This window comes from Ochotona princeps, chromosome 10 (genome assembly GCF_030435755.1).
Source record: "Ochotona princeps isolate mOchPri1 chromosome 10, mOchPri1.hap1, whole genome shotgun sequence".
In the NCBI taxonomy this organism is placed as follows: domain Eukaryota; kingdom Metazoa; phylum Chordata; class Mammalia; order Lagomorpha; family Ochotonidae; genus Ochotona; species Ochotona princeps.
This window is the reverse complement of record NC_080841.1, coordinates 59,459,462-59,603,640: the sequence shown is the minus strand read 5'-3', so window position 1 is coordinate 59,603,640 and position 144,179 is coordinate 59,459,462. Positions and strand designations below refer to the sequence as shown.

General features: G+C 41.9%; 1 protein-coding gene across 1 annotated transcript; it reads right to left on the bottom strand.

Annotated features, from left to right (window-relative positions):
- Positions 1-47,860: 47,860 nt before the first annotated feature.
- On the bottom strand, positions 47,861-134,885 carry ITIH5 (inter-alpha-trypsin inhibitor heavy chain 5). Its single transcript, XM_058668901.1, has 14 exons — positions 134,724-134,885; positions 122,946-122,990; positions 109,902-110,065; positions 108,254-108,355; positions 103,111-103,361; positions 84,148-84,317; positions 83,346-83,462; positions 63,955-64,123; positions 60,465-60,774; positions 58,561-59,120; positions 55,985-56,038; positions 52,899-53,015; positions 50,392-50,769; positions 47,861-49,130 (listed from the first exon to the last, which is right to left on the bottom strand). Exons 1-14 carry the CDS (start codon positions 134,811-134,813, stop codon positions 48,835-48,837), a joined length of 2,823 nt encoding a protein of 940 aa, XP_058524884.1. The 5' UTR covers positions 134,814-134,885; the 3' UTR covers positions 47,861-48,834.
- Positions 134,886-144,179: the final 9,294 nt, after the last annotated feature.

Sequence of the window (144,179 nt, the reverse complement as noted above, 5' to 3'; positions counted from 1 at the left end):
AAACTAACCTCACCTTAGTCCCTGGTTATTGTCTTCAATCGTTTTTTTAAGCTTCATTTGATGTGAAATGCAGAGTGACAGAGAGAGAGAGAGAATCTACCATCCATTTGTTCATTCTCCAGACACCTGTAACAGCCAGGGCTGGGCCATGCAAAAGCCAGGAGCCAGGAGTCCATCTGTCTCCAACTATCTGATCTCTCATGAGTGGCAGGGGCCTAAGCACTTGAACCATGATCTGCTGCCTCCCAGAGACATTAACAGAAAGCTAGATCAGAAGCAGACACATGGCTCATTCCCAGGAATTCTGATCAAGTAAGTCCCAGCCAGTGGCTTAGCCCACTGTGCTGCTGTGACTGCCCCACAAACAGAATTTTTGAAAGCTGCACACTTGGTGCCAAGAATTCACTGTGATTGTCGCTGCTTTGGGCCACATTGTGCTTATTTGTAGCATAATATAGAAAACAGGAGCTGCACCAGTTTGCAGCTCATCTCTGAGCTGGCATGTGGCCCACCTCACTTTTCATATCTATTTTAAAAAGAGAGGCTGAATCGGGTCAAGCTTTACAGTACAAAAATTCTATGATTTCTAGCTTCCTCCCCCATGGGATAAATGACAGAAATCCAAATACAACTGGCAACACACATGGACAATGGAACAAAATTATTTTCTCAAAACATAATTTGCAATTGGGGGGAAACTGTTGAGTGAATAGATTTATAAAGAAAAATGTATAGGAGTCACCAATAAAATGCACCATGTGAAAGTTTTTCCCTGGCTTCATCATGTTTCACAACATTCCACTTAGGAAGTCTCACCCTTCCTTACATGTTTTGTAGATGTGAAATGAAGGAGGAACCAGATAATTCCCTCAAGGCCTAATTTTAGCCCAAATGCTTTCAGGATTTTGGTTCACTGTTTCAAAAACATGAGCTCTTAAACTTGAAGAAGTTTTTGTTTCAGCACCTGTGAAATCAACATTCTATGCAGTTATTGTGCTTCCAAAATCAAACGATTTGATTCTGTGCACCCAAAGATAGAAATTCAGCTCAGACATCCTGGAATAAAAGAGTTAAATCAAATTCATTTGTTTGAAATAAAATCTTATCTCTCCGTATTTGTGCTTGATTCCTGGAAACTTTTTAAAAAATATTGATTTTATTTTATTTTTGAAAGTCAGAGATACAGAGATACAAAGAGAAAGATCGTATGTTTCTTATGTCTGCTGGTTCACTCCCCAAGTGGCCACAACAGCTGGAGCTGAGCCAATCTGAAGTCAAGTGTTAGGAGCCTCTTCCAGGTTTCCCATATGGGTGCAGGGTCCCAAGGCTTTGGGCCACAAGCTGGGAGCTGGATGGGAAGTGGAGCACCAGGGACACGAACTGGTGTCCGCACAGGATCCTGGTATATGCAAGGCAAGAATTTAGCCACTAGACTATCGTGCCAAGCCTGATTCCTGGGAGCTTTTTGAAAACATTTTTTTGTTAATATAAGTAAACAGAGAGGCAGAGACTGACACACACAAAGAGATTTCTAATCTGTTGGTTGAATCCGCAAACACCAAGGACTATGGCTGGGCCAAGTCAGACACAAGGGCTAGAAATTCAAACTGGAGCTTCCAGGTGTATGTCAGGAACCCAATAACTTGAGCCACTATCTGATGCCTTTCAGCAGTGTATGAACAGGAAGCTGAAGCTGAGATCAGAGCCAGGACTCAAATCCAGGCCCTCCAATTTGGGCTGTGGGCATCCCAAGCAGTGTCTTAACTAGTACACCAAATCCCCACTCCAGTTCCTGGTAATCTGTAAAATGATGGCTCAGTGCTAAATCCTTGCCTTGCAAGTGCCAAGAACCCATATGGGCTCCAGTTCATGTCCCACCTGCTCCACTTTCCATCCTGCCTCCAGCCTGTGGCCTGGGAAAGCAGTAGAGGACAGCCCAAAGTCATGGGATCCTGTACCTCAGTAAAAGACCTGGAAGAAGTTCCTGGCTCAGCTCGGATTGGTTCAGCTCTGGCCATTGTGGCCACTCAGGGAGTGAACCAGCACACAAAAGATCTTTCTCCTGTCTCTCCTTCTCTCTGTAAATCTGCCATTCCAATGGAAAAAAAACTTGAAAAAATGACGCATAACCTCTTTTTAGGTATTTCTAAATCAACACTTTTTAACATGAGTTTATGATTTACAACTAGGGAGTTCACTCGTCCTTTTGAATATAAAATGGGTTTTGAATCCTTTAAATAAAGTTAAAGATGTATGTCTGCACCTGTAATATTCTTTCCTGAATAGAAATTGCACTTTTGTTTTCAGGAATTTTCAGATATCCTCTTCTTATAGGAAATCATTGCTTCCAAAAAGACAAGAAATACTGTTTTAGGTGTTCATTTATAAGATTTAACTTGTTGACATTGTGAGGTTTTCTTTTTCTTCTGCCTTAACTAAATTACTTGAACAAAGTTCTTCATTTGAACTACTTTAAGCCTAAGTATAATGAGTGCCCACATTTCTGAAATGTACAGAAAATTTCCAGCACCAGGAGACCCTGTGTTATGACTCGAATGGTTTAAGGTTTTCTACGTTTATTAGTCTTAAGAAAAATCTTTTGACTTCGTGGCGTTCTCTTGAAGCTCAGTTACCCTGGAGTTAGTGGGAGAGTAGAAGGCAGAAAGATGCAGACGATGACAATAACACAACAGCAAATCCAGGTCAAGTGGACATCTGCCCAAACATCCACAACCATCACTATCACAGCAGCTTTCCTGAAACTGAACACTGTTACTCTAATCTCATGATTACTGACATTTTAAGGAAGACTTGCACTCTGATTTGGAAAAACAATCTGTTTGTTAGCACAATCTTGAAGACAGATTAACTAAATGGCTAAAGTCCTCGCCTTGCGCACACCAGGATCCCATGTGAGCACTGGTTCATATCCCAGCTGCTCCACTTCCCTTTCAACTCCCTGCTTGTGGCCTGGGAAAGCAGTCGAGGATGGCCAGAAACTTTGGGACCCTTCACCCATGTGGGAGATCTGAAAAAAGTTGTCACCTGGCTTCAGTTTAACTCAGTTGCAGCCATTGCTGACTCACTTGGGGAGTGAGCAATGGACAGAAGATGATTCTGTTTCTCCTCTCTATATATCTGCTTTTCCAATAAAAATTTTTATCTTTTTAAAAATAACTTAAATTGTGATGTACACATCTTTTAGCTTCTGTTATCAAAAGTACATGATTCATGGGCAGTAACATTGCAAGGAACTGACATGAGTCAAGGGATGAAACTGGATGTTACATGGAAGAATGTCAATTCTTTCTTGTGTAGAAAAAAATGAAGGGAAGGGAAATAATGAAGAGAAAGAATAGTTCTCAAAACAGGCCATGGAAATCTTGACTTCACACACCGATTTTGTAAAGACTTCCAGAGTTAACACCACTCAATGGAGCCACACTGCAGCTCTGATGTGTCTTGCATTTTAGAGCCAGATGGCTGATGTTTTAGTACTATGATATGCTATTTGTACAAGTACAAATACAAAGCCTGAAGCAAACAGTCTATGTTGACAATAGCTTGGATATTTCCTCTCCTCTGTAACCATACTTCGTCTTTATTTAAGAAGGGATAGTTGAATCCTTTAAGATAAAAAAATGTATTCCCCCCAAAAAATGTTAAAACCTTTCGTGAAATGAATTTCCTGAGATTGTGGATATCAAGAGGCAGTCAACCTTCCGGTTTTTGAGTCATGTACCTGTTGGAAACACAGTTATATGTTTCTTTCTCTTTCTCACAAGAGAACAAAAGTGCTGTTCTACAGTTCAACTGCCAACTCACAATATTTGAATGCAACTAGTGTACTTAAAGCCTTGTTTTTCTTCTACTCCCTACCCCAGTTCTGTTCATTCATTTTGAGATGAGGTAAATAAAATAGTGCCTCTAGAAAAAATACTGGCACCTATTGAGTAAATACAAAAAGTTTCAATAAAATAATTCAACTCATTAGAGTAAGGCAGCCACCAATCTATTTCAGGACATTCTCGGTGTCTTTTCCAGCTAGCCACTAATTAATTATGTTTAATGTAGCTGCATTAGTCATTTTGGACAATATCCTTTAAATGGACTCTATACGTATACCAGGATCTAAGAACCGACACGAAAAAGCCAATGTCATTTTGCATAAACCATATTGATAAAAACATTCATTGGATGTTATTCATGTATGTAGAGCCTTTAAAAACTTAATGAAAATGTATATTAGGAAAAAATACTCATGGATTCATTTTTTGGGGGCACCAAATAGCCTTTGTTTTTACTTCTTTTCTTTTTAAATCTTTTTAAAAAAAGATTTATTTTATTTTTAGACTTCCACTTTTTCACGAATACTTACAAGCAATCTTCTGATTGATCAACACCATGGAAAATTTTGGGGAAAAGAAAAGCGTACTGGAGAACCTGACCTTATCCTATGAATCTCATTGGGCAGATGAGACCTATAAAACACTAAGGAAATAACAAGTGGAATGTGTACTGCAGTTCTTCCACAGGAAGTTAGACGAGGACTGATTTGGGACACTGTGAGGCAGTCACATAGCAGAGGCTCTCTGATACAGTAACACACACCCGGGAGAGGTGGGAGTCTACCCAGGAGAAGAGGAAACCATGGGGCAAAGGGACCAGCCTGGGGATGTGGCAACAGGGACTGCATCCCCTTTGTGCAGTGCAATGGCTCTGAGAGACAGGGGGTGAAAAGAATGCTCCAGGCAAGAGGAAGGTATCCCCGGAACAGCAGGTGTCAGCAGAGTCAAGCAGGATCCGTGCTGAGGAGCTGCAGGAGGACTGGGACCATGGGCAGAGCGGGCACTGGAGAGGAGTAGCAGATGAGGGAGGAGAAAGACCAAAGAGCTGACTCCTGGTCCAAGCAGCTTAGTGGATGCCCTATTAAGTAGTTAATTATTTCTCTTTGATACTGGCTTTTTAAAACATCTTTTATACAACAGTTTTAGTGTCTCTGATAATTACCCTGTCTCAGATAACTCTTTTAAATCTAATGAGGCGTGGCAAGCTAGGCTTAACAAGGCAACACATCATTAACTTCTTGTCTCTTTGTTTGTCATCTGATCACACTCAATTACTGTATCACCAGCCAGATCCACAACCTGTCACTTGCCACTGGCAGAACAGTGTGAGGTGACCTGCTGTCAAGTTGCGAGCAGTAGTGCTTAGTAAACTCTTGTCCCACACCCAGCTCAGGTGCAGGAGACCTGAAGTATCTCTGGATTTTCCACTGACCTTGTAACAAGACCCATAGGCAAGGACCTCTGCTCCCTGGATCCCTGCTCCCAAAAGGTAGCAATCTTTTGTCTGTAAAGGCTCTGGCAGCGAAACAGCAAGAGGGGATGCCATGCACAGTGGGTCTAGTTCAAAAGACTCTGGGTCAGTCTAGCTAAACTCTTCACTATTCCCACCGCTTTGGGCAAACCACTGAATCTCTCTGAACCTATCCCAAACAACAGCATCACATTTCTGAGAGTTGTCTTAAGAGCAAAATGATGTCATTACTACCTATGACATCAAGTTACATGACCCTTGAAAAAGCGAACAGGAAAGTTCCTTCTCGACTTGTGGAATAAGTCGGGGCATAAAAAATGTAGACCCAAGACATTATCCAGAGGATGGACAGTTAAGGCTGTGGTTAAGATGCCACCTGGCATGATGGCATCCTGCATCACTGCTTTAAGAGTTCTAGTTGCCCCAGTGCCAATCTGGCTTCGTGCTAATGGGCATCATGGATGTCCAAAGGTGATGGTTTAAGTACTTGGGCCTCTGCCACCCATGGGGGAATTCCTAATGGAACGTGGGCTCCCGGCTTCAGCCACCCCAGCCTCAGTCAGTGTGGGAATTTGGGGAGTGAACCAGCAGACAGAAAACCTCTCCCTCCTCCTTTCTCTTTGTCACTTTCTCTCTCCTTCTTCCTTTCAAGTAAAATGAAGATAAGCAAATTAAAAAAAAATGTTTAAATACACTGCCAAAATCTGCTTTGTTCAATCTCCTTTCTCCCTCATACTCAATATAACTCAGTGTCCTCTTGGTATATTTGGGAATCTTTGGAGACTACTTTTTTTTTTTTTAATCTACTCAAGTTCCAGGCAGTGGGTTCCATGGCCTATGTGACAAAAGTGGCCTTTAACTTTGCACGTTCATCTTCCAGTGGAGGAGATGGCTCATCCACAGGCAAGCAGTTGAGGGTCCTGTTCTAAAATAGTATGTGTGGTGTGGTGGTGAGGACAGGGTTGATGCTGAAAGGCTGGATTTGAGTTCTCACCCCCTGCTCGTCACCACGATCGTGTCAGCCAAGGCACAGGTTTGCTTGAGCATCGTGAAGCAGAAGGGGTGGCATTGCCACACGGTACTCTGAGAACACATACATAAAATACATCATGATTGTAAATTGCAAGTGACTGTTGGAGATAGTCTCGTGCCTGTTGTCATTCCCTTAGGCCATGGGCATCGAAGGAATTCCTTATGATAGGGATATTTTTCAGTGAAGTTGATTATGTCTGAAAGACAGCTGAGACTTCACGCAAAGGACCATCTCCCTGCCATCCCTTCATTCCCACACTCTTGCTTTGCCACCAGCTTGTAGTGAAGCCTGTTTCTGTAAGTGAGCTTCAGGAGCAAGGCCACAGGGAAAGCTTTCCATCATATCAGGATTACTGGGAGACTTTTGAAATTCATCTCAGACACACATCTTTACCGGGCCGATTTTAATCTTTTCTTTTGAGAAGCTACAAAGTCGAGTCATGGGTGGCACATTTTCCCATTTACAATAAACACTAACAGGCTACATGTCCACATGCTTCATCGTCTGGGACTGGTACGGCTGAACTCCCTTTCCTAGTGCAGAGGACAATGGGGAGAGAGAATTGTATGGGGATAATTTATAAAGTGTCAGAAGCAGTCTCCACATGGCTAGACCCCCTACACCCCTACTGGGCCCCAGGAAAAACTCATCACAGCTGCTTAGAGTACCCAACTGTCACTAGCCGGATGCTTCATTTTAGTCTATTCTCTGTTATGTGGAAGTTTCTTTTCCTCATTACCTGTGAATTACAAAGCTCTTCTGTATTCTGTGCTCACAGGTTGACGTGGAAACTGCCGAGCTATGCCTTCGTCATCATCATTATTTCATGACTTTGTCACTAAAAAGTGACGCTTATCCAATAAGAGCTGAGTTAGAGCTCCACTGAGGGATGGTGCCTCAGGAAATACCTGAGAGCCCAGTTTGCCAGCCGCAGAAAGTTCCCTGGGATAGAAGCTGCCTTTGTCCTGTTTTTTTTTTTTTTTTTTTCCTTCTCTTTTCTTTCTGTTTTTCATGGAATGGTTCCTTAGGCTCAGGAGTTTCCCCTCCCTCAAGCCTCCTTCCCCCGACTGTTTCACCCTAGATGATTACAAGAATATAATCCTTCAACACCAGACACAAGGCCATCATTCTGTCATGAGTTTATCCTGACATGGTAGGTATACACAGTAGCAGAAAGGTCCACACCCTATTGTATAACCAGTGTATTTGACAACTTCAGTGTGAGTTCATATTTTATTCAGGAGTAAAAATGTTCATTTGTTCCCACACTGTTTAGTGCAGCGTTTTGCATAAACGAATAAGTAGCAAGTACTTAGGGAATGAATGGATGAGTGAATACTTCGCACTTCCTCATCTGAGTGCCATCACACCCACAGCTGTAGCCATGGAACCTCTTCCAAACCCCAAACACTTCCCTTCCAGCATGTTCTAGAGGAAGCTAGGGAATGAGAGGTGTCTATCTCCAAGGTGACATGGCCTCAGTGGCTAACTGGGAAGTCTCAACACATCCAGTTATTGTTCTTGTTATCACAAGTCTACATGTTCATTTCTTTCAACATCATTAACTGCTGTGACAGCACCATTGTTGTTTCAAGTACAACATTTGTTGGAATTAACTTTCCAATCATTAAGAAGATATAAACTGAAATTTCCCCACGTGCTAGCCATTGCAATTAGAGTTTGAATGAAAGACAGTCCATCCCTATTTTAATCTGCTTAGGGTTGGGAGAACAAACCTGCACAGACCAGGGGAATTACAATGAATAGGAAGATGTTAGCTGGTGGTTCTGGGGTGTGGAACTCCGTGACGGGGCGCCGGCCTCCACGGAGGGCCTTCGGGCTGCCTCATCCTGCTGTGCAAGTCAGCAGACCAGAGAGCAGATGTGAAAGGCAAGGCCTCCTGGGTCACAACCTGCTCTCTTGAGAATGGTCTAGATCTGACGGCAAGGACAAAGCCCTCTGGTCTGATCACCTCTTGAATGTGCCTCCTTCTTTACACAGTTACAATGACGGCTACATTTCAACATGAGCTTCAGAGAGGACAAGCTTCAACCACATCATTTCCCATCTCAGCTGATATTGTTGCGGTTTTCAACTTTTGCAGTACATGTTTCAGAGGAGGGAAAAAATCGTTTTCTTTTACTCAGCAACAGGGTATAAGTAATGCCATTGAGTCAAGTCAAATACTTCAAGCCAAATCCATATATATATATTTGTGTGTGTATGTATATGTATGTATGTGTATACATATACACATTAATGTTGTCTTAGAGACATCCTTTAGCCCTTTTCCTTTTTTTCAGGGAAAAATTTTGATGTAGTTAGGGTGTCATATGACAGCTATCCACTAGATGGCGGCGTTCATCCGTGTATGTGCCGCCATGCAGCTCTTCCACCAGGCTGAACTCAGTATTGAGATTTCAAAGCTAGAGGGCAAGATTTCCTTAGAAATAACATCAAATTGCTCTGAGTAGAAAATGTTTACAGAAGTCCCCATCTGAATTGGAAGGTTGAACTTGCGACAAGGGGACCTGCTGACTCTCTTTTGGAAGTAAGCGGCAGAAACCCTCAGGACGGAATATAAATCTCCATGGCAAAGCCTCTGCAGTTTGCATTAAGTTTCGCTGCTGCCTGAGAAACAGGTCTCAGATTTGTTGTGCTTTACTTTCCTTTGAATTGGGGAGTCAGCTAAGGCCCGGATATAGACCAGTCCCACCGTGGGTGAGATACAGAAGGGGCCGCACTCCCCCTACTGTAGAAGACCCCATTCATCATCTGGAAGCCATAGAAGTCACGCTCAGACACACTGTATGTCCCGTTTCCAGGCCTGTCATGGGGTTTGACCTCTGAGGACTGGGGCTGGGCAACATGTGCGTTTCCGTGTGTAGACGCGTACTACTGTGTATGGTAACGGACCTGCTTTTGTAATCTCTCCTGGACCACCAGGCCCTTCCCACTCCTTTCTCCCAACTCTGCTATTGCCACTTTAAAAAAAAATAATCTTCATATTATGCATTTCAATGTTCCCTGTAAAGTGCTGATGCATTGTGTGTTGGTGGGCCTGTTTGGGGGATGGTTATTTCAGACTCAGTGTCTCATGCTTGCTTGTCGGTGGGCTCTGATTTTCCAGTTGTTGGTGACGACTGTGTGACTGCCTTTTCAAATGGCAGGGAGGGCCTGGGGAGGTCACCGAGGCTGGGAAAGGGGGAGCTCCCCTGTGCTCTGTCACCAGGTTGATGAGATGCAGGTGGCACCTCTGTTCAGACCACCCTGATGTGCGTCCACTCTCATCATCGTCAACGTTAGGATGCCGACGCCTCTCTGCTGCCTGGCAAGGGGCAGGAACACACTGCAGTTAGCAATTCATGCAAATGAGCCATTCCCCGTGCTTGGGTGGCCTCCCCCAGGGTGACGTTTGTGCAATTCCACAGGCCTGCTCCACGCTTTTACAATGCTTGTTGAATGTGCTAGGCAGATTTAGTTGCCTAACCAAGGGTGCTTCCAGCACTATTTTAGGTTTATTTCCAGAACTGGCTTTCTTGGTTTGTTTTGTAATGAAAAAAGATGGGTGCAAGGATTGGACTGAGTGTCTTCCGTCTCTGAAATGTCTGGTGGCATTTTCCAGCCAAAGAGTGTGTTCATTGTATTTGATGGTAAGTAGGTGATGAGCGAGTGAGTGAGCAGGCATCTACGGAGATAAACAGCATTCTACAGTTTATTTTTTACAACTATAAAACTAATTCAGTAAAAACAAAAATAATTTATCAGTTCAATCCGCAGAAGAACCCTGGTTTAAAATGAGCTGTCTGCACATGTTTGAGTAAAGTGAACTTATTAGTCCTTCCTCTTGTTGGAGCTGCGTCTGCCAGGTGCTGCAGGAGTGTGGCAAGGTTGGTCTTGGCCATCAGTGCCATCTCTGTAGGAAGAGGAGGAAGGCCCAGCACTGTTCGTTCTAGCTACAAAGCAGAGTAGAAACCCTGAGACAGAACAACAAAGACAGCATGCGTTCTGCCTGGAAGAGGCACAAACTGTCTTAAAAGACCTCCATGGACCATTGTGCGTGTGTGTCACCATTTCAGGAGACCCCTTGACTTGAAGCGCTCCCTGATAACTTTTTGACCCAAGAGCACTCTGTTTGGTAACTGGTACTGGAGGGACAGAGGCTACCTGGAAGGAAGGCATAACTGATATAGGATGCGAGCTCAATTGCCCAGAAACTTAAAAATTCAAGTTGTCACATTACAAAATGCTCTTGTTAAATTTTCTGGAGGTCTTAAACTCCTCCCATGATGTGTGCATCCTCGTGTCCTAAGCAAGCCACTTTAAAGCACCCGTTAATTAAGACTCGGCCCACCCAGCCCTTCTGCTCTTTGAAAAGCATCCCCGGAACAACACATTTGTTGTTCTATGGATTGCTTTAGATACAATGGGCTCAGTTGATTACAATGCCACATGCTTCAAATATTTTTAGTGAAACTGATCAGGCCACAGGGAGAGCCTTGTGACCAGAAAGGCTATGGACATGTCCCCTGGGGAGAAAGTAGAGATAGCTTCAAAGGTTTTGGTCTTGTGATTAATAACAAGAAAAAGGACCGTAAAGGTACCAGGTACAGGTTTGGAGTTTTCATTTTTGCATCCATGTCTATGACTTTTTCACCTCAATAAAGCTGAAAACGTTGAATTCTGATTTTTCTTTTTTCCTTTGCTTCTAAAGAAACCTCTTAACGAATCAAAGGCATAAAGATGTCCTGGAGGGACTTCATCAGATTTAATTGGTTTCAAATAGGTGGAAAACAAGACAGAAACATTCTACTAGTTCCTGTTTTTGTTTTTGTTTGCAATAGTAATTTAATTTCATATTGCTTGATACTCCTGAATATCCAGAATTTTACACACTTTGGGAAAGGGATAAAAAAATAAATTTTCACAGTTTATAAGACATCTTTAACAGAGAAAGAAGTTGTTCTGTTTTCTGTTACATATGACATATGAGATTGTGGTACTTACCAGAAGCAAAACACTATTTTAACAATATGTATTGTGTTTTCCTCTGCTGTTTCACTTCTCCCATGCCATTGGTGCAGGAATGGGAACATTGCCCATATTTTTGGTCTATTCACAGCAGCCCTGTTATTATTCTGAAAATGTTAGTTAAATTTTCTCTACCTCAGTTTCCTCATATTGTGAAAATAGACTGTCATTACCATTTATTCCTAAAGCTATTGTGATAAATACAGTATGAATATTGCTATTTCATTTCTCTATTGAAGTCGTCCGAATAAACACCACCACATGAAGAGATTTATAACAAGATTTCTTCCCCATCTCACTCGTATATATGAAAGCCACAGAAGCAAATGCCTTGCAGATGCATGATATGGAATAGTACTGGCACCAGAGTCCTAAAACTACAGTGCTGAAAGAAGCCTAGTTTCTATGCATTCCAACACAGTCAAAGGAGCCCTTTCCATCCATTTCATGAGCATCAACTTTTCAGATTTTATAGAACAGCCCACAGCCTGCTGCTGACACATGTCATTGCCTATGGAACTAAAATTACTTGGATTTTTGTGTAAATAAATATGTATAATATACTTCACTTTCATTCATTGCTATGTAGATGCAATTGGCTCTGGGTAGCAATGAGCAGTGCTGAGTGAATCTACAATCGACAATCAGTCTTTCTTCGCTGTCACAGCTCTTTGCCAGCAGGACAATCTGATGTCACGGGGATAAGCTTTTCTTTTTCTTCAATCTTTACGTGATTGATGGTAATTAATATTAAATGAATATGTCTTTGGGAAATGGCTCAATTCATTTCCGCTGGATATGCTGCATTGCACATTGCTTTTGATCCATGAAAATAGATTGGTTAGTTTCATTTAAGCTATTGGAAAGCTGGAGACTGTCAGAATCGACAGAAGCAGCACAATAGCATCTGATTGAACAAATATTGATTGGTTCCTACCACTATATACCAGAAACTAAGCTGAGTTTGGAATGAATAGAAATTAGCCAATCAATAATTGCTCCATCAAATACTATTTTGTTGGCTTCTATTTTCATTGCTCTGCCCTCTGCTCTTTGTTCAAAAAATATATGAATAACTGATTTTTATGCCAAATCCTTTTCTGTTTATGCCTAATTAACATAGTCTTTTAATATTATTCCTTATTGAAATGCATTCATTCAATAAATCTCACCTTAGCATCGTCTTTGTGCCAAGTCACCATGGTGGATTCAGGCATAAAACAAAGAGCAGAAGCTCACGTGGTCCCTGTCTACACAGCATATACTTCAGTAGGAGAGAAGTACGCTGCAGGATCACCAAGATAAAGTTTTAAAATGGCACTTGTGAAGGTGCTCGGAGGGAGAGGAATGGATGGCCCCAAAGTAGCAAAAACGTTAGAAGGCTGCAATATTATTTTCTCCTACCGTACCCCTTTGCACCTGACAAAAGTGTGTGTGTGTGTGTTTTACTATGGGAAGATAATCAATAAAATCCATAGTATTTACCTGTGCACCAGTAGTAGAAGGAGGCATGGTCTATTCTATAAACTGCATCCTAAAGACAAGCCCAGCCATTGTAGATCACCAGTCAGAAATAAAGAGGGACTGTAAAACACAGGACTTGACTTTGATATGAAGGCCCATATAGCCTATGCTCTTACTCGTGTATCAGGAATCCTCTGATTACAACCCCCACCAAGGCACCCATATACATGTTCTTGCGACTACAACCACAGATAACTTTCGGAAGTCAAGTTAAGCTGTTGCTCCTTCATCCAGTGCAATCTCCACAGGGTCCACCGTGGATGCCTCCTGTCCCCCATTTCTGCTTCAGTCTTTGCTCAAATTCTCCTTTCTCAAATCAACTCATCCTCTATGCATCTGCCTCAAGGTCTAATTCTCGTTTATTGCTTCCTTCTCCGTGTGCTAATTTAGCCCTTCTTCCATTTTCAGGTTCAAGGCCCAGTTGTCAAGCCTGTCCCCTCTCCACTGTCACATGACTCATGCCACCCAACTGTGTCTCTTTGGATGATTGTTCAGAAATGGTGGTGGCCTCGCTGTTCACCTGAGACGGGAAAGTCTGGATTATTTGAATAAGTGGCACTACATTACAGAACTGGCTGCTCATAGTTAGACCTGATATTTTTCTTAAAGACTTAGTAATGAGAAGCCAGGAAAGCGAGAAGTCATATTTTCCCTTTTTATTTTTTTTGGATCGGTGAATCTATGAGTGTTTGTGTGGTAGCTCCTGTCTGCTCTGCTCTGCTCTGTTTATTTTATCCAATGAATTTTATCTTAGACATACACTATAACACTACTACTCATATTCCTCAGAGTGAAATTATTGTCATGGATATTGGAATGATGAAAATATCTATTATGTTTTTGTGGAGGGTTAAAGTCACAAAGATATCTAGGTTGGGTGGATTTGGTCTTTGTGTCGCAGAAGGAGAAAATGGTGTGGAGTTTCTGTTTACTTAGGACTTCAGCTTAATTTCTCACACTGTGGGCCTCCATAGAAGGTTCTTTGTCAGATCACTGATTCTCCCGTGTTCAGCTAACAATAGAAGTTTCAGGAGCTAAAATGACCAATGTGCTATATTGGTCAGGGTTCACTTGCAAAGAGCAAGCTCTGCTCAGGTTAGTCAAAGCAGAGGAGGATTTATTACAGGGACTTAAATGGACTCCCAGAATTATTGGTAGGACTGAAGAAATTCAAGAAAGCGGAGGCTGATTTTTCAGGAACTACTCCCAAAGCCACACCACAAAAATGGGCCACCAAGGCGCTACGATTCTGTCTTCACCCGAAAGTGATCAGCCACAGTCCCGCTTGCTGTGTCTAGGCAACACAATGGAGGCATCACTCCCTATTTCCTGAAACAGCTCAGAATTCCAGTCCCAAGTAAGTCCTTCTGATTGGTGAAATGCGAAATATATTAGCTACCTTCTGTTACTTGGAATTCTCAAAAGAACCAGAGCAAGCAGGATGTTCATGAATAATAACACCAACAGAGATAGATTCTGAGAAATGCATGATTAGAATATGTCATGTTGGCACACAAACTATTGTGGCTACAATGTTACTAAGCAATCTTATGGGACCGCTAGCATATATGTACCTCATTGCTATGTGACGCATGATTGTCCATAGAGAAATGACTCATTACAGGGACTTGGTACATGCATTTGTGGAATATTTCAAGTCCAAAACCTGCAGGGGGTAGGCTGGAGACCCAGGAGAGCTGATACTGTAGGTCCAGACCAAAAACCATATTCTGGCAGAATTTCTTGTTGTTTAAGTGAGATTAATTGTTTATGTTATTCAGAACTTCAACTGATTAGATAAAACCGACGCATATTTTGGAGAACAACCTGCTTTACTCAAAGTCCACAGATTTGAATATTAATCCCATTTTAAAAATACCTTTGAAGATCCAGCGCAGTAACCTAGTGGCTGAATTCCTCGTCTGGCATACACCGGGATCCCCTATGGGAGCCAGTTTGTATCCCAGAAGCCGTGATTCCCATCCAGCTCCCTGTTTGTAGCCTGGAAAAGCAGTCAAGGATGACCCAAAGCCTTAGGACTCTGCGCCCACATTGGAGACCCAGAAGAGCTCCTGGCTTCAGATTGGCTCATTTCTGGTTGTTGCGGTCACTTGGGGAATGAATCAGCAGACGGAAGATCTTTCTCTCTGTCTCTCCTCCTGTCTGTGTTTCTAACTTTGCAATAAAAATAAATAAATCTTAAAAAAAAATTGAAACATTCAGGATGATGCTTGACCACATATCTGATCACTGTGGTCGAGCCAAGTCGACACACAAACTAACCACCACATACCCAATCTAACAAATGTTTTTCCTACCTGCTTCTGTACTATGGCATGTAACACCAGAGAGGCTGAAACCAAGGTGTGTGAGCCAGTGCGCAGGTATAGCAAGTGACTTTGGAAGCATCACAGTGGGGCCCGGCATGATGGCCTAGCAGCTAAACTCCTTGCTTTGCACACACCAGGATCCTATATGGGTGCTTGTTCTATTCCCAGCAGCCCTGCTTCCCATCCAGCTCTCTGCTTGTGGAGTGGGAAAGCAATTGATGACAGCCCAAGGCCTTGGGACCTGTATCCGCATGGGAGACCCTGAAGAACTCCTGGCTCCTGACTTCAGATCAGCGCAGCTCTGTCCATTATGGTTACTTGGGGAGTGAATCATCGGACGGAAGATCTTCCTCTCTGTCTCTCCTCCTCTCTACATATCTGACTTTGAAATAAAAGTAATAAATAAATAAATAAATCTTTTTTTTAAAAAAAAGGAGTAGCACAGTGGCTGGTGCTAGAAGCTTCAAGCATGTATTATTCACTTGATTTCAGCGTGGTGGTTCATTCCTGCATTCTGCAGTCCTAGATTTTGTTCCAGCACACGTGGCATCAACTCAAGGCAGCACGATTATCATTGTATTTACTTCAGGTAGCTGCAAAATGCACTAGAATTTAAAATTTTAAATTTATGTATTTAGTGGTTGAAAAAGAGGGAATAGAGAGAGAAAGAAAAAGAAGAAGGGAGGGAGGGAGGAAGGAAGAAAGGGAGGGAAGGAGGGAGGGAGAGAGAGACAGAGAGAAAGAAGAAAAAAGAAAGAAAGAGAAAGGAACAGAACCCCCATTCACAGTTCCAGCCCCCGCATCACTACAGTGGCCCAGAAGGGGCAAGGCAAAAGCCAGAAGCCAGAAACCGAATCTGGGTCTCCTGGATGGGTGACAGGAATTCAATTACTTGAGCCATCCTCTGCTGCCCCAACAGGTCTGCAGGGGCAGCAAGCTGCAGTGCAGAACCAGAGCTGGGCATGCAACCCAGTGCGCATTTTTGGAAAACACATCCTGCATCTGACTCCCTTGTATAAAGCTGTGCAGAAGTAGCATCACTTTGGGATGGAAATTAGACACTCTGAAAGTCATGGTAGAAGACTGCACCACCGCTCTACCAAGCCAGCTTTCTGTCTGTTCAAGGACGTGCTCTGTTCTCACAATAGAGGCTGCCTCCTCTTTGAGCTTCTGCATTTTTTTCCATATTTGAAGGCTCATCCACACTTTCCACTACCCCCAAGACTGAACAAGCTGTTGTTTGTAATATGCTATCCTTTCTCTTAACTTTTACCTTCTGTGTCACTGACAGGGTCCTATACACACTTTGTTTGCATATGTGTTTTCCTCTCCACTAGATAATAAGACTTTAGCAGCTCACAAAATGCCTCACACAGAGTGGGCATTCAACACATAATCCCTGATCAGATTATACATTCATTACATCACCATATAACTAGTCTGGGTTATGTATCAGCAAGGAAGGAAACTGCAGCCCTTTGACCTATTATAAAAATATGACTTCTCATTTGACTGATCAATTGCCTTTTGAAACAGGAATGTGAGATTTGTCTTTCTGAACTTTTGATCTTTCTGCAATGATGGCTTCATACCACTGGGAATGGGAAAAATTGAATTCTCACATTATCATGTAGAGTAAAGCATAAAATCCACTGAGGCCTTCAGATCTGGGGTGGTGAGAAAAAGAAGCCTGGAAGGGTCAGATTCAGTGGAACCTGGCGGGATGTTCCTCACCTTCTCCCTTTGTGTGGGAGAAGAAGAGATTGTGGAAGGAACGGCTGTCTCCAAAATGAAGTCACTATCAGGCCGAGTTAATACTGGTTAGAATTAACAAAGTCAATGAGGAAGAGCCTTGGCATTTACTTATTTGGAAGCACTTTAAAAGCCCTTCCACCAAAGCATTCCAGCTCTGTCTAATGCAATGCTTATGGTCTGTCACCAGCAACATACATTGGCTTATAGAGGCTCTGCTTCCCATCCCCCACCCTCCACCCCTGTGGATTGATGGCTGTGTGCCTTTCTTAATCTGAATAACCCAATGTGGAGAGAATTTGTGTATGTTCTCCTCCTATGTCTTTGCTTCAGAACATTGCTTCCAACTGGTTTCAGTAATGCCTTCAGCAGAGAAGACAGTAGACCCTCCCGCCTACCCCCAAGGACTTGAAAAATGTGCCCTGCTTAGTGGTAGGAAGCAGAGCCTGAGATTTGCTCAACAGCTGTGGACACCCTGGAGATAAGAAGGGAAAAGGTTGAGGATCTGCAATGTGTCAAAGCTGTGACTGAATTACCGAGGAATGAAATAATTGCACCATACATCGCTTAAAGTGGAAAATCCAACGCTCAGGTCTTTTTAATTCAAAATCTGTTGTACTGTTTTCAGGTCAACTTTCCTGCTCAAGATGTGTTTTATTTACTTGAAACTACAATTTCTTTGTATTATCTAAGGCATACATCAATGTGTGTTAGTAGAATGCATGCTGGTAGTATTTTAGACATAGAAAGATGTAAGCTTTTTAAAAACATATTTATTTATTTATTCATTTATTTATTTGAAAGGAGAGTTACAGAGGAGTGGTAGAGAAGGGAGGGAGAAAGAGATGGGTAGAGAAAGGAGAATGGGCAGAAAGAGGAGAGATAGAGAGAGCTCTTTCTTCTGCTGGTTTGCTCTTCAAATGGCTGCAACTAGAATTGGGCTAGTCCAAAGCCAGGAGCAAGGGCCCAAGCACTTGAACCATTTTGCGCTGCTTTCGCAGGCATATTAACAGGGAGCTGGATTGGAAATAGAGCAGCCAGGCCTCAACAAGGTACCAACATGGAATGCTAGCCCTGCAGGTGGAGGCTTTAGTTGTGACAACACTAGTCATGAGATTTAGTTTTATACCAGCAGTTAGTAGTCACCAGGTATTCATTTACAAACAGCAGAGTTTTGTTTCTGCTTTTGTTTTGCATCCTTGGTTTACAAACAATGTCTACGAGATTGATTAAAAGATGAGAAAACATCCTGAGGCTGGATGCACTATCTCACTGCTTCCATACACAGGCACTTCAGAGAGTTTATAGAAAGATGAAATTGAAATATATGATGCAAAAAAGGGGGCCAAGCACAGTAGCCTAGTGGCTGAAGTCCTCACCTTGCAAATGCTGGGATCCCACATGGGCACTGGTTTGGATGCCAGTGGCCCACTTCCCATCCAGCTCCCTGCCTGTGGCCTGGAAAAACAGTCGAGGATGGGCCAAGGCCTTGGGCCCTGCACCTGTGTGAGAGACCTGGAAAAACTCCTGGCTGTTGGCTTCGGATCAGCTCAGCTCTTGCCACTGTGGCCACTTGGCAAGTGAGTCAGTGGATGGAAGATCTTCCTCTCTGTCTCTTCTTCTCTCTGTATATCTGACTTTCAACTAAATAAATAAATAAATAAATCTTTAAAAAATTTTAATTATTATTAAAAAAGAAAGATTATAGTGCAAAAAAATTAGTTCAGGTGTGGCTTTTTCATAATACGCATTTTCACAAACTTTTTTGAGGACCCCCTTATAGGCAATGATTTCCCTTTTGCCTTTCAAATAAATAAAAAATAAAATTTTTAAAAACAATTATCATTTTATTCCATGTTCCACAAACTTTCAAATACCCTCATAATTTTTGAAAGAACATGGAGTTTCAAAGAGAAATCTTAATTGATATTTCTCATGTCTGAAGGCAAACTCCATAAAGGCAGAGACAATTTGTCTCATCAGACAAAACCCCATGACATGTCCCACAGCAGCACCCAATAGCAGGTGTGTGGGCGAGAAGGACTAACAATGTCATGATCAAAGAGCAGAATGAAAGTTCAACATGAATTCTCTCTCTCTCTCTCTTTTGTCCAACAGAAAAAAAAACATATTAATGCAGATCAAGACTGAACTGAAATAAACCACACCTCTTTCTCTTCCTTGTTTCATGAATATACAAGGGAGGCCCATGAGCTCTTTAGAGCCATTCATTGTCCAAAGGCCATGCATGGTCATTCCTTGGTAAAAGAAGGTTGGTTCTGAGCATGCTGGTCCTTTCCAGTGATGTCTTGGGTGCACACATTCTCCCAGCAGCGGAGGCATGGGCTCGCAGGCAGTTACCATGCCACTGTACAGTGTTTCCATAACACAGCCTTCCCATATTCTGGGAAGTCAGCTTGGACGCTTTACCCAGCATGATGTTACTCAAGCTGGAAAATGATCAAGGACCCTCTGGGATTCTGTTTTCTGTGTGTAAAGGTTTAACTCTGGCTGAAACCAGGCATGTACATAAGCAAAATGCCAAGATCTAAAAGGGAACGTACCGAATATCCTCTAGCCTTCTTCCTTGCTATTGAACTTTGATGAATGTGGAGTGATCTGAGAGACTTGGTGGCCAGGATTTTTGTGTTCAGTAGATTCTATTAGCTGTTGAGTGCTGAATGAAACAGAGGAGGCAGTGCATTGATGACAAATGAACCAGAAGGGATCATTTTTGTGGTTCAAACTTTGAGAAAGCCATACTTTTCCTACACAATAACATGCAGGAATTCGGAAACTTCATTTGCACTTGAGTTTAAGAAAATCCTTTGTTTTGTGGCAAGAGTCAGTCACCATCTGAAGTTCGTATGTGTCATGGAAAACAGTTCTCTGCCTTCTTCAGTGCAGTGTGGGGAGTATTGCCTGGAAACTATGTGTGGGCTCCTGTCATTTCCATCCATGACTGTACAAGGGCCCGGAGAGTGATGGCCTCCCGTTCTTCATTCAGAATCCGAGGAAACTCACAGCTGCGGAGTTCTTTTGCTGACTGAGGCTTCTATTTGCAGCATGGATAGGGTTTCCAGGAGATGGGGGTCTCAGTGCTGCTGGTTCTATGGCTGTCTTCCCTGATGCTCTAAGGCTGGAGGGACAAGCTACCCCTCCTCTCTGTGAGTGGTCGCCTCTTCCCCAGCCAGCCCCAGCTTACGGTTCCTCCCCTAGTTTTGGTCGACTCTATCACCTGTGCTAGGTACTAAAATAAAGCAAACATTTGAACTTTTTTCAAGCTTCCTTGGCTGATAAAGAAGTGAAATGGTTGGGTTGGTGTTAGGCTGCAGCAGACTAAGCCGTTGCCTATGATATCGGCATTCCATGTGAACGTTGGTTTAAGTCCCAGATGCACTGTTTCCGTTCTGCTCCCTACTCATGTTCCTGGGAAAACACCTGAAGATGGCCCAAGGGCTTGGGTTCCTTCCACCCACATAGTAGACCTGGATGGAGTTTCAGGCTCCTGCCTTTGACCTGGCCCAACCCCTGTTGTTGGGGGTGTGAGCAAACTGTTGAAAATGTTCCCATCTCTTTAGTTCTCTGTAGCTCTGCCTTTCATATGAATAAATAAACTTTAAAGAAAACATGAAATGACTCTATATGTTCATGTTTATTCTCTAGTTCATTATCTGTAACTACCACTGAATACTGCAAACTGGATAATTTATAAATAAGCACTTATTCTGTCGATGGTTCTGGAGCCTGGATGGTTAAAGGTCAAGGGGCCTCATCCGATGAAGATATTATTGCTGGTGGAAACTCAGTAGAGTCCCAAGGCAGCACAGGGTCATCTGGCATACATACATGAGACAGAGCTAGACTGACTTTTATAATATACCCACTTTTGTGAGAACCCATTAATATCAGCCCATTAATACATGAGCAGATTAATCCATTCATGATGGCATCATGAATTAGCTGCTTCTTAAAGATCCAATCTTGACCTACCTCTTAGTATTTCACAATAGAGATTAAATTTCAACATGAGTTTTAGTGAGAAACAAATTACAAGGCCTTTCTATCAAACAGTGACTTCCTTGAGGTCAGGTTATCAGTCTTGCCCATTGCCTAACAGGTGTGTGCTTACCTAATAGACACACGAAAAACATGCACCTCCGCAGGATAAATTAAATACCTTAGTGCTTGAAGTAGTAGACGTATACCAAAAATTATCCATCAGTGGGCAATGGTGACATTCTGGAATTCATTAACCTACCAGGAATTTTTCAGTTAGCATATAGAAGGATTTGGCCCAACAATTCCATACTCCCTTCACATCATACACAGGACAATAATTGCATCAACATCTATCATGAATGCCAGAAGATTGAATTAGCAGTTTGATTCTAACCACCTGTTTACTGTGATAAAAGCCTATGCCAGGTCTCTGATAGACATTTGGCCTAATAAGTTAACTACCAGTTCCCATTTCAGAATGCTTGGGTTCAGTTCTTGGCTTTGACTTTTACTCTTGACTCCAACTTCCTAAAAATTGACACCCTTGGAAACAGGGCTTGAAAAAGCTGGTTGAGTTCCCAGCTGTCTGCTTAGGTCCTAGCCCAGCCATAGCTTTTGTGAGCATTTGATGAGAGAACCAGCAGATAAGAGTTCTCTCTCTCTCTCTTTTCTTTCCCTTCCCACCAATAAAACACATGTAACCAAGAAAGGAAGGAGGGAAGGAGGGAAGGAAGGAAGAGAAGCCCAGCCTTTGCCTTTGAAGCGCTAGTAAGCGCCTTTCATTGCTTTGCTAATGATAACACAGCAAAGACTTCTATTAAAAATTAGAGCCAGGGACTTGAGTTACTGACTTTCACTTTATCATCTTGTTTAGATGAGTATCAGAAAGCCATTTGCTAATCCCTCTCATGATGAGAGAATGATGGCTGTTTTGCACATAAATAAAACAGCTATCCTTAAAACACTTTATGATTCAAGAAGAAAAGAATGCTCAAAGTGATCTGGGAACCACTTCTCTGCTATTATCAGCAAAAGATATGTGTGTATGGAACAGGGACTTACACTCCACAGACACCCAGTAACATGTTTGAGTGAATGAACAGAGCTCCCAACTACCAGTTATGGCATGTCCATTTTTTTTTTTTTTTTTGGTCATTTGGTCATTCTGAGTACCTAACCAACTTTGGAAGATTACACTCATTTTACAAGGCCTGCCTTCCAAAGCTTCTGGAATCTTTGGAGGAGTTTACTGTGGCTACATTTTAACCAGCTGAATAAGAAGGTCCTGTGTTCCCTGCACCGTTTTTCTTTTCCCCTAGGACATGCTCCTAAGAGACGAAAGATTCCTTGGAGGGTATTTAAATCTCGGTCTTTTTTGTTTGTTTGTCCTTTTTAAAGTTGGAAGTCCTGATTTTCAGAGAAACAGGCATAAAAGGTCAAGCAGATGGAGAAGCAAAATGTGCTGTTATTTACTGCTCAGAATGCCCCCTACGCCTAAAGCTTGAGCATTACCTGGAATTTGTTAGAAATAGAGATTCTCAGGTTGGCTTAAGAGAAAAACCAATAGTAATCTCTAGAACCATGAAAGGTTACCTCCATCAGAGGCAGTTATTTGGTTTAGTACCATGGGAAACATCAAATTCCAGAAGGATGGAGAAATAAGGGTGTAGTTTCATTGCAGAAGCTGTTAGGTTCCTTCAGTTGCAAATCTTGGGCAGATCAATCATTTGATTTGGTCCTGCCAAGTGAGGTTACAAGCAGAAGGAAGGCAGTGGTGGACAGGAGGAAGAGGAAAGGGAAACAGAACTAATTATGTTACTAAAATTATTTAATTTTTATTTGTTTATTTTAGAGGCAGTAAGACAGAGAGAAGATACACATATGCAGAGAGACAGAGAGAAAGAGAGAGGGGAGACTCTTGCCTGCTGGTTTCCTCCCCAAAAGCGTGCAATAGCTGAGACCAAACCAAGCAGATTCTAGGAGGTGGAAACTCAATCTTGATCACCCACATGACGTCAGGGAGCCAAATTTGCAGCCAATACCATTCAGGTGTGCCTTAGCAGGAAGCCAGAGTCAGGAGCTAGAGTCAGAGGATGTTATGGCATAGTGGTATCTCAACTGCTATGCCAAATGCTCCCTCCTGTTCTCATTAAACCAAAGTAATTTTCACCCATTATAAAAGTCCAAATACTACATTAATGTATGAAGTTGAAACGGACTGCCTTCCTTTAAGGTAGTACTAATGACATAAACCCAACTAAGGCATGTGAATTTATTTGGAAAGATTGTTACAAATATAAGGGGCTGCAGTGAGATCATACCATGGTAGCAGAGTGGGCTCCTCAACCATCATAACCGATATCTTTACAATAAGATTGAAAGACAGACACAGGAGTGAAGCTTTGGACTGAGGCTGCCACAAGCCAAGGAATTCTGGGCCAACCACAGAGGGAAAGAGGCCAGGAAAGATGCATTCCCTGGAGGCTTCGTAGGAGGTATGGCCATGCCAATCCGTGGGCTTCCAACTCCTGGCAATGAGAACTGCAAGGAAATCACTTTGGGCCACAGTGCCTGCAGGAGGCCTGTTAGAGCAGCCCAAGGAAACTAATAAGGAATGAACATGGTTTCTTTATTCTTTGGGTCTATTGGCCTATTCCTTTGTCTTAATGATCAGTAAATGCAGATCAGAAGAAAGAGATTTTGGGCATTCCCATTATCTCCCAGAAGACTTTCTTGATAACACTTTCTATCTTGTTACCCAAAGTAGCAATTCAGCAACTGCTACTGCAAATCTTTTTAAAGATATTTATTTGTTTGAAAGTCAAGTTACAGAGAAAGAGAGAGGGAGAGTCAGAAATCTTGCAGCTGCTGGTTCACACCTCAGAATGGCCACAACAACCCATACTGGACCAGCCGAAAGCCAGGAGCCAAGAACTTCATCTGCATCTTCTACATGGGTGGCAGGGGCCCAAACACTTGTGTCATCTTCTGCTGCTTTTCCCAGGCTGTTTGTAGGGAGCTAGATTGGAGGTGGAGCAGCCTAGACTGAAAGCAGTGTCCATATGCAATGCTGGCATCAAAGGCAGCAGCTTTACCTACTATGACACAATGCCAGCTCCAGTTGTACAAATTTTCTCACACTTCTGAAAGACTACATCGTCAAGGCTCCTGGCAGCTTCACATCTTACGTGATGGCCCCAAACACTGAGATCCTTTGCACTATGAGGCTCAAATAAGGGATTTCACATCTCAGCTGTCACATCTGTGATGGATTGTTGGAAGTTTATAAAACTTAATGGCATACAGCTGATGATTAACAAGCTCTTTCCATCAAGAGAACTGAAGACTATGTCAGAGCCAATTGAAAGCCTCATTCCTTGGCTTAGGCCAGTATTAATTGTTTTTTAAGGACTGTGGGCATAGTTGGAGAGAGAAAGTGCCAATGCCAGGGTCTATTTCACTTGAGTGAAGAAAATCAGATTAATATAATGAATGACAACCCAGGAACTGTGAGGCTTCCTGGGGGAGCTGGTGATAGTCCTTGGAGTATTAGCATGAGACCTCCTCTGTGACATAAACAGGGATGCATTTCATAGCAGCTGAGTGTCAGGAAATATGCTTTTAATTATCACTCAAGATGTAACCTGTCAGAGGTATTAATATCACTGGTGTTTAATGAGAATTGATTTTCAGATTGCATTACCCAGGAAGCCTAGGCTAATGGAAAGCTCTGGTTCTTTCCTGAGACCTTTAGTCACCCGTGTCTCTCTGTGCTGATGCTCCCCCACATCAGAAGTCACCGGATACCTAATCTGCCACATGTGGCCCAGGCAGAGGCCAGCTTTGCCTGAAAGTGATTTCTGATGAATGAGATTCCATAGAACTGAGCCTGGCATGTGAGTTTCATTGCAAAATGAGGGAATCCCAGGAAAAATGAATTAGGGGTGGATTTTTCAATAGAGGCCCGTGGATTGTCTTTTTCAGTGCAAGGACACAGTACAGAAATAATCCGTTGATGAGAGAAGCATCCATGTGAGGAATGCCCAGCTCTGGCTCCAACTTCCTCTCTGAAATGGCCAGACGAGTCCTGGAGGGGAAGCCAGTGGATGTGTGGTGCAGGGAAGGGAAAGATGTCAGGCTGCTCAAGTGTTTGCCAAATCTAAATCACTGCTATACAACCGTACTTTTTCTTTTCTTTTTTCTTTCTTTTCTTGTACCATGGCCTGTACTACCTTGACGATGTTGCACTTTTATATTTTCCTTGACGTTAACTTGGTTACCTATATAAGTTTATTTTGCAAAGAAGGCTTAAGCCACTACTGAAAGCAGCTTAGTCTTACTAGTTTGACAATAAAATATTTTCCAGTTGCAGATGGCCCTTATCACTGCTGAAAGTTTGGAGCCATGAAGCCCAGTAGGTGGTTGAGAGGTGTTCAAGATATTATAACATGATCTAGGCCTTCTAATTTTTTTTCCTTGTCATAATCAGAAAAGCTAGGAAAGAATTAAAGAGAAAATAATACACTATGAGATCTCACATTAATGACTTCTGTGTATACATACAACCTAAAACAATGCTGGTGTGTATCTCTTACGTGGGAAACAATAATTGAATCAATCCATGCACAAGTGTGTGGGTGCCACACCAAAAGAGTATGCAAGTAGAGATTGGATGAAAATGATACACACACAAAGATGCAAAAGCCAGTAGGCCCTGCCAATCCAAGTGTTGCTTCTCTCCATTGTGTAAGAAATGCCAGAATAGACATAGGATGCAGTGCTCTGCATGCCTCCTGGGAGATCCACATCCCATACTGGAGTGTTGGAACTGAAGTCCTGGCTTGGTTTCCAATTCCAGGTTTCTGCTAACATGCACTCTGGCAGGCAGCAGGAGATGGCTCTTGCAGTTGGATCCCTATCCTTGTGGGGGAGCTGGATTGAGTTTCAGGCTTCTGGCTGCCACCTGCTCCAGCCACAAATCTGTGGGCATTTTAAGAAGCATGTGAGAAACCTCTTTCAGTACATTTGGCTTTCTGTCTTGCAAATATAAAATAAGTAAATGTTTTTTAAAAGAAAAACTGCTCTTAAAAGAAAAGAATAAATTATAAGAATTAAGTTTGCTGCTATCTGTATTTCAGTTCCCCCTCAAGGTTGTCTCATCCATTTGGTGTGAATGAATTACCTCCAAGGTGTTGGATACTGTGCGATACACTGGGGACAAAGAACTACTGTCCTCCAGGGCCTTGTCTAGTCCACAAGACAGAAGAGAACAGAGAGGGCAGATTGTGTGGAGAGCTGCAGGATCTAATGGGAAGTCGCTGGAGGTAGATTTTGAGGCAGGAGCAGAGAGAATAAAGAAGTTCCTAAGTATAATGATAATACAATAGTCTAATTGGTGGAAAATGGAAATTAGCCACAATGGCAAGTGGGTATAGCTGAGGAAATAGCACAAAAAGCCATAGCAGCTTTGGCCTCCTGACATCATGAACAGATGGGTGGGATTCCTTTATGGCAGTATATTCTGTGAGCTTTGATAAGAAGTATTTGATGTAAGGTGATATCTGCCATTGGGATTTGGAAGCCCAAACGTAGTGATGTGTCAATAAGCTAAACTTTGAACTTTCCAGGTTCACTGAATATTCTAGCATGACTCTGTGAGATCATGGTGTGTTACTCAATGGCTGCAACTGGGCTCACTCTGTTCTCCCAGGTGATACTCTCCAAGTTAAGACCTGAACTAAGCAGTGTTTGAGACAATGGCCACCAGCCATGTGCTGCTTATGTCATGGTAAGAACACGGCTGGCATTTCTGATAGTTTTATAGATTGAGGTTGAAGAGGGTGACAAGATTCAACCATGAGAAGGATTGGATCCAGCTAGTACATGTCCATTTCAGCATAGATTGTACAGATTTAGTTGGCTTCTGACATTTGGACCATTGTTATATCCTCAGGCAACTGTAAACTGGTCCATTTTGCTTATCATGAAGCATTTTTGGCAAAACATAATTTAGAGCTGAAAATGAAGCTTCAGTACAGTTCCTCTGAGGCTGAGAGAATTTCATGGAATTCAGGAGTTATCTCTTTTCTCTCATTGCAATGAGAATTTAAGAATTGTCTGTGCTTGATTTTGATTTCAATGCACTGTCCCCAGAGCACCACTCTTATGTTTGCAGTATGTAAATTTGAGGCATGTACTTAATGTCCATGTTCCTTCATGTTTCCTGACAATAGGTGGAAACAGAAAGGGGTTGTATCCTCCCAGCTGACAGAGCTGCTGCCCATCAAAGCCTGAGCTCCTAGGATTGATTCCACTCCATTATGGTGAGCTGACTTTTCCTCCATGCCATACTGCGTCAGGAGGCTTCACTGGACTGCATCCCAGCCCTTCAGCTGGAGCTCGTCCTAAGGATGCATAGTATGTTTTTGTTTGTCAGTGTGACTGCATAGGAAGGGAATTTCTGAGAACAAAATGGAGTCATACAGCCAGGCATGCAAGCCAGGGCAGGAAACTAGCCTTGGGATTCTCTAAGTACAGGATGGGTGGAGACAACAGAACTGTGCGTTATCCTTTGCCGGGAAAAAAAAAAAAGGAGAAAGAGAAGAAGAAGAAGTTATCTCAAAGATGTAGACTTCTTCCAGGAACTCTTGATACAATCAACAACACAACACATCCTTCAAATTAAGGGGGAATCACTGAATTTGTCTACATGAATTATGGGAGGTGTAGATCACGGGTGTTTGGAGTTTGTTTACTTTTCAAGGTATTCCCCCAGGAGTAAGGGTTTATCATCACATTCCTTGAGTAATCTGTAAACTCTGCTAAGGTGGAATGCTGTCCTGATGCTTTCTGCCCTTGAGTCAACCACCAATTAATGGAGGCACAAAAGATAGTTTCCGTTATAAGAAAACTGGTGACTATCATTTGTGTGGTTCAATTAAAGGACAGGAAATGGAAAATACTCTGCCGTGATTTAAATCCCAAATGCATCAATGATAGAAAACACAGTGACTCCCTAGCCTCTTAGAAGGCTAGGTTATTTTTCTTTAGGCATCTTATCTACCATCATCTTCCCTATCCCCAAGTATTTTGAATCAGAAATCAAGCCTCCCACAATGTCCTTACTTTTCCCAGCTACTCTGCCCATCTCAAAGGCCCACATCTTGATGATATTATAAGATATCCTCAGAAGCAGGATCCTAAGGAAGGGAGGGAGTACTTAAAGACAGTACTTAATGCTAAGTTGCTCTGCACACAGGTGGTACCAATTCTCCCTCCTCCTGTCAGTGTATAATGAGTATGTATTTAATTTGTGGCTCAGGAGGAGTTAGAGGAAGCTCAGTTATGCTGAGGAAGAAATAGTCGCCCAAATAATGAGTGTAGTTCTCTGAAAGTAAATGAACCTGCAGACCAGAAGTCAGACTCCTGAGCTAAGTCCTGCCCCAATAAGCTGCACGATCAGTTTGAACCACTTCACTTCCCTAGGCTGCCATTTCCTTTTCAGAGAGTGAAGGGGTGAATGAGGGAATCATCCATATTCAACAAAGATCCTTGAAATTCAGTTTCCTGTTGTCAGCACTGTGAATCAACAGACTAATTCTGCACCATCAAGCACCAGCATCCTATATTGAGTATTAGTTCATGTCCTGACTGTTTTACTTCTGATCCAACTCCCTGCTTATGGTTTGGAAAAGCAGTTGAAAATAATTCAAGTCCTTGAGACCATGCGCCTATGTGGGAGACCTGGAGGAAGCTCCTGGCTCCTGGCTTTGGATCAGCTGAGTTCTGGCCACTGAGGACCTTTAAGGAGTGAAAGTGTTGATGGAAGATCATTCTTTCTGTCTCTCCTTCTCTCTGTAAAACTGCCTTTCTAATAAAAATAAATAAATCTTAACCAGAAAAAAAAATAGCTTCTTGCTTCCCAGGTGGCCCCCACAGGGATTGGGAGCTGCCCAAATTGTGTTCTTTGCTCAGATAAGAATCACACTGATGCTCATTCCTTAGGTCTTAGCCATGACACATGTGAAGCTCTGAGTGGTTGCAGAATATGTTTCCTCGCTTCTGAACCTACAGGGTTAAATGTTGGTAGGAAGAGCCGATCAGGAAACATCTGTTGCCATACCAGCAATCGTCTTCCAGAGTTGAAGAAATCTTGTGGACATTGCAACATGGGGCCTACTTGAGGGATTTCTAGCTTTGGTGGACATGCTAGGTGGCCAAGCCACCTCATTCCTTGCTGAAGTCTTTCTGTGGTTGATTGTTTCAAATGCTACTGGCTTCATGGTTCCATGAACAACATTAATTTAAAGATATGCAGACAGTTATGACCTTACAACCAAAGTTAATCAGAAAGTCCCCAGCACTACACAAGAGAAGTGAGCAAGAGTTTCATGGAGCTGTAAGAACAGAGCTAAAAGTTCAGTGACTTCATCCACACCATAGATAGGGATATGGTCAGGTGGAACCTGAGTCAGACACACATAACAGTTCAGTTCACCTGTTTATACTTCGTCTCCAATCTGTCCTCTTCTCCCTTGTCAGGTTGTGTCTATTTCTTCTTTGCTGCTCAGTGGACAATAGATTTGCCCAGTTCTATCACTAGATCTTGGTTTCTTCTGCTGGCTGCAGTATCGTTGGGACAATATGTGAGGATAAAATATCTTCCACAGGGCCCTGTGCAATGAGGGTGCATTCATCCCCATCTTTGTGAGAGGCACATTCTTAGCTCTCTCTGACACACAGTCCAGAGTCACACCTTTCACATCCAGCAGAGCAGAAAGACAGAAACATGAGAAGGTTTCCTTCATGTATCTACAATTCACACCTTTTCCCATTTCCCAAGCATCTGATAACATGAGGCAGACTCCTACAGTCAAAAGTCAAGTTAAAAACACACGAAACAAAAGACCATCTGGGAATGAGCTGATGGCTCCCAGTATACCAGGTCTTTGTTGTTCTATTCAGAATAAGTTAAGAATTGGTATCCTAACTACCCACAAGCTTCAGTGATGACTTAAGTAAGGGGCATTTTATCCATGTTTGCGTGGCAGAGAAACTCCACTTACTGGTCATGTGTTAGAGAGATAGCTGCGTTTCAGAATACTGCATATATCCAAGTATGGTTCCAGGTCCTCTGGTTGTATGGGTTCATTGATGCGTCTTGATAACTGGGAGCCAGGCTTAAGATATCCACTGTAAAACTGAAGAATGAGATGTTTCTCTGGCATTAAATGACCTTACCAGGTCACAGGTGCAGTTATTGCCCAGGTCAGACTATGATGCCTTCCTTTATTGCTTCATGAGTGCTCTTGTCAATATGATGCCTTATTCTTTCTTTTGAGGATCAGACAGACATTCACTAATAGGGAACAGGAGCCACCTCTCTTTGTGATAAGCAGAAAAGCCAGTAATATTAGAGTAGCAAGACCCAAGTTCTTTCTATTTTATCTAAGTGTTCTGACTCCACTTCTGAGGTTACATTTTTTTTTTTTTTTTTTTTTTTTTTTTTTTTTTGCTTTCTCAAACTTTTTGAAGTGTTTTGTTCCTTACAAGCAATCTTCTGGAAATAACATTTGAAAAACTAATTTTGTTTGTATCAGAAAGGACCCGAGGAAGATAAAAATTAAAATTCAGAAGTGCATTTTTGTGGTCTTCTATGTTTTCCAAGGTTTTGAATTTTTTTGCACCTAAATAAAACTTTTTTTAACTTATTTTTATTCAAAAGTCAGATTTACAACAGCATTTCAGAACTACCCAAACCACTTGGACAGAACCTTTGGAATATGTACACATTGAGACTCTGGGTTGATATGAGGTGGCGGTTCCTTATCCCTGGGTACGGGGACGTGTGGAAAGTCATGAGTGGTTTCCCTTTTTTTCTCTCACATTCCCACGGAAACAACAAGAATAGCAAATTTGGAAGCAATGAGTTCACCCAATTTTCCCTAAACCACAAGTCTTCCCACCCTGATCAACCATGTAATCATTATTAAAAAATAAGAATTAACATATATATATTATTTTTTAAAAAGGCAGATTTGCAGAAAGAGAGACAGAGAAGGTTTTCCATCTGCTGGTTCTCTCCCCAATTATCCATATTGGTTGGAGCTCAGCATATCCAAAATTTTTTCCAGGTCTTCCATGTGGAGATGGATAAATATCCCTGTGAGGTCCTTGGCTGCCTATTCCTGGCTTAGGTGTTTGAGTCTTGAATGACCACCATACAGACTGGCCTGTTCCAGAGCCAGCCTATTGAGGTCAGTCTAAGCTGTTTTCAGACTGCTGTGGGCTCTTCCATGGGCTACTGCTGTGAGGTGGGTTGGGGGAAGATCTACATGCATCATGTGACGGTCCCCTGGGTGCTTGGCTGTGACAGTGGTTGGTTCTGTTGGAGTATTTTCATAGTTCTGGTTGCTTTCCTGCCAGCTAGTTAACGCTTTAAAAGTTTATTCTAGGTATGTGGGGGTAGAAGTTACTAGGAGAGAAAAAGCAGGGAGACCTTCAGGTGTTTGTCGGTGGGGTGGAGGACAAGTGATGACAGGAGGGGGTTATCTGCTACTAAGAGTCTTTTAAATCGCTTTTTTTTAAAAAAGATTAAGAAAGTTATTTGCAGGGCAGGGTTATAGAGAGACAAATCTTCCATCCACTGCTTCACTTCCCAAATGGCAGCAATGGCTGGGGAGGGGCTGGACCAAAGTGGAGTGTCTAGAACTCCAAGTAGGTCTTCTGTGTGGGTGGCCCAAGTGTTGGGGTCATCCTCCATTGCCTTTCTTGGGCACAGGAGCAGCAAGTTGGCAGGACACGGCTTAGAGAGTTAGAGGGCTGAACTCGACTGAAAGACTGAAGAAGCAATTTGAGCATGATGGCTTTCCACAGAAAGCTGTTAGCAACCATGATAAGTGACACCTAGTAACCAAATTAAAAAAATGGTCCTCACATATTGGTAGCTGTAGGGTCTCTAAGAATTTTGTTCTCCTTTGCCATTTAGTTTGTCCTTTCATGCATTTGTTGCTGGAATTCGTTTGCCTGTACTTAGACATTAATACAGCTAAATGTTTGAATCAGCATTTATTATGTCAGATTATGCTCTGCAATTATCGTTCTGATTTCTGTTTTTAAAGGTTTATTACTTTGTTTATTTGAAAGTCAGAGGGTAGATGTACTCCCCGAAGGACTGCAGGAGTCCCGGCTAGGCCAGGGCTAGGAGCCACAGCTGCCAACTGGAAATCAGGGACTCAGCTCCTATCAGGGCCTTAGCAGGGAGCTGGATTGGAATAGCTGTGCCACAACCCCACCCAAACAAATAAATCTTAACACTGTTAGTGTTAGGTGTTAAGTGTGTGTCTTACTTTGCTTTTGGGGGGCATACTTACTATTAAGAAAATGAATATTTCCAGGATAGTTTGAGGTTAATAATTACTGTAAAACCCATTTCAAGTGACACATTTTTAATCTGTAATGCTATAGTATTGAGTGAAGGCCTTATAAAATCATAATTATGGTAGTCACGTTACAGATGATCAGATAGGCACTGCGGCAGCCATTCTGAGTATTATCACTTTATTGGGATTTCTTGCAAATGATTTTGAATACATTTTCAGAGCTAGTAATAATCAAACTTAGAGATACATACATATTATTAAGTTGTAACCAATGTGAAGTTTATAGCAAATGAGCTTGATTTTTTTGTCTTTTAAATTAAAGAGGGTGAGTAAAGAGAGTGTTTGGATGAAAATGAAACTAAAAGATAAGTTTTAGGGCTTGCTCACTGGCGTAGCATGCTAATCCTCCAGCCTGTGATGCTGGCATCCCATATGGGCACTGGTTCTTGTCCCAGCTACTCCATTTCCCATCCAGCATCCTTCTTGAGGCCTGGGAAATTAATGGAGGATGGTCCAAAGCCTTGGGACCCCGCCCCCACATGGAAGACCTGGAAGAAGTTTTGGATTTATTGAAAATTTTTAATATTAATTTACTCAAGAGAGAGAGACAGAGATCTCCCACCCACTGATTCATTTCCCAAACACCCCCAATGCCTGGGACTGAGCCCAGAGGAATCCGGGAGCCCAGAACTCAGCCAGGTCACTCACATGGATGGCAGGAATCCAATTCCTTGAGTAGTGATCATTGCCTCCTACATTCTGCATAGGCAGCAAGCTAGAGTTGAGAACTGGAACAAGGCACTGAATCTAGGCATTCCAATAACAGATTCATAAGTCTCGGCTGCTAGATCAAATGCCTGTTCCTCAGGACTTTTGAAAATAATGAATATGTATTATTTTATAATCAGATACAAATTGTGCTGCATTCATAATTAAAATAGAGAGTATTACCCCTACCACTAATGGGAGAGTGTGGACTTCAGAATTTGCTTGCTATCACTCCACACACCCTACATGCCTGCTTCATGGTGTGTGTGCACTCTCTGAGGCTCTTCTAATGAGGTGTGCTAATGCAATCTCCTCAGAAACAGAAGAGGAAAAAGCACTATCGCATATATTATCTCTTCTTAGCTCTCCGGAAGTGGAGTCAAATGCTTCATTTGCACCAGTTAGTGTAATATGTTCACATTGTAATTTTTTTATTAAATTTATTCATTAATTACATTGTGTTGTAATTACATAGAATCTGGGATTCTCCCCCCACCCTCCCCCCATGGTGGGTTCCTCCACCCCGCTGCATAACCATAGTTCAAGTTCAGTTGAAATTCCCTCCCTGCAAGTATTTGCCAAGCATAGAGTCCAACATCCCATAGTCCAGACAAGTCCAACTACTTATTGGGTAGACCCTCTCTGGTCTGAGGGCAGAGTCAGCAGAGTATCTTCCCGGTCAAATAAAAGTACTAATATACCATCTGCAACAATTAACATCGTTATGGAATTAATTGACATGGTATTGAGCAGTCAACATTCACATTGTAATTTTGGAGGTAGCTTTGCAGGCAAGAACATCTTGTGAGACCTTATTACCTTTTACAAATAATGTACAATTACTGACATGATATGGTATGAACACTGGTCCGTTTTCATCATTTTGACATAGCACAAATATTAGCCATTACAAGCTGTTTGTCAAGATTGAGGTTCTTGTGGTAGGAGAGAGCTCTTGTAGTGTTCTGGGCTTTTAGGTATCTTTCCCATCCACACACAGACAAGTGGAAGCTTTGACTCCAACTCAGTGTGTTGCTATAACTGGGCCCTTCAGACTGCATCAGAAAATGGACATTTGAAAATTATGCCAGGCAGCTTATGTGCCAGTTTTTTTGGTGACTTATAAATATTGGAGGCAATACAATCTTGCAAGGGCTTTTCAAGAAGAAAGCTATTAAAGGGTTGGGGGAAGGTTCTGGGTTCTTCCAGTGCCCCCTTCCCAGCCCTCACCTCTCAGTGGGCCCTGCCTGCTCAATCCCTGCCCTCCTTAGCCAGTGAGTCAGGCCACAAAGAACAGAATTCAGGATTTTTAAAAAAAAAATTATAACAAAATATACATCAATAAAAATTTTCATTTTGAACATTCTTGCGTGCCATTTTCTGACTATAGCTAGTTAGTCTCTTGGCTATTATTTGAATGAACATTCTTGCACCAAAGTTCATAAATAAGTCTATTTACTAAAAAAAACTACATGCATTTTTTTCTCAATATGCAATTTTTCAGGTTTCTATATCAATATGGTGTTCACCTTTCTCCTGATTTTTTATTGTGGCAAAAACCACATGATATAATTTCCCACAATAACCATGTTTTAGGGTCACTTATCTTTACTTATCTATTTGGAAGGCAAAATGAAAAAGAGAAATAGAGATTTTCCATCTGCTGGTTCTCCCTCCAAATAGCCTCTATGAGCCATGTATGGGCCAGTCCGGATCCAGGAACCAGGAAATCCATACAGGTCTCACATATGGCTGGTGGTGGCCCAGAAACTTTGGCCAACTTCAACTGCTTTTCCAGACACATAGGCACGGCACTGGATCAGAAACTATCTAGGATCCTGGTGTCACAAGTACCACCTTAACCCGCTGTACCACCGACACAGTTCAGGGCTTCACCCAGCAAAATGCCCTCAGGGTTCATCTCTATGTCAGAATGACTCTCCAATCTAATAACATCCACTGGATGAAACAGCCACATTTTTGTCTATTCACTCGTCTGTCCATAGACATTCAGTTGGTGTCTCTTCCATAGTTTTTGGACTAACACTACCATGAACCTGAGTTTACCAACACCTAAGATTCTGCTTGAAGCACCCCTAAGTGTGCAATTCAGTGACATGATACAATTCACATTGCTTCTGATGGACACCAAAGACCTTACAACAAATCATTGAAGTCTGAATTCCACCAACCAGGGTTATCGTGATGTTCTCGGGCCCAGGCAGGCACATGTGGGCATATTTTTGAGGTTGCCTAGGAATTCCCGACGGTGAGATTTCTCCCCAGATTGTCTGGAAGGGTTGAGGAACTAGTAATGTTCCAAGAAAAGATCCCTCTCTGGGCTGTGATCATGAGCCCAATCTGTTCCATGAGCAGCATGTTGGATTTGGGTCCTCGTGGCTGGTCTGCTCTCTCCTTCACTCCTTCCTCTCACCCCAGCAACAGGGCACTCAATGCTGAGCGCTTTCCCATGAAGCCCTTGCCTTTGCAGCCATGCAGCCAGAAGCCGGCTGGCCCCGCCTTGGGGATCCCAAGTGCAGTTGGCCTCTCTCCCACCACTGCTCAGCAATGCTTCCTCTGAGCCTCATCTCCCCATACCCACACTCCACGGGGTGCTGAAGTTTCCAGGCTGGATCAGGGGTGTGGGGAGTGTGGCTCTGGGTTTATCAGAGTTCATCAGACTGTCTAACAGCAGGCGCCAGGCTGCCAGCATCACCCGACTTGAATTTCAACCCATTTTCTCTGCCTCACACCTCCCTGCCTGACCCCCACCCAGCCCCTTCGTATAATAAGCTCCATTCTTTCCCAGCCAGCTCTGTGGCGACAGCAGCCCAGGGACCTACCATGTGGGGACTGAAATTGGCTGAGCTTAACCTGCTGGATTTGTTTTCTCCTTTCGTACCAGTACCCTCAAACTGTAATCCTAGCAGGTCTCAGTCAAAAAGGGGCACCAAGGTGCTTGCTTTGGGGAGCAACGAAGCCCAGAAAGGCACTGACAAATCAGGCATTGCTTCTGCAGAGACTAGGTGGTCATGGAGCAGCGAGAGCGGGTGTCACTGGGTGTGAACACCCACCGTGACCTTGGAAACAGGGAAGAATCGATTCATGTCTCCCTAACCTCAGAGGGAGGTTTTGGGAACAGCTTTGGATTTCCAAAGGTGGAAAAAGGCAATTGAAGAGTTAAAAGGGAAGGGGGACAAAGCCCAAAAAGCCATCCCAGGCATTGTGCAAAGTTTAGGTTCTTTTTCCTAAAAACCATGGGCTGTTGGGAATAAACTAGGGAGTGAGGGTGATTTCAGGGCCTGTGCTGGGTGGCACAGGCTTAATGCACAGCTCTAGGACAAAGGTTTGGCCGTAGGGTCTGGCTGACAGCAGGAATACAGCAAGGGATCTCCTGCTCTGAATAGCTTTAGCTCTTGTGTGAGTAGGACCTTCCAGGGCTTGGACTGCTTTGTGTTTCATTTTATTTCCTCCTGTTTTGTTAAAAGGAGAGTCTCTAGATTTGAGCCTTCATCAACTGCTCCAAGTGTCTGGGACTCAGGGAAATGACCTGTCAAAGTTCCTTTCAGGCCCATCAACTCCTACTCAGTGATGATCTGTGAGTAGCTTCTTAGTCCACCCGTCATCCTTTTCCCTTGATTCCTGGACTCAGATGCTGGGAGCAGCAGCAACTGCAGGCATTGCATGGGAGCCAGCAAACCAGAGACAGGACCTAAGGGCTGTGAGGTGAAGAATAGGGACAGAATGCAGCCACCTTGCATGGGACATCCCAGCACAGCTTCAGCATTTGCCTCTCTTTTCTAAGCTTGGGCAGTTTCCAATTCACCCAAGTGATCTTTGGCGAAGGAGGATGAGCATGGTAGGTTGGACAGGGACCCCAGGAACTTGTTTCACAAGCTTTTTACTTTAGGGTCATGATATTCTTTGCAGTCCCCTTCCAGCTGCTTCCTCTCCCTCCATCAGGAGCTGACTCTCATTTGTACCAGCTCCGGTCTGTTTTCTGCTGCTTCTTTTTCATTCCTTGCCAAATGCCTGTGTTTTCCCTGGAACTTGCCTATCTCCTCCGTTAAAACTAGGCCACATCATCCCCCCAGCATAGCAGTGGGGTGTCAAACAGAGAGAAAAGGGAGTTGCAATGCTTCTGCCTCTTTGGGCTCATTCTCTCTGCTAGGTGCAGCCCAGCCTCATTAATCATGTCAGTAGCTACATTGTCCGAGGTTCTGCCAGGGAGACAAATGACATTTAAAAGCCACTCGGTCTGTGTGTGAATTCTGTCTCTCCCTGCTTCTGTGTGTCTAACCCAGGTTCAGGATTATGACCAGATCAAACTAAGGAACAGCCCGCCCCATTCTGCAGCTGTCTCTGCCCTGCTTCCATGTCCTTCCACCTAATCACGGTTTGCCTGAGAGGCTCCTGGTTATGACTGGGTTTCTGAGTTGTTGTTTCAAAGAAAAGGCGAGAAAGGGCTTCTGTGTCCAGACCTGCTGAAGTCTGGGGAATCAGCAAGAGCAAATTCAGACCATCAGGGAGTCCAGCAGAGTCCTGACTGCTAGAAAAGACTCTTCCATTGCAGATTCCCTCATCTCTGCCTCAGCCATGAACACTTGGGGAGACAGTGGCCCTACGTGTTAATGATGTCCATTCATCAGAATTGCCTGCCTTCTTTCCAACTTTACTGTTGGTCAAAGCAGCACACCAGACAAAATTTTTAGGTGAAAAAAGACAATACTGAAGCCATACCTGCTGCTTTTCTTTCTTGCCCTCTGGGGCCTGTAATACATAGCTGAAGAATGTAGCTGGACCTGGGGTCCAGCTATCCATGGCCATCACAGTACTCTTGTTTTATCCAAATTATCCTGGAATCATGGGAAACGGAAGTGCACTGCAACCAGATCAACCTAATCCTACAGATGAGTTTTGTGATAAGTAAAATGATTTGATTGCCTTGAAAGTTTACATCCTTTACACAATTTATTTACCATTTTTAATTAGTGTTTTTATTGATAAATAAGTTATTATACAAATTGCTCCAATTTTCCCTCCTCCAACCTATTTCTATACCCTCAATGCCAGCTCATCCATAGTCCCAGGCAGAAAAATAAGCTTTTCCTTTTTAAATCTCTATTCACTGGTCTGACCCAGAAAGGTCCTCTGGTTTTCCTCCTCCAAACCGCTCAGTCTTAGTCCCTTCACTTACCTGCAAGTGTAGTGGCCTTGTCTGCCACTTAAAAAGAAAAAGAAGAAGAAAAATAAAAGAATAAGCAATTATGCTGGCATCCTGGTATAGCTAAAACATTTTTGGCATTAACCAGGCCCAGAATGCCTGCCAGCTGTTGGCTGCTTTTCTCCCAGCAGTGTAACACTAGGCATAATCCAACCTAGCCAGTGAATGCATTCATCCATTTGGGAGACCTGAGCTGGGCTAGTTAGCATCGACCACTGCCCACCAGCACACATGAAAGCACTGACAGGGCTAGTTCACAATACCCACCAGTGAGTGTTAGGGCAGGGGGTGGGCTATGTTAGGCTGGACCGTGATTCTATCATGTGAGAGAGCAGATTCTGTTGGGGCATTTGTGGGCTTACCCCTGTTGGACTGCAATACCCGCTGATTTGTTCGAGAGCTAGGCATGATGACAGGCCAAGCTAGGCATGACCCCAGAACTCATCAACACCCATGGGAACTGGGTTTGGGAACAGGGTGGGCTAGTCCAGGTTGCAGCACCTGCAGGCACACCCAGGAATTGAATATGGGATAGGCAGCATCATAACATCTACCAGCACACACAAATGTTGAGATTGGAATGTAAACTATACTGGGTAGGGGTCAAGCACCTGCTGGCATGCCGGAAATTCAGGTCTGGGACTGGGCCTGGTGCAGAAACTTGGAGAACTCCCCTAATGGTCTGTATCTCCCACTGGTAAGCACTTGAGTCAGCGGGATGTGGATCAGGCAAGGGAAGACTGCTCCGTTTGTTGGCAAGTTTGTGGGCTGGCTAGGGGGCAGGCCAGGCAGGACTGGGCCAAACTGTGGTACATTGGCATGTGCAGGAGCCAAGATGGAGTGCAAGCATTGCCAGGCTAGACTATCACATCTACTGGTTTACATTAAAGTCAGGGATTGCAGGGGTGTGGAGGGCAGCCTGAGCAGGACTAGGCTACAACACCCACTAATGAGAGTTGGAACTGGGGGTGGACAGGGCTAGGTCATGCTGTAGCAGCTGATGATAAGGGCCAAGATGCGGGGTAGGTTATGCCAGGCTGGGTTGGAACAATTACCAGCTCATACAGGATCTGTGGTTGGGAGCAGGCCTTGCAGGGGAGCTAAGGGGATGCCCCTGCTGAGCTATGATTCCTACTGGTGAGTATGTGGGCTAGGAATGGGGTGAAACTGGGCTAAACATGTGTATGGCATGTATGTGGGCTTGGATCTGGGCGTGTGCCAGACTGGGCTAGGCTCTGTCACCCACTAGAGCTCATGATAGCCAGAGTAAATGCGAGGTGGGCTGGGCTTGGTTGTGGCACTTGTTAATCCACATGACAGCTGGGCCTAGGGGTGGGCCAGGTAGAGCTGGGCTATAACACCCACTGGAGAGGGCTGGAATGGGTATGGGCTAGTCTGGCAGGCCACAGTATCCTCTGGTGAATGTTGGGACTGGATGTAGCCAAGTCAGGCTGAGCCAAACACCCACTGGTGTGCATGAGATCTGTAACTTGGAACTGGTCTGACAGGGAAATTGAGGAATTGCCCAGGCCTGGCTGGTAAGAGAACTGAGGTTAGGAGAAGTCCAGGCCAGGCTAGTCTACATTATCCATCTGCATACATGTGGATCAGGTCTGGCCAGGCTAGGCCAGTCTGCAACACATGCTAGCAGGAGCAAGAGTCAGGACAGGATGCAGGCCAGGCCAGTTTGGGACTCAACATCCACCAGTTCACATTAGGTCTGGGACTGGGGATAGAACTGGGCTGGATAGAGCTGAAACAACCATCGGCCTACATGTGAGCTTAGTTTGTGAAAGGGCTAGGCAGGGCCAAGCCACTGCATCCTCTGGTGCAGGATAAGTGCCTCCTGGCTGAGCTTTGTTGCAGCTTCCGCTGGCAAGTGCTCAAACAGGGTACACGTCATGTCAGGTTGGACCACAGTACCCTCTGGAAAGTGCAAGTTCCGGAACTGGTACCAGGCCTAGCAGGGAAACTTTGGGTATTTCTCTGAGTGCATAAAAGTCAAGGCTGGGGCCCAGTGTGGTGGCCTAGTGGCTAAAGTCCTTGCTTTGAACACGCCGGGATCTCATACAGTCACCAGTTCTAATCCTGGTGGCCTGCTTCCCATCCAGCTCCCTGCTTGTGGCCTGGAAAAGCAGTCCAGTATGGCCCAAAGCCTAGGGACCCTGCACCCACATGGGAGACCCAGAAGAGATCCTGGCTCCTGGCTTTGGATTGGCTCATTTCTGGTTGTTGCGGTCACTTGGGGAATGAATCATCAGACAGAAGATCTTCCTCTGTCTCTCCTCCTCTCTGTATATCTGGCTTTCCAATAAAAATAAATAAATCTTAAAAAAAAGGCCAAGGCTGTGGGCCGTCCAGGCTGGACAAGGCAGCAGCCATCAATATACATGTGGACTGGATTGTGGTGTAGGTGGGCTGAAATAAGCTATAACACCCATAGATGTATATGAGAGCCCAATTGGGATGCAGTACGAACCAGATTATTCTGCTACACATGCTAGCACATGAAGGAACCAGGGCCGGCAGTGGGCCTGATGGGGGCTATTAGGGAATGCCCCAACCAGGCTGCAGTTCCCACTAGTATCCACAGGGACCAGGTCTATGGCACACTGGTTTGGGCTGGGTCACAGCACACACCAGTTTGCACAGGACATGGGGCTGAAGACAAAACTGATCAGGCAACTACAATCACCAGTGTATGCATAGTCTGATGAAGGTGACAGACTGAATGGACCCTATACTGGCACATGCAATAGTCAGGTCTGGGATCACCCCTCCCCAACTGAACCACTAGAGTCAAAATTCCAGCCATAAGGAAGATCATAGAATTTCTGGTCCAATCTTGAACACAGGTATGTGTCAGAATGAGACCTCCTTGATTGCTGATGCCTGTGCAGTGGATGGCATGCCCAGGTACATACGGGGGACAAGACAGCGAGCTCATTTTGGTCTGCAGAGGACAACAAATGCCATGTCAGAAAATAGGAACAAAACAGATTGGAAAACTCTCCTGGCTGAGATTTGGCAGCAAGTGTCTGGGTGAGTGGATACACTGGGGTGGACTCTGTTAGCCAATGGAGCTTGGAAGGATTTTCTCAACCTTCAAACAATTACACCAACAGTGTTTCAGAACTATCAACATCACTCAATCAATACCCTCAGAACATCTTCTTCACATCAAGGTTTCTAAGATGGTATCAAGTGAACATCTCCCACCATTGGGTGCTGATGTAATTTGGCAATTGGGAGAAGTTCCCTCCCCTTCCCCCTCTCTCCATTCCAGATACAGGAGAAAAAGAAAGGGGAAATTGGAAGCATTTGTCCCACCCACCTTCCCTCATGTCTTGACCCTCCCCACCATAACCAGTGGTCCTCACAGGAGTACATCCTTGTCAACCACATAAACAACATCAAAAATAAAACTTATTTTAAAATCTCTGTTCATTTTCTATTACTCGTTCTACAACACAGACTGTTGTCCATCTCATAACTTAAAATATGATTCCATAAAACATTATCTCCAAGGCTGGATAAGAAAGATACTCCAGCCTCTCCACCACTAAATACTACCTTTTAAAATTACTTATTTTAAATAACAAACTTACTTTATTTTCAAAGATGTTAACATAGTTAAGAAGGATGCATGCCTATGTGGACCACCGATTAGGGAGGGGAGGATTAAGAAATGGGAGAAAATGGATGAGACAACTGTTTGCAATCTCCTTTTTTCTTCCTGTATCTTCCACTAAATAATGCTTGAATTGGTGAATGTGTTTGCATTTCCTCTGCTGGAAAACAGCATTAAAAATTGAGAATCTATTGTCATTCAACAGTGTATGAACTTGGGAGAACAGGTCTTTAGCCTAGCAGGGAAGATGCTGCATCCCACGCTAGAGTACCTGGATTAGATTTGCCACTGTGACTCCTGTCTACACCTTTCCACCAATGCAGATAGGGGGAGGCAGCAATAACAGCTCAAGCACCTGGGTTCCTACCTTTCCCTTGGAAGAGCTGGATTGGTCTATACTCTTAGCTCTTGGCTTTGGCACTGGTCATTTGGGAAGTGAGACAGCAGAGAATAGGGAGCATTCTCTGAGTCTCTAATTGTCAAATAAAAAAAAATTAAAAAATTTAAAACTAGTAAAATACAAAATTTTATCCTGTTTATTTAATTGCAAGTTCTCAAAATGCTTTGCTTCAATTTTCTGAGCATGCAGATGAAGAGCTGGTTTCCTTTATTTCTTCTGCAGCTTTCCATATTGTTTAAATAGCCTCCCATATCTATTCCTTCCAAATAGAAGCTGGACTGCAACAGTGTGTGACCTTTTACTTTTAAACATGTGTAAAGTTTTTCATAATTTCATGGCTGGAAGATCCTGGACATGTGAAGCAGACATCTCATAGGAAATTTAACAGGACAAACAGGTCCAAGAGTACCATTTGTGACTTTACTCACACTCAGAAATTTAGAGAATTGTATTTTCCACATATTAGTATATATTTTAAATAACATTTATTTTAAAAGCAGACTAAAATGTATTTACAATAAATTTTAGACTTGTAGTTCAACGAGTTTATTTAATGGACATGACAATGAACTCAGTAAATGGGATTTCCAATTTATATAATCAAAAATTCCCAGTGAGCCAGTAGAACATTGGGTCATCCCTTGCAAAAACACAGCTGTTGTTTTGAGAAAATAATATGATTAACAAATAATTTTCAGGAGAAACACTGTCAATAAAAATGAATTGAGGGGCTGACTTTCTATGAAATTTGCCAAGCACAAACATACATATTTCCACTTGTACTTGCAATATCCAAATAGAAAATGTGGTGCTAGAATTCTTTCTTTTCACCCTCCATTCCCAACCCCATCAACCTATATATATACCTGGAAAATAAAAAATGGGCTTTAATTCCTGAGTTTGAGATGATGCCAAAATAACTAAGAGGAAGTGGCTCCTGTGGAGGAGTCCACACTGCTGCCTGTATTTCAGAGCCTTCTCTGTACGCACCATGGAGCAGATGAGAGCCTCATGAGATGGCATGTAGGAGACAAAGAATCTCAGAGTAAAGTCTGTAGTTTGATTATGATGAAAGATATTCACCTAAATGACTAGGAAATATTATTTAAAAATCACATTAAAATGTAAAAGGATCCAGCACTTCAAAGAACGAGGAAGCAGCTATGGGAGTCACGCAGTAGAGGCTGAAGACACTGATAGCTTGTAATACATGCAAGATATGGATCCCTGAATACAGTGAAGACAAAAGCTAAAGACGATCACTTAAGCTATTGTCTGGAAGGCAGGAAAAATGATAGTTCAAATATCAACTGCTAGAACACACCTGACATTAAGATTTAAACATGGAGATTGTCAGGGAACTCCTTTGATGAACTGGTGTCAGACTAGAGCAAACTTTTGCAGTAGAATTTTAAATTCAGACACACCTCATGGGGAACAAGAGTCTGAAGGGAGTAATGGAGGCAACTACCCAGGGGAAATTACAGACTATGTAATCCATGATGCAAATGGGCAGTTATACTTGGGAAAGAAAGCTATCAAGGTGATAAAGCCATGCAAAGATATAGCCCCTGTGAAATGAGAGAAAAACTGAAACAACTCATTCCTCAATTTTCTCACTAAAACAGAGGCAGAAAGCTGTGAGGCTTGGTGTCGCTGACGGCTCAAGCAGAATGGAACATTCATGGAGGTCAAAGCACTCCAGGAAAAACAGATGCTTTTCTGAGGTTTGCCAAATGCCACAAGGAGCCTCGTTTGCTGAATGAACCCATGGACAAGTTCTGTACTTTTCCTAGCATCCTCTGTGTTCCTGGAGTACAGTAAAGCAAACAAATACAAGGATGCAGGGCTAGGGACCAGAAAAGGAGGGTCAGAAAAGGAGGAAGCTGGAACTGCACCAACCATTTTCTGTTGCAACCTGACAAAAGTCGTAAGTACCACAGTGCTGTATTTGAACCTGAATAAGTAAGGAGGGTTCTGGAAGCTGTTCGTGGTTATTCAGCATGATAGCAAATGTGTGCTATATGAATGTTACTGTATATGCTTTTCTTCCTTGCAGCTTAACTCAACCCCCAATTTTGAAGTGGTCAGATCTCTCTTCATGATTACACCTTGTCTGTGTTCAGATCACAGCTCTACCATTGCATTCTGGCCCATTCTAAACTGTGAATGCTAGGGCATCATAGATGCATTCTCTGAATCCCTGGACCTGGCATTCTGGCCCTTGAAACATATTAGTAGTCTCTGATTGAATATTGTAACATTTGCACTTGGCAGTTCAGGAAGCATGTTCATCTGCAAGTGAAGACAAAGATGATACGATCCTAGGAGTTAACTACATGCTCCAATTTTCTCATTGCGTAACTAGAGAGCCCAGTGCCCACAGAGGCTGACTTGACGTTCCTGACAGCTTGAACACAGCCTAACACAGATGTCTCCTATGGATTCTATGTCTCTGTTGGTCCCATTTTAATGTAACTCCACTGGAATCGAAACAAGATCTGGCAGAACCACACAGAGTGAGAGATAAGACTGCTTAACTACAAGTCAGAATAATATCTCCGGAGGGAAACTGAACCTCAGATCAATGGAAGAAGCACCAATCTAAACAACAGGCAGAGGGTGTGCAGGTGAGTGACCCAAAGAATAGGTGGAAAGGTTTGGGATTGCAGAATCCACACACACTAATGTCCTGGACACTTTCTGTAAGAGCACAGGAATGGGTGCTGTACGTTTGCTGTTTTTTACAATATCCTGTGTTACTATAACATTATTCTTCCAAGGTAATTATTCCATTCAGATATTCCTATACATGAACAGCAGAGCTAGGATCACCAAATTCCATTCTCAACAGCCCTTACCTTGTTTCATTTTTTTAAAAAAGAAAATAAATAAATGTATTTGTTTTTAGACACTATTCTCTAACAAATTTTATGAAGAAAAAAATCTCTGTAATAGGAATTATCTTACACCCTACTTAAGTGACTCTATTTGAGTTCAAAGTTACATTTCTAAATATTTGCTTAATTGTTATTTTTGTTGTTTAATTTGAGCTGGATCATGCATGTTCTTGCAATTCCAAGAGTTCTTCAAATTTTAATAAGAGCATTGTTTGTTTATGTTCTGGGAAGCTTGAAGAAAGAAAATTTATACTTTAAGTGATTCTGTGTCTTAGCTCAGGCTGCTGTGACAATAATATCCTGTCCTGAGGGGTATAAACAACAGAAACTTATTTCTCACAGTTCAGGAAGCTGGGAAGCTCAAGGTCAAGGGACCGAAGATTCAGCGTCTGGTAAGAACTCCTCGACTGTTTTGCAAATGATTATCTCATTGTACCCTCACATGGCAAAGAAAAGACAGATCCTTTCTTTTACATCTCTCCTTAGAAGGACAACTAACTCCATTCATCAGGGCTGAGCTCTCTCAACCTAATTGCTCGAAGGTCCCACCTTAAGGAGCAATGCATTGGGGACTTCGCTTCATCATATGAGTTAGGAGGGAAACACAAACATATGACCCACAGCATTCAGTTTAAGCCAAAGGGTGTATTGAAAGGACCAATTTCTATTCCCAATCCACCCAGAAAGATACATGATTCACTCAAACAATAATTGCTTTTCCTGTTAGGAACCAAGAGGCACTCTCCAATTTCCCATTCTCAGGGTAACTGCCTGGCTGCCACGGACAGTGGAGGTTTATCCTCCCAAACAAGCTAAACCCCAAGTCATATCATCAGGATGTCAAGTGAAGGAAAACAAAGCCCTTAGCATAAATGAGCAAAGAACATTCTGTCCACTTTACTGTGGAGAACATAAAACCTTAGATGAGAAAACCATTAAGATAAACCATTCCTTTTCAGATGAGCAAAGGAACTGGTCCTGGGACATGAGGACTCCCTCCAAGTACCAGTGAGCCAATCATTGAGACTCATTAACATTAGTCATTATGATAAACAAGAGGCTTATCATCCATCTCATCTAATTATGGGATTTTTTCCCTTGTTGCTTGCTTAGTAACCTCCCTAACTTACCAATGCCCATGGATTGACCAGTTGGAGAAATAGATCAAAACTGACTAAATGAACTCTGGTAGATGCAGACCTAGTCCTCTTCTTGCTCTGTGTTTTATATGACACAAGGGAAAAGTCACTCAACTGCACTCTGCTCCAATTTCCCTATCTGGGAAGAGAATTTCTCCTTCCTTCTGTATTCAAAATCCTTGATATTCAAAAAACACATGATCAATGGAAAATAAAGCATTTTTCAATTAGCTGAAAACTTTTTAAGCATAAGGATTTCAGTCTGAGAAATATCAATATTAAACCAAAACAGAAATTCCAATAATTAATACCTTTTGGAGAGAGACAGAGAGGGAGAGATGTGACATTCATCAGAAGTTCAATATTTATTTAATTTTTTTTCAGATGTAGGAGCTACTGATAGGTATCTCATTGGAGTGTTTTTGTTTGTTTTTGTTTTTGTTTTGTTTTTCTGCACCTAAATAAAGCAACATCAGAAGCAGTAATAACTGGCAACCCGTCTGCAGTGTTGGGGGTTGCACCTGCAATAACAGATCATTGCTCCAAGGGCACTGGGCTTTTTGGCGCATGGGCTTCCTACCCAGCTGGGATTTATAATTAAAAACTCCTGTACAGCCTGATCAAGCACTAGCTGCCCTCTCTTTTTTTCTCTGAAACATAGAAGCATCTGTCAGCAATTTGGGCTGGTCATCTTTGTATCTCTGGTATGAAAACAGGCAGTTGAGCTTGGGAAAAAGGAAGTCAAATAGCACAGCTATCAGACTACAGTCTGTGTCTCCAGGAAGTGGAGAGAGACAGAGACTCCAAAAGGGGATTGCACCGCCACCCAGCTCACTCCTGAAGCTGCTGAGTCTGACATGAGGATGTTGTTTCTGTTCAAATGTGTCCCTTTGGAAGGGAAGTATGACCAACACTTTCCTTAACGTTGATTCCTCACTAAGTGCTAAGCATGCCTTGACATTTCGTGCATAACCTACTCTGGCATCATCACTTCTTGTGAAGCCAACATCCAAACCTTCAGTTCCGGTTCACATCAAAATATTTCATTTCCCTAACCACACTGGCTCCTTCCTTGCTGTTTGGCTCGTGTGCACTCACCGTCTTCACATCCATGTGCTTCCTGATTATACTTTCCATGCCAAGAGGCCCCAGGAAGACCAAGAAGATCACAGAGTAAGAACTCTTTGTAAGTCAGGAGGGAGGCTTCAAGCCCTGTGCAGCCTCGTCCCTCTTTGAGAAGGCTTTCCTGGGGGATGTTCACAAAAAGAATGAAGCCATTTTCATTGCAAGCTTTCCTTTAGGGGATCCTATTGGTCCATGTTCTAGAACCAAAGTCACTTATTCATATTGATTTCCCAGCTTTTATCCATGTAGACAGATGCAGTCTTGTAGAATTTAAGCATAGACCTTTCCTGCTAAGAAGAAGCATGTTTATGTCTCCTGCAAGTAGGCTGGTAGACTCCATTTGTGCTCTCATCTGCTGCTTCAGTACTACACACATATGTAATATATCATTGCCTGGAGGACTACAAGCAGAAAGCTTCCAGGAATGATGACAAAGGCTGAAGAATTCCAAGCAAAAGTTTCGTCATTCAACTGGCCAATTTCTTAGCACCAGACAGGCCAGTAAAAAAAAAAAAATCCACATGAGGTTGTCCTATGTTTTAAAAGTACTTCACTTATTATAGTAAACTGGAGAAGCGCCTCTGGCAAAGTTAACTGGTTTGCAAAGTGCAGTAGAAAGAGATCTGGGGTACAGATTCCTTAAATTTTAATAAAAAATTTTAAGTAAAACCTAACTTTTGAGGGTGAGATCTCACAACTAAATAAAAACCATGCTTTAAGGGGAAAAATTATCTACAGTGGTCACAATGATTTGTTGTTTTTGTGATCAGTGGCCTGGGCTCAGTGAGGGATTCTTTTGAGACCAGAGACTGGCTGCACATCAGGACACAATAATAACAAAAGGGGCGATTCCCAAACCTGCACACAAGGCAAAATGTAGAGTGCCTAAATGGGGTCACAGAGAAATCATAAAACTGGCAACCTTCCTTCATCAGAAGAGCTTAGTTTATGTGAGGCTAAAAGATGTTTAAACCAAGTGGTACAGGATAAAGACTTCCTTGCCTTTTACCATGATCCTCCGTTCTTCTGTGCCATCATGTTTCTCTACTGTTGATGAAGGAAGGAGGGATGGGAAAGTAAGCGGGGAAAGCAAAGGAAATATTTTCATTCAAGCTTCCTGTGCCCATATATCATTCAAGCAAATAGCAGACTTACATTCCGGAGTAAGTTCATGGCCGAGAAACCAGGCATGCACAAGCAACAACAATGCTCTACCATGAAGTCTCTCAAAATCAGCCCCTCTATCATGCACACCCATCACTAAGGCTGCCAGTTTCAGAGTCCCCTAGATGTCCCCAAGACTGTTTCTGTGTCAAACGGATGAGACGCCAGGTAATCTTTGTACTCCCCGTCGATCAGTTTGGCTGCATTGTTCCTGGCAAACCAGCAGTCTATCTGCTCTTCCCCATTGTAGATCTTCCTTTGTTTCCAAACCACAGGTACTTTATGCCCTTTCACTTTCAGGATGGCCTCAGGCCTCCCTTCTGCCTGAGGGTGTGGAGAAACCGTGAGATTCTTGCTGAGCCCTGCAGGATTCTCTGTGAGTTTAGCATCCTGGTTCAAAAACTGACCTGGGAAGACAAAAAGCATTATATGTCAATAAAATACAGGCAATGACATGTTGGAGTCAATGGTATCAGGGCAGGAGAGATTTTGATGGGCCCCAGGTCTAGGTTGAACTCTACCAGAAGGCACTCACACATGGTCCAGTACCAGAAACTGCCCAGTGATTAATGGTAGCTAGTGATCTAACCAACCAGTGAAGATGACTATAGTATACTACAGAGTTGGGAGGACAGTTAATCAAGGTAGTGGAGTCAGGTGTTTCTTCTTTCCTACCAGGTTATAAATCTCATGCCATAAAATTAACTCCTGACACTCATTCTCAGAATTCTCCAAGTCAAATAAGGTCATTGCTTAGACTAAAAGGATACAGATCTGCATCTCTGAGTGGGAGCTCACACTTGGCAACCAGACTCTTCAAAACACATCCAGTCCAAGTGCCAGGAAATCCTGCTTTCCAAACTGAGCCCTGGCAATGGCTGACTTGCTATTTTTGGACAAGAGACCCACATGAAATTGCACATTGAAGAAACCCATACAGAATGGCCTGCCTGCTGCTGTTGGCCATATGGAAGTGATCATCAGATAACTCTCATGCTATTGTAGGGCCCTGTGCAGTCCTTAATCTGTGCCTTTTTGCTGTTCTTATGCTCTTTGCAGACCTTATGAAAACTGGTTTACAAGGCCCATTCCAGTTTCATAAAGTCACTGGAAGGCAATAAATCTAACTTATTACTAGTGTAGTTGCCCCTTTATGAGTTTCCCATCGATGGGTTCAACCAAAAGTGGACCAAAGATATTTTTAAAGTATTATGCTGCTGCTGACATGTATTATATATTCAGGCCTACAATGGCTACATCCATACTGAACACATATAGATTTTTTTTCTTGATATCATTTCCTAAATAATATAAGACTATGTTTTCTTGACATTATTCCCTAAGTAATGTAGTCTGATCACTATTTATACAGTATTTACCTTATAGAAGGTATTATAGGTATTCTGGATGTGATTAAAAGTTATTTGGAAGGATATGCATAAATACTACTTTAAATGGGGGATTTAAGCATCCTTTTGGAAGCAGCAAAGGGAGCAAGTGTCCTGGAACCAATACCTTACAGATATGAACAACTTTATATATAAATATCTATGGGCCCTGTTCCTATTGAATTTCTCAATCAAGCCAACGACATTGGCGACACTAGCTTCACTTGGGGGAGTTGATTTTATCCTTTCAGGTCAGTATAAAGCAGAGAGCAGCTGCTACCTAACAGTCCATGGCAGCTGCTGGAAAGGCCTTTGCTGTTGGAGATGTAGAAGCCCAGGTGGTTTCGCTGGAAGGGCGCAGGCTTTTTGTACAGGTGGATGAGGATGGCAAAGGCTATGGTGCCCTGGATGGTGACGGTGACGTTGGCATTAGCAGACACAGACACCTCCAGCCCTCGACTCCCCACCACCACGCTCTGGTTGCAAGGGAGGACAAGCCTGTCTCCACCATCCAAGATGACTCTGCTTGGCGTGATCTCCAGATAAGACCGCTCTGGCTTATTGATGAGGATGGTGATGGTGCGGAAGTAAGTGCGCTGCTTCTTGTGGCCGTTGGCAGGAGCAGGAGCCCCAATCAACTCTCCATTCACTGTCACACCTCGAAGGTTAAGAAGAAGAGAACAATGGTTACGAAAACTATCCCTATTTTCCTGCTGATCGTGTCTAAACAGAATTTCCTTTCTCATCTTTGTGTTTCCAGTGCCATGAACACTGACTCATGCATACAGGATACTTGGGGGTTACTGAACAAGTGAGTGAATGAAGTCATGAGTGATCTTCCCTCTATGTCTGACCAGTAGCTTGGAGTAGAGAGAGTAGAATGTACTAGAAAGTGGCTTCCATGTATGTTGGTTCTCGGTCTAGTCTGACTGCAGAGACTCTTTCTAGCAGGAGCTACAGTTTGTATCTGCCAATTGCCACTGTGTCTATTTTGAGATCTGGTGACATAATTAATCACTGTATTATAATGCAAAAGTCAGGCTTTTTCTAGCCCTCGAATTCAAAGTTTTTCCACTTATTAGGGATTGATGCTCAGACAAATCCATTTTTAAAAAATGAGCCTTGGTTTTCTTGTATAAGATGTTAAAAATATAAAACATAATAAAAATTTTTGAGGCTCCCAGAGGTTTATATATAAGCCCAAACTGACCATTATCTATAACTGCTTTGGTTTTTCTTTTACCATAGAGCACATAATCACAGTTTACTGGATTTGATCAAGACCTGAGATCAAGCCCTTAGGCGTCCATGATGTCCTACTGAACAGCAAACAGATGGCGAGTGCATGAGAGATGTTCGGGAATGAAGTAGATGATGCATATAAAATGTATTTTACTGTCAGACAAAGAGGCTATTTACAATAATAAAAAAATAGATTTTTATTTCCCCTGCCTTGGGAATAATCTTCCAGTAAATCTTAACTGTGACTTTTTAGGCATTCAATGAGTTACCTCTTGGGTAACAGGTCAAAGCAAGAGGAGAAATTCCCGCAGATGCGGAGCCCCTGATCCTCAGCACCAAGCCTGCAAGCATCTTTGGGCTCAGCTCTCCCTCAAGGACACTTTGCACGATGCAAATTGCTGGCAAGAGAGGAGTATTTCCACAGAGGGATGCAGTTAGGCCTGGACTTGTTCCTGAGTTCTCTGAATTTAGGAAAAGCAGAGATTTGGCTCTGAGGCTGGAGAGCCATGCAAGAGAACAAGTAATAAAGGAGTCCCCAGATTAAGCCTTAACTATTACATCATATATTGCCACCCAGCTGGGGATCCTCTGCACATGATCTTCGAAGACTGTCATTTTCTCAGCATTGAGAAATGCCAGGGCATCCTCTCAGTGCCAGGCTGGGTAGCTGTCCATACAGCCATCCCCAGGTGTTACTACCTGCATTGAACTAAAGGCTCTCCAGAAATAAGGAGACCAGAGCCCTTAAATACAGGTGTATGTATGACTAACATCCAGACTTCACATCTAACTCATCAAGTAACTGAAATCAAAGCTGAAACTCCCTCAGTTTCTGAATGGAAAAATATGTACATAAGGACAATGATAGGTCATGAATTTCTATAACATTGAGCACTTATGAGGCAATTTCATAGTCACTTTTCATTTGAACTATTTTGTGTTGGCCCCATGGTGTAGCATGTTAATCCTCTGCCTAAAGCCCCAACATCCCAATAAGGGTGTTGGGTCTAGTCCCAGGCACTCTACTTCTGATCTAGCTCTGTGCTAATGGTCTGGGAAAGAAGCGGAGGATGCATAAAGGCCTTGGGCTCCTGCACCACATGGAAGACCCGGAAGAAGTTCCTGGCTATCATCTTCAGACTGGCTCAGTTCTGGTTGTTGTGGTCATTTGGGGAGTGAACCAGAGGATGAAAGATCCTTCTCTCTCTCTCTCTCTTTCTGACTTTCAGGCAAAATATTTAAATACCTTTTAAAAAAAATTAACTGGAACAACTTTATCATAGCCCTGTGAAACTAGCAAAGTGTCTGTGACTACAAGTGCAGGTCCTAGAGCATATACTGAAAGCCACACAACACTTCCTCATAATGCATGGATTTGAATGTATCATTCCAACTCAAGCCCAAATCCTAATTAGTCATGTCCAGTAGTCAATGAGCACTTATGATACGCCTTTACATGATTTGAGCATTCATTTGAAAAACAAAGAGAAATATAATATCTGCCTGGTCCATGCCTAGGCTGCCATGAGAGAGGGGAGAACTCACCAGAATTCATGTGGTCAGAGACTAGCCGTAGGATGTCCCCGGGCTCTCCATCAATGTTAAAACACACCGTGAGCTTGCTCAAGGGGAAATCCACCACGAAGTGAGGATCCCCATCCACTGTGGCGAGAGGAACAAAGCGGGAGAAAAGAAGCACATTCAATGGGTATCTACTGCATGTAAGCACCGCTTGGTGTTTTCTCATAAATAGCTAATTTAATCCTGACAACAGAACTAGGAGGAAGGTATCCTTAACTCCTGAATGAGGAGGATGTGTTGGAGTGAAGTAACTCCGCAAAGCTTCCCAGTTAGTACACACTAAGGGAAAATATGTGACTCTAGGCCTTCTAATATTCCTTTACCACACCTTAGTTAAATTCAGAAAACTAAGCTTTCAGAGAGGTAAAAGGGTGTTATAATTGGGTTATGATTTCAATGTGCCCCCAATTTTGGTCCCCAGTGTGGTGGTGAAAACCTGGGGCAATGGCCTAGTGGCTAAATCCTTGTCTTGAACATCATGGGAACCCATACAGATATCAGTTCATGTTGTAGCTGCCCCAGTTCCCTTCCAACTCCCTGTTTGAGGGCTAAGAAAGCAGTAAAGGATGGCCCAAAGCTTTGAGACCCTGTTCCAGCATGGTCCTGAGGGAGGCTCCTGGCCTCAGACTTGCTTAGCTCCAGCTGTTGTGGCCACTTGGGGAGTGAATCAGCAGGCATAAAATCTTCCTCTCGGTCTCTCCTTCTCTCTGTAAATCTGCCTTTCCTATAAAAATAAATACATCTTCCAAAAAAGCAACAGGAAGTGACCACTGAGGTACAGTAATGAAGATGCTCGTGAAGAAGCCTGTGTTTCCCTCTGGACACAAAGGGCAGGGTTTGAATCCCTGCTCTGCTTCCCTTCCATCTTCCTGCTAATGTGCTCCCCGGAAGGCAATACATAATAGCTTAAGTACTTGGGTCCCCCATCTAGGGGAAATCTAAATGGAACTTTTTGACCTATGTCTGCTGCAGCTGTTGAGGGTACAGGAGGGAAGTTTGCAGAATTTGGGGACTGAACCAACACTCTCTCATATTCTCCCTTTTGAATAAATACAAATAGATAAGCAAACTTTCAAAAAGGCTTGTTCCTGCCCTATGCTCATGGTACATCTCACCTTGAGGCCTGGCCTTCTCTCATGAACCTCTGCTGTGATGCTATCCACCTGACCAGAGGCTGAACAAGTGAGACTGCCTGATATTGAAGTCTCTGCCTCCAAAACTGTGAGCCAAGTGAATCAGTTTCCTTTATGAGCATTTAGCCTTGCAAGTACTTAAAAAAAAAAAAAAGCAGAAACAAAAGCCAGACTAGTATAGAACAGTATGAAAAGGAAGGAGCAATACTGCATTTACCCTCAACTATTACTGCATCCATACTCTTTCAGTTTTCTATATGGATCTGCCATTCTCTCGGTTCTTCAATTACACCAGTAAAGAGTTCTGAACGAGGACCCTGCCTTTCAAACTGCAGGACCTCTATGGCACTCCTACCAGGAAGGTGTAAGCTATCTCAAGAATATTCACAGTACCAGAGGCCACAAAATCTTCACAAGCAAGCTGTAATAGCCAAGACCAGTCTAGAGGCAGTGACCAGTGAAGCGCAAGGAGTCAAAAGGGGGTTAGTTAGTCATCAATGACAGTAGTGGAAATTCCTCATTTGGGTCCTTCTGACTTTATTGCTCTCAATTGGCTTTTACAGATGAGAACACAGAACTCAGCTGGCCCAGTTTCCTTGTCCATTTTCCTCATGTTCCTCTCTTAAAGAGGAACAGCCACGTCCCTGCAGCACAGGCAAAATATTTCCCAAGGGTCTACATCAGTTGTTTTCTCTTACTGGGCTGTGGATTTTGTTTCTGTCTAATGTGCACACCAAACGCACCATGTTCCCCGATGCCAGTCCACTTCATGTACATACATGTATGGTGTACACAAGTCTGCGTGGTGGAGGTAGGGATCAGGAATAGTCTAGTCCTGTCCAGCTACAAGCAGATTCCTTTCCTCAAGACTCCTACAAAAAATGCGTTCTTCCCCCAAGCTCACTCCTTAGGGCCACTGGGAGAATCTGCTGTTCCCACTGTTCAGTACCTCAAGCACTGAGAATGACACCAAGGTGTTTGTCTTTCTTGATGCAAAAATAAATGACATTTGGTTGGGACAATCAAAACCCCCTTGTTTATAAGAACTCCTTAGCTGTGAACACAGCTTGTCTGACAGTTCTGGGAGTTTCTACGTGTGTCTCACATATCATTTATTTTTTCAAATCATCCAGTTCGTCATAAGAAGAAACAATGCTGCCTGCTCCAAAATAATGGGAAGGGATTCAAACGTTATGATTCCAGGCAGAGTCCAAGAGAAAAGCTTTCGCACATTCCATAAAGCATTTGTGTGTTCAAAAGCATTATATTCTGTCCACTGGAGACTACAGGCTCTGCCACAAAGCTAACCTTATGAATGTCTCCAGTCTTAGGAACACACACGGACAGCACATCAGCAGAAAGGGAATCATCAGACTTCCAGGAATGGATGTGGACACTGGAGAAGAAAACCCAATCCTTACATTACAACTCCCATCTGGATTTTCATTCTAATTCCAGAAAACTGGCAGAAGCACATGTTACGACATTTTTAATCCTCTCTTCCTTTCTAAAGCTGAAAAGCAAAACCATGTGCTGTCTGTCACACCATGCATTTTGATTTGGGAATCATGATTTTATTTGTAACACCAGAGGCTTGGTGCATGCCTAACTCAGATCTCTAAAATGATGTCTTTAAACTCAGTAAGGACCAAAACATGCCTCTCTTGTCCATCTGGTCTCATGTCAGGGCTCTTGCCACGCTTCTTTGGGACCATGTTATCTCCTTATGTAATGGCTTAATGATGGCCTGCTTCCAGCATCTGTTAGATGCTGGCTTGGGCTAACTAAACACGGGTGCAGGTAAGGAAGCCTGATCCAGGAAACTGTGCTTATAGCTGGTTTCAGAGAGCTTCTGGAGGCTCCTGGTTTAATTCCCTACTGAGAATCCACACCGAACTACATCCCCCCCCCCTTTACCTGATGTTTTAGAAATTTTAATTCTTGAGTCAAACGGTTTCTTCAGTGTAGAAGCTAAAAAGAAGATGGAATAAAACACCACCATTACTCATATAAAGAGGATTCTGGAAGGGAAAGAGAAGGATTGAGCTGAATAAAATTCAACTTCTGTTGTAACTGAAAAGAGTAAAGAAATTAAAAAAAAAACTTTAAAATTTTACCTGTCCTAAAGAGGAGGCATGATTTCAAAATACACAAATGTCATGGAAAACCCAGAGGATGAGCTATTGTATTCTTTCATGAACTAAATATTCTTCTCTTCTATTATTTATGTACATACAATAGGGACAAATCCTTTACTCCACTTAAAGTAAGGTTCTGAGATGAGGCGCAATGGAAACTTGTGGTCTAATTGGTACAGAGTTTCAGATGAAAAAGTTCAAGTTGCAACAATGTGAATATACTTAACACTATTGAACCGTACACTTAAGGTAGTAAATTTTGTGTTATACAGTTTTTGCCACAGTAAAAACAAAAGCCAAAAACAGGTTTTAAAAAAGATATAAGCCATTTGGCAGCAGGCTTTGAAATAGTTTGTGGTTGAAAGCACTTTCTACTGGGTCCAGCACGGTAGCCTAGTGGGTAAAGTCCTTGCTTTGCACGCGCCAGGATCCCCTATGGGTGCAGGTTGTAATCCTGACTGCTCCAGTTCCCATCCAGCTCCCTGCTTGTGGCCTGAGAAAGCAGTCAAGGATGGCCCAAAGCCTTGGCACCCTGCACCCATGTGGGAAATCTGGGAAAAGCTCCTGGCTCCTGGCTTCAAATCAGCTCAGTTCTGGCCATTGTGGCCAGTTGGGGAGTGAGTCAGCAAATGGAAGACCTTCCTCTCTGTCTCTCCTCCTCTCTGTATATCTGCCTTTCCAATAAATATAAACAAATCTTTTAAATATATATATATTACTATTTTAAATAAGCTGTCAACCAAAAACTAACCTAAAAGTCAATTAATTGCTATAAATAAAATCAATGTCTGACATGAAGCTACTCATTAACAAAATTACGCTCCTCCTTACTGAGTTTTTCTCTTCATAGAAGTATCTAAATATTTTCTAAGCATCCCTTTCTCAATTGTGGTCCCTGGCCAACATGACATGGGCAGAATGCAGATGGACCAATAAGAAACAAGATAGATTAGATGATCACTTTGAGGAGTGTCAGGCAGCACACTCTAAAAAAAAGAAAAAAAAATTTAATTTAAAAATCCTCAGAGCTTATGGAGACAAAGATGGGAGGCCAGCCTTGTAGCATAACAAGTGAAACCCAATAGCTGATTTGAGTCCTGACTGCTCCAATTTTGACCCAGCTCTCCCTACTAATGTGCCTGGTAAAGCAGCAGGAAACGGCCCCCTTCTTGGGTCCCTGACACCCACATGGAAGATCCAGATGGAGTCCCTGGCTCCTGGCTTCAGCCTGGCCTAAACCTGACTGCTGTAGTCATTTGGGAAATGAACCAGAGGGTGGCAGATAATTCTCTTTCTCTCTGTGTCATCCCTTCTCTCTGTAGGTCTGCTTCTCCAATAAATAAAATATACAAAGTTATAGTGCCCATTTTATAGATGAGAGGTGAGAAACTCAGAGAGGTTTAGAAACCCTAACAGCTCATCGGGAGGATGGGTGGATGTTAATTTTAAGCTCTCCCTATCCCATCCAGATGCTTCTCAGGGTTAGGAGCTTGAGGAATCAATGTGGCAGTACTAACGGAGACCTTACAAGGGCTCCAGTTTTCTCTCCTAGACGGTTGGAAATCTGACAGGAACCTAATAAAAATTTTCTGTGCAAAAACACGCTATTTGCACAGATGTTGTTATGCAGAACACATGCTTCTGCTTGGGTCTGAATATTGCTCCTTTCTCCTGTCTTTGTCCCTGCCAATTCCCCTCCCATCACCCCAGTCAAATTGGCACTGACACACTGAGACTGCTTCTGCTGGATTTTGAGTGATTGGTTGCAAAAGGAGATTTAGCCCCATACTTGATTTCCTTCCCATTCTAAAGAAAATAAAATCAGAGCCTGTGTGGTGGCACACCAGGCTAATCCTCCACCTGCATTACCAACATCCCATAGGGATATCAGTTCATGTCCCGGCTTCTCCAATTCTGATCCAGCTCCCTGCTAACTGTCTGAGAAAACAGCAGAGGATGGCTCAAGATCTTGGGCCCCTGCACCCATGTGAGAGACCCAGAAGAATCTCCTGGCTCCTGGCTTTAGACTAGCCCAGCTCTGGCCAGTGAGCCAGAAGATGTGAGATCTGTCTCTCCCTTTCAAGTAAAATAAATAAATCTTTAAGAATATGTTATTTAAAAAAAAAAAAGACAGGAAAATCAGGCATACACATAAAACACTGTAACTCTCCCTCCCTTCCTCCCTTCCATTCTTTCTTCTAATTCTGACTTCAAAATAGATAAATCTTTTAAACATTACCACACGATAAAATAAAAGCCTCCTGCTGAGGTGACCATGGTCCTACAAGATCTCACCTTTCCACTGGGGCCCTCCATTCCTCCCACGTGGCTGGCCCCAGGCAAGAGTTGTCCTACCTGACTGCGCATCCGTTCCTTGCAAGTTCTGCATCACTGTTTCCGGTCCCATGGCAGCCGACATGCTGTGGGTGTCCTCCAGCCCGTTCACGTGAAGGGCTGACTTCCTCAGCTTCATAGAGGTGAAGGGGGTGAGGAAGCGATAGTTCACCGCCAGGGCCTGAGCCTGCTGCCTCAGTCGCTCTCTCTCCTGCTCATCACTGCTCTGCAACCATGAGCTCCGCAGCTGCTTCAGCGTGAGATAGCTCCAAAGGCGCTCAATGTGATTGGAGCCCTTTTTGGCATCCCCATCAGCCACAGGCCTCCCTGTGACGTCACTCCCCATCTTCTGGGGCCCCACGGGCACGTCCTTTTTCAGGATGACGAATTTCTTACTGTTGCTGGCCGTGACCTCCACGTGCAAGTGATCCAACTTCTGGTTTGTAAGTTTCCCAGCAATGATGATTTCTGAGCCATTGAAGTAGTTGGGAAACAGGGTTTTGGTGGCCTGTTCCACTAGGCCGGGGGGATAGTCCATGCGGATGTCAGAAAGGAGCGGTGTCCGGATCTCATCATAGAAGCTGCAGCAGAATAACAGCAAGAATCAGGCATTGTGGAAGCAACTGACTGTCTCAGGGGGGTGGGGCTCATTTTACAAGTGGCAGGTCCAGTCCCGTAGCCCCTACAATATTTATGATGGGGATCATTCCGCAGCAGTCTGAATATCACTGGGGAAATAACACCCACGTCTCTCCAGGGTTCTCAGCCTCATCTTCAACCACTCTGCTTATGATCTTACAGGAGTTTATAACCTCCCTCCCTGAAATTTCCACCCTTTGGTCTCCACTACTTCTGCAACAACACAGGTTTAATCTGGTCCACTTCAACATGGGCTTTCTTCTAGTTTATCCTGATAAATGGCTGGTAAATGGAGGTGATACTGACCTAATTTCAACCTTGTAGTTAAGGATAACACTAAGGGAAGCAGGACAATGAAATGGAAGGAACCTGAGTCTCTGAATGTCCTCACCGGGCAGGATCTAGCCTGTCCCATAGAATAAAAGAGAGTGAAATATTTGGCCATTTCTAGATGGCGTGTCTGCATTGCACACCTTTGAGATCTATCATGAACAAGTTTGCATTAATATAACTAAGAAGTATCTGTAAACACACCTAAAGCTCATTTGGTTTCCTTTTAGATTATACATGCCACACGTGCAGATTGAATCACGCCATGTTGAACTTGAGACTTCATTCAGTCAGCAACAATGTCATAGGCTATTTGGCCAAAGGATTGAATTCTAACTGGGAAGATATTTCAGAACCCAAGTCCTAATCTCTAAGTAAAAAACATGATCATATAATTAGTGCTCAAAATGGAAATAACACTACCTCTCTTGCCTCCCTCATGGGCAGCATACATATACTAGCAAGATCTTCAAATTGTTAAGAATGTGATCAAAACCATAATCACTTGTGAATCCATAATCCAATGGCAGTTCAAAAAGGTTATGGAAAAACAGAACTAAATGATAAGTTTATCTCATGTAAAAAAAAGTTTGATTCATGCATGGTTTTTCCTAATACTGATTTTGCATGAACTTTTTGAAGACCCCTTATATGGAATAGCCACTGTGCTAATACACAGAAAGATTTCTTGTGGGTTTCTGTTATGATCTTCCTTTTATAGATAAGGAAACGAAGGCCAAGACAGTCTTAAAGTTCTGCCTAACATCACAAAACAGGATCAAAATTTAGACACACATCTGCCAGGCTTCAAAAAACGCATGGTGGTGTTTTGCTCATGCCCAGCAAACATGAGGTTAATAAGCAGTGAAACAGCCTCCTCTTGGGGTTACTCAGTGAAAGCAATCTTTCAGGGCCCTCAGAGACTCTCTCATGACCCTGTCAGGACAGACACAGACCCAATGAGCTGTGCACCAGCATTCTCTTCCTCGTGGATATGCCGTGTGAGACCACAGTTCTCCAGGGACAGTTTCTCCAGCAGTTTAACGTCCACGTCGTTCCCAATGCCAATGGTGAAGATGCAGACCTGACCGCGGGCTGCCTCCTTGGTATTATTGAGAATCTTGAGGGTGTGGGTCTCCCCAGCAGTGGGTTTCCCATCTGTGAGGAAGACGATGAGGGAGACACTCCGGTCTTCGATGTCATTATGTGCCACGTAGTTGTTGAGGAGCCTGATAGCTGTCTGAAGGGCCCCGTTGATATCTGTACCTGCGGGACACCAACACAGGACAGTTCAGGCTTCCACACTTAGCTTTCAGATTGTACCTGTATGCACACTCAGACCTACAGTTAACACTCAACTTTCAAACTTCACAGGAATGAGCTATGTGCGACAAGAAATCACTTCCATTCATATAGGATGGTGCCAGGTTCTAAGGCTTGTCTCAAATGTTGAAAAGGGTATATTAAGTGAACATGAATGGGACAAGATTATCCCACCTAAAAAACTTTCAGGATTATCTCTTGTTGGAACCCCACAATGGAAGGAGGCATTACAGTTTATACCTTCTGCCCTATCATTGCACCTTTAGTGGTACTTGTCATCAAAACTTCTAATATGTCTATAGCAAGTGCTGAACAAATTTGCTTGGTGGATAAAGAAATGGATGGTTGGTTGGCTGAGGGTGACACTAGGAGGTAAAATGAGTCTTCAGGATTAGCCAAGAATGTCATTTTACCAAGCTAGCATAAACAAGCAAAACAGAATTCTTACTGTAACATGAACTCCTATTTTCTTTGTTGTTGGTTAATGTCTTGAAATAAAATCGATATATAAAAAAATCAATTTAATTCCAATGAATTTTTTTATGTACTTGAAGTGTAAAGTCACACACACACACACACACACACACACAGAGAGAGAGAGAGAGAGAGAGAGAGAGAGAGATCTTTCATTCACTTGCTTACTATCCAAATGCCTGCAATAGCTAGTGCTGGACCAAGCTAAGGCCAGGAGCCCAGAACTACATGCAGGTCTCCCAAGGGTGGCAGAGACCTAAGTAGCTGGGCCACCACCTGCACGTTAGCAGGAACACATGGATCATAAATGGAGAAACTGGAACTCAAGCTAGCATTCCAAGTTGGGCTGTGAGCATCCCAAGTGGTGGTTTATTCCACTGTATCACAGGACCTACCCTGGTGGTCTTGATTTCAAGGCTTGAGATAAAGCTTATATATCAGATAAACTACCCATTTTTAATGTCAATTTACTATTTCTAACAAGCGTCTAAACTTTTGTAACTTGTCATCATCCATAATTCTGACTGAGTGCTTGCTATCTACCTGCAGAATGTACCATGGTTGATATAACCAGTTCATTTCCCTCACTGCTTTAGACCTTCAGAAATCCTGGCTAAAAAATATAGAAGGTCTGATGTCTGTGACAAACGTACAAAATTGTTGCTAAGATGCACACGGTACTTAAAGGGAATGGAAAAATTACAGCTGAAGCAATGGTCACTGTTCCTTTATGCTCATTAATTTGCCTTTGTTCGTGTCCAGTCTAATTTTATGTTGCCTCTCCAAGTGTGGGCATGAATTAACCAGCAGGTGTTTATTTTCTCTTTAATCTGCATTTAGCAAGTGTGCCAAATCTCTCACTCTGCTTTACGGTGTAGAAGAGCCAAGGCAAAGGATGGATTTAGCTTCCTGATGCCACAAAGACACTGCAGGGCTTGGAAGCAAACCTGTGGTAAGGAAGACTCTCCTGCCTGCTCAACAGCAGCAATTAAGAGCTCTCCACAGTGAGATTCCTACAGCACTTGCAGAACCACTTATCTCACCAAAAGCTTCCTTGGAGGCATCAAACAACCAAAGGGTGAGCAAGAGGGATTAGTCAACAGGGTAAAAATAATGGTCCCATCGGATGCTTACTAGGGACTTGCTACATGCCTGCACCATTCTAAGAGCATTAATTATATTGTAACTCATTCAACGCTAATAGCAATTCTATTATCCTCTCCATCGGCAGAAAGCAAATTGAGGCATGCAGAGGCTAAATGGCCAGTAGTTAGCAGAGTTTGAATCAAGTCCAGAAAGCCTGACTTCACAATTGATGTTCTCAGCACTTAGACAAAAGCTGCTTCATTTGCTGTTCACCTGCTGAGATTGGAGAAATGAAGTAGAGAAAAAGGCAATCAATGGATTTCTAAGGTTTGAATTTCAGCACATAATAGATATTAGCTTGTTTCAAAACATGATTATCAACCCTTCCCATCACATTCACACTGTTCTAATACCAGTGGCACCATTTCAATAAGCTCAACTGAATCAATATTGGTGGAGCTTGTACTACATGCCAGGGACCACGTTAGGAACACAAGCGGCTCTACAAAAATGGAGAGGAGCCTCTTCCCTCAAAGGCTTTACCATCTCGCCAACTTACTGCAGCAGATCATTATCATAATATTAAACATAATCTGATTTCTCCCATCAGCCAATCAAACCTCTCAACTACTGTTAAACTCCTGTTTTGCAGACTGTTGGAAAACCTTACTGTAAGTCAAAGTACTGGTTAAGCAAGATCAAGTTACAGATGAAGTTCATTTGGAAAATTGTGTTTTTGTTATGTATAAGAAAGAATGAATATCAGGAGGCTGAAAGATCCCGGAGGGAAGAAAGTGTACTAAGTGTTTTATATCTTTCCAGATAATTAAGATGTCAACTCCTTGAGATGGTGTCTTTGTAAAGAGCCTTTAGCACAGAAGTTAGGGGTCAGGACCAATCCCATTAATTACTCCAATACTAAGCATGTCTCCTGTGTCCAAATCTGTTTAGAATTCAGTAACAGGAAGAGTAAGACCCAGGTTGTGAGCTGAAGGAATGTGCTCAGTCTGATCTCTGAGTTCTTCACCATCCATTCTCTTCTCTCTTCACTCTCTGCACCCTCACCTGGGCAGCATACCTAAGAGAAGCCCTAGACCACTCAGTGCCTAGCAGCCTGCCTCTCACACTTTACACTCACAGCACCTGCCAGGCCACCAGGAATGTCATATTGCCTCGATCTGTTGCAGCCTTGCTAAGAATCTACTTGTTTCTGTTTATAGGGTAGTTCCATATGCTGCTGTCTTAAAGTGGAGGGGATTCAGGCACACAAAACACTGGGTCAGTCACTCATTTGAATTTAATCCTCTACCCAAGAATAAATTACAAAAGCATTCTCAGTATCCAGGATGTGTAAGATAACCCAAGCTTCCAAACACCCATCAGATATTTTTTTTGCCATAACTTCATCAACACTAAATTTATAAATTTGGGATTCAGAGAATCATAAGTTCCTGGGAAAGCTCTCACCTTTCCTACAATCCTCAGTTTTCCAGTCCTGGTCTCTTGGCAGAAGAGTTTCTACCACCCCATAAAAGCTTATTGAGAAAAAGGAATTATTTTTACCTCCAGTGGGTGACATATGATGAATATAGATTTTGCCATCCCTGATATTGTTAGGAGTGACTGAGATCAATTGGTCCTTCCACACTTTAATTCGGTTGGAAAATCCAATGATACTGAAACGGTCTTGGGGTCGGAGATCATGTAGAATAGTGAAGAGCGCATCTTTAGTCTAGGTAAACAAAAAAGTAAAACCAGTCACATCCAATCACATTTAGTCCACTTGTCCCCGGCTTGGAAATGACATAGCAGGAGCAATTACAGGGTTCAAATTCAGGACCTATTAGGACAGTTGGCAAAATGTCCAGAAATGTGTTATCTCGCTGGGAAAAGAAATGGCACCAAATGTCACAATTTTTTTTTACCAGATATGAACAAGAATCTATCCACTATATAAAATTTCACATGCTGTTACCAACCGCTGCGTATCAGGCCTCTGTATCCTCACGGTTTCTAATCTCTTGGCCTGGCATGTCCTTTCCTGCTGCCTTACCACCATCTTTCACCTGACAAACCCCTCGTTTTTCTTCAAAACCTAACTAAGTGTGCTCAATTCTTTATCTGAAATTTATTCCAATTTCCCCCCAAATAAGCTGATCATGCTGGTGACAATGGTGAAGTCAGTGGTGATGATACTAACAGCACTTTCTAGGAGATTCTACAACCCATGCATTATGCTAAGTACAAAGGTTGGGGTGATCGACAGAGGTAAAGTGACTATCAGTATTCTCAGTTTACAAAGTGGACAACTAAGGAATCGAGGGGGCTACACATCATGCTCCGTGACAGCCTGTGTTAAAACACAGCAAGTCTGACTCCAAGGCCAATAAGAGGAGCAGGATCACCAGCACTACGACTGATGGAGCTAAGATGCTGAACTATCACCATCATCATGTGCAGCTCACGTCAGAATTGATCCCTTCTCGGTCCTTGTGTCTTAGCAGACTCTGTAAATTTCTTTCTCTTTGTTTCTGGCAGAAGTTAATGGATTCATCTCCTGTAACATCCTCACAGAAAGCACTGTATGCATTCTGTATCCACCCCGGAGCGAGTACAATGACTCTGTTTCATTTAATACATTTTCACATCCTACATGGGGTGGCTTCCCACCCCCAGTTCTCCCAGGAGAAAAGAAAGGAATTGGAAATGTTTATTTCCCTTAACCAGGCTAGGCCCCCTCCCTTGTGCTCTGACCTCTCCTTCTGGCACTGCCTTTTCCCAGAGGGGACTCCTGGGGCAGCAGTTTCTTGTACTTTTACAACCTATTGCCCACCCCCAGGAAATGTGTCAAAACACCCTGTGATCCATACTCAAAACCAATCAGCACTCCCTCCAAGAAACTGTAATTATTTTTATTCAAGAGGCAAAGAAGCAGAGAGACAAAGGGAAAGACTTTCCATCTGCTGGTTCATTCCACAACAGTCTGCAACAACAGGACTGGACCAGGCAAAAGTCAGGAGCCAAGAACTCCATCCAGGTCTCCCATGTAGAGTGGGGCTCAACCATTACAGCCATCATCTGCTGTCTCAGTAGGTGGCATTAGCAAGAAGCCGAATTGCAAGTGGCAGAGTTGGGACTCTGCCAAGAACTCTGATATGGCATGTAGGTATCCCAGGTAGATCTTAACCTCTAGGTCAAATATCTATGCTTGGAAAGCATTTAAGGTGTCTACAAGATGTTCGTTCAACAAACCAGCTCCCCTCCTTGACACTTCCTGCTCTGCTTCCTGGGCACATGCTGGGTCTCCTCCCTCTTCCCAGTGCTCCTTTGGGCCAGGCTTATCCTCCTTCTTGACTTCCCCAGCAATGGAAATCTTATAGTACTTTTATCAGCTGAGTCCTTCAGCCTGACACTCAATCCACCCTCTTCCTCCAAAGGAGTTCATCCATCCTTGCAGCACACCACCTGTCATCGTTGTCCTGTTTCTTCCAGACTTATTTCAGAGGCCATTCTCTCATTAGATCCACTGACTCTTATTTCCCCTCTATGTTTCTCCTCTGCTGCTTTCTACCCAATCTTCTTCCTGACCCATCTGTAACCTCAGACCCTTTAGTACCCAACCCTAGAATTCTAACTCTCCTTCCTAAACATTCCTGTGACAATTGTTGTTTTTGCCAGTACAAAAATATTATTCTCTGTGTATTTCAGATTAACACATAAAACTCATCTAATCCAATCCACCCAGAGACAACTACTCTTAAAATGGTGACATATCACAGACCCCTTTAGAAACTTCTGTTGCAAATATGAATGCGTGTGTGTGCACATGTATGTGCCAGGGTGCAATTTTAAAGGAAATTGCATCATTTGTACATCATGCTATAAAGTGTTTGCTTATCACACATAGTCTTCATGTCAATAGGTAAATGTACAAGGATATTCAAAAGTTAATAGGATATATATTTGTGAAAAATTATACCAAAATATATTTATCTTTTAATTCCATTGTCTTCTAATTCTTTAGAGTACCTTTGTTTGTCATGCCAGTTTAGTGGCAGCACAAAAGGTTGCTGTACGGACACACTATACTATTTCTGAATACTCAAGCAACATCACTATGAAGCTCATCATTCACATACTTGCATTCACTCTCTCCTCAAGGTGAATTCCCATACAAGGCAGTGGAGTGACAAAGGGTTTGCGCTTTTAAAAGACAAAGTATTCTCATGTTGTTGCCAGAGTAGACTTTCAGCCATTGTCTAGTTACTTATGATGATTCTCCACTGTCCTCAGCATAAAGTTTAAGCTCATCTTTAGACACAAAATCCTCCATGATATAAACAGTCCCATTCTATTGCTCTAGCTTTATTTTCTGCCATTCCCACTCCCACCATAGACTCTGAAGTTTATTTCCCCACCCTTCTCTGGCACATCATGCTTTTCTCTTCACCTCCTGCCTTTATACAAATTGCCCTACCTCATTTCCTTTCTTCTCTACCCGTTGAACTATGGTTTGTCCATCAGGACCCGCCTGGCATGGCCCTTCCTTAGTGAGCCATCCCTAACTCAGCCATGATGATAGGCTTCATCCTCTGCTCTCCATTTTTAAAAAAGATTTATTTATTCTAATTGGAAAGTCAGATATACACTGAGGAGGAAAGACAGGAAGATCTTTTGTCCGATGATTCACTCCCCAGGTGACCACAATGGCCAGAGCTGAGCTGATACAAAGCCAGCAGCCAGGAGCTTCTTTCAGGCCTCCCACGCGAGTGCAGAGTCCCAGAGCTTTGGGCCTTCCTTGACTGCTTTCCCAGGCCACAGGAAGGGAGCTGGATGGGAAACGGGGCTGCTGGTATTAGAACTGGTGTCCATATGGGATCCCGGTGAGTTCAAGGCGAGGACATTAGCTGCTAGGCCACCACACCGGGCCCTGCTCTCCATTTCTGAGTGCACACATCCACTATGGCACTTCCATGTAGTATTCCCATTGCTCTTTCATGTGCTTTTCCACCTCGGGACTTCTGCTACCGCTGTTCCATGTGCCAAGAATATGTCCTCACAATGTGAACTGTGGCTGCTTCCTTCTCAGGTTTGAGATTCGAGTCTTCCTTCATCTCACAAAAGAGCCTGTACCTTGCCTTCCCACCTCACCCAGCTGTTCTCAATCATGGATCCATGCTTTTTCTTCAAAACACCGATTAAAAGAAGGCAATTCTTTGTGCATTTGCTCATCTGTCTAGCTCACTTTTTTGCTTGCGAGTGCAGCGATTTTTGTTCTGTTTGATCAGTCATTCTATATTTAATACCTAATAGTGCAAAGCCTGAAAGAAATGCTTGACAAATGTCTCCTGATAAAGAGGGGAATAAATTGCCTGTGTGACCCATCAGCTAGGGTATTCCTCAAAACATTTCTGTCTTCTTCGGCCTGTCCTAATTTCTTGAGACAACAGTAGAGACGGAGGAGGAAAAGAAACAGAACGAGAAGCAGAGACTGAAGAGGGATGAATCAGAAAACAGAAGCCTTAGAGACAGAGACGGGGTGGGGTTCTGCTGGTGAATGCCAAATACATGAGGATAGCATGACTGAGCCCTTAGCAACTGAGATAATCCCCATGCGAGGGTGTGCAAGAAATTCAGAGCCACCCAACAGACAAGCAACATCAGCTCACTGTGTCCAGCAGATGCTGGTGGGGAGCCCCAGTGTGGCCTCAGGAGGCCTCAGCCAGGGAACCCACGACACTGGGCTCCTGTCTCTTCCTTCCACTTAGAACCAACACACTCCCATGGGAGCATCATGTGGCCTCAATCTCAGCCCCCGGCAAAGTGTCGAGATGTGGAGAGGTCAGTAGGCCTGCGGTTGAGGACAACAGCAAACAGCAGCTGTTCGTGAGACTGCAGCTCTGGGAACCCTGTTCTGAGTCTCTGCTGGGGCCTTGAGCTAGCCACACTGCCAAGGGCGGGGCACGAAGAAGGGGCCCTGTTCTGTCAGCAGCTGGTTTCTTCAGGGAGCCTTAAATAGAGCACTAAAGACCTGGAGAAGAGCCAGCCTGGCTCCCTTGCGGGCATTTCCCCTATCGGGATGAATATTCTGCTTTAGGAATGGCTGGCCAAACTTCCACCCCTCAGCTCAGCAACTGCAGGTTCCTCATGACCTTGTAAGGCCTCCACTGGGACTTACCCTCACATGCACTGAGGGAAGGCGGACTCTCACTTGCTCGATTTCCCATTGCATCTGGGCCATTTGTATTGCCTCCCACCCTCATCCCAAAGGGGCCCAGGCACCCTCCACCTTCTGTTAACTCCTGCCTTGCTCTTTACTCCCCTTCACTGTGTTGATCGCCCCCCAGAGCTCTGCCTTCTAAGGCTTTAGTGGAATTTGGAAGGTGCACACACGACAGAGTTAAGGAAAGTGGGCTCATGCTGATCTTTCTGTGCACTGTGTTTACACGATAAGATTAACAGAACCCAATCAAATGTCGTCCAAGAGTACAATCCAGAGGATGGGGTAAGCACATTCCAGAAAGATCAGAAGACTCTCAGAGAAGCAGGGAATGTGTTACATGTGTAACCCAGTTACTGTGAAGACCTGAACTGCCCTGAAATCAAGGGGCATCACATGACAGGTTGGATTAGACTGCTGTAACATTGTCCCCAAACCTGAGTGTACAGGCTCGCAAACAAGAAGTGCTTCAGACATTTCCAGTACAGGTAATTGGGCCACTTATTCACAGTGTCCTTTTAGAAAAAAAATTGTTTTTGATAGTTCTATAGGCTCAGGGGTTTGCGCTCCCATCTTCCGAAATTTCTCCTCTAACTTTCCCCCACACCCTCACCCCAGACAGTTATTACAATAGTACAGTCCTTCAGCAACAGTCACAAGTCCATCATTCTGCTATTTAAGTGTATCGTGACATTGTAGTTGTAGACAATGGTAGAAAGTTCCAAAGTAAGCTTGGGCTACCAAATAGCATACCCCAGGAAGTCACACCCCTGAGATGTCTTGCCCTGTCCCCAAGGCTCCCTCTAGTGGCTTTATATATCAGAAAAGAGGAACCCCAAATACACTTCCTGAACTAGATAACGATGCCCCTCCACATAAGATTTATTTATTTTTTTTTTGCGCAGGTGATCAGAGGAGACTGTGGAAACGTCTTCCTTGGCTGCCTTTTAAAATAGGCACACAAAATTGATGACTTTATGTGTTGCATAGAGTTTCCATGGAGATAGATACAACTAGGGGCAGAGGTCTAATCTGCAAGAGAGGTTCAATGTCTGATGCCAGAAAATTACATTTGCTCTTAAAGGCTATAGGAATAGTTGCCAACAAGTCCTCATCCTCACTTGTTCTTTTCTTCCTGGACAGGGATGAAAGCTTAACTGGAGATAATACAGAGAGAAGAGGGACTCTGCTCTTGCATAGTCAACTGCCAGGTAGTAAGACAGGTGGGAGCAGTTACTCAATCTTGGAAAGATCAGACTGCTGCCAAAAGGCAGGAAAACCAAACCCTGTGCCTAGGAAAAGAAAAATCAGTAGTTTCCGAGGGGCCCTGCTGAGCAAGAAAACAGGATTCTCAAAGAGACACACAAGCAAGAGGAACAGTGTTTTTCCTTTTTGGAGTGTGTGCTCCATCCCAGGGACAAGAGCCCATAGTCAACAGAAATCTACACTCTACTGATAGAGTCAGCAAATACTGGTCCTCATACATAATCAGAGAAAGGTTGTAAAAAAAAATCTAGGTTCTGTTTGGAAGGAGGGGCAGGGAAGACCAACAAAATAGATATATATATTTGGGTAGCAAGGGAGTATCTAGACCCTGGTGCAAAGCTTGAACAAAATTTCTTATAATACCAGTTACTTAGAATTTCAAAGTGCAGGGATTCTCCTGTGCTTAAAATGAGTTTCTGGAGATGAATTCCTTTTCTATGTACTTTCCTTGGATCACATGGAGAAAAGAAGTATTTAAAAAAAACAGTGTCTTAGAAGTTCATTCCAGCTCTGCCTTAGATGGACTAGTAAATAAGTCTTTTAATCCCTCTCCATTTAAATTCTTGCTGGCTCAAGGAGGGACATAATGAATTAAATTCTCTGCTCCAGAGTCTGCCTCCATGCTACATGGCCAGCAATAGTCTCTTGTTCTAGTGGCTCCTCGGGAAGGACAATGACACAGTCATGTCTGACAGTGCCTGTTAATAGAAGACCTGGGCTCTAGACAGTCCCCATCCCATTCTTCACTTGCAGGGAAGTAAGTTTCCTGCATTAAGCTACACTGGGGACAAGGGATGGAATCTTTCCCTTCCTTTCCTCTCTGTCTTTCCTATGACTCTGTGCCCAAACAGCTGGTTATAGGGCCTTGGCGAAGCCTTTAGAGCAGTTGAGAATTCACTGGCATAACTACCACATCCTAAGTGATAGGTAAGTATTTCCCAAGCAGAGAAGCATCACCTAGTAAGACCCTCAGAGAGAAGCCAAGAGCCCATGAAAAACCCAGCTACCACAAGCTTTCCTTCTACTTTCATTAGTGTACCATTAATACAGCTGTCCTTAAACATTTCTGTGTTGGTGTCAAACCATAATCAATAGGAACATTTCTAACACAAAAGGCTTTTGTACCATAAACCCTATGTTGCTGGGCTAAGGAGAGCCCATGATATCATAGATGGATCCAAGTTCAAGGAAATTAATTACTAGCCATTCCATATTTCCAGCACAATAATGGTACTATTCTCCTAAGTCATCTCATGGCTTGCTTCATTCTAAAATGTTAACTGAAAAGTTGGCATTTTTTTCTCTTCTGCATCTACACAGTCTTTTTGAATGAACCCAAAATAAAGGTCTTCTAAAATGAACAGTTTAACGTAATACAACAAAGGAATCAAAGACAGTCTAAAGTCTGATTTGGTAGATGGAAGAGAATCATGATCAGCAAATACATACCATGAAAACAGTCCTAACGAAATATGCCTAAGACAATCTGAGGCCCCGTGTCAGCCTTTACTCTTTCCAAGGTGACCAGAGATAACAGACACTGGAGAGAAGAGCCAGAAGAGTGTATCTGTACTGTCCTCCGGATGGCCTCAGAGGGAAGCAAATTTCCATGCTATTTAAGGGACAGATTGTGACTCCATTGAAGTTTGCAACAAGAGAATCAGAATGTAACTGAATGAAAATATCAACTGTTCCCAAATTGACCATGTCACTGCTCCATACAACCCCCTGTCACTCACACACAATATTGTCCCAAGGTCATTCCCGGAGTCCCAACCACAGCTCGGACTTCCCAGCAGATACCATTGACCTATGAGTATCTTCAGCAGGAGTGTTTTAAGACTATGCTAGTTTAGGATCACAAAAATACCTTTCAATGGTAGCATAAACTTTTAACACACTCAGCTAGTCTTTCAATGATTTACAGGAACACTTTCTGAAATCTTATAGGAAGTAAGGCCATAAGTTGAAGTAGATCATTTTCCCATAATATGTATTATGTCTGTATCATTGCTCTACTTTCTAAAAATCTAGGGGTCCAACTTCCTGTTAATGTGCCTCAGAAGTCAGCATTAGATGGCTGATGTACTTGGGCCCCTGTCATACATGTGACAGACCAGGATGGGTTTTGGGCTCCTGGCTTTGGCTTAACCCAGAGCTGGATACTGTGGTCATTTGGGGAGTGAATCTATGGATGGAAGTGGTGTGTGTGTGTGGGGGGGGGGGGGTCTGTCTGTCTCTCTGTTGCTGTCTTTCAAATTAAAAAAAAATTATAATAATCCTTTCTTTAATAATCTAAGAGGTAGGCATTTGCCCTCTTGGTGAAGATATTGGTGAGGATGTCCATAGTGCACGTTGGAGTACCTGAGTTTGATTTCTGACTCTAGTCAGCATAGACTGTGGCAGGCAGAACTGGTAACTTAAGTAATTAAATTCCTGTCACTCACCTGTGAGACATGGATTGAATTCACAACTCCCAACTCAGACTTAGCCCAACCACCCCTGCTGTTGATGTCTGTAGAACAAATGAGTCAATGGGTTCTCTCTCTCTCTCTCTCTCCGTCTCTCTCTCTCTCTCTCTCTCTCTCTCTCTCTCTCTCTCTCTCTTTCTCTCCTTACCTGTCTTTGTCTCTATCCCTTTCAGTCCTTCTGCTTCTCTAATTAAAAAGAAAAGTAATGAAGTCAAAAGTTAAAGAAAAAAAACTAGCAACTGATTGGATGCAGACGAAAAAAACAAAATGTTAAAAAAAAATAATACTGTTCCAGTGACTACAATTGAAGTAAAACTTCAAGAGTTGTGAAAACATGTGGTGGAGGAAACCAATGACAACATAATCCCTGGTCTCCTCCTGTTAGCTCGCTCAGCCTTCGGTATCTCCTGTAACAAACTACATTATACTAAACTAAGCATTAAAAGTGACAAGAAATAGAAAATAATAGGTGGAAGTGTTGTCTATGTCAAAATTTGAAGGACTTTATTAAAAGAAACAAACTTTTTTTTTGGCCAGCCCAATGGTTCTCTTTATAGAGAGTGCAGAAATGAATGAACTTCCTTTATATAAAAATCTTTGTGACACAGAGACCATCGTATCTTGCAGCATTTTCAAACACTTTAATAAATGCTAAGTATTAGCTTGAAAGTTCACCTAAGAGTAAATGTAGGAAATACTTTTTCTTTGGTGTCAACAATTTAATATTCATAACTTTATGAAAAGCATATTTCTTAAACTAAGCAAAATCATGGGGTACTTGCATCTAAAAATGTCAATTAAAGCTACTGTATTTTACTATTTAAGTTCTAATCTGGAATGTTCTTTTATGCCAGTACTATGCTGGCTAATATTACAACTCTAAAATTTTTTTATTTATATATCCAATCTGTATAAAAACATAAAACGGATATTTTCCCAGAGCAACATAAAACATAAAACGGATATTTTCCCAGAGCAACATAGAAAGTGCTTCTATAGTAAAGGTTCAAATTTAAACAACAATAGCATTTCAGAACTGTTTCTAATGTAGCATGGTTGCTGAAGACTAAGTTCTGGCTAACTCCAACCTAACTTGATACACTTTAAAGAAGTCTGAATAGCTTTAGATGTTAGAACATGTTTGCAATGTAAACCTAAGCAAATTCCATCAGTCTTCATGTTTGAATAACATTAGCTTAACTTGAGAAGCAAACTAGGTCATCGCAATGCTTTGGCTCATGTTGAGATTTGTGATCTCATGTTTTGACTTTGCTTTGACAAATATATCAAACATTTACCTAATAATATCATTATACATTTTTCTAAAGCATTCTTCGCCAATAACATTTCCATGATTCATTATAATGTGTTAGGAACAATGTTTTTTCACACATCGTATGAAAAAAAAACCTCAAAACTGGTTGAACATTTGGAGTAAAAGCTATCCAGGGGCACTTGGGATATCTGCATTCTGTATCAGAGTGTCTGGGCTCAAGTCCAGGCTATACTCCCCATTCCAGCTTCCTCCTAATGCAGATGCAGGCAGTAAATAAGTGATGGCTGAGATAGGTGCATTTCCAATTGCTCTCATGGGACAATCAGACTGAGTTTCTGGCTCTGGATTCAACCTGGCCCAGCTTCAGCTATTGTAGGCATTTTGGGAATGAAGCAAAAAATGGGACACCTCTGTGTGTGTGTGTGTGTGTGTGTGTGCGCGCGTCTGTGTGTGTCTCCAGCCTTACCTCCCTCCCCTTCAAGTAACTTCAATAAATTAACTAATGTTATGAAAGGAAAATTGAAGAATGCTCAGATTTTTGTCCTCTTCCTGTTAAAGGTTAGTCCTGCTAAGAATTTTACACTTATTGTCAATCCTGCATTTCCCGTTCTATCCAAGAACATAACTGTAGTATACAGTTTTGGTTGTTCGCCCAAAACACAGTTTCCCTCTATCTACAGGCTCCGGATGTCGATTGCCTGGTATGGCTCCTGCCCCAACAAGAAGCAAATAAGATGATGTTAATGAAGTGAAGGTCACCATGAGTTGACACATCTCCTTTGTGAACTACTTTTCACTACCCAGTGTTCTCACATGGTGACTGACTAAAACAGTGACAATCTTAGTCACCAGTACCTGGTTTACATTCTAAATTGATACTTCCCAACTGCTTGTGTGAATTCTGGACCCTGGTCAGTTATTGAGGTCTGACCTTCTGACTGCCTTTGCCTCATTCAACTTTTTCCCATAAATCCATTCCCATGATTCCTGTTTCTTTGACTTACATCCACCCCATGCCTCTCACTATAAATCCCATGGCTGTGCCTTGCCAAACACCGAGAGCAGAAAATACAAAGCATGAAGAGACTGTGAAAGCTAAACTGTGGAACAATTATGGAAGAAGTAAACACAGTTTATCAACAAATGTAGATTGTATAAACTCATGCAAGAAAATATTTAGAAGTCCAGTCATCTTCCATCAGGCTAGAGGAGGAATGATACCTCCCACATTTCTTTCCACCTTCCTATACTCTGAAAGCCACCATGAGACTGGAGGAATTTTTGTTAAAGGAGGGAAGGGACTATAAAATATGATCAAGTTAATTGTTGAGAGTTAGGATCCATTGGTTGCTTTCTCTTGTCTTCCTTATTTGCACTAGGAAGTTGGATTGTTACAGCTAGTGGTACATAGGAAAGAAAATAAGGATTTCCTTGGATATCTGGAAAATATGGAACAAGTGACACCTTGCATCTCTTCCTATGGTGTCTGGCCCAGCCACCCTTAGAAGAAAAGCAAAATGGGCATCTCAACAAAGCTCTGACCAACAATAAATGTTGTACATTGACCTGAAGTCACAGACATGCTACGTGTTCCAGAGATTTGAACTAGTAGAGAGGATGTAGAGAGATGGATAATCAAAACATCCCTGGCTACATCTGACCTTTAAAACCCCATTTCTACCTTTCTGGACCCACAAATCTGGCTTTGTTTTCTTCAAGTCCAGTCCCTTCTCCAAATGAGCTTAACTGCCCTCTGAACTTCTCTGAGTACTCAGCCCTACAGCTCCCAACTTTCCAGTCTTGCAGAGGCACAATACACCAAAAATGTGTAAACCAAATCTCTCCTCTCCAATATCTGCCTCACTCACCTGGCCTTGATGCTTACATTTTGAATTACAAATGTGCCTAGGAGAAGTGAATGGTATGTCATTAATTACCTGACTTGCATTTAGTTCATCATAACATTATTCTGTGAATCAAAAATTTGACATTGCCTGGGGGGTATGCAATGGACTCGAATGTTTGTGTTTCCCCAAAATCCACTGGTTCAAATCCTAACCCATGGAATGGCATTACTAGAGGTTGAGACTTTGTAAACTGAATCATTAATGCTTGAGATTGCTACCCTTATAAGAAGCTCCAGAGAGGCAACTAATTCCTTCTGCCGTGTGAAGTAAAAGCTAAAAGACACCTCAGTATCAACCAAAAGCAGGCCTTACCAGACATGGAATCTGCTGGCACTTTAATACTGATTGTAAGGAATGCATTTTTGTGTTTATAAGATACTAGCTGATGGCATTTTGTTTCAGCAGCTAAAAAAACTAAAATACACATTATAACATCACTAAAATTTCACTGTTTGTTAATAGCAGAGGAAGGGCTATTAATTACTTTTAATTTTAAGTTTGCCCCCTTACTTCATAGATTTCGCTAACTCATCTTTATCACCACTCTTGAAGCACTAGAAGCTGCTATAATTTATCAAAGTTTGGAGTTGCATTATGAACACATCCAGGTTAAAAAGGGGAGGTGCTGTTTCAGAAGAATCAAAGAAATACTGTATCTACAACATAAGTCATCTTTTGCTCACATAGCTTTTTCTATTCCCTAAATTCTTTCTATCATCTATGCATCACGTTGGGTTTGAACAAAGCGTGGTTGCTCTGTTTCTTTCCCCTAGCAAACCTACCTAAAATTCTTCATTAAAGTGACTGATACATGAGGTACTCCTTGCATGTGTCTTCTCTTGTTTCCGTGTGTTTTGCACATCCTATTCATCTCTGTGTGTGTACCCTCTCCACATCCCCTTCATTTAACTAACTTCCAAGAAACTTGTGAACCCCATTCAGTTACGCATTCAGCACTCTCTACTCCTGTCATCCCAAAGAGCTGATCACTACCCCACTGTGCAATGACTGCACCTTACCCAAACCTCTGTCAGATAATACACTTTGCATTCAGTCTTTGACTTTATCTTCTTCCCCTCTGACCTGCTGGAGAGAAAAGTCCCCGTCATACTTATCTTTGTATTCCCCAATCCTAGCCTCTCTCCTGTAGCACACAGTCAATGTTTGTTTCCTTCCTGGGGAATCTGTGGTCTAGAGTCAAAGCCAACATGGGAAGAAAGGGAGAGTCAGATGTCCTGCACAAGAGAAGGAGGTGGAGGCATCTTCTGGCATGTGCAGCTCTTGCAGCATGAATGAGACACAGATATGCAATCTGCAGAATGACCAAGCTTTCCATATCCCGATAAGCACTTCCACATTGGTTATCTCTTTGAATTAAAGTGTTTATCTCATTGGTACTTGAAGCAATGCTTCCTTTCAGTCCCTATCTCTCCTTTCACAGAAAAACTTAGCCAGTCCCAATTTGAGACTTGAGTGAAAAAATCAGGATACCAGAAAAAGAAGCTGAGCTTTTCTGTTATTTGCTGGGGCCATGCTTTCTGGTGCATGAAACAGTGCAACCTGAGTAGCTAATGCAGAAGCAATTCATGTCCCATACTGTTAGGTATTTCTTTGTATGACAGTCATATTGTATTTATATTCAGGGATATTCAACCTTTTTTTCTGATCAAGAAATGCATTTTCTTGACATATAATTGTACATGTCTGTGGGGTACAGTGTGACAATTCAATACGTACACACAATGGATCATGATCCGATGAGAATAATTACTATTTCCATCTCTTCAAATGTTTAGCATTTCTTCATGTTGAAAGACCCCAACTCCCCTCTTTTAGTTCTTGATAAAGTATACAGTAAATTATTGTGAACTCGAATTACCCTGCTGAACTCTAGACTATTAAAATATGTTCCTTCAATGCAATTTTTACTTCAGTAAATCTTAACAAAAAAATTTAATAGGTGCATCAAATTTATTTAAAATCATCTGTGTTATCATATGTATTAACTTTACTTGGAGAGTAAAGTTGTCATTCTCCCTGATGCCTAAGGGAGAAAATATTATACCCTCCATTGACTGCCATTTATTATCTCATATTCTGAATCAGAGACCAAAACACTACCAGTTTTCCCCCCAACGGTCTTCTGTATCCTGCCCCAAATGCAAGACTTCTGTTTTACAATGTACTCTTGGGCTTGCATTCTAACTTTTTCTACTTATAACCTATTGTTTAGCAGGATTACATCACCTTCCTACACATCATCTTTTCATTTATAAAATGGAGATACCAATGTCTATTTTACTGAATTGCTAACAGATGAAACCTTTAAAATCTACCAGAGCTCTGGGTATGTACTGACGGCTCAACAATAGCTACTATGCCTTAAGACATGCAAAATGCAGGTGGTTTATGTGCTAGTATTTTTAAATTTTGTTTTGTTTTAGCAAACATCAATATTTACTAAGTACCTGGTATTAGTAAATACTTTCTCAAACTCAAGGACCTTACAGACCTATCATTCAAAGGCTGAATATAGAATGTTCTGATAGCACTTGGGGATCCAATTTAAAGCTGTGAAGAAAGAAGCCACCATTGCAGAACCACAAGCTTATCTGCTACCTGTAATGCCAACTTCCCAAATTAAAACACTGGTTCCTTGCTCATACATCTAGGAAAGCAGCAGACTATAGCCCATACTTGGATCTCTGCCACCCATGTGCAGACTCGGCTGGAGCTCAAGGCTCCTGGCTTTGGCCTGGATTAGCCCTGGCTGTTGCAAACATTTAGGGGTTAAAGACTGGATAGGATTTCTCTCTCTCTCTCTCTCTCTCTCTCTCTCTTCTCCTTTCTCTCTCTTTTTCTCTCAATAGACAGACAGATAAGTTTTCTACTCTCCCCTTCAAACAAATAAATAAATCTTTGCAAAGTAAAATAGTGAGGAAGAAAGTGATGTCCTAGAGCATAAAATGAACACAAGAATTAGTACAGTCCTTCAATCAGCTAATGCACATTTTCTCTCATTTAAACTTGACAATGACAGATAAGAAACACTGTGCTTGTTTTTCACTTTCCAATACTGTTTGTTGACCAAATGAAATGGAGAAAGGACAATAGCCCTCCTAAAGCTACATGAGAAGTTATCATTGAACAGAATAGTACACAGTGTGGCAATAAGTTCGGAGAAAATTACAGCATGAAAAACACCTGGCATATGATCCATTAGTCACTGGTTGCTTGCCAAAGAAGATCCTAGCCTGATTCCTTCATGTGAAACTGAAAGTAAAATATCTAACTCAATGGATTAAGGACAAGAAAAGAAAGTGTATGTGTTTCAGTCAAAAAAATACATTTAATAGACAAGACAGTTTTTTAATGGTACTTTCTCTTGCTCTGCTCAGCTCCTACTCTCACTGGGGCATTTTGCAAGCTCAAACTGGGAGGCAGAAATCTTGCCAGACCCAGCACCAGAACATATTCAGCCGCACAAGCACATGGGAGAGAAGCAGCCAGGCCATGTGCCAGCAACCACAGGAGGCACTGTCACTGTTCTCAAGCCAGGGCAGTCCTGGCCTCCAAGCTCACATTCTAACTAAAATTGGGACATAATCAGAAAAGGCCTGATGCACACAGCTTTGGGGCTCCCAGCTGTTGATATACTTCCTGCGGGATCTATTGCTCTAAAGTTGAATGATCTTTACAATACTTTATAAGTCAACTGCTCAAGTAACTTTTCAACATTGACTAGGGGCCCCACACTGTGGTAAGGACAGTGATGTCTTTCAGGTCTGTCAGATATGAAAGGCACCAAGAACACCCAGAAAAAAACAGTGGATAATTCATAGCACAATCCTGGTGGACCTGAGATGAACGTTCCATGTTGCCAATTTTGTGAGCACCGACGAAAGCCTTGAGCCTGGGGTGGCTTTCCTTTTCACCAGCAGATATAACATGGCAAACAGGGGTTTATGTGGAGCCAATGAAGCGTTTCACAGCACCACGACCTTCAAGAAGCTGAGAATTGCTATTGGAGTCAGCAATTTTCAAAACCACCCAAGGCAGTGAGGGGCTTTAGACACTGCTCAGACATGTGCTTGACTGGTCTAGGGTGGTTCTCCTGGAAAGAGGCCACGTTGCAACTCAGAAGCCAGCAGAGTGTTTGCCAGACTGTTGTGACTAGCAAGGAATGGGATTTTAATATTCAGGAATGAAGGAAGGCGAGAAAATAACAAATAGTCTGACAACTATCATTGGACTGGTCTTTCATAATGCCAGGGAATCCCTGTCTTCTACAACACAGCATTCTACAATGCATCTTGAAATGTAAGCCTGAACTGACTCTGAATCTATCTGCACTGCTTTCAGTAACACAGAATGGCGCTGTCTTAGCACATCCCCATGTGCAAAAAGGAACTTTAACAGTGCAGCCTGGTTCATGAGCTTTAGAATCAGATTCGAAACAGAAACCCACTCCGGTAATTTACTAGCCACATTATCTTTGCAAGGCCTCAGTTTTGTTATCAGTAAAATGACAATGATAACCAAATTGTTACAAAGATTAAATATCCTTATAATAAATAACTCATGTGCTTCCTTGGCTAATATCTGGCTTGTCAAAAATTCTCCACATTATAGTTTTTTTGAAAAGCGACCAAATTATTGCAGGTAATGCTTAGAGGGAAATTTAGAATGCGGTTACTATTGTTGTTGTTTTGTGTATAATTTGAAGGCAGAATTTATCTTTCCGAGTTACTTGGCAAGAAGGTCCTTGCTCATTCTCCTGTCCAGCTGGAATGGATATAGTTTGGGTAAATCCTAAAATGATATAGCAACTGAATGTGTGAGTCTGTCAAGCTGCCTTTGAGCTACTAGTAGTCTTTCAGTAAAGACACAGCCATCTAGAAAAGTCTCCAATCCTGAAAATTAACTGAAATAATTCCAGAACATAACTCTCCCAGGTACGTAACAGAGCAAGCCAAAACATTCTCTAGAGGAGTAGACCATCATCCTAAATCTCACACTGGTTTTGCGAACAAATTTTAAAACATAATATCCCTCATTCATTCCAAGGTAGCCAATCACACAAGAAGTGAATTTAGGGCACGGTGGCATGGCCTAGCAGCTAAAGTCCTTGCCTTGAACTTCCCGGGATCCCATATGGGCACCGGTTCTAATTCCGGCAGCTCCACTTCCCATCCAGCTCCCTGCTTGTGGCCTGGGAAAGCAGTCGAGGATGGCCCAATGCATTGGGACCCTGCACCTGCATGGGAGACCCGGAAGAGGTTCCTGGTTCCCGGCTTCGGATCGGCACAGCACTGGCCGTTGCGGCTCACTTGGGGAGCGCATCATCAGACAGAAGATCTTCCTCTCTGTCTCTCCTCTCTGTATATCTGACTTTGTAATAAAAGTAAATAAATCTTAAAAAAAAAAAAGAACTGAATTCAGTGAAAACAGCCCCTACAGAGCTTCAAAATTTGACTTATCACAGGCAGGCTTCAAAGTAACTGTATACTGTGTTGGAGAAAGTTTTAAAAAACATTGTTAAACCCTTTGGAAAATCACTGAAAGTATTAAAAACAGACAGTTTGAAAAAGAACCAAATTAAAATTCTGGAACTGAAAACACAAATAACAAACATTTTATGCATCAGTTTCACAGTACACTAGATATATCTTATCTTAAAGAGACTTTATGAACCGAAAGACAGATCTAGAATAAATCATGAAAAATAAGAATTTGGAATATGTTGAAGACGGAAGGCAGCATAAAGAGAAGACTGAAGCCATTCCAGAGATGATGGTTGCAGATTTATCTGTGAATTAGCAAATTCATGAAGAAACAGGAACCTCAGAAAGAATAAATAAAAGAAACACACACAGAGGCGTCATTTAAAAACTACAAAAATCTCAAAAGTAGTCAACAATCACTCAATTTAGTCAAACAACAGTTAAAACTTTCACTGATTTTTCAACAGCAACAATGGAGGCTAGGTGGCAATGGAATCTATCTTTAATGTTATGTAAGAAAATACCTGTAAGGTAAAAATTCTATATCCAGTAAAAATATACCTAGAGAATGAGTTAAGGCAAATCAGTTTTCAAGCATACAAGAGCTATGAGAATTCCTCCAAATACATATATAATTACAAGATAGGAATAATGGTGTTTTCAGAAAAAGAAAAGTAATTCTAGATAAAATGTCAGAAATACAGGCAAGAAAGAAGTAATCCAAATGGAGGAATTGGCAAGTTGGATTGAAAAGTTGTGTGATTCTTAAAAAGAAAGAAAGAAAGAAAGTAAGAAAGAAAGAAAGAAAGAAAGAAAAAGAAAAGAAAAGAGAAAAGAAAGGGTGCGTGACTCTGAAGAGCTGTGAGGAATTGCTTTATAGGGTGAGGTTATCTCCCCCATATGTTAATTAGAAATTATATTTGGCTATATTCTGAAAAAAAGTTAAGGGCATACCTTCACTCCTCACATCATAATTTGGAATATATTTCATTTCTATTTTGTGGTAGAGGAAAATGAGATGCCATAAATGAAAAATATATGGAAAGATATATTTTTTACAATATAAATGGAATAAAAAATTTATGAAGTAATAGACTGATTAATACTATTTGCATTAATATATCAATTAGAATCTGTTTAAACCACATGTGGGTGAGACCTATGGGTGGAAACAGGTTGGATAAAGGGCTCTTCTGAGCTTTGAGATACTATTTTACCCAACAAATCACATATGTATTAATAGATTTAAAAAATAGATAATACATTTCCAAAGAAAAACTCAAAGATCTCAGTTTTTGATGAATACAGAAATATCACTTTATCTGGCAGCCAATAACTCCCATTTTCCCTTATGTGAACTGGAAATACAAATGCAAACTTCTGATGTTTCTTATTCCAGAATAGGACAAATAGTAACATTTTCTAGTAGTTTGTAAGGAAATGCAAACATTACTTTGGGGATAACGTAACTTTCAGCACAGGCTATGTGTACTTTCAGTGTTCTTTTCAGCCATATAATTTTTTTTAAAGATTTATTCATTTTATTACAGCCAGATATACAGAGAGGAGGAGAGACAGAGAGGAAGATTTTCCGTCCGATGATTCACTCCCCAAGTGAGCCACAATGGGCCGGTGTGCGCCGATCCGAAGCCGAGAACCAGGAACCCCCTCCGGGTCTCCCACGCAGGTGCAGGGTCCCAGTGAATGGAGCCGTCCTCAACTGCTTTCCCAGGCCACAAGCAGGGAGCTGGATGGGAAGTGGAGCTGCCGGGATTAGAACCAGTGCCCATATGGGATCCCGGGGAGTTCAAGGCAAGGACTTTAGCTGCTAGGCCACGCCGCCGGGCCCTCAGCCATATAATTTTACAATTCATCCTAAACTCTATGAAAGCAACAGTTCTGAATTGTTGAGACCCCAAGTTCTTATTCTAAAGATAGACCAGGAATGCTGCCAAAGATTCTAGTCCATTGTCCTCAGAAGACATCATCATTGAACAGAATTACTGTGTCCACATCAATGCTGTTGAGTAGCCCACTCAGTGCATTCCTGTCTCACATTATACACTCTGTCACTGCCCTTTATTTCCAGGTGTTGCTACTGCATGTCTTGCCTCTTTCTTAAGATCACTATGCTAAAATGAAAGTTTATTTCAATGGTTTAACTGAATTAGTTCAGGAATGTTTTCTGTAGGCAGGAATATCTGGATGACAAAGTGGATATTTGACATAAACTCAATTTCACTCACAAAGCAGATCATCGTCCCAGGCAACAGAGAGAGAGGAACAAAAGGGTACTTGGCACTCACTCACCTGCCGGAGTTTGACTCCTACCATGGAGGCACTGCTGTCAAGCACAAACACCACATTCTTGGGTAAAGGAGGAAGGTCTTTAGGAGCAAAATAATGCACAAAATAGCCATTTAGAACCTAGCAGAGAAAAAAGGAAGTAAAAATTGTAGTGCCCAAATTAAGGAAGACAAATGTTTAAAGTGGGTAATATATGAAATTTTTGAAGGTTAACATAATGAAAGGAAATTCAAGGTCACATTCTACACTCAAATAAAATTATCCGTGGCCCAAGAGAATTGATCACTTATGAATATCTGCAAGGAAATAATTTCCCCATAAAATGTCATTGAACTACTTAATTTTTTATTTTCTAACCTGATCTGATCTTTGCTATCTTCCTATTTTTTTTTTTTTCAGAAGGTACATCACAAGTTGAGGCACCAAGGTTGTCTATATTCTGGGCGCACATCTAAACATTTTAATATTCACACCCTGTCTCTGGAGTAATAAAACCCAGAGGGAAATGAGACACAGAGCAATCTCTTTTAATTAAAATTGAAGATGAACTAAAATTCTAACCTCATCTAAAACACCATACGGAAAATTATATTACAGATTTCATTTACTCTCTGGATTACTGGAGCAGGAAATAGGTGCCCTCTGCTTCCAGCTAGAGAACACCACTGGTGTCTTTGAAAACATATTTGGGTTTAAAAACTTTTTAGCAAGACCCAAAAGTTCTTCCTCCTGCAAGTTTCTACAGGTATGAGTCTGACTAAAAGATCAAGTAGCCAGTAGGAAATTACAGTCACAAACCCCTTACCTGGATGTCCCCAATGCTCTGCTCCCTGTTAACATCATATCGAATGATGAAATCTCCCAGAATTCCATTCTGGGCAATTCTGGCTTGTTGTACCACACTAGGTTTAAAAACAATTTCAGCAAATGTTTCATTTTGGTTGATAAGAGTAGAAGGAGGAGGTCCAGAATCATCTGCAAATAAGATATAAACATAATTAATAACTGAGCAGATAAATCTTTTTCTGGGGGAGGAAGACCTCTTTAAAAAAAAATCAAATAACGTGTTTGAACAAGAGAGCTCCCGTTTGCTGGTTCACTCTCCAGGTGTCTGCAATGGCTGAGACTGTGCTAAAGCCAAGAGGAGCCCAGAACCTAATATGGGTCTCCCACATGGATAGCAGAAATTCAATTACTCATCACCACTGAGGGTCCCAGGGTTTGAATTAGTGGTGAGCTAGATTCAGGTGACACAGTGGGTATCAAACTCAGCTTCTCTGATAATAAATGCCCACTGCTGCTCTGCTCCCCATTGCACCCCATTACACACACACACACACACACACACACACACACACACACACACACACACTTGTTTGCTAATGCTACCTATGTGTAGTAAACTACCAATTACTTGTCCTACGGGAATTTCCCATATTCTGCATCTTGTGGTAAATCCTTTAACTTGCTGCTCTTGTCCTCTAGTTTCTAACCTTGACTTAACATTCATGATATCCTAGAGAAGCTATTCAAAAATATTGACATTCAGACCAAAGATGCTCATTACTAGGGTTTGGGATATAGCCTGGGCATCAAAATTATAAAATCTGCCCTTCTGCTGCCAATGTGCAGTCAAAGTTGAGACCCACAAGCTCTACCTCCTATGTTCTCTCACATTCTGGTGGATGGAGCTGAAAGCATGCCTAGGTTCAGGTTTAATGCTGTTGAACCTTCATAGAGGATGAATACTCAGGGGAGAATCATCTTTGGAAGATTGTCTCATAGGTAAGACTGAACATACCTACTTTGTCATATCTGAGGATAAAGACGTGCTGGCATTGTGCTGCAGCAAGGTAAGTCATTGCTTGCAATACACAGCATCTAATATGGGAATGCTAACCAAGGCCTGGCTGTTCTGTTTCCAGTCCAGCTCCCTGTAAAGCAGCAGATAAAGGCCCAAACGCGGGATTCCTGTCGCACACATGGCACATCTGGATGGAGCTCTAAGCTCCAGACTTCAGCCTGCCTTGACCACAGTCTTGATTACTTAGTGAGCAAACCAACAGACTGCCATTCCTTCTATGTACCTTTATCCCTCTCTATCATTCTACCTTTCAGATAAATCAATAAATCTTTTTAAAAAGAGAGAAGAATAAATTACAGACCCTTCATGATGTATTTCTAATGTGGTAAGATTGACAGTGGGGTGAAAGTATTCTCAGCCAGACCTCCCTCCCATTATAAAATTGCCATAATATTTTACTTAATTAATTTTACTATTCAATGCTGGCATTATACCCATTACTTCATGACAGTTGCAAAATGTTGATTTCTAATTCTATTATTCCTTCTATTTGAAATCATTCCATAAAGAAGATCATTCCCTCATCAATCATTTGGTTTTCTTAACCTGCTAGTTGTTCAGGAACTGTATTACTTTTAAAGAACACCCCATTTATCAAAGTTTTCCCAGTATTAATCTTATGGCTACATATTGCAATTATAAAAAGAAAGATAGTGTTTATCTGTGTGTGAGTTATGAAAATTTAGCATGACAAAGACAAAAAAGCACTTGATTTTTAACTCATAAACTTCTATTAGAACACGGAGAATTACTAAACAGAATGCCCTTCTTTGTGAATTCAGATAGCACCCTATCTATGCACTTGAAACTAAAAATTCAAAGTATAAGATCTACCTACATCATGAAGAACATGAAAACAGGGGCAGACACGTTGGCTAAGGTAACACATTGGTTAGGAATGGTTAGGAGTCCAGTGGTTTGAGTCCAGACTAAGGCTGCTGATTCTAATTTCCTACTGGCGTAGATTCCTATTGATATGTCCAACATGGTAGAATTTCAAAGTCATGTTAAGTGAAAACATCAGATACGAAAGAGTGACTTCCACATCTATGATTCCAATGTAAAACAGTGGCTACTTTTGGAAATGTGAGAGCTGACTGGGTAAAAAGCAACAGGGAATCTTTTAGTTCTATGCCTTGACCCAGAAAGTAATTACATGGCTGTGTCCTTACATAAAATTTCATCAAGATATACACATTGTATTTGTGTATTTAATGCTAGGTGTTCCTCAAAAAAAAAAAAAAAAAAGGAGGGGTGGGGGCCCGGTGGCATGGCCTAGTGGCTAAAGTCCTCGCCTTGAATGTGCCCCGGGATCCCATATGGGCACCGGTTCTAATCCCGGCAGCTCCACTTCCCATCCAGCTCCCTGCTTGTGGCCTGGGAAAGCAAGCGAGGACAGCCCAATGCATTGGGACCCTGCACCTGCATGGGAGACCCAGAAGAGGTTCCTGGTTCCCGGCATTGGATCGGCACAGCACCGGCCCATTGCGGCTCATTTGGGGAGCGAATCATCGGACGGAAGATCTTCCTCTCTGTCTCTCCTCCTCTCTGTATATCTAACTTTGTAATAAAAATAAATAAATCTTTTAAGAAAAAAAAAAGGAGGGGTGGATGGAGAGGAGCAGCCTGGTGGTGTGCTGAGCTGGTCTTCTGCCTGTGGTGCTGGCATCCCATACGAATACTAGTTCAAACCTCAGCTGCCCCAATTCCCATCCAGTTTCCTGCTAATGTAACTGGGGAAGCAGTGGAAGATGAGTCTTTGGAAGGAAGGCTTGGAGGAAGCTCCTGGCTCCTGGATTCAGATTGGCTCAGTTGTGCTCACTGCAGCCATTTGGAAAGTAAACTGGAAGGTCTTGCTCCTTCTCTGTGTAACTACTCCTTTTAAATAAAAATAAATAAATCTCTAAAAATGCATGTTTGTTGGAAGTTTGACAATAGAATAGATTAGACAAGTACTCTCTGGCATAGGGCATAACAATATTATTTTCCATCCCAGATCCCTATCTATTCTGTTCTTGGGATAAATATGTTTCTGTAAGCATTTATACACAAATTAGGTAATTCCTAGCAATTTCAGATAGCAGAATTAGAACCAGACATAGAATTACCAGGAAACCCTTGTCAGTGCAGTGCTGGTAAACTCTAAGAAAAGATGCTGCATTGGTATGGGCAGCTTTCACAACTCATCTCACAGAAGTGTTTAAACCAAGTCTGCAATAGTGACCCACAGGGAAGGAGGGTGTGGAGTAGTTCCCACGGTTTGGCCTTCAACCAGTAGCATTGACATCACCTGCATTCTGGCTATAAATGCCAATTATCAGACCATCGTAGAAACTCTGAATCAGAAACTTCAGGGATGGGACACTACGATGTGTATTTTAACAAGACACCCCTGCCTCATGTTGAAGAACTATACTGTTATAATAGTATGTTGGAAAATACTTGGCAGGGGGAGGAACGCAGAGGATGGAAGGGGAAATCCCTGAGCCTATGGAATTGCACCATAAAAGATAAAATTTTTTTAAAAAAGACACCTTCCACCCAGGTAATTGATCTCTGCCCATAGAAATTCCATGGGTGTCTTACACACATTCTATATGCCTGATATGTAGAAAATTGGCCATAACATTTGTTGTGTGTAATTAGACAACATTGAGATTATCTCTAAGATTCTACAATAATTAGATCTGACTCCCTTTGTACTGCCAGCATGTACCTACTTTGTCTTGCTTCAGATCTGTCTCATCAAAATGCTTTTTACAAGTACCCTGAATTAATACCATTCACGGCTGAACGAAAGCAAGAGTGATTAAAAAGTATAATTTCCTTTTTCATAATTCATTTGACTAGACTCTTTGATATAGACCATGAGAAAGTATAGTGTATTATTATTTTGGTTTCCTATTGACCTCTGGTGTTTGCTCATTCATGATGAAAATTCATGAGCTTCCTCTAAATGGGATTATTTCACAGGCTCAAAGACTGAATTGATTCTCAATTTTGTTGCTCACCAAGAAACCAAGAGTACAATACTGACTTCCACACACTAAATACTAAAAGTAATTATGACTCAATGAATTTTCCACTACCTATTTTTTTGAAGTTCACTGGAAACAGTTCCAGAGTAACATCTGCATAAAGAGGGAGATGAAAAGTGTGCTAAGTAGGTTGGTATAGGATGTTCAACAGTTGCTGAACAAAATCACCAAGCAGAAGAACACTGTGTAGTTTTTCCCTTACTGTACACTAAGGTGCATCCTAACTGAACACACAATATTTCACAAGCACAATGAGCTGTGTTAGCAGGCCCCTGAGAGTCAGATCAAGTGTTCTAAGGATAATGAAGAGGCAAGGGATGAGTTTCCGAGCTGATCAGAGAGAGAAAGTCTGACCTGTTTTTCTAATGAGGACCCATGCATCTTTTCTTTCTGTCTTCTTTCCTTCTGAAGGTGTAAGCAGGGATAAACGGCTGAGGCTCCTAAAACCATCCCCTGCTTTCATTGAGACACTGTTGGACTTGTCTCATGCATGCAATATGACCTAAGTATTCACAAGTGCCTCCAGCCACCTATGAGAAAACTGACTAACCACTGCTTCTCCTTCTGCTTCTCAGGTCGTGGAAGTCCCACATAGCACTCTTTCCACCTAAAGCACAGTCTTTCAGAGCAAGAAGTAATGTGTCATCTTTTGAAGTCACAGACAACTGAAATAGATCTAGCATTTGCAGACTCCAAATGAAGAGCTTAATACTTCTTATGTTTTAATAATTGAACTAAATTTTTATTTACTATCCCAATATTTTCAGGAAAGAGAATTTACATCTGATTTATAATTTATTCTACAGATGGATTCTAACATACGAAATATACTCTAGAGGTGTTTTTTAAATTCATGGAAAAAACACTGTCAAGCATTACTTCTGCTTTTAGTTGGCAATAGCAATGACCAAGAGACATCAGATTCTTAGGGTTAGTGGTATGACAATTATTTACCAAGGATAAAATGATTAACAATAGCTTTTCCTAAATAAAGTTAAAATATACCTAATTAGTGACATATTTGTACATTGGCACCCACCATCAAAATAACTTATCCAAATGTATGCTTCCAAGTTACTGTAGCAGAAAACTTAAGGGCTGATATGGAAAGATCTTTAGAAAGTAGAAATCAAGCAGCAGATCTAACAAAAACAGTGAGGCCATCATTCCCATGGAAAAACACCAGGTATCTGTATTACAGCTTTAATTGATTTTCAAATGTGCATGAAAGCATGCAAACAACACAATTTAATGCCACAGCAACTACTGTGTAAAATTTAGGGAGCTACAGCCTTACTTATCATCACTATAAGCCTACTAGCAACTCCCAGTTCCTTCCCCCATTCCCCAGGGACCAGCCTGCAGGGACTCTGCCCAGAAACCAAGAGTGCACCTGTGGGGGCCACCTTTGCTGATGCACTGAGTCAAATGAGTCAAATGCATAAGGGAACACTGGAACATTCAAAGAAAGCTTCACAGGAAAAGTGACATTTTGGTAAACTAACTCAGTGACATTCAGTACTGCTAACTTCAAACAACTGCAGTTACAGAGAAATTCATTTCAGCAAAGCAAGCCTCACCCAGAAGGAAGTATTTTGATATTTCAGGCACAACTCTAAGCAATCAAGCGTATTTGAAGTGCAGATCGGGTATCTTCCTTCATTTTCAAAATTTTACTTGTTCAAATACTTGAAAAGTCCCCTAGCATCTACATGAATCAACAGTTAGCTTCAGCTTCTGTACCTGAGTCCCACAGCCATGGGATCATTGTCAGGGTAAGTGAGATCACACACTGAGGTGTCAGCAAGAGGCTTGACACACATCAGTGTGCATCCACTTCTCCCTCAGCAGGGAGCTTCTGTACTCTTTATTCTTGGCAAAATAAAACATATGAGGATAAATATACCCTTAAACACACAGTTTACAGCACTAAGAGCTTAATAAAATTAAATAATAATTATTTGGAAAAGTCAAACATAGGGGCCAACATGGTGATGTAACAGGCTAACCCTACACCTATGAGTGCCAGCATCCCATATAGATACCACTTGGCGTCCCAATGCGCCACTTCTGATACAGCCCTCTGCATATGGTCTGGGGAAAGCAGCAGAAGACAGCCCAAGTCCTGGGGACGCTGCATCCATGTGGGAGACCTGGAAGAGGCTTCTGGCTCCTGGCTTCTGATCAGCTCAGCTCTGGCCATTGTATGCCTTTGGGGAGTATGGGGAGTGAACAACAGAAGGACATCTTTCTCTCTCTCTCTCTTCTCTCTCTTTCTCTCTCTCTCTGACTCTCCTCTGTATGTGTAATATCTGCCTTTCAAAAAAAATCTTTCAAAATGTAAATATTTATGTAAATATATTTCCATAAATAACCATCATTACAAAGTTTAATGGAATCTGTAGCTATCCAAGAATGCCCTAAAATTACAATCAGAATTTTGCATGTAAGGGCATAAGTAAAGATTTTTCTGAAGATGGGGTCCATAGATTTCACAACATTCTCCTAGGAGTCTGAAGAATGGTAAGAACCACATGTGTAAGTGCCTTGAGAATTCCTCTGCCTGCTCCTACCTTGTCATGACAAAGCATTTTAAATATCCTACAGGAGACTTGCAGAAAACAAAACAAACGTACTTAGTTTTTGCCTGAAATAAAGATGTCAGTCACAAATAGATACCCCCCCCCTTCATAAACCACCACACGAGGAAAAGAAGAATCCAGTTGCTTTGGAAAAGCATCTAAAGGTGAAAAGACTCAGGGGCAAAGAGTCATGTTCAAGGACATCAGTTGCAAGCTATAACCCTTTGGGTCAATGGACAGAAGGATTTCCTGGCCTGCGTTTCCTGTAGACTTGGGGTCTGGCTACCACTGGGAGGGAGAAGCAGCCAAGCACTGGCGTTTTACAAAAGGATTTCCGAACAAACACTGCATGCTCATTTCCCCCTTGGAAAGATGCTAAATAGTCTGTTAACAGAATTTGCTCACCTGAGAGTCTACGAGATAATTTCTTAAGATTAGGGCTACCAAAAATATTGTGACTAATTGGGCAAGTGCCCTGTCACAGTAGCAGTTGTGACAAATCTCAAGCCAATCAGAATAAAGAGGGTTGAATGAAAAACTGGTAAAGCCAAAGCAACCAAGATGAGAAAGATTTTGTTTAAATAAATCTTTGTTTTCACAAATTTTTTATTATATATGGTTTTACTATGATATCTCAGTATTGATAGTCACCATTTAAGTCCTTTTGGAAAGCAGTGTCATATAGATATGATAGCAATGTACAGCAGAGAGTTTTAATGCAAATGCGCAATTGATGGTATTCAAATTAAACTCCATCATTTCATAGTTAGATGTTTGTCCTTAGCAAATTAGTTTTTCTCACTACTTACTGAAAACTCTGTTTCCATAAAGTCATGCATTGGGATGCCACGAGTGTCTGTAGTTTACTGACTTCGCAAAACAGACTATGCCCAAGAATGAGTGCAACTGCTTCACCAACAAGTGCATGCTCTGAAAGCAGTTAACCACTAAACATATGTACTATCTTCGTCTGTTACATTTTGTGTCTGTTTGAGACCTCTAACACTGGCTGCTCTAAGTATCTGAAATGGGACCAAGTAGAATTCACTGAAAGCAATGCTGGAACAGCAAGAGGATATGAGATGGTAGAACCTGTGTTAAATGGCTTTGTATTGGCTCTGGCATGCAGGCAGAATACAGTCTAATAACTGAGAAATACTAGATGGCATTTTATAAAACCAGTGTTACAGAGAATTTTATTATTCAAAATTACCAATTCTACATGTCCATTAGAAAGATTACTGTTTTAAAAAAATGAAAATACAGAAAATAACAAATATTGGTAAGGTTGTGGCGAAATTAGAACTCTTTGCCTTGCTGGAGCAATGTGAACTGCTGTAACCACTATGGAAAACAGTATGGCAGCTTCTTAAAAATGAGAAACAGAACTTCCATATGATTCAGTAATTCCACTTCTGGTTATTTACCCAAAAGAACTTAACACAGGATCCCCAAAACACATTTACACATTTAAGTTCATAGTAGTATTATTCATAAAAGCCAAAAAGTGGGAGAAATCAAAGTGTCTTTGGTGGACCTGGATAAACAAAATATGGTTTAAAACAGAGAAGGTGGAATACAATGTAGCCTTGAAAGGAACCATTTTGGTATATGCTCCCACATGGCTGAAGTTTATGGACATACTAAATGAAATAAACCAATCACAAAAAGACAAACACTACATTATTCTAATTACAAGCATCAGAGGTCTCTAATCAAACTCATAGAAACATGTAGTAGAATGGCACTTGCTGGCAGAAGAGAAAAAACTAAATGTGTCTAATGGGTGCAAGGTTCTAGCTCAGGAAGATGGAAAAGCTCAGGAGATGTTTGCACAGCACTGTGAGCACACCACTACTGAACTGCACACTTAGAAATGCTTAAATTGATAAATTTTACCTTTTGCAGCAATTAAAGTTTTGTTTTAAAAAATGTGTTATTTTATACTAAAGTGAAATAGACACGAGACAGCTGAATGGCACCTTATAGCCAATTTAAGGTATATAGCAGCCGGTCCTGTATATAAACTAAAATTGAAATGTCAATGAGCTAATCATAGGATGTGGTTAAGAACTTGCTTTTTTTTTTTTTTTTAACATACTGGTTACTCAAAACCATGTCAATTCCATAATGTTGCAAATTGCTGTTGATGTTATATTGGAACTCTTAATTGACTGGGATGATATTCTACCAGCTCTAACTTCGGAACAGAAATGGTCTCCCTAAGAAACTATTCAACCCATCTGGACAATAAGTAGCTGGACCCTATGCTTGGTATACGTTTGCAAGGAAAGAATCTTGACTGAATTTGAACTGTAATACTGCACCAAGGTGGAGGAAGCCACCAGGGGGGAGGGGCGTGGGGAGGGATGGGGGAATTCCCAGAGCCTATGAAACTGTCACATAATGCAAAATAATTAATAAAAAAAATGTGTTATTTTAGCCTACATATTTATTCCTTTACACACGTATATTAGGATATAAGGTAGATTTTTACAAAAACACTATGTTTATTATTTGAAAGGCAGAGTGACAGGGAGGGCCAGCAACAATCTTCCATCCCTGGTTCACTCCCCAAATTTCAACAACAGCTATCACTGGGTCAGGCCAAAGCCAGCAGTCCAGAACTCTAACTGGGCCTGCCACATGAATGACAGCAACCTGTGCACTTTGCCATCTTTCATTGCTTTTACAGGTGCATTAACAGGAAGACCAATGAGAAGCCAGAACTCAAATTGTCACTGCTATAGCACACTGAGTGACCCTAGAGTTTATCTAAATTGCCACTATGATTCAACAACAGTGATGATGTCATAGACACCTTTAGCTTGCAGGCACGAAGCACAGAAACAAGAACATGCTGGGATACAAGACAAGCTTGTTGATGTTGAGTATTCACTGTAGAGTTGGCTAATCCTATCACCACACAGTTGGGCCGAAAAGTAGAGGAATCATTGAAGGAAATGAAGTGTTCCATCCAGCACGTGTCTTGGCAGGTGTAACAGATGTTCTCAATAAACTGTGTCACATCCCTTGGACTCAGCTGTGGTTTCACACACAGCTGTGGTACACCATGTCATTACATACTGCAACATACATTTCATATGCCAAACCAAGACACCAAGAGAAAGCAAACAACAGAAGGAAGTCTCAAAGGGAAGAGTAGGTTACTTCCCAATAGTTCTACACCACGGACAGACGGGTAACACCTCTTCTCCACCCTTCCAGGTCTTTCTTACTGTGGTTGTTCACAGATGACCTTCCCCAAAACCACAGCCAATGTCAGGACAAACAAGATAATATGGGTTTTCATACTGTCATTAAAAACAAAACAAAACCAACTCTGGAGCCAAAATGATTCATACCTGATGAACTTCTGCACTGAACAATACTGGAATCCTCAAATAACAACCAGATTGTTTCCTGGCAAATATACAAATATTTCAGCAAGGCCAAACACAGTCATGGCCTTCCAGCTGCTGAATGGAGACAGGGCTGGGGGGAAAACCTGGAACTGGGGATTTAACAGTCAGTACCAATGTAGCCCTTTATTATGTTAGAATTGCCAAGTGTGGCAAATCAAAATACGGATGTTCAGTTACACATAATTTATGATAGACAATGAGTAACTTTTCATTAAGTCTCAAATACTGTCTTGGACTTACTTTTTTAATCTGAAATTCAAATGTAATTAGTCCACATTTGATCATATCATATAATCAAAATGTAGCTTAACTCGATTTTTATCACTGATGTTTCCTGGAACCAAAGGTGAATTGTTCATCCTGTCCCCTAATCTCTCCTTTATTAAAAAATGAGAGTTAGATCTCTCTTGCTTCTCTAAGCTTGTGAAAGACTTGTAGTCAGCTGCTAGAAAATAATGCACATTTGCTTTGAGAGCCTGTGTAGGAAGCAAGATTCTAACAACCCAGAAAGTGTGTTTTTCATTTTCACAGAAAGTAAAAACAATTATTTCTTTGTTTTTGTGCATCCTGACCTACACTAACAATTTTGTGCAATTCAGAAAACTTTTATTTGTTCTATTTGTCTGATTGAATTTAGTTGCTTCAAAAAAATTGATCCTCAAAGCAGTTAACTGATAATTCTAGCCCATAGACTTCACTAAGGTGCTCAGGTCTAACTTTTATGCTGATAAAGATTTAAACCTGACAATTCTTTCACATCTAAGCTCTAAGACTCAACATAAAGGTTTCCAGCTGAACTTGTAAATGTCAAATTGGGAGGGATTGTAACTGTCCTATGTTTTGCTATCTAGTATTAAACAAAGAGAAGACTTCACGTTCTGGTCAGTACTTACGACACCTGATGACTTTCACCTTCTACCAACAACCCTCTAGATCTACCCCGCTGAAGAACCCCCTTCTGCCTTTTCCCCTCTACAGCCCTTCTCAGAATGAAGCAGCCAGAGTGGTCATCACCCCCTGTCTCTAATAGCAGTTAGGATCCATTCTCGGGGAGGAAATGTAAGGAGTCAGATGGGCGAAGAGGCAATTAGGCTCTCTGGTCCCTAGTGAAGTTACCTGTGTAAAATATAAAACGTTGCTTTTCCCCATTGCTTACCCCTTCAAGACTACATTCTCCCTAGCTTCACCCTAGCTGCCTTGAGGGAGAACAAAGAGACAGAATCAACATATCACTTCCCATCTCTCAGAGTGACTGTCGTGACAAAAGCAATGAGACATAGCCCATACTAACCAAATTTCCGTGTTACTTTCAAAGAGATGGTGACTGAGTTTTCAGCTTATCATTATATTGGGAGAAGGAAGCCACCAGTCCCATCTTATGGTGTCCTTTGGTTCTGGATCAGGTGATAGACAATGCTGCCCATTCAGAATAAGTTTTTTTTTTTCTTGCCCTTTGAGTGACTCATTTTGTTCCCCCTCCCACCAGATGATGCGTAAAAGACACTACTTCCATAATTTCCTCAGGTCTTTTCTTCCTTGGAGCCCTCCTCCTGTTGTTATGGCAGGAGATCTTTGGCAGGAAACCTCTCATTCATTCTCTTAAATAAACCTTGCTCTGAACAATAAAAAAAAAAAAACAAGCAAAAACAATCTGTGCCAGGTGCACAATCCAGTGGCATTGAGTGCATCCACAGTGTTGTGCAACCACCAACTGTAACAAGTTCCAAAACATTTTCTTTACACCCACAGACAGTTTAACACCCATTAGACAATCACTCTTCATTCTTCCTACTTTCCAGCCCCTGACAATCACCAGTCTGCTATATTTGTAATCAGTTTGCCTATCCTGGACATTTCAAATAAAGTAATTATGCAACATGAGATCTTGAGTTGAGTCTGGAGTTGTTCATTTTTCAAAATATTGTACAGGTCCACCATATTATAGCACATTAGTGTTTTCTTCTGTTTTATGCAAAGTAAAATTCCATTGGATGCAAATAGCATACTCTGCTCACCCAATCATCTGTTAATGCGCACCTGAGTTATGTCCATATTGTGACTCTTGCAAATACTGGTATTGTGAACATTTCTGTACAAGTAATGAGTTCCTGTTTCCAATGATTTTGGAAAATACCCAGAGGAATTGCTGAATCATGTAGTTTAACTGTTTAAGAAAATCTCAAATATTTTTCACAGCTGCACCTGTGACATTCTCATCAGCAATGTACAGCAGTCGAATTTCTCATTATCTTTGCCAGCACTTATTATTTTCTTTTTTGTATTCCCACTACTGTCATTCAGGTGAGTGTGAAATGATATTTCTCCGTGGTTTTGATTTGCATTTTCCTAATGCTTAATTGCTGTGAGTTTCCTTTTCTTATGTTCATCAGCCATTTGTATATCTTACTCAAAAAGAATGTCTATTTAATAACTTTGTCCATATTTTGACTGGGTCTTTTCTCCTTCTGGGGTAGAATTATAAGAATTTGTTGTACAATTTGGACATTTGAGTTGGCCAGATATTTTAATTGCAAACACTTCCTCTCATTCTGTATTTTTCTTTTAAGAATGTGTGTTTTTAGCGCATAAAGCAGTGTTCTTTCTTCCTTCTGTGTTCTTGAGTATGAAGCACTCCCCAGTGCTTTACTACATGGCAGGAGAACATGGAAACAGTTACAAAGATCTCATTTCCAGAACTAAAATTTCCATTTTATGTTAGGTCACAGTAAAGTCACATTGCCCCCTCGTTTTTATACATACTAGGGATTGAAGTTACCCAGGAACCACAGCATGTGGGCTTGGAAACAGACGTGGTCACTCAGAGAAAAAAGCTTACAGGTGCAGAGGAGTAGGACTCAAAACCAAGCACTGATGGAAAATAAGAAGTTGTAGTCCAGACTGTATGCTGTACTGCATACTAGAACAGCATGGAGATCTTTAAAAATAAATCCCTGGCTTTAGATACAGATATTCCAATGTAATCGCCATAGGGAGTCTTAAGCAATAGATTTATAATATCCCTCTGGATAATTCTAATGTACAGAACTTTGTCAAACACTATGGATACAGGGTGACACTGAGCCAGACTTTGAAATAAGGCAGAATTAGTGTAGGGAAGACTGGAGGAAGAACAATTTCCACAAGTCCAAGAAGTAATAGCAGGAATCAAGTAAATATGAGAGGCTCTTTGTTTGATACTAAGCTATCCTGAATGATCACACACATCCTTTCTAAGAGAAGAAAGGCTATCTAACGTAATGAGCTTGAGATTACATAACTAAGTCTGCTCCAGCCCTCCTGGTTTGCCAACTGGCACTTTCCCTTCTCAAGTCTCAGTGTTGATGAGCAAAAGTTGGACATGGGAAGAGGTTATTTCCACCAACTATGTGAGTAATTCCATGTTGGTCTGATCCCAGGAGCAAAAACATGCCAACAGAAAAGAAGAATGATACACATATTAATTATGACCTACAGTTAAGAGTGTCCTGAGGGTCCCCTGAAACTAAGGGAAAATTGTGTTAAATAATTTGAAAGCTGTTTCTCCAAGTCAAATCGCTGGCACAGTTATTGCTCTCACAGTTCCCAATCTTTGCTAAGCGTCAAACTCTCCGGGGGTGCTTTTATAAACACAGCTGTCTGAATCTGTAGCCACAGCCAGGGAATGTCAAGTTTCCTTGGACCAAGGTGGGAACAGAGAATGACAGAAAATGGGTGCAAAGATCTTTTCAGATGACAACAAATACTTTGTAAGTGAATTATAATGGTTGAATCACTTTGCAGATGTACTAAAAATCATTGCACTGCACACTTACAATGCATACATTTTGCAGTATATAAACCGAACCTCCATAAAACCATTTTTTTTAAAAAAGCAAGAACTGTAAAGAACAGATTATGAAAGCCAAAGAACCATTCCCATATAGTGGAAAGAATACTCAGCATTACTTTTGATTTTGACAAATACCAAAAGGAATTTAAGGTACTAATAACTTTTTAAGTTTTCCATATAGATCATATAATATTTCCCAAAATAAAGTTCCCTAAAATCAGTCCACTCAATATATTTTAATTCATTCTGAGAGAGCATTTAGTCTAATGGCATTCTTTTTTAACCTCTCCAGATTATTATAAGGTAGTTAAGTTAGACTATCATTGACACAAAAGTGAAGCAATAAATAGAACAGATAACATATCTTACTTTTCACTTTATTTCATTTTGTTTTTCTTCTTGTCATCAAGGACTTTGTCATAAACGAAAAAAATTGCTAGAAGAAAAAAACCCTGAAATTATGTTAAGGCCAGTAATTCAGGTACCATGGGGAGGACAGGGGAAATTGATGAGATTTTCAGAGTACAATAGCCAACCCTAACCCGATGACGTAGTTGGAATATCTGTCTCAACGCCCTTCAGAAGAACATGCTTTCCAGTGAGGCCTCAGGAAAGGCTTTATTTCAAATACTCTGTTGTGGGTCTATCCATTCAGGCAGCCCTGGGATTCCCCGCAACCCATCTGAAGTGTCTGGATTCAAGTCCTGGGATTCCAATCTGAATTCCTGCTGATGTGTACTGTGGGAGGCAGCAGATGATGGCTGAAATATTTGGAGCCCTGCGACCTGTGTGGATTGAGTGCCTGACTCCTGGCTTCAGCTTGTTCTCATCTGTGAATCTTTCTGGAGCCAGAGCTATTCTCTCTGCTGCCAGGAGGGCCCCGGGATCAGTTAATACGGAAATGAACAGGTAGAAACTCCCTAGTCCATAAGTTTAGTTAATAGATCAAACAGAGTGCTTCCTCCCCCAGGCAGGGGAACAGGAATTAACAGACTGTGGAAAGGAACTTGCTAGAGGAACAAAGAGTGTATTAGGAGACTCCCTCTTGCTGTTGAAATGAAAATTCCTCAAACCCCACTCCCTGATGCACACATGACAACCTGTCTTTAAAAGTCTATGCTGGCAATAAGCTTCGGCTATCTATCATCTGTCAGTAGCCCACATGCGCCAAGTTCTTCACTGCTGGACAGTGAACACTTGCCCTGGCTGTTGGCATTGTGAGAGTGAACTAATGGACAGAAAATGTCTATCTTTTTCTCTCCACTGTCTCTCACTCTCTACCTTAGAGATTAATTTTGTTTGTTTGAAGATAGAGCTACAGAAAAGAGAAGCAGAATCTTCCATTTGATGTTTCACTCCCAAAATGTCTACAATGGCCAAGGCTGGGACAGTCTGAAGCCAGAAGCTTCATCCAGGCTTTCCACATGGGTGCAGGGACACAAACATTTGGAATATTTTCTTCTGCTTGCTTAGGTGTGTTAGCAGGGAGCTTGATCAGAAGCAGAGCAATCAGGACATGAACTTGTGCCCAAATAGGATGCTGCTGTCACAGGTATGCCATCATCAAACATATAACTGAAAAAAAAAACATTTCATGGAGCTCAGAAAGCATAATATTGTCAGAGAAAGGAACTAGGGAACAGAGAGCAGCAAGATAGAGAAGAAAGAGAGTTTTGTCCTTCACTTTGTAACAATTTTAAGCCCTTCGATGTGAACAATTTGGATAACCCAAAAATCGTAAGGCTGTGATTTCCACATTACATCTCAGATTGGCACACTGGGAAGAAGTCTATTACAGAACAGTTCATGGGTGTGGGTCCAATTCCGAACTACCCACAAGCAAATCAAAGGTACATTATATCCCTTCTAGCCTGTTTATTTTTTATAACTAGACAGAAATTTGTAATTTGAACTCATACTCTGCAATCGTTTGCAATCTTCTATTTAAGAAGCTGGTAGTAAAGCACAGTGTTTAGCTCAGCTCAATGTTGAAACTGTTTCTATGAATAATTCAACATAGAACTTATCCATGTTGCTGAGCCACTGCAAACCTTGCCTTCTTCCTAAAGAAAATAAGATTTTTACCAACAACCTAAGAGCATTGTTACGAAAAGGATGAATAATAACATGTGCAAACTGCTCCAGCTAGTTCCTAACCCATCGCAACCCTTGTATAGAATTGCATCCCTAAGCATGAAATGGACCCAGTGGTCAGAGATTTGCTTAGGCAAGTCTCAGAAGTCTGATTTCTTAACTACAGCCATATCTATCTGAGGAATGCACTGGCTTGAGTAACATTCAAACACTTACAGTTCATGTTCTAGCGCAAGCCCAGTTCTAGTTTGATCTCTACCCTGAATCTCTTGGCAACATTCAAGGGTGTCCAGACAAAAATCACAACATCCTGTGCTTCACGCTGCTGGGGTTACCATTCTGCCTAAATAATAACAACTGACCTCCAAAAAGGGGACTGAGGCACAGCCCAAAGGGACTCAGTCCACAGCACCTGGTTCTGGAAAACAGCTGAGAAAGCTGCATATTCTGTAAGGCAAAGTAGTAGCCGCTGTGGTGCAAAGAACACGGAAATCAATTTTCTTAAAAATAAACAGATCCCAAGAGATCAATGGCCTGGAAACATTCCTCTGGAAGACTAACACACCCTGAATATAAACAGCATGCAACCTTTCAGCTAACAATTTTATTAGCTAACCCATAACTCTGCAAATACCACACATCACAACACAAACACTTTTCATAAGATTCACAGTGTGTATTTACCCCAGACATTTCACAGATGGTCTGCTCTCTCTATACAGTCCTACCAACTTTGAAATAAGTACTCCTTTCATGCCACCAGATACATGAAAATTTATCTCTAAATTATTATGATTGGAGAAAAGTGAAATTCTAAGACATGCATGTGTGTGTATGTGTGCTTTGACTCTGTAATTTAAAGACATTGTATTAGCCATCTACTGTCTAGAAGGTACTGTGAAGAGACAAGGCTTAATCAGAAACACACACTCCTTCAAAGACACTCAGCATCCTACTAGGGGATAGATTTGATATAGAGAAATAAATACAAGATGATGATCATAATACTTAAACATTATGAAACTGCTGTGCTAGGCCAGACGCCTTACATACTAATATTTCACTAATATTTCCCTGACCTGATCACATTGCTATTATACTTCTCTTACAGATATATAAGCTCAGTCCTGCAAAACTGTAGAAAGTCTTCCAAGGTTATCATTAAGAATTGAACTCAAATCCATTAGCCATATGATTGCCACTTACATAAAAATAGTGTATTTCTTCTCATACCATTTTGGAATATCAGATACCTTGAGCCAGTTTTTGCTGTTCCAAGTTGATACATATCAAGTGTCAAGCCCAGGGTTTAAAGCCAACACCTAACCAAGGACCAGAGTCTATCCCAGGGCATACTCCAGTCCTGGTGAGTGATTCTCCATGTGCAAAGTCATATGAAAGTAATGTCATGCACAAATCTACACTGTTTGCTCTTCCAGAGACCAACTGCAGGACCTGACGATTTTTACATTGGGTTAAATACCAACATTTTCTTATTCCACTAATCTAGTCATTTCTCTACTCTCCTTCCAAGCTCATTTTTAGAGTCCCTCGTCCAGGAAGCCTTCTCAGGCCTCTGTAGACTTGTAGCCACAGGCACCGGATGCTGAATCTGCCCATCCATTTATTGCTTAGTATTTCCCTACGTTCAATATCACAATTACATGAAATTTTGTCATTTCATTCCTGGTGCAGCTTTGGAAAATATCTGTCTCATCCACTATGACATTATACCTCATTAGTATATTAAGTACAGAGCCCAAGAAAACTGAATATGTAATATAAACTATTGGTTAAAATTAACATAGTGATCCATTGCAGTAAAAGGGGAAAAAATCTGTCAGAGGGTGGAAGTTTGGGGGAGAATGGCAACCTACACAAAATTGTACCACATAATTCAAAATTCAAAACAAAAATATATTTTTTAAAAAATAGCATAGTGATTTAAATTTAAATTTTATTTAAATTTAAATTTTTCAAAACCATTCCAATGAATGAAATATTACTTTTAAGTTAGAATTTGAGAAAAATCTGAATGGCTTTGCTAATAAGTAAAAAGTTCAGTCTTAAATCTACAATATACATTTTTATGATTCTAATACAAACCATTAGAAAATGACCCCCATAATTCTGTATTTCTAAAAGAAGTTGACATTTTATACAACTTTCTTGTCCTTTATCAGTACATGACAGTGTGTGTATAATATATGTACATGTATAGTATGTATACATACATGTTTAGTGCATTTTGCCCTTTACTTCCCTGACACATGCAGAATTGTTTTCACAAGCGTATTTGATTAATCATTTCAGTACCACTGAATAGTTACCTCGATGCAGTTTTTTTCTATTTAAAATTTAAATCAAGGGGCTGGCAAGGTGGCATAACAAGCTAATCCTCCACTTGCGGCACCAGCATCCCACATGGATGTCGCTCCTGACATTGCTTCTATCTCCTTGCAAACAGCCTGGGAACGTGGAGGAGGATGGCCCAAGACATCAGGCCCCTGCACCCCCATGGGAGACCTGGAAGAATTCCCTATCTCCCAGGTTCAGAAAGGCTCAGTTCTTACCATTGCAGTCATTTGGGGAGTGAACCACAGGATAAAGATGTATTTCTCTTTCTCTCTCTTCTCTGTAACTTTGACTTTGAAGTAAAATATCTTTTTAAAATATCTTTTAAAATGTCTTTTAAACATTATCAAGCAGATGAAGCAGATGAATGCACATAGCATTCATAATACCTCATCCAACAATTTAAACATTTCTAAATCTGATGGACACTGACCCTTTTTGTTAAGAAACTGGAGGCACAGGTTTGACTGCTATCTTTTCAATTCCCACAAAAATTGAAAACCTTAGTGGAAGGGGCACCACAGCAAAGAATCCACTGAGTTACTGCAGAACTTGTGTTTAAACCCGGCAAGAGCACTCACCTTCCGCCCGGCCACTGCCCTTCTGCCTGCTGTTCTGAAGTGGCAGCACCTCCAGCTCCGCGATGCCTGATCTCTCCAGAATGGACACATCCACCGTGAGCCTCCCCACCAGCTGCTGGGGGCGCACGCTCACCACATGCTCGTACTTTCCCAGCCGTCTCTGCAGCAGCTCTTCGTAGCTTAACAGGAATGAGGCTTTGTCCTTGCTGGGAATGACTATGGCAGCTCGGAAGGTTTCCGTCCCCTTCTCCCTATCGGGAATTCGAAAAGGACCACAGGTAGTGTTGACAGAAAGAGAAAGTCAGGCACCCTCAGTCCCCTGGGACAGTGGCTACACTTCCCTAACCAGCTTGCCAAACAGACCAGAAAGCAACAGTTAGGAAGGGAAAATAAAAATGGGCAATGCAAGGAGAAGTCAAGACATGCACTAGCTGGTTACCAAGAGTCAAGACTATCGCATAGCAGAGAATAAAGACTACTGACCTATTCAGTCTCTCTCGTGACAGACCCAAGAACCACAAATAGATATGTTCCATGCAAGGGGATGGGGAGATTCAAGTGGGTGAACAGCTAGAAGAGAGCTTTTCTGGTGTCAAGTTGTAAACCACATTCTTCCACCACAGGAATAGCCAAATGAATACTGACAGTTTATGTAGCCCTAAAATAGTTAATAAATTAGGTTTTGACTCCTTAGTGAGGATTGGTGGATGTGTTTAGGGAGAAATAAAATAAAGGACTGTGAAACTTAGCAAAACATGTATCTTTTTAAATACTGCCAATACTTAGAATGAGGGTTCTCTGATGCAAGATGATACACTGATCAGCCAAGGATTAACTCCAAGGGAAAAGTGTAAGAGGGGCACTTTAACAAACATTGTTAAAGACTTGGAAGGAGTGGTCAGAGGAGTAAGAACTAGATCTCAGAACACGCAGGAAGGGGTTGTAGTAAAGCAGAGAATCAAACTGGCATGTAGCATAGGCTCTGGACTCAGTGAGCACCAAAGGATGGGAGTGAGCAGTGATCCAAAAGCAATGACGAGGGGCCTAACTCAAAACTCCTTGATGCATGAATAATCTGATGGGTTTCCTATACTCCTCTTTCCCAGAACTAAAAAGAGACACAAGTATTAACAAAGAAAATTTCACTGAGCACCAATCAGAATCAATGAAAATATATTGATATCAAATTTCAATATCAGGTAGAAGAAACATGTCAAAAGAATATTAAACAACATTTTAACATTATATCATTGGTAATACTTTTATAAGACATTTGAGGCAATACCTCAAAATGCAGAAGGAAAGTTATTTGACCTCACATTCCATATACAGCCGAATATTAATCCAAGATCTCAGAAAAATTCACCTCTCATGCATTCATTCTGCAAACGTTAATTCATAATATACTTCAGCAAACTAAAGGTGAAAACCAAGAAAGAGGAAAATACAGATAGAAAGGAATAATCAAAGCTGTCCAGAAGAAAATGAAAAGAAATACCAGCTAAAAGTTCTGCACTAAGACTGCAAAGCAATGACAGTTACTTCATGGATATGAATGCATGCAGATTTTTACATCTCTAAAATCAGAATGTCTCTCAATATGCAATGTATTTCAATTGCTATTGGCAAGGTATTAAAGTGATGTGGACGCCATTGTTTGTGGAAACTTGATCACAGTTGTTTGTCATCATTTCAAATGACTTGAATGTCTTGCTAGATATTAATAGCGACAAAAGTTAATTTTCTATTTCAGAAAAAAAAAAGGCAAGGCTAATAGACACTCCAGGGCACACCCATGTCAGAATGACTATCATAAAAAAGGTAGAGAATAGGACCCTGGCGCAATAGCTCAGTGGCAGAATCTTCACCTTGCATGTGTTGAAATCTTATATGGGCACCAGTTTGTGTCCTGGCTGCCCATTTTCCTTCTAGCCCCCTGCTTGTTGTCTGGGAAAGCAGTGGAGGACAGTCCACGGCCTTGGGCCCCTGAACCCAAGTGCGAGACTCAGAAGAAGCTCCTGGCCCCTGCCTTAGAACTGGTTACGCAAAACCATGTCAATTCCATAATGTTACAAATTGCTGTTAATGTTATATTGGGACTCTTAATTGACTGGGATGATATTCTACCAGCTCTAACTTCGGACCAGAAATGGTCTCCCCAAGAAACTGTTCAACCCATCTGGACAACAAGTAGCTGGACTCTATGTTTGGTATATGTTTGCAAGGAAAGAATCTTGATTGAATTTGAACTGTAATACTGCACCAAGGTGGAGGAATCCACCAGGGGGGAGGGGCGTGGGGTGGGGTGGGGGAATTCCCAGAGCCTATGAAACTGTCACATAATGCATAATAATTAATAAAAAAAAAAGTCAAAAAAAAAAAAAAAGAATTGGCTCAGCTCTGGCCATTGTGGCCACTTGAGGGAATGAACCAAAGGGCAGAAGAAGATCTCTGTGTCTCTTTCTCTCCGTAAATCTGCCTTTCCAATAAAATAAAATAACTCTTAAAAAAAAAAACAGAATAACAAATGTTGGCAAGGAAGTGGAGAAAGCAGAACTCTTACATACTTGCTGGGAGAAATACAAATTATTAGTGAAGTCACTGTGGAAAACAGTATGGTGATTTATTTAAAAGCTAGAACTGGAACTGCCAGTTGATACAGAATTTTATTACTTAGTATATCCAAAAGGCATACATCCATTGTATAAAGGAGATTTTTGCTCTACCATATTTGTAGCAGTATTGTTCACATCAGCAAACACACAGAATTAACAAAGGTTTGCCTCATCAGATGAACAAAATGTGATCTATATCTCTATATATCTATATATAGAAACACACACACACACAGCCGGAACACTATGCAACTGAAAAAAGATGAAATCCAGGAGATGCAACTAAAAGACATCATTTTCTGTGAAACCTAACACAAAAATACAAATAGCACATATTTCTTCCTTTATATTTTAAAAACTCAGCGCCAACACAGGCTAATCCTAAACCCTGTCATGCCAGCATCCCATATGGGCAATGCCTCGTGTTCCATTTGCTCCATTTCTGATCCAGCTCTCGGCTTATAGTTTGGAAAAGTAGCAGAGGATGACCCAAGTCCTCGGGTCCTTACATCCATGTGTGAGACTTAGGAGAAGCTCCTGGCTCTTTGCTTTGGATCAGTTCAGCACTTGCCATCGTGGCTATTTGGGGAGTAAACCAACGATGGGAAAACTTCAGCTCTCTGTAAAAATCTGCCTTTCAAATAAAAAGAAGTAAATGTTTAAAAAATAAAACTTCAATTTTTTAAAAAAATTATTTTTATTGGAAAGGCAGATATACAGAAAGAAGGAGATACAGAGAGAGAAAGATCTCTATACGCTGTTTCACTCCCCAAGTGACTGCAATGGCCAAAGCTGATCTGATCTGAAATCAAGAGCCAGGAGCTTCTTCCAGGTCTCCCATGCAGGTGCAGGATCCCAACACTTTTGGGGCCATCCTCAACTGCTTTTCCAGGCCACAAGCAAGGAGTTGCGTGAGAAATGGAACAGCAGGGATTGGAACTGGTGCCCACATGGGATCCCGGCATGTGCAAGGTGAGGATCTTAGCCATTAGGCTACTGCATGAGGCCCAAAACCTCAATCTTAACACAAAATGTTGCTTATTAGAGGTTAGGAAAGATGGGAGTGATAGATGGAGCTTAATTTTTAAAATGGGGAAAGTTGGATGTAGTAAATAATTGTGATAAAGTCATTAATATTAACAGTTATTAATAGATGCTAATATTAATAGGGAAATGGAGATAGCATATCCGGGAACTCTTTGTATTGCTAGCTCACAATTTTTGTTTGGTACTTCCAAAACTATCCTGATACAAAATGTTTTTCAAAAACTGAAAACTCCAGGGAAAAAAGAAGCATACAACCTAACTAAACTGTGGCATGATTCTGAACAATCATGATAAACCACTTGAAACACACTTAGTTAGAATTTAACAACTTGGTGCAGCAAGGGGAACCACATACTAAAGGGACCATGAGGCATCTCACAAACCACAGAGAAGGATATTGTAAGACTGTGGGAGAGGCAGAATGTAAAAGTTTGGACAGGCTCAAGAAAAGCAGAGCTGTGTGTGAGGCCATGCTTGCCAACCTATGCTGTGTCCCGGGGAGTAACAGCATTAAAATAAAGGCAGAACTCTGTGCTTGCAAAATCCCTTGTGGGAGGCTCCGGGGTTCAGTTATTTTTCTCTATCAGAGTGAACCATGGCTCAGATCTTCCAGACAAGTTTCAGGAAATCCATTTCCACTAAAAGATTTCCCACAGCTAAGCTTCTGATAGTCTATGCTTTTAGAGAATCAACTTCCTTAAGCTCTTTCATTTGATTATTGAATAAAAACAGTTTAGAGATGCACAACAATTCATCCACATAGTAAGATCACTGTTCTACACAGACAGCAGAGGCCTCCACGTGTGGCTGGCGAAAAAGGAAATATAATATTAATTAATCAATCTTAATGAAATCACGAAAAAGCAATGCTATTTACTGCCTTTAACTGTGCAGATCTGTTCAAAGAGAAAATAGAATCAAAGTATTGTTACAGATCATAATTTAAACATTAATAACTCACAATTCCAAAATAGATTTTCAGGGACCCAAAGATGGATATAGGAAATGGAAGAAGAGGTAAAGTGTAGGGTGCTTTAGGGATAACATACTTAGGATGCTAAGCATTGTTTAGTTCTTGAAGGAAGAAATAAAACAATAAGATAAAAATTTGGAATGCAGGGGGAAAAAGAATTGTAATTTTGTAAATTTGCTAAATCCTCTTCACGACAGAGTCAGCAAGTGTTTTATGAAAAATTCAGGAAACAAAATCAAGATCTATCAGATATTTAGAGTTATTATTTAGAAAAAAATCAAGAAGCATAAGAAGTAGATGCCTTTTGAAAGTGAGAACTGAGGCTGGGAATAAGAAAGTTTGACCTTTCATCATAGACACTGATCTACTGATGCTGCCAATATGTATATACTTAATAAAAATAAGGAGAACATATTTGGAGGAAGAGAGGTAAATCAGGCGAGTAGGCAAAGGGGTAGAGAATTTAGCCCTCAGGTGAAATGGATATGTACTCCTTCCCAACACTTACCCACTCTCTTCTGTGGTTTTATTCCTTTTCTCTTTCACACTGTCACCATTCTTCTTTTCTCTCTCTGCAATTTCACCCTGATACACCCTGTCTCCAATTAGCCTGAAAAAACACAAGAGGCAGCTGTGTTGCCACCAGTTTACAGTTCCAAGCATATTGAAATTTGGCTCTCATAGCCATGACAACCCTAGAAAATATTTTTGTTTGCATCTTGGATAGGCAAAAAGAACACATTCCATACCAGGGCACTACCCTTGAGTCATTCACTCTGTGCTAGGGCGATTTTCAACAGGTCCAAATGGGAAGCCCCATCCCCCGGGGCCTCTGTAATTCCCCATGAGAAAATCACAAATCTGCTCAAAATTCCACAGTTTGCCCAGTGTGAACCTTGCCCAGACAAAAAACTAAGCCAAACATCTATCCTATTCTGCACATCTTTAGTTCTTAGGTCAGAAGAACAACTCCTGGGCATTTGGCTTAGTAGTTAGGGTACCAGTTAAGACCATTACATGTCATATCAGAGCATCTGAATTCCATCCCAGACTCCACGCCCTGTTCAGCTTCTTGCTAATGCAGATAATGGGAGACAGCAGGAATGATGGCTCAAATATTGCTATCTACATAGGAGATGTGGGTTGAGTTCCCATCTCCTTGCTACAGGAGAGTCATTGTGGGCACTGAGGAGCAAACCAGCAAATGTGTTTTTTTTTTTAATAGTGCCTTTGTCTTTCTCTTTCTTTCTCAAATAAAAAAGAAAAGGAAGAGGTGAGGTAAAACAAAGAAAAAAAACAGGAAGAAAAAGATGTTCGATCAGTACATCCTAGCTGTCACTCTGTCTCCTTGTTCCATCTCAACAACATTCTGCTCCATGATTTCTCCACCTACGCAAGATTTCCATCCAACTTGTTATCTCTACAACATCCATTGTCTGAAATTATCTCATTAATAGTTAACTTACTTATTGGCTCCACTGGAATTTCTGGAACAGGGTGATCTTGCACTTGTCATGGAAATCTTTCAATCCCCTGTAGAGGCCCTGCCCACAGTGGACACTCACTTCTTTGGAGAGAAGGAAGGAAATAAAAAGAAGGGATAGTAAAGAGGAAAGAGGACAGGCAACGTGTTTCACAGATAAGATGCTGACTAAGACGTCCCATTGCACTTCAAGTCTGAATCCAGCACCTGGCTCTGGCTCCTGGTTCCAACTTTCAGCTAACACAGAACTCTGAGAGGCAGTGGGCAATGCCTCAAGAACAAGACCTTGCAGACATATGGAAGGCTCTGATTGCATTCCTGGTTCCCAACTTCAGCCTGGACTAACCCAGACGGATGCAGGCATTTGTGCAGTGTATCCACAGACGGGAGCCTGCTTGCTGTCTTTCTCTCTCCTTCCCTCTCTTTCCTTTCTTAAATAAATAGATATGTAAATGAAAGATATAGGAAGATGAGAAAATTTGAAGAATTAACAAAGAAGTAAAAGGGAAAGAGAGGAGAAGGGAGGTGCATTGGAGGAGAAAAAGAAAGAAACCTTCTTTTCCATATACCATCCATGGAGAATCAAACACTCACAACGCCATGGACCACACATCACTGCAGGTTCACCCTGACCTCTCATATAGAAAGAATCTCTGTCCAGCATGACACCTACATAGTGAAGTTAGTGATGAAAGCCGCAGCTGGAATCTGCATCTGAAACTCAATCTCCTGGTCATTGGAAGCTCTGTTCAGCATCTTGCAGGAAACTGTCGTGAAGGCATACCGAGAAATGATGGTGGACTTCACTGAGAATTCAGTCATCAGTGGCTTGGTTTTCTGTTGGAGGTAAAACACGTAATACACTCTGTGATGGCACAGCATAATTCAGACAATTGGGAGGTAGGTGTAAGTTGGTTTGATGTTGTTGTTTTTTCCTGAAGGAAAATAATCTTCCACATGATTCTTTTCTCCGATTTGTTTAGATTTCCCCAATTTTCACCCCTTGACTTTGCAAAATCAATATTGGGTGATCAGCCAATTCACAACATAAACATATCGCTTTAGCTAACTTTAATGAATGAAAGCAGTGAAGATTTGCAAATTCATAGAAAAATACACATTGATTAAATATTCAGTAAGCTATTGGAATTTAGATGTAAAGTATGTGACAGACACAACACTTTGTTATCAACTTCTAGGTCACATTTGCAGGATCACTAAATTAAGTGAAATTCTTACTTATTCAATTTCACTTCAGTATACACTTAAATAAATTACATTCCCCACCGGAACTGCCAGCAGATTAATGTCAAATAGGAATCAATATTGAACTCAAAAGTGTTTCTTGAGGAGTTAGAATCTAGAAACAGGAAAGCCGAAATCTTAAATTCATCCCCAAGGCTTCTAAGTTGTTCCTGAGAGTAACTCTACAGGGTTATCTTCCCAGCCCTTACAACAGCGCTGCATCTGATGACAGCTCTTAGCAGAAGCCTCAAAAGAGAAACACTCTTGAGGAAAACCCCTCCTAACAGAGCAATTTTCTAATTCCAGAAATTTTCTAATTTCTTAACCAGTTAAGCAATTGAAAGGCATATTACAGGTTGATTGTGTCCCCCAAAGATTCAAATGTTGATATCTTAAGCTCCAAGGTAATGATATTTGAAAGTGTGATCCTGTAAACAGGTCATAGAGGTAAGGCCATCAGAGCAGGTACTTTGCCCGCATTAGGGAAATACTAGACAGAGATCCAATTCTCTCTGAGTACTCACACCAAGTAAAGGTTATATGAGCATACAGCAAGCAGGTGATCAGGGGAAAATCTTTCACCAGAAACTAAATCCTGCCAATTTTAGGCTTTACAGAACTGTAATAAAATTAAATCTCTTCTGTTTAGACACCAGGTCTACGGCAATTTGTTATGGAAGCCCAAGCAGACTAAGACAATGCATTCACCTACTATAGTCTTGGGACAGATAGAGAAAATAGGTACTTTATGCTCATTTTATAGATGGAAGGAAGTCAACGTTAGGAAGGGCATGGGCATCTGTTGGTCTTGTCCAGCAAGTAATGGAGATGAGATCTGAATTCAATCCTCCCTGCTCTGAAATCTACTCTTGGTACCATTGTGTAAGGTGCCCCTGGGTGTCCCTGGGAGCCCCTGGGTGCCCCGGAGCAACAGATGTTACTCATTTTTGCAGGCTCAAACCCCAGCCTGATCTTGGGTATAACAGCAAGGTTTCAATAAATTATGAATAAAATTGGCTTACTCGAATATCATTGTACCCTATCCTACTGGGCCTGTAGCCTACCTAGAAATCTTTATTTCAATGCCCTTCTACCTTATGAATTCACTTTTGGGTCTACGCTGGATTTCAAAATACATACAAGATTATGAACTGTCGATATGAAAGCACATTGCTTCTTGAAGTAAGGGTGACCAAAAATCCTACCTAACCACAGAGAGTTAGTTATTCTGCTAAAAAAAAAATGTACTCAAAACATTGGACTTAAATCATGTTCTGCAAAGCAAACAACAAAAAGTTTAAGAGATGTTTTACAAATGGTATTGGAGAAGTGGACATAAATATCAAGCAGACCTGAGAATATATGTAAATATTCACAAGACGGAGTAGTGCCAAACCTGTGAGCATGATTAGAGAATGGGTGATATATGAATACAAAAATCAGAAAAAATAGGAAATCTTAGAAAAATAAGCTAAGAATATGCCTATACTTTACAGAGTTGGAAAACAAATATATGGAGCTCAGTTTTTTTAAAAAAATGGAGATTTTATTTTTCACAAAAAAATCTGAGCGTAAGAATATTTAAAATATCTTTGCTCAAAAAGGAAATTCTGCAATTTAGTCTAAGAAGGAAATTTTTGAAAGAAATTGTTCTCAAAGGGGTTGGAGGATCCCCCAAAGAAGCAGCATCAACACCCCCAGCAACGTGTTAGAGATGCTTGTGTCTGTCTGACTGTGTCCCAGGCTCACAGAATCGGAACCCAGAGAGGCCCAACTGTCAGTGCCTGAACAAGTCAGTGACTCTGATGTGTGCCAAGGTTCCAGAACCACAAATCTATAGTCACTTAATAAGGAGAAGCTCTTTATTTATTTCTCATCTACAAACAGCAAGGACTTGACCAAATACCACAATGACATCCACTACTGAGATCCAGAGACTGCAGCAAAAAGCACTAATCAAAACCTGAGGATTTACGAAAGTATTCCTGAATTTAGAAATCATTGTATTGTAAAATATTTTTTATGAAAATCCAGTCTCTTAGGATGTCTGTCTTCTCAGAAGTGATTTGAATTAAATAGAAGTTTCAGATGGAGTTTAACTAAATGTTTCTGCAAAATGATCTTATTAAAAACATTTAATAAATTTCAGTGAAGACAATGAGAATTACACTGTGGATAGAATGGAAAAAATCTAAACAGCATGGCAAATTGGTGGATTTTTTTAAAACCTTTTTCTTGTTAAAGATTTATTTTATTTTTATTGCAAAGTCAGATATACAGAGAGGAGGAGAGACAGAGAGGAAGATCTTGCATCCGATGATTCACTCCCCAAGTGACTGCAACGGCCAGTGCAGCGCCAATCCAAAGCCAGGAACCAGGAGCTTCTTCCTGGTCTCCCACACGGGTGCAGGGTCCCAAGGCTTTGGGCCGTCCTTGACTGCTTTCCCAGGCCACAAGCAGGGAGCTGGATGGGAAATGGAGCTGCCGGGATTAGAACCAGTGCCCATATGGGATCCCAGGGCACATTAAGGCGAGGACCTTAGCCGCTAGGCCATCGCACCAGGCCCAACTGCTGGATTTTTTTAAGTAAATTTATAACTCATCTTTTTAACACTCCAAAATCACAGCCCTACTGCCAGAGGCAGTATATAACAGTATTTGCAATGTTCTTCCATACAAACTGTGCTTCCCCTAATGACACAGTTTCTTCATCTTTGCCTATTTTCTAGTTACCTCATGTTACATAGCAGATCACTCTAAGATGACGTGCTCTAAAACAACAGCCATCATTGTGTGCTCTCCCGCTTTCTGTGGGTCAAGAATTCCAGAAGCGTTTGGTCAGGATTTCTGGCTTGTTGGCAGTCATTTCGTAGCTGGAGCTTAGAATATGGACTGCTGAACTAGCTCAGCGCTGGCTGACATCTCTCTGTCTCCCATTGTCCCAAGACCCTTCTATGTGATCCTTCCAAATGGACAAGTTTAGCCTAACTGATAGCATGAACAATCTCTTATATTAGACTAAGTACGTGAGAACAAGATGCTGCACTGATCACAAGGTAGCTTTCCTAGACCTGGGGTGGCAGTTATATGCTGGTTATTCCCTAATGTCCAAAATGACACAGAATTCTTTCCATCATACACTCTTGGTCAAAACAGTCACGGGATCACACACTTATGGGTGATGAGCACAGACCTTCTCCCTGAGGGAGGAGTGCAGCATCCAAGGGCTTCCATCTTTGGAAAATTGGATCTGCTACTGAACAAAAACATCTACTTGATTCTTTTTAAATAGCTCCATGATGTTAAATTTTATGAGTGAATTATATTTCAATTGGCCTGACCGCTACCATCCACCAATCTCCACAATTATTCTTATTAGTGCTTGAACTTCCCTTCAGATCTCTACTTCTGCTACACCAAAGGGTGGGCAAACTATGGCAGTTGGACCACATGGTATATTACACATAGTTTTATTGAAATGTAGCCACATCTGTTCATGCATATACTGTCTGTGGTTGCTTTTGTGCTAAAGTAACTTTTGTAGTTGTGTTCGGTCCTCAGAGATTGTATATTCTACATAGCCTACAACTGCCATTACCTGTACCTTAAGAAAGAGTGTTTTGCTATTAAAACAGATGTGTCTCTGATAATAGTTATTTACATATCTTTATTGATCAGTACATTTTAGAAAGAGATCACAAATTTTGTGGCCTGTGGAAATTTTTATTTGACTTGCAGTCTTTCAAAGTTTTTCAAGTATAGGAAACAACATTTAGTACTTGGTAAAATTCCCATAAAAAATCTCTAATGCTCATTTCTGGCTCACATTTGCTCAAGATCATCTTCAGGGGATGACAGTGGTCATCACTTCTGCTCAGACTCATATTTCATTTGCCCAGCACCCTTTTCACCCTACATGAGTCCTGCTGTCTAATTGACACTAAGGAAAAAAGTCAGGAGCCATTATCACTGTGTTTTCACTAGAACTTATCTTATTCCCAGCCTAATGTACTTGTTCATATCCTCTACTACTCTACAATTTAAGGAACTGAAATTTGCATACCCTTTTCAAACTGCAGTACTCTCAGTAAGGTTGACATATTACACAGTACTGCTAAGCCCAGGTAAACCATCTCTGCTGTGAGAGAAGCAGAACTGAAACCTTCAGATCAGCCACCAGCCTGCTAAGGTCCGCTGAGTCGCCTCCATCAACATCATCAACATAAAAGCCACCCAGCTGAGCCTTACCCAATTCTTGCTCCACAAAATGATACAATAAAAGGCTGATACTTTAACCTGTGGAGTTTCACAGAGGATTTTTATGCATCAAAAGAACCTGGGAATATACGATTCATCCCTGATGATATTTGAATTTACAACCCTACTTTGGTGTGACTTGTCCTTAGGTTGAATTGGGGCATTCCATTGGTTATTTCAAGTTCTACATGTTTCTGATCTCTACACATTATTTTTTTTAGCTTTGTAAACTACAAGTCTACACATTGAAAAATGTCCTTCATATCTTTTCAGTAGAAGTTATAGTATAAATAAGAAAGACAAAGTATAAAGAAAAAGAGACATTCAAGTCTAGTCTCTTCATTTCACCTGTGCAGCCAAAGTCACTCACTATGTGACTTGGCCAGGTCATGCAAACAGAGGAAGTAAATTAAAACGCGAGACAATTTCTCTTGATTTCCAGCCTAGCTTTTGAAGTCTATTAGGATGATAATTCCTAGATAAGCAATAGGATACAAAATAGTCATTGTTGCTGATTCAAAAGTTGCTTATGATCTTCCTTTATCTTCTGTTGAACTATAAACATTAAGGTCATTAAGATGAATGCATTCTTCATGGTTATCATATTGTGACTTTTATCAATAATTATTCTTATCAACCTATCAATTCCTCTATACAAAAGTGGAGTACTACTTCAGGGAACCCCTGTTAACTTTCCTCTTAGTTGAACAGAAGTTGACAGCTCTGGCTACAGAGCAGTCCAAGTGAAGTATAGCTCCTTCAGTCTAGTCTTGGTCCAGGACTAATTTTAAATGATTAAAAATTGTCCATTGACACAACAGGATTATTTTCTGTAGCCACGTTGCCTAGTTTTTAGTAGTGAGATATGCAGTAAATGCTGAACTTAAAACTTGATTATTGGGTCCGGCGCCATGGCCTAGCGGCTAAGGTCCTCGCCTTGAACGCCCCAGGATCCCATATGGGCACTGGTTCTAATCCCGGCAGCTCCATTTCCCATCCAGCTCCCTGCTTGTGGCCTGGGAAAGCAGTCAAGGACAGCCCAAAGCTTTGGGACCCTGCACCCGTGTGGGAGACCAGGAAGAAGCTCCTGGTTCCTGGCTTTGGATTGGCGCAGCACCAGCCATTGCGCTCACTTGGGGAGTGAATCATCGGATGCAAGATCTTCCTCTCTGTCTCTCCTCCTCTCTGTATATCTGACTTTGTAATAGAATAAATAAATAAATCTTTTTAAAAACTTGATTATTAAGAGATACATGTCAAACATATTCAGTACATTATACCAATTTTCATATGCCTTAAGATTATGGAACTAGTAGAATTTTCCATATTATTACATCAAGAATACAAAGCATACTTTGTGGGCCCAAGAGACAGGCTAAGAAATGTTTCAAGAAACTATTTTAGTTTTACTGCTTCATCCAAGTTACTGCTATCCCAGGAGACCCTCCTATTACTTTTATACCACAGCCTGTCCTTTTGATGCAGCACTGTTGATCTAGAGTCTACCAGAATAGATTATGTGCACATCTTTAAAGCCCTAACTACCAATCCCTTACCCCTACACCCTTTATATTTGGAAACCATAGGTTCTTTTTCTCTTACCAACAGTTCTTAGCATAAAGAATAACCTAAACACACACACACACTCACACACACACACACACACACACACACACGTCAGTGTGGGGGTATAGCAAGGTAATCCTCCACTTGCATTAATAGCATCTTCTACAGGCACCAGTTTGGGTCCACTTCGTGATGCAGCTCCCTGCTTATGGTAGGGAAAGCAGTAGAGAATGGCTTAAGGCCTTGGACACCAGCATTCACTTGGGAGACCTGGAAGCAGCTCCTGACTCCTGACTTTAGATGGGCTCAGCTCCAGCCACTGTAGCCATTTGGGGAATGAATGTGAAGATGGACGCTCACTCTCTCTCTCTTTTTTCTCCATCTCTAAATGTTTCAACTTAAAACTTATAAAAACTACAAAACTTACAAAAATTTATAAAATTCAATTTTCCATATCTTGACAAACTTAAGAAAAATATATATCTCAAAATAGAAAAAATAAGGAGGTAGTATTTCTTAAGCACTGTTATAGAGTTAAGTTTATGGACTTTGGGGAGGAAATACTACAGGTAGCTCCTTCTCTCATGGCTTTTATAAAAGATTAGGAAGAAAATGCAGAATATATAAAAACACAAATATATAGAGATAAGGATATAAAGAATGGTGTGTAATTTGCATGTGTGTGTGTGTGTGAAAGAGAGAGAAAGTAAAGTTTTGACTATAAGATTTTTCTAGAGTTTTGAAGAAAGTTAAATTAGTTGAGCCTGTAAAAGTAAAAAGAAATTGTTTAAGCTAGATATAGAATTTCTATTTGGTTAAGGAGAACAAAAAGAATGCTGTAAGAACACAGAAAATATGGAAGTGGAAATGAATCACAGCACGTTTCTGAAACACTGAATAGACCAGCTTAGTTAGAAAACACAGTGCTTTATGAGAAGTAAATTGGACAAATAGAGTCAAAAGTCACACATACACACACACACACACACACACACACACACACACACCCCAGAACTCTAAACTACAGAGTTCATAAAACTGGTTCTCAAAGGAAGGATATGAAACAGTTGCCTCAAATTTTCCTATTGCATAGTTCTTCAAAATCCAACACGCTTCCCATATTTATATTTAGGTAATCATTTTGTTTTGAGATGTCAACTGGAAAATAAGAGATCAAAAAAATCCTGTGACATCATATGATTTCTTCATTATTTTTTCCTACAAAGACAAAACAGATGGAAAAGTCGTTTGAGCCAGGGAGTGTCTTAATTAGCTGGTCAGGGACTAAAGGTTTTTGGATGAATCATACCAGTCACTTAAAATGAAGCCACCCAGAGGATGTCCTGAATTACCCAAGATGCCATCTGGAAATGTAACTGAGGAATGAGTAGGCCACTGTGTTTCTTCCTAGAAAGTTAACCTTTTGTTGTTTTACTTTAGTCTAGAAATGCCTTAGTGATCTCTAGAAGGGATCATCCAGGAGGCATTCTGTTAGGCTCTCTCCTGAAATATCTCTGTTCTCCCTCATTTATACAAGGAAAGACTGGACTGTGGCATTTCAGTGACTTTGGATTTAAAAATCTTTAGTATTCTTAATGCCTCTTCTTGAGAAAAATAACATGCTATGCTCTTGTATGAAGCGAGAGACCAGGGTGCTTTCCTGAGAACAGTACTACCATCTTAGGGAAGAATTTCACTGCTCTGCAGACATAAGATGCACCATCTCTCAGCCATCTGCTTATGGCTGTACCTTCTCCTCAGCAGTCTCATATTTAGTAGGGAAGAAATACAAGATGCAATTATCATTTTATGCAGAAAAGGATACACTAGGGCAGTTAGAACTGGGTGTGGACAATTCAATACAAGTGCAACTAGCTCTCTGCCAGGTAACCATGCCCATGCTCTACTGACAGTACTTTACATGGCCTTGATGCTGTGGCATGTGGGGCTTTGACGCAGCAGACTATCAAGCTTGTTTGCTCCTGCGGAAAGCAAACAACTCCCCAGAGAGCACACCTTTTATTTATAAACCAAACAGTCCCACACAGTCATCTCCTCTATATCAAGTCAAGCCAGAAACTGGACAATAAGGACACCACTATAGCCCAGAGCCTGCTTGCTAGCAGGATAAAGTATTTAATCCTTAATTTATTCCATACACTGTCTACTCAATCCTGACCATAGGGGAGAGGGGGAATAAACAGTGACCACTTGCCACCTGCACCCTTCCACCTTCACTTGTGCGTTCTGTTTGTCCCTGCTGCTTCCCCCAGGTAGCACTGTATGGTATGTCTTGGTTCTTGTTTCTAGGAGTCAGTGAGTATAAACTCCTTCCTTCGTGACAATCATTGTGCCTGTGTGTCTTCCCACATCTGATGGAAATAAATCTGCAATGCAAATATTAGAATTTTTGCTCTGAAGAAGCTGCCAAGACGAAGCTGTTGTGAGAGGTCAAACAGTCCTCATGAATCCTATAAGGAAAACCAGACCAGTATCTGCTAAGCACCAGGGAATCTCAGACCAAAGATCATCCTGTTTACCAAACCATATGCAATTTGTGTGTGTGCAATCTACACAATTTCATGAAAGGCATATTTAACCAATGAAGAATAAACTCAAGCAAAGCCCTGTGATCCTGGCAAGAGTAACAGAGGACCAGCTGTTTCCTTACATTTTCTATTCATTTGCTGAAATACAGAACATTCAGAGAACTCCAAGTAGTGGAAGATGTTAAGAGCACAGAACAAGAGACTCACAGGGTGAGCAAGGTTCAGAGAATGCAGAAGCACGATTATCCAGGACCTTAGATGCGCTTGGGGTTTATGCTAAAGGTGCCAGAGAGCCACTGAGGACAACCATCTTAGAGAGCATGTGCCAGATGCACTGCACAAAAGTTCACTCTGGTCAATAGGTTCACACTAAAATTCTATAGCACATACAGAAAATGAGATTTTAATATTAAAAGTGATTCTAAACCAAGGGTTCAAGAAAATCTAACTAAATCTGGTAGTTTAGAGGCTATAAAGGAAAAGATAAACATTTGCTACTTAAGAACATAAAGCTTTTATATGACAGCTGTGGGCATTTGATGCACTAAACAGCTGCTTGGGGTACCCACATCCTACATTAGAGTGCATAGGTTTGAGTCCTGGCCCTGGTCCTCATTCTACCTTCCCACAAGGATGCAGCCTGGAGGACAGCATATGATGACTCGAGTACTTGTATTCCTGCCACCCATGTGAAAATCTAAATTGCAACCAAGGCTCTTAGTTTCAGTGTGGCCCAGCATCAGCTGTTGTGGGAACTTCATGAGGGAAGAAGAAGATTTTGTCTATCTCCATCTATGTATTTTGTACTCCCTACGTTTAAATTAGGAAGGAAGGAAGGAAGGAAGGAAGGAAGGAAGGAAGGAAGGAAGGAAGGAAGGAAGGAAGGAAGGAAGGAAGAAAAAAGGCTTTTATGTGGCAAATGAAGTTAACAGACAAAGATTCTAGGAAGGCTCTTATAATTTGAAAGACACAGGGTATCTTGTGTACAAATCTTTGACAAGTTTAAACCTGGGAGATAAAAAATGCAACAGAAAGACAGTCAAAGGATCTAAAAAAGACAGTGCATAGAAGAACCACTCTGTGTGTCTAACAACTATATTTGAAAATGGCCAAATCTGTAAGTAATCAGAGAAGTGCAAGTTAAACAATGAGATATCACTTGATAAAACAAATCAAAAAGAATAATTACATTGATAATACAAAGCAATCTACATATTCATCATCGCTGAAAATGGAATTAATACAGATAACATCAGTAGCATTCAAAAAGTAATGACAATACTTATCAAAATTTCAAATGCACATGCACATTAAATTAATAATCCTTTTACTGAAAAACTAAGCCATGAAATAAAAACATCCACGCAGTAGAATAAACAAAAGATTATGGCATTGTTTATAGGTGAGTAAGACTGTAAACAAACTGAAAGCTCTATCAATTATGTGATATAAACAACATGGAAGCATTATTCACCTTTTTTGGAAATGTGTAAACCCAAATAAGGTAATGCTGATGAAAACAAGGATAAGGGGATGTGGTGTTGCAGTGGACAGTGCCTGTGATGTCAGCTCTCCATATGAATGCTGCTCTACTTCCAACCCAGCTCCTTATGAATGACCCAGGAAAAGCAGCATTGGGTGGCCTGAGTCTTAGACCTTTGCCACCCACAGAAGTGATCCTGATGAAACTACTGGCTCCTGGCTTTGGTCTGGCCACACCCTGGCCATGTGGCCATTTGGGAAGTAAACCAGCAGACTTTTATATAAGTCTCTGATATAAGGCACTCTTCATGCAAAATACAAGATTAATAGGCAAACATGCATATATATATATAGTCGTCCAGAGGAACTGTATGATAGAAATTGTCATATCGAGATGTGAAGATACAAAGCAGTAACTTCCAAATCAAAGATGGACTTCCCATGAAACTGTTAACTATATCTTGACAATAGGATTCTGGACTCTTCCATTGTCCATACCTACAATGTTAAGATACACTTAAATAGCAAAATGATGGACTTATGACTGTTTTTGAAGGAATATTCCATTGTAATAATATAGGAGAAATCAATGAGGGAAGAGACTGAGGGGGGAGAGGAAATCCCAGAGCCTATGGAGCAGTATCATAAAATAAATTAATAAAAAAAGAAGATATCAAGGAATAGAAGAGACAGTTTGTAATCTTGGAAGAATGATTACTCAAGCTCTCTGAATCTTAGTTTTCTCTTCTGTAAAATGTTTCAAATGTTATTTTAAGAGTAATTGAGTTATGACACATAAAGTACATGGCCAACACATAGTATACACTCAGTAAACATTGGCTGTCTTACATCTCCACTATGTCAAAGCAATGATCAAAAACCTCACATATAGTAATGTGTCAGATTCCTCATCCCCTTCTCTCACTGCTCTTCTGTTTCGCTGTGGTGTTGGTCATCTTCTCAATTAAGCATTGGTCTCTGGCATCTATCTGCACCTTTCAGAATTCAGTCTCAATGTTCATTATTGCTGTATCTCCAATACCAAGAACAGGACTGGACAGACAGCTGGCAGCCAAAATAACAAAACTATTGAATGAATGAAGAAGCTAATTCATAAATTTGTATGAAAAGCCTTCAAACAACCTCATGAAAAACGCATGTTCTCAATAGCTCCATGTTTCCATTAAATTTTAAGTCTTCCTTGGATTTACAACCCTTCATCGTGAATTATAGGGATCTCATTCTGAGAAATGAATCTCTTGGCAATTCCATTGCTGTGTGAACATCACATAACTAAGAAAGTTACCATGTCACCAGTTAATATAATGTTGTATAGACCACTGTCATGTATGTGACCAGTCATTGACAAAGCATTGCTAGATTGTGATACATTCTTGGGGAACTGTTCTCCATGTGTCAGACATATGTACACATTATATTAACAGAGGCACTAGCTGTCTTTATTCTGAAAAATATTTTCAAGAATGTTTGTATAATGAGCATCCTTTGAAGTCAAATGATTTCTGCTTCAGGAGCTGAGGGCGAGTAATCTAGAACAATAAAAGAACAGCTCCTACCAGGGACAAAGATCAAGTAGACATTTCCTCTCGTGTAACGTAACCAATAACATATGGGGATGTCATGTGGCTCTCTAACAACAACTGGGGAAGGCACAAATGTTCAGACTACTGATGCTGTAAGTATACTAGGACTGTGAGTAAAAGTCACCCTTTTCTGCAGTCCAGGAATCTATTTTCTACCAACATCCACAAGAGGGTAACATATGATCACATTAGCAGGAAATCAAAGTAAAATTTCATATGATTCACAAATGTTGACATGTTTATGTACATGTATGGCTATCCCATGATTTTGTGAACATGTATAAAAACAAAAAAATTAATACTTGGCTAACAGATGGGAAAGTAAATGGAAGAAAGAAGGAAAATGAAATCAAACATAAAATTTAAAAAAAACAGAGTCACAGTGTAAACAAATATGGGAATGATTGTGACATCAGTACTGATAAAAAACCTGAATTTACTCACACACCAGCTAGAGGTAGGCATGTCTTGGGTCAATGTCTCACCAGAACCTAAAGGCAGGACCCTATGTTTTGCTATTTTGCAGCATCCACTCTCATAAAACAGAGCTAAAATGGTTTCAGATATACTTTCAGAATCTCTAAATTTTTGCCCAGCTTCCAATCTACTAGCTTCCAAGATGCATTGAGCATCTGCCCAATTTCCCTCTCCATAAAGCTTTAATACATAAATGTGAATTCCGGTTGCTTTAATTTATAGTAGCTCACAACAAAACCTTCATTTCCTATTTCCTAAATAAGAATAACACTTTGTAAATGTTATGTTTAGAAGGTTTAAAAAAATTAAACTTCATATTTTGTCCTTACGGTCCTGCTAAAATAATCAAGTCTCTTTCCAGAAAGAAGAAACGCATTTAACAAAGCCTGTGAAAGAACTGGCCATGCTATTTCACAATAGGATTCTTCCACAAACAGCTTGAAAAGCACTGGAGGACCATAAACAAAGTTGGTACTGGATTCAAAATAAACAAAAAGATGAGCAAACCAAACTGCCTTACACCCAGAGAATACTTACCAGCCTTTGCAACAGCCTCACTTGCCTGGGGACCCTAAGGCCAACCTACAGAAAGAGAGAAGACATGAAATGTGATTGTGAGGTATAATCCACCCAAAGGACTCTCCATCTGAAAAGCTATTTTGACCTTCTGTAAGTTTGTTCCCAGGCCTCACTTAGCATTCATCTCTCTCCACCTGGTTAACTTTAATCCATGAGACCACGTCACCTACTCAACTGCACATTGTCAAAGATGTTCATGGAGAATGGATGAAATGACAAGAATGACAAAATTACTAGAATATGTGTATTCTGTTCCCTCCTCATTTCTGACTTGAAATTAAGCCTTCTGTTGTTGTGTCTATTGCAAAAGGGAAAGCTACTCAGTCTTAATTTGTTGTGCTGACTATTGAACCCAACAATTCCAGGAGAAATTCTGCAAGTAAAGCAATCTATTTTGAATTTTTTTTACTGTTTTATTTTAAAGATTTATTTTTATTGGAAAGGAAGATTCACAGAGAGAAGAGACAAAGAGAGAAAGATCTTCCCTCTACTGGTTCACTCCCCCAATTGGCCACAACAGCCAGAGCTGCGCTGATCCATGTCAGGACCTTTTTCTGAGTCTCCCACATGGATGCAAAGATGCAAGGATTTGGGTCTTTCCAAAGCCATAACCAGAGAACATCCCATATGGGATGCCAGCATTTGTAGGTGGAGAATTAATCCTGCTGAGTCACCACATCAGCTCCTCTTACTGTGCTTTAATCTGTTTTTTTTTTTAAAGATATTTTTTATTAGAAAGGTAGATTTACAGAGAGAAGGAGAGACAGAAATAAAGATCTTTCATCTACTGGTTCACTTCCCAACTAGCCACAACAGCCATAGCTGAACCAATGTGAAGCAAAGAGCTGGGAGCCTCTTTCAGGTCTCCCACATGGGTGAAGAGTCCTAAGGCATTAGCCCATCTTCCACTGCTTTCTTGGGCCACAAGCAAGGAATTAGATGGGAAGTGAACAGCCGGGACATGAACTGGCACTGATATAGGATGCCAAGGTTGGAAGTGGCAGATTATCCAGTTGAGCCATTGTACCAGCCAGATGGATGGTTTATTTTATTTTCCTACATGCAGAGGAGTGACATAGGAAGGTGAAAAGTCATCTTTGCTTTAAAAGAAAAATCCATTAGTAAATCTGAGATGCTTCTTGGGGTATCTGTATCCCATATTGAAGTTCCTGGGTTAAAGTTCCAGCTCCACTTAAAATTACAGCTTCCTGCCAGTTCTAACTCTGCGAGCTAATGATGCTGGCTCAAGTTCAGAGTTAAGTTCTAAGACCACGTGAGAGACACAGGCACAGACCTGGTTGCTGTGGGCATCTGAGAAGTAAACTAGCATCTGAAGGGTATCTCTCCCTCGCTCCATGCCTTTCTCCTTTCCTACTTCCTCCCCTGTCTCCTCTCTCTTTTGAATGAGTATAAATCTTTAAAAGGCAAGAATGAATTTCAATTAAAATAAATACACAATGGTTACTAAATATCACTCTTAACAAATCTGTTTTAATAACAGAAATTGTAAAATGTTCATATTATATGTAAAACAGTCTGACAATGTAGATCAAAACTCAGAAAAATATACCCTGCATATTTCAAAGCAGTTTTATGAGCTATAGTTTATACACAATAAAATTCATTCATTTAAAATGCATAAGCAACTGTTTTTACTATACATACAGAGTTGTGTAATCATAACCACATAGATTTAGGACATGTTTATTATCCCAAGAAGCAATCATGCAATCTTTTGCTACCATCTTCCAGTTTTCCCTTAATCCTAGCTTTAGGAACCACTAATCATCTCTCTCTTGAGGTTTTGCCCATTCTGTATATTTCATATAAACGGAACCATACAGTATAAGATCTTTTATGAACGGTACTTTTTCACTTAGCATAACATTTCAGGGTTCATCCATGCTGTAGCCATGTATTGGAGATTCATTTCTTTCTGTGTCTGAATAATATTCCATTGTCTGGATATACAGTACTACATTTCATGTATTCACGCTTGATGGACTTTGGGTTACTTCCACCTTTAAGTTATAATGAATAAGATAGAACTCAAATGAACATTGAATGAGCTCTTACAGTCAATCCTTTGTGTTGGAAATATGTTTTTGCTTTTCTAGAAGTGAGATTTCTAACTAACTTTTCAAGAAACTGTCAATCTGTTTTCCAAATAGACTCACATTTTACATTCTCACCAATATGTATATTTCTCAACTTAGGAATTCTGTTTACAAAAAATTATGTGGGGAGATCAGTTAAAAAAATTTCTGTACAAGAAAATTCTTTGTAACTTTTCAAACAGTTTTTTATAATTAGAAACAGCCTGAAATATCCTTTAAAAAAAGTGGTTAAATACATCATGATATATTACTTTCAACACAGCTGTTGAAAACAGGGGTGCAGATCTGTGTTTACAATATCAGCAATGTTCATTTCCCTGGGCTTCAATGCTGTCCACCACATATTTTTCTAGCTCTCTGCCAGGAGGATTACCCTCTTGGGGGTGGGTGGGGGGCCACACAACTATATCTGGTGAGTAAGTGATTAATGTAAGTGGCATCTATCACTTCTGAGACAAGAATTAAATTGCAGATGTTGCATGCTTCACAGCTCTTCTGCCTCTGGCACAGTAATTAACAACATCCAAATGGGAGCTGCTCCAATAAGCCCAAATTCACAACTGACTGTAACATGCATATTTGTTTCAGTGCCAACCCAAAGCAGACGAGTAGTGAAAGCAAGAAATATAAGCTTGCTATTTTAGAAACTGAGGTTTGGGGCTATTTGTCACACCAGCACAACCTAGCCTACCCTAACACATATGCTCATGACACATATTGCAAATGCTAAAGCAGGTAACAAGATGCTATATTTAACATGATTCCATTTGTGGGAGAATAAGTGATTTTCAGCTGTAGACTGTGCATCAAAATGCTAATGGATATCATCTTTGGATGATTGAGTTATCTTTCTTTTAATCTTCTGTATATTTTTTCTGCTTTTCACAAATAAGTATATATTACTTCCATAGTGGAAAAAAAAAGAACAATAAAGATATATCCATTCTGAAAACGGAAACTACAAACAGAAACTGCTGTAACATCATTTTTTTACTTCTTTCTGGGAAAAAAAATTTCACACTAGCAACTGCATATTTTATAATCCTGAGCCATTCTGGTGTTTCCGATGTGAGAGAGCAAGAATGGAGTGAAATAATACAGGGTTTAGCTTGACAACCACTCTGACTCCAATGAGAACCAAACAATTCTCAGAAGGTGCTTTTTCCTGATTTCTAAAATGAAGTGAACTGTACAAGAGGCCCTCAAAGGAATTCTGCAGGTTCATTTGAGGCCTTTCCCTCCCTAAACTTGGGGAATAGACTGGAGACCACTTGAAACAACTATAGTCAGAGGGCAAGCCCAGCCTCTCTCAGGTATTAAGTTCTGTGCTTGATCTAAAGTATTTTCTTTGAAGTTTCTTCCTTTGTAAAGTGGGTTTTGCAATCAAACAAGCAAGCTTTGAGAACAAGAGAAGTTGGTTTTTTATATTTGAGATGACTATCTGACATCTCAGGGGATCACTGTGCCTACACTTCAGTCCAAGTTTAAACTCAGGCTGACCCAGAATCAAAACATCCAGGTGCACGCAGATTCCTGGTGCCAGTCAGAAATACAGGTGAAAACGGCACCAGTACCATCACCCTTGTTTTTAATTACAATTTCCTAAGCCTTTTTATTATTTATGTGATTTCCCATCACCTAATAAGAAACTGGGGGGCAGGACTTGGGGACAGAAATATGAGACTTCCAACCTTTAAGCTCAGTCATCATAGAGCTTCCATCCATTTGCTTGGGGCCCAGAATCGAGTTGAGGGATGGCTCAAACAGAACTCAATGGTTCCAGCAAGCTAAGCTTATTTATCCTGTATAAACCACAGTGTTTTTAAAAAATAGATGCCACAATATTACAGCAGGTTAAGTTTTGTTCGAATGTCGGTTCAAATTCTGGCCATATCATTTCCAATCCAGCTCCCAGCTAATGTACCTGGGAAGGCAGCAGAAGCTGGCCCAAGTACTTAATCCCTCACACCCACGTAGGAGATCCAGACGGAGTTTCAGGCTCCTGCTGCCTTTCAAATAATTAAGCTACAATGTCTAATATCAAGGACTATATCCTTTAACCTAAATGTACACATGTATATGTACATATGTTTGTTTGTGTATATTCATAATGTTAGGAGCCACAGACTTATGGACCTTAGACTTGGCCTACCTGACAGCCTGTTGCATTGCAAAGCCTGCCTTGGGCAAGCAGGGCTACAGCAAGCAGGATATTAGGCCAAAACATCCTCTGTAGAGCAAGCAGAATAGAACCTCCACCCTTGTTCCTGTTCAAATAATTAGTTCCTCCCCTGTTTCAATATAGATGATTAGTTCCTTCCCTGCTTCAGTGAACATAATTACTCCCAGGAAACCCCTCCCTTTCTCCGCCTCCCCTAGAGAAGAAGGTATATATATATGAGGAGTAAAAATAAAGAGAGAGGCACTCTTTTCCACCAAGTACGAGTGTCCGTGTGTTTCTTGGCCCAGCAGCCCAGGGGCTAGCAGCCTGGCATTCCCAGTCCACCCTCAGGGTTTGAGCATCATGTCCTGCAGGTAGGGACATCATAACATAATAGATAAGGTGAATTTTATGTTACAATTTTATGTGAATTTTATGTCAAGGATTCACTACATTCTTGGATGACCAAAAAAAAATCTTTGTAATGGAGACACATGTAGGACTAATTGTGCAGATGTTTGCTGGAATGAGATAAAAAGGAACATTCAAAATAATCAGTGCAGGACAGGAACTATAATTAGAATAACCAGCTTCATAGATCTGCTGCCTCTTTATCCACAAGGGCCAAGAAGCATTTGGAACCAGAAAATAAAGCTTCTTTAACATATCAATGATGCTTATTACAGCTGTGGAGTTTAGAATCTTCATGTTCATGGTTAGCATGGTGATATAAAACATTAAACCTCTGCCTGTGATTGACAGGATCCGATATGGGTGCCAGTTTGTGTCCCGGGTGCTTACACTTCCAATCCAGCTCTGTGCTTCTGGCCTGAAAAAGCAACAGAGGATGACTGAATGCCTTGGGACCCTGTACTCACTTAAGAGGTTGAAAGAAGCCCCTGGCTCCCAGCTTCAGATCAACTCAGCTCCGCTTTGGCCATTGCAGCCATTTGGGGAGTGAAATCTTGGATCAGAGCCCTCTCTCTTTCTCTCTGTTCTTCCTTCTCCATAAAAATATGCCTTTCAAGTAAAAGTAACTGTATAAAAAGAATTTCTATGTTCACCTCATTACCAACCAACAGTTATAGATTTTAAAACGTTGCAAGTGCTGTTTCAATATTTGCATTTGAGTGATTGAAGTCCTATTTTCTCCTGGGATCTATCACCATATCATATCATGATTAAGAGAGAAAAAGAGAAATATCCTCAAAATATTCCCAGAGTCTATCGATGCGGAAAAACATGACTTGGAACGGAGAAGCAAACAAAATTCTGGAAGACATGCATCCTCTCTGAATGCTCTAATGACCCAGGTTGCTAGAAAGAATGAAGTAAAGATATAGTTCATTATTTTTGAGCTCCGTCACTGGGTCCAACTGCCTATCACAGAGCAAACAGATGCTACACTTAGGCTGGCCTCAACTGAACTTCTCCAACAGACTACAGTCATAAGTTCGTAGAAGGCTCCATGCAGGAACTTGACCTACCAATTGGTTTCTACTTGGAGAATATTCTGAAATTCTGAACCTGATCCTGGAACAAAACCAGGTTTAGATGTTAGAAAGTCACTTGAGATCTCACTCATCATCAGGGCTGAGTAGTTAATATAAGAATATTCCCAATTGGGTAATTCTGTATCACCTACACAACATTATTTCTTTCTTTAATATTGCTGCAAATTGTTCGGCTATTGATTGCAATATAGGGTGACTATCACCTCAGGAAGAGAAGAAGAAATTTTAAATTTGGGCTAAAATTCTAAACAATTATCAAACAAGAGGTTAACGCAAAAGAAAGAATTGACCTTAGACAGGCTGTCATGTTGCTTTTGCTGATTTGTGAAAAATAAGAGAAATAGACTTGCAGAAAAACACTGTAGTGGTTCAGGGCAGCACTCTCTCTTTGCCCCCAAAAAGGTCCAGGTCTTTATCCCATGTCCACATCCTAGTCCTAAATCAATCCTGCTGTTCCTTGGACCAAAGTTTTGCTGGCATTTTTAACTACAATTCTGACAGCATGTTAAAATTTTCATATATCTGAGCATGGGAAGCTTTAGGAAAAGTGCTAGTTAGGAATACAGAGTTGTATCCAACTCATCGCCTAGTTGTCGGGACTCCCCCACCCTTCCTCTCCGCCCCCAAGAAATGAGCTATGACTGTTTGGGAAGTGAGGAAATCTCTGGAATTTCTCCCACAACATCTTCCTTCCCCCATTCAACTCTCCAATTCAATTGGAATCATCATATCTGTGCACACAAGGGAGACATTACTGAGGGATCTGTAGCTCGCAAAAATCTTTTATTGGCTTTATTTTTTAAAAGGAGCTGAAAAAAAAACAAATTGTTGTTTTGATTCTCCATTTTCCTCCAAAATGCAAAGACTCCTGAATGAGAATTTATAAAAAATTACAAATGCTGGATTTCTAAACCAGGAAACTAGATTCACCACAATAGCTGCTTGAATTACAGCAAATGTATATTGGTCTGTGTACCGTGAGCTTCATAGCTAAGTGCCAGGAGTTACAAATAACAATCACATTTAAACAATTACACTAAATTTTACATATGAGAGTGATTTCCTGTTTGGAGAATCCATGGAGAGGGAGAGCTCTGACTTTGGCAGTCAGTGTGGCTGGGCTCTAGTCCAGGCTGGGCACAGAGCAGCTTGGTGCGTCACTTCCCCTGGTGAACCTCCCTGTCTTTTGCAAAGTGCACTGAGATCTTGTGGCAGTAGTCACAGCTTTAGCTATGATGGACATAAATAACAAAAACATTCACTGTTTATTTATTGGAAAATCAGATTTACAGAGAGAAGGAGATATAGGGGGAAAAAATCTTTCATCCACTAGTTCACTCCCCAAGTGGATGCATTGACCAGAACTGTGCCGATCCAAAGCCAGGAACCAGGAGCTTCTTCTGGGTCTCCCATGTAGGTCCAGGATCCCAGGGCTTTGGGCCAACATCGATTGCTTTCCAAGGCCACAAGCAAAGAGCTAGAAGGGAAATGGAGCAGCCGGAATATGAACCAGTGCCCACATAGGATCCTGACACATGCATGACAAGAACTTTAGCCTCTAGACTACTACACTGGACCTGAATTAAATATTTCTATTGAATATCTTATTTCTATTACTTGGAAGCTAAGAAAATGTAAGTTTTAGGACCTATGACTTGTAGTGCCAACATTGTAGCATAGTAAGTAAGACCACTGCAAGCAATACCAGCATCCTGTATGGGCACCGATTTGGGTCACTGCTGCTCCACTTCTGATCCAGCTCCCTACTAATGCACCTGAGAAAAACAGCAAACATGGTCTGAGTGTTTGGGACCCTCCCAACCCTCATGGGAGGTCTGGATGAAGCCCTTGGATCTTGGATTGAGTGGCTCAGCACTGGCCATGGCAGCCTTCTTGAGAGTGAAACAGCCCATGGAAGATCTCCCCCACTCTCTGTCTATCTCTGTAACTTCTGACTTCAAAATAAATAAATAAATTTTAAGCTTAAAAAAAGAAAATCTATGATTTGCAGCAAGCCCCTAAAAAGGGATAATTGGTGTTTGTCAAATTGTTGAAATGTGTGATTTGTTGTTCATTGCTTCTCATCCTAAATAAACTTTCATCCCAGTACTTAACTTCATGCCACAGCTTTACATTCTTGTTCTTCAGTAGAGCCTTGCACAGTGTAGAAACTTTACTTCCTTCCTAAAACCCAGATCCCACTCCTGCCTGTGAGATAGAATTCATGAACAACTCGATCACAGAGATGCTGAAGCTGAGACGTTATTTAGGTACATACATGCAAGTGGTTAGAGCCAGTAATTGCTGGAGCCTGCATTTGAACCCAAGCAGTCTAGCTCCACTTAAGTCCTTTGAAAAAGGTCTGTGAAACTTTAGGGGTAGTCAACAACTCGTAGCGATTACTATTTGGTAAGCTTCATGAATACATGAAAACAGCTCTAACCCTATTTAAAGACACCATATAAACATGATATTCACAAAGCAGATAAATCAGCAGACTGACTTTATCCAAGGAGAATTCCTCTCTAATCTCCTGAAAAATTATTTTAAAGTGTAATTTGTACATCATCTGCATCAGAGCTATCTGAATCCCACCCTACACTCAATGGATCCATGTGGATGGGCATGAGACCTGGGAATCTGAATGTTCTGTATGAACTTCCCAAGTGACTATTTACACACTCAAAATTGAAAACCACTGTTGTTCATAGTCACTCCACTATCAATAACAATGGTTACTGATAGGGAGAGAGTAAAGAATGAAGGAACAAACTGAATCCAAGATGTGGTTGGTATATTATATTTAAAACCAAATGGCAGTGGCCAACATGGTACTGATACAAGCTTGTCCTCTACCTGCAAGTGCCAGCATCCCATATGGACGCTGGTTCACATCCCAGCTGCTTCACTTTCCATCAGCTCCCTGCTTGTGACCTGGAAATCCTGCTCCAGTGTGTGACCTGGAAAAGCAGTAGAGGATAGCCCAAGTCCTTGGGTTCCTTTACCCATGTGGGAGACCCAAAAGAAGCTCCTGGCTCCTGACTTTAAATCAGCTCAGCTCTAGTAGTTCTGGTCATCTGGGGAGTGAACCAGTGGATGGAAGATCTTTCCTGTGTCTCTCCTTCTCTAAGTAAAACCGGCCTTTCAAATAAAAAAAATAAAAATCTTTTTAAAAAAGAAAATGGCAGTGACCAACAGCACATTAGCAAAGCAGGCTAGTCATCAGGCATCCCTCATGGACACAAGTTCAAACATCAGCTTCTCCACTTTTGATCTGGTTCCCTGCTTGTGGACTGGGAAAGCATTAGAAGATGGCCCAAGGCCTTAGGCCCCTGAACTCACATGGGAAACCTAGAAGAAGCTCCTAGCTTCCAGCTTCAGATTGGCTCAGCTCCGGCCATTATGACCTTTTGAAGAGTGAACCAAAAGTTTGAAGATACCTCTGTCACTCCCTCTGTTAACTCTTTCAAATATAATAAATAATTTTTTAATAAATCACAAATTAAAATTATAACACAACTTAATAGAAATATTCAACTACATTAAAATTTGTGAAAACACATATCACGTCGCATTTAAATGTATTTATTTATGTTTATGTATTTGAAAGACACACAAAGAGGCAGAGACTGATCTTCCATCTACTGGTTCACTTCCCAAATACCTGCCACAGCCAGGGCTGGGCCACACTGAAGCCAGGAGCCAGGAACTCAATGGAGGTTTCCCACATGAGAGGCAGGACTCCAAGCACCTGGTGCAGTCACCCACTGCCACTCTAGGGTGCACACTAACAGGAAGCTACAGCCTGAAGCAGCCTCCTTCCAAGAGGATGCAGGCCCCCAAGGGTGTATTCACAGCTATGCCAAATGCCTCCTCACCCTTCCTTACTTAATTACTCAAGGAACTTGTTTATTTTCAAAAATGAAGCTTACATTTAATTTTGAAGGCCATTATCAGTGGCCTTTTGAAGGCCACTACACTCCCAGGTTCTATTCTAAGATTTAAGTACGTTAGCACTTTCACCTGCCAAACTTCTAATTAAAGGGTTTGAAGCAAACCCTTAATCTCATCACTCTTATTAATTCCCCAGTATTAAGAAGAATTAACATTAAGTTAATACTCCAGTAAGTCAGAGCCAGGATTTGAACCCACGAAGTGTGGTGCTGAGGCCTATTGCTCGTAAGCCCTTTCACAAAGAAAACTAAGTTAAACAAACAAAAAAATACACGAGGGGAAAAATATGATCGTAAATTCTTATGGAGCCTTGCACTCTGGAGAGTCCTCCTGCACACCCTTCCTCCCAATAAATAAATACTGCTATGGATTGAAGACAGCATGAAATGGGTTAAGTTCCTGTTTGGGCTTTATTTTTTTCCTGAGAGAAGGAAGTTGAAAATGTTCAACCTACTCAGACACGGAGATGTTAGAGCTTGAATCTGTCCTCCAGTTCATCAACAGAATCTTTGTTTCCAGATCTTCCCACACCCTCCACCCCTTCAAAAAGTCTCCAGATCTTTTCCTGACATTCCTTCCCTCAGTGCTCTTGCTGTGCAAGCCTACAGAAAAAGCAAAGCCCTGGGCTGGGCCCACACTAGGCACGTTAGGTGTATTAACTCCTCAATACCCAAAGCCCCACGGCTTTTCCACAGCCCACAGCAGACACTGTGGGGGTTCCCCAAGTCCTAGAGCTGGGGAGTGCCTCAAGCGGGACTCATCTCCAGGTAGCCTGGGCCTAAAGACAATGCCAGTGCCCTTTCCCACTTACTCAAACATCTACCAAGCATTGAGTGCCCTCTGAATGCCAGGCCCTTTGTACAAACTCATTGAATCCTTACATCTTACAAGTACAGTCAGCGGGAGCTGTCCTCCTTGGTGTGACAGAGCAGCGCGACCAGCAGCCTGCACTTTATCCACATTGCCATGAAGCCTCCTGGAATTTTCAGCAGGTTTTCCTCCTGATAACCCCGAGGGAGAATTGCCCCCACTTCCTTTTGAAAGACAAGCACTTTCGTAAGACAGGGCATGAAAATAACCATTCCACGTTTAGGCGGATTCCATCTTCCAGATCTGCCTTTCCCAACAAGGAACTGGAAAGCAGAGTCAGGGTATGTCTGCTGATCTCCCCCTCCCATCAGGCGAAAATGTGCTCCAGGCTACATAACATAAATCCCATTGAAATGACCTGTGTGCAGACAGTGCTGTCTAATGCTGACAGCCAAGCGCTTTACAATCATGATGGTGGGGTCCTGGCCTGTCCTTTTCAAAGGGCTCTGCTAGATTTCACATAGGATTGAGCTTTCATAGGTGCAGGTGCTAGTCACCTGTGGATAAAGCCCATGAAAAAAACACAAACCCTGGCAGATGCTCCCAATTCCTACCAGCAGAACCACAACCCTTTGGTTCCAGGTGCCAGCTAACTGATGAATCGATGATAAGAATCGAATGAAAAATTCTTATGCCCTTAATTTTCGGATAGGAAAAGCTAAGGCTTCCAGGAGCTTGGAACTTCTCCCAGCCTGGCCCTTTTCCCGCATCAATTCAGAGCAACAGTCAACAACAAACTACCCACACACACATGATGAAGAAAACTTGTGAGGAACTTGAGGGGGAGGAAGGGGTTAACAAGACGACTGGTAAAAACGTGTACAGATAACAAGAACCATGATGAAGTCTTGGTCTACAGAACTTGGAAGTCCCGGGTATAATTCTGCTTAAAAGGCGCAGGGCAGGTAGCGCAAAGGATGCAGAAGTGACCCGCAAGGGACCCCATCGTTGGAGAAACGACCGCAGAAACAAGGAACAGGTACATTGGGGACAGGGAGGGAAGGTGCTGCCTCCCTTCCTTCGCTTCCCGGGACCCGTCAAGGGGACACTGTCCACAAGCCACGCGGCGCAGAGAAGGGAGCGGAAGGGATAATAACTACGCCCGGGCTCTCCCACTTACTTGTTCCGAAGTGTCACCCCAGCTCCGCGCATTCTCCTGCCACCCCGCACAGAGACGCAGCCCCAAGCATAGCCCCAGCAGCAGGAGCATGGCTGGGCGAGAGAGGTGATTGCTTTGGGAACCCGGCGGGAGGCGTCAGGCACAGCGCTCAGCACTCTGGCACTTTGCAAGAGTTCCACCTCCCCCAGTCTCCCTCACCCGCCTTCACCTCCCAGGACCCGCCCCGGACCCCGCCTCCCTGGGCACCACCCACTCATCCTAGACCCGGCCTCCCTTGGTTCCCTACTTGAGACGCCGCCTCCCTGCGCGGGAATCCGAGCCTGGTCCCCACTGCTGGGAGAAGCAAGTGCCATCGCTTCAGGAGGGTATGGAGGCACGCGCGCGCACACAGCCTTTCCCTGCCCTCCCATCCTGTTTAAGGACCAGACTCCTCCTCTATTTCGAGCTTTCTAGTCCGTTTCCACCTGCCATCCTCCACAATTCTTTGTACCTCTCGAGCAAGATGCTGCCCTGTGCACTTGCTTGATACCTGTCCCTGGAGGCTGTGGGAAGGCCAAGCTGGCCCTCCATCTGCTAGGCTGAAGCCAGCAGAAGACCCTGTTCCCGCAGGCCAGAGAACAACACACTTGGGCATCCACCGGGTTCTTAGAAATCAGGACTGAGGGACACCAACTCTGGTGCAGAAGTATCAGCAATACAGTCCCCTTGATGCTGTGCCAGCACAAGGGGACACAAAAGAAGCTGTGTAGTACCACTAACCTATCTGTATGGTGTTGATCATGACAGTGAATGTCACCGTGGATCCTACTTACAAACAGGTGACAGTTTCACTCTGCCTCAGGTGCAAGTAATTAACAACTCTTTGTAGTCCCAGTGGCATTTTTTTTGTCCAATACTTGCATAATGTAGCTTGCTTGCTTACTTCATCTTCCAAAAGGCAATTGCCACAGGGACTTTTTTACATCTCTGTGACAATTGGATTAAATAGGAGTGAATAACAGACCTCAAAGGCCAAGAGCAAGGAAATGGCAAATACAGATAACAGGGTACGTCTATTAGATAATAATCAACAAGGTTTACAGCGATGATGTTAATAGTGTACTGCAAAGGAGAAGAGCAGAGGACGATGTAATCAGACCAAGATACATATGCAGGAGCACTGGGAAAAGCCACGACCTTGAAAACAGTGGTTGTGCTCTTTGGTGGACAATTTGTTATTTTCTTAAAATCCTCACTTACTTTTGTTGAAAGATTATTCAACAAAAGAAATCAGGAGAAATTTCAGAAGTATGTTGCTACTGTGAAATGAAAGGAAAATCTTTGTCATTAGCATATGAACATTGACTAACCTACCCTAAAAATCATACAAGCATATGACTGGAGCCAGCATTGTGGTGTGACAGGTTAATCCTCTGCATGTGGTACTGGCATTTCTTATGAGCACCTGTTCACGTCTCAACTTCTTTACTTGATTGGAAATCAAGTTCTCTGCTCATGGCCCGGGGTGGCAGCAGATGACCCAAGTGCTTGGATCCATGCACCCACGTGGGAGACCCTGAAGAAACTCCTGGCTCCTGGCTTTTGGCCCAGCTCCAGTGCTTGCAACCATCCGGGGAGTGATCCAGCTGATGGAAAACTTCTCTCTCACGGCCTCTTCTTCTCTCACTGTAATTCTGTCTTTCAAAGTAAAAAGTTCAAAAATGTAAATGTTAAAAAAAATTTAAGTCCTTACAGAAGACCCAGTGACAGTGTCTTCAAAGACTTCTGACAAGCATAGGTCATGATTTAGATTGGCCTTGTCAATAATAATTTAAAAGTTAATTGAACCTGGGCCCGGCGGCATGGCCTGGTGGCTAAAGTCCTCGTCTTGGATGCCCCGGGATCCCATGTGGGCGCCGGTTCTGGTCCCGGCAGCTCCACTTCCCATCCAGCTCCCTGCTTGTGGCCTGGAAAAGCAGTCGAGGACTGGCCAAAGCTTTGGGACCCTGCACCCGCGTGAGACCCGGAAGAGGTTCCTGGTTCCCGGCATCGGATCGGCACACACCGGCCTGTTGAGGCTCACTTGCGGAGTGAATCATCGGAGGGAGGGTCTTCTTCTCTGTCTCTCCTCCTCTCTGTATGTCAGGCTTTCCAATAATAAAAAATAAATCATTTTTTAAAAAAGTTAATTGACCCTGAAAAAAGTGACACATTTAATTCAGGACTAAGATGTCCCTATATAACTTGCCCTTTCTCTGACGCCTCCAAGAGGAGCTCATTTTCCAATGAACTCACAGAGAATCTTCAAGCCAAAGAAGGATGCCCAATCCAATTCTGATTCCTCTAAGGAGACACCTACCTCAAGGATGCCTACTTGCCAAGGATGGCATGACCATGGGGAATGGCATGCCCAAGGGGGATGGCATGACCATGGGGGATGAATAACCAATGTTCCTTGGCAGATTCCAAAGGCAGAACTCTGTGAATGGGGGTTCAGTCTAACAATGAGTAGGAGCTATGCCACCCGGACCAGTCATGCAGCTCAGATAACCCCCACCTCCCTGTTTCTAGGACATGCCTTCCCAGAGCAACTGAGTGACCGACTACAGGATTCTAGGCCTGATCCTGGCCTCAGAATTGAGACTACCAATTGATGGGCTCCAAGCCATGCCTAAGCAAGCCAGGACTGATATGAAAGCAGAAAGCAGGTTGTGTGTTTGTTTTCTTTTCCTTCTCCTCAGATTTACACCTAACATCCCCCCAGCTCCTGTATCCAGCTGCTGTGAAACTCCAATCATAGCAAGGGAACTTGGGGCTCAGCTGTTATTAAGTCTCATCCCACGTCTGTAAGGTCGTTGTTCTCTCCTGAGCCAGCCCTTCCCCTGCCCCCTCCTTGGTCTGCACCTTCTTATCTACTTATATGGCTTCGTGTTTGCTTCTCTTGGACTCCTGTCAACTTTGCAGAATCGTTACAGTTTCTTACAACCTTGGCCTTGTTTTTTCCTTCATCAAAAGGACTGGGAAGGGAATGGACTCTTTTGGTCCTGTCTTTGATTTCTCAGGATTCCTGATACCTTGAGAGCCTTGTACCTGCTTTCCATCTGCTTATTCAGCTACTGAATTTTTCCAAAGAGAACATTTCTGAAAGAGGAAATAGAGAATACAACTTTCCAGCCTGTGATTGATGGTTGGCTACATTAATCAACTGTTTACCAAATGTAACGCTTATATTTTCATGATATGCTTATCCATTTGAGGTCAACACTTTCTATGGAAAATGTTGTGTCATACTAACTTTTTATGTTTTCAGTATCTGTGCTTGACTTGCAATACCTGGACAGTAAGCATACCATATGTTTGACGAATAAAACAATGTCTAGCTACCATTTTGCTATCCTGTGATTGAAAATCATTTTAGATATGAGCCATAGCCAGCAAGAATTTATCATTTAGGTGGGAGGTACTGTCAACAAAATGGCCCTAATTTGGTCTCAATCATGATACAGTAAGAGGAGAGAGGGACCAGCACAGTGGCATCAGGCTAATTCTCTGCCTGCGGTGCCAGCATCTTATAAGGGCACAAATTCAAGTCTTGGCAGCCCCACTTCTGATCCAGCTCCCTGCTGACAGCCTGGGAAAGCAGTGAAGGATGGCTCAAGTTCTTGGGCCTCTATGCCCATGTAGGAGACTCTGAGGAAGCTCCTGGCCCTGATCTTCATACTGGCCAAGCTCTGGCCATGTGGCCATTTGGGGAGTGGATCATTGGAAAAGTGCTCTCTCTTTCTCTCTCTCTCTCTCTCTCTCTCTCTCTCTCTCTATCTCTATCTCTTTCTCTCTCTCTCTCACACACAGTTAAGAGAGCATTAAGGTGCCCAGCACGGTAGCGTAGTGGCTAAAATTCTTGCCTTGAATGTGCTGGGATCCCATATTGGCTCTGGTTCATGTCCCAGCTGCTCCACTTCCCTTCCAGCTCCCTGCTTATGGCCTGGGGAAAGCAGTGGAGGATGGCCCAAAGCCTTGGGACCCTGCACCTGCATGGGATACCTGAAAGAAGCTCCTTGCTCCTAGCTTCAGATCAGCACCTTTGGAACCTGGCTCTAGCAATTGTGGCCATTTGGGGAGTGAACCAGCAAATGGAAGATCTTTCTCTCTGTCTCCTTCTCTATATAAATCTGCCTTTCCAAGAAAGATAAATAAATCTTTAAAAAAAATCCACACCCATGCTAAGGGATACTGCAGTCATGTCCAGCCCGGATTATTGCCCCCATTCCAGCCTACACACTCACCAGTAAGAACCACAACCCAGGCAGGGTGTACCCTTTGCTCCCCAACCAGGCCTACCACAGATATTGCGTGTGCCAGTAATTGCGCTAAGTCAGTTTAAAATAACCCCTCCCCTCTCTTGGCCTTTGCCATCAGATGCTCTAGGCTGGCCTGACCTGACCCATGCCCAGTCCCAACTCTCGTTGGTGGTTGCTGCAGCCTAGCCCTGCCTAATCTGCTCCCTTCCCTGACTCATGCAAACTGATTGGTGTGGTAGCCTAGCCTGGCCTGACCTGCACTCCAGCCTGGCTCCTGTACATGCCAGTGGGTTAAGGCTGGCCCAGGTCTGCCCAGTCTGACCCTTCTTCAGGACCAACTCACACACTTGCCAACAGATAGAGCTATTTTTCCCGGCCTGACCAACACCCAGGCCTTAACCACATGCTCACCAGCAGGAGTTCCACCACCAGACGTACTCCCAGGCCCAATGGGAGCTAGGCTCTTACCCAGCATAGTCTGCCCCCTCTGTCCCAGCCATTGTATGAGCTGGTGGCTGTTACAGCCCAACCTACCCACACCCTATTCTTATAGCCTGTTCCCAATTCCAGTGCCCATGATTGTTGGAGGATTCCATGGTCATGCCCAGTCCAGCCTATTACTACCCATAGGTTTTAAACAGTTCCATGGGGGTAGGCCCACATATCCCCCATAGAATCTTCTCCAGGACCTGGTTCACTCATGTTCCAACCCACTGGTGGGTACTGTGATCTATCCCAGCCATGCAAGCCCCCAGCCCTAGCTTTAGTGTGCACTGGTGAGTGGTGGTGAGTGATGATCCATGCTAACTAGCCCAGCTCAGTCTCCCATGTGGGCTGGTGCATCAGTCTGACCCATAAAGATCCTCCAGCTTCTGCCCTCCAAACTGCTCAGCCTCAGCCACCTCGCTTTCCTGCAAGTACAGTGGCCTTGTTGTTGAGAGTCCCTTAGAAGTCATTCCTCACCTGTAACACAGGTGGACCTCAGTGGTCACCCCTCTCCCACACCGCTCTCCCCTTTCCCTGACCAATCCACAGTCCCTGCGCCCAGGGGTGCATGGTTCTCCAGTCCAGCATTTTGAAGCTCAGTCTTTTGGTTGGGTGGTGAGCTGACCTGGAGCTGTGCCCACCCACCAGGGTCCCAAGCTCCTGGCATGTGTGCTGGCCTGCAACCCTGTCCCTCTGCACGCCCAAGATCCAGGCCCATTCAAAGTTCCCCAAGCCCGATCCACCAGCACACCAGATCAGCGTGCTAACCTGGGGCTCTCCCCTCCCGCTACCCTGCCCAGGATCAAACACATGGAAAATCCCCTGGCTCACGCCATTTGCCTGGATGTGAATCCCCAGGTCCCCCACAACCCTGCTGGTACTATCCCCCTGGCTGCCTGCAAGCCTGCACCCCCACAAGCCAGCTGCCATTCCTGCGCTGGCCTGGGAATGGTGGCAGGACTGCCCTGGGTAATGCCACCACAGGAATGCTGTTGTGTTTGTTATGTTGCCCAACTCCACACTCTTAGCATCTTGTCTCCCTCTAGTACTTTCTTCATTGGTTGCATTCCCTAGACTATTTATGCAAATACATGCAAATAAGAGCATTTTTCTCATGTTGTTTTCCTTTATTTTCTAAAGGCTTTTTAATTTTTATTGGAAAAGCAGATATACAGACAAAGAAGAAGATCTTCCATCCGATGGTTCACTCCCCAAGCGGCCGCCACGGCTGGAGATGAGCCAATTTGAAGCCAGGAGCCAGGAGCTCTTGCAGGTCTCCCACGTGGGTGCAGGGTCCCAAGGCTTTGGGCCATACTGGACTGCTTTCCCAGGCCACAAACAGGGAGCTGGATGGAAAGTATGACCACCGGGATTAGAACCGGCAACCATATGGGATCCTGGCGTGTGCAAGGCAAGGACTTTAACCACTACGCTATCGCGCCAGGCCCTTTCATGTTCTTTTCCAACACTGAAGATTGCATGTAGATCATTGCTCTCTTTTTTCTTAATTCTTTAAAACAGATATTTTTTTTGTTTTGTTTTGTTTTTATTGATTACATTGCATTATGTGACACAGTTTTATAGGCACTGGGATTTCCCCTCCTCCCTCCCTCCCCAAACCCCCCCATGGTGGATTCCTCCACCTTGTTGCATTACCACAGTTCAAATTCAGTTCAAATTCTTTCATTGCAAGCATCTATTAAGCATAAAGTCCAGCATCTTATTGTCCAGATAAGTTCAACGGTTTCTTGGGGAGACCATCTCTGGTCTGAAGGTAGAGCTGGCAGAGTATCATCCCAATCAATTAAAAGCCCCGACAGTACATCAGTAACAATTTATAATGTTATGGAATTAGTTGACATGGTATTAAGTAACCAATATGTTAAAAGAGAAAAAAAAATGCAAGTTCTGAACCACATCCTGTGACTTCTACTTTGACATTTCAATTATTAGTTTATATACAACCAGATTCTATGCACCTTAAAATGGTTATAGATTACTATTCAGCTGTCTCATGTCTATTTTAATTTTAGTATTTAGCAGTTTATAGCATTGAAGCATGATTTTGCTGAACCTGGCTGTTTTTTGGGTAGTCTAACTCTATAACTCTAACAAGACATATGTCAACAGTTTAAGTGAGCAGTTTTAGGAGGGGTGTGCAGAGAAATTTTCAATACCCCAGTGAGGAGTAACTAATCTTTGTGTCCTACCCAGTGAGTTATAAGTCCATCCCCGCTGACCATTTCCTGTCTGATTCTAAGCTTTCCTTGTTATTCTTTGTCTATCTATTCTGGTTTTTTTGTTTGTTTGTTTGATAAAACAGGTATCTTTTTATATCAATATGTGGAAAGGTTACTCATTTTTTTATACAATTTCATAATATCACCTTTTGTTTAACCAGATTTCTACTAATGAACTTCAAATTGTTCCCAAACTATGGATGTTATAAACCATTTCCTTTTGTATGAGTAAATACACACCTCCCATATTTTGTTTGTGAGTAGGCTTGTTTATATAATGAGTTACCTGAAGAGGGCCTGATGGGTCAAGAAATAGATGCATATGCAGATTTGACAGAGATTATTCTGGAATCTTACATTTCTCTGTCTTTTCATTAATAGCCATGTCACATCAACCTGAGAAGATTTTCATACATTTGAATGTGGACTGGTGTCATAGTCAACCAAGATGAATCCTGACTGGAGAGCCAATAGCGCTGCTGTCACTGAAAACACCTGTTATTTCACTATTCTCTTCATAGCTTTCATCCATAAAAATGAAACAATAGTAATAATTTTTAAAGTTCCATATGTATGGTCATGTTTATGGAGTGTCTGGGGAGGACTTCTGAATCAGTACGGAGGTCTCTCTCTTTCATTTTAAAGATTTACTTTATTTGTTCGAAACGCAGAGTTTCAGAAAGAAAAACAGAGACAGAAAGAGAGAGACAGAGATTCCATTTGCTGATTTATTTCCAAAATGGCCACATGGGTAGTACTGGGCCAGACTGAAGCCAGGATCCTGGACCTCCTTCTGGGACTCCCTTGTGGGTGGCAGGACCGCCCCACACTTGGGTCATTTTCAGCTGCTTTTCCCAGGCAATTGGCCAACAGCTGAATTGGAACCTGATTCAGTGCCCACATATGTCAGCATCGCAGGTGTTGATTTTGCCCACTATGCCACAAGGTTGGTTCCATAAGAGCCTTTTGCTACCCTCCTGTTTTCTTCTTCCTTTCTTGTCTGCCCTAACGTGCTTTCTCTGTATATATATAATTTTAAGATTTATTTATTTGGAGCAGCCAGGATATGAACCAGCACCCATATGAGATCCTGACACATACAAGGTAAGGACTTCAGCCACTGGGCTACCACATGGAGCCCTGGAATGGGTCTTTGATGTGCCAGACAGGGATAGACAATAGCACCCACCATTGCTCGTGAGAGCCAGGGTGAGTGTAAGATGGATTGGACTAGGTCTCTGCCCCTGCTGAATCATGTGAGAGCTGTGTTTGGCTGTGGACCAGATGTGGCTGGGCTGTAGCACCCAACAGTAAAAACCGAAATGGGTGTGGGCCAGTTGGACAAAGCCACTGTTCCTGCCAGGACAGGAGGTAGACTAAGTCAGGCTGGACTAAGGACCACAGGTGTGTGCAAGAACTGCTACTGTGGAAATACCCGATAGAGGAGCTTAAGGAACTGTTCTGTCCAGATGCAGTTCCTGCAGGTGAGTGCAAGAGCTAAGGCAGAGAGCAGTCCAGACCAGGCTAGGTTACAGGACCCACTGGCATATCTGTGGATCAGGTCTAAGGACGGACCAGGCTGGGCCAGTCCATAGTACCCACCGGCAGATGTAAGAACCAGAATGGGTGCAGGACAGGCCAGCTTGGGCCACAACACCAGCCAATTCACACTAGGGCCAGGATTGGGGGCAGTCCAGGCTGGACTAGGCAGCATATGCCAAGGTGAGGCAGGCCACGTCAGGCTGGATCAAGGCACCCAGCAGCACACAAAAACACATGGTGGCAGGTGGGGGGTGAGAAAGGCAGGGGACAGTGAGGACTCCCCTGTTGGGACACTGTTCCCACTGTTAAGTGTGAGAACTAGGAATGGGGGTAGACTAGGCTGGGCAGGGCTACAATACCTGCTCGCATGAGTGTGGACTGGATAATGGGTTGGGTTGAGCTAGGTTTCAATGCCTATTATGTGTTACAAGAGCTGAGTGAAATGTGGGGCAGACTGGACCGGTCTACTTCACATACTGGCAAGCACAGGAAACTTGGCTGGCGTGAGCCTAGTAAGGGTTATTGGATGTTAGGAGCCACAGACTTATGGACCTTAGACTTGGCCTACCTGACAGCCTGTTGCATTGCAAAGCCTGCCTTGGGCAAGCAGGGCTACAGCAAGCAGGATATTAGGCCAAAACATCCTCTGTAGAGCAAGCAGAATAGAACCTCCACCTTTGTTCCTGTTCAAATAATTAGTTCCTCCCCTGTTTCAATATAGATGATTAGTTCCTTCCCTGCTTCAGTGAAGATAATTACTCCCAGGAAACCCCTCCCTTTCTCCCCCTCCCCTAGAGAAGAAGGTATATATATGAGGAGTAAAAATAGAGAGGCACTCTTTTCCACCAAGTACGAGTGTCCGTGTGTTTCTTGGCCCAGCAGCCCAGGGGCTAGCAGCCTGGCATTCC

Bases quoted from the DNA above. Each gene is read 5' to 3' on its own strand.
- ITIH5 (XM_058668901.1), bottom strand. From the start codon at position 134,813: ATGCTCCTGCTGCTGGGGCTATGCTTGGGGCTGCGTCTCTGTGCGGGG. The intron at 110,066-122,945 runs GTAAGTATTCTC...TACCTCCAACAG, and splicing joins TGAGGCTGTTGCAAAGGCTG to AAAACCAAGCCACTGATGAC. The intron at 59,121-60,464 runs GTCTGTGTCTGT...ATTCTGCTGCAG, and splicing joins GCTGGTGCACAGCTCATTGG to CTTCTATGATGAGATCCGGA.